Source organism: Octopus sinensis, unplaced genomic scaffold (genome assembly GCF_006345805.1).
Source record: "Octopus sinensis unplaced genomic scaffold, ASM634580v1 Contig12563, whole genome shotgun sequence".
Taxonomy (NCBI): Eukaryota; Metazoa; Mollusca; class Cephalopoda; order Octopoda; family Octopodidae; genus Octopus; species Octopus sinensis.
In genome coordinates, this window is record NW_021832611.1 from 285,721 (window position 1) to 427,924 (window position 142,204).

Consider the following 142,204-nt stretch of genomic DNA (forward strand, 5'->3'; position numbering starts at 1 on the left):
ATTAAATCTATTTACATTTTTTGTAGAATAAAATATACCTTTCAACCTGGCCTTGTATCCATGGTAAAAAATCGCATCCTAATTTTGCTTGATCAGAAGTAAAAAATCGCATCCTAAATCCACTTTTCAAGTAAAATTGTTTTTCATCATCAAATTCAAACGTTTCAGACAATTTTTTAAGTCTATACTTTTGTCTTTTGGAATTTCAGGACAATAATAATCATTCATTTTAAAATTTTTAATTATTTTTTCTTCCAGCACTTTCTGTCACTTTCGCAGAATTTTTCATAGTTTTGCATTCAACAAAAATTTCAATTTGTTAATAGGAGTTAATTTATGGAATTAATTAAGAAAATTTAACCGGTCCGAAGTGGACCCCGCCAACATAATTGACGTTGCGTTGCCTCTCACGATAGCAACGGAGATCAACTGGAGAAGCCACCGGGTCTCACGTGTGTCGTGGCTTTTTAATGTGGCTAAGCGTCCAAGCTTCTTTAGGAAGCGAAGCGATTTCCCACTTATTCCTCCAGTTGTCTCGACCACAATCGGACAGAATCATTAAGTCATTATTATTTGAAATGATATGTTTTTTTGTTTTAAAGTGATGTACGGTCCGGCAAATGGACGGTGACACTTTATTTTGACGCCGGTATTGTTACGAGCAGATTCCATGGCCTAAACAAGAAAGATTCGGTTTTCACCTCAAGGGAGAGGAATTCACATAGTGTCCCCTCGATGATAGTGAGGTTACGGACTTGGAGTTTTTCACAGTAGAAGATGCTCGAGCCAGTCCCAGGCGTAGAGCAGCTACCCCATTTAAGATCCACTGACCGGTAGCCTGGGAGCTGGTAAGAGTCATCTTCCTTGAGCTTCGACTCGTTGACGACAATAATGTCTGGATGGCCGCTGTTCACCATCTCAACGAAGTCGTGATGCCGTCTCTTGATAGATCGGGCATTCACAGCGATTATATTGATAGTGGCTATGTTGCTGAATTGCTCCCTTCTAGCAGGAGCTCTTGCAGCATATTCATATCCACTCCAAGTTTGGTCAGGGCTCCTACACAACGGCGGAAGAATTCCAGTAGGGCATCTCTGTTGTGTAGGTCCTGATCCGAGTGGGGACCTCTTTGTGGCAAAGCTTTGTCACGGTGGGTTTCTGCCTTCTTATGGGGGACAGCCGAGCGGACCACTTCTGAGTTATAACACTCATTAGTGTTTGACTTCGAGCTTGAGAATGTGCTGGGGGCCAGCGACGTCTGAATATACACATCGACTTTTGACGGACTTTAATGAGGTCCTTTTGTCCAGACTCATTCAGTGGGTTTGGCTTTTACCCAGCGGACTGGGCTTCTAGCCTGTTGGTTCTGGAGGCTGCTGTTGCGGCTTTGGCAGACGGACATCCGCCGTAGCACGCCAAGTGCCCAGTGTTCTTGCATTTAATGCAAGTTTTTGCAGATGGGACGCTTCTACATTGCTGTTATTCTTAGACATTTACAAAGAAATAGCTTCGATGTTAACTAGATTTATTAAAAAAAAAAGAATTGTTAGTTTATTATTTTCATCATTTTAAATTATTATTCTTCTATTTTATTTACTTTCGATGTAGTTTAATAGGTCATTAATGTCATATTTTTTTCATAAAGTCATATTTTTTCCATAAAGTTATATTTTTTTTCATTTAGTCATATAATGATTAGTTTATTACAAAAAAGAATTCAGTCAAGTGTTGAAAGCTTCATGGACGGGAAGCCGACGCGATCGAGAAAGAATTAGAGCGTACTATTGCAAAAGATATCCGCTCGAAAAACCATCTTGATTCGCGAGCGTCGCCTGTAATAGCAGACATACCGCCCGAGGAACCGGAAGTCTCAACCGGGAATGGAAAGAATTGGAACTTTTCCGTAAGTGAGGAGTACTTCCGCATCTTTTAGCATTCCGCGGTTGTGACAATAGATCCAGGGGCGGATGCGGACATCAGCAGGTTCTGCGGCGAAGAGAAAGAGTCCACACACGTTGCATCCCAGGTAAGAGGTTCCCCTTGTTGAAGGGAAAACAGTAATCCAGTCAGGCCTTTTTCCGTCCCCCCGATCGATCCCAGAAGGTTCAAGCAGGGAGGGGATTCCGGCGACTTCAGGGCTCTCTTGATAAGGTCGTTAAGAGCCGCGTGCCGCGGGATTCGGCAGCACTGCGTCTACACGATAAAGCGTGCAGTCCAAAGCGACAGATTTTTGCGCCACAGCGGCAGACATGTGGCTTGCATAGGCGAAGACCAAGACGTAAACAAATTCCAGTCCAGAAGGTTCCCAATACTCGGCAGTGGAGTGGCATTTAGCCGGCTCCGCTGTGAGGGCGACATGCAGTCTCAAAGCAGGCCAAGCGTGGTGTGGTGAGGGAGAGAATTCTAGTTATTAAGTACTAGTTTTCAGGATTGAGAGATAATTCCCGTTTAAAACAGTCATCTTTTGAATAAGGAATATAAATTCCCTGGGATCTCTGGAGCGATGGGTGCACGGTCAAGTTTCTTTAGACGAGCAAGCGTCTTTGCCCCGAAAACACAGATCGCACAAATCATCGTAGTTTGACAGTTTCGTGGATTCGTCTTCTCAGCCGACGAACCGAGTCAACATGCAGTGGAATTCAAAGCTCGCTTGGCGAAAGAGTCGGAAACAAGCAGCTTCCCGGATTCAAAAGCGTACAGCCGTCTAGACGTTTTGCATCTTCAAGATCAAGGCCCGTCAGTTCTAGAACTGAAGGAAAACCAGGTCTTTCCAGGGCTTTGTGAATTACATTGTTGATTTCAGTGTGCTCATTCTACAAGACAGAGAATGGATCCCAAGGGCGTCAACTTTAGCCCCACAACGGCAGGGGTGAGGTCTCCAAACAGGGAGTCCAAGACGATTGCAGATACACAAACGGAGTGAATCCCTATCGAAAACAGTATCCAAAAGCGGAGAAGAGAGAACATTAAGCCAGGAGCCTGAGTATGGCTGACAGGCGGAACGGAAACAGGCCCTGTGTTGTTCAAGGAGCGGTTCCAATTTTGTCCCAATCTCGCTGAGAAATGACATCGGAATGAAGTTCAAATTAACTTTGTTTCCAAAGTGCAAGGGCTGAATCAATATCAGAATTTAACGATGATTCAGTTGGACAAAAACACGTTAGAATGTGTAACGTGGATGGCTCTCCACATTAAATTTGAGACGACCATACTCGGTGGCTTATTAAGCTTAGGCAATATTATTTTTCTACTCATACGCTCTACAATTAGTAAAAGAGGACATATTTGCAGTTCAATTAATCTTGAATAAGTTGTATTTTAATGAATAGTTGCTCCGCGTAGGAGACGATGGAAAAAACAATTCTCTTGCTTGTTAAGATCAAGCGAGGTCCACATGAAACCAGAATTGATCAAAATAATAGTGTCAACATTGACAAAGTAGAATTGCTAGTTAATATCACTCAGATATAACTATTTTTTCCAAATTAATCAATTAAATTCTAATTCATCCACGTTAATTCTTTGATTGAGAGGCCGAGCAAATAGACAGGCAGTTTCCGCGCAATATCGCGAGCGAAATGTGCTGAAAAAACCAGCTAGACTCACGTCTCTCGTGACTCTTCCTCGAGATCATCAAGCCGATCTCCGAAAGGAACTCCAGCCTTTGATTCTAACAGATATAAGATTTTTTCAACAAAAAAACAAGGGGTGTAATATTTTTGGACCATACTGTAATTATTATATTGGCTTGATCGACATTGAGCCTTCGAAATTCGAAAATATTGACCTGCAAATCAGGGGCTTACTCGTCTCCTTCAAAATACATTTAAGCCGACAAACAAGGAGCGGCTGTATTTATGCAGGAAAAATCTTAGAAGAGGATTAACGTCGATTGTTTTTAAAAGTGAATTGATGCTATTCCAGTTCTTGGGTGGCCTTGAGAGAATATCTTCGGTTTGCCTGAGGAGGTCGGGGATTCTGCGATCAATTAAAACAAATAAATTGCACTTATCAAGGATCGCAGGATTTCTAGCCTCCAAATATGGTATTGAGAGAAAAGAAAGCATATGTGTGGAGTCTATCAAAACAGCCCAGAAGTATTGGTTAATCAAGGGGATCGAATGTAAAGCTATGCATTCCATATTATTCAGATGTCTAAATGACCAGAATATTGATATAGAAACGTCAAGTGGATAGCTTTCGAGAGGAAATGTTTCTCCCAGAAGTGAGGCACTATATTGCCTACTGCAGGACAGAAATCTGTTTTTTTCAACCAAGGGAGCATTGTGCAATCATTGTATAAGAAGCAAAAAAACGGTTGGGCATTTGCCAACACAGTGTGGGAAAATGCTCAACAGTGATTACGTCAGAAGACATAATGAGGTCGTGAGATGTATTCATCTCCATCTATGCAGGAAGTACTCAATCAGCAAAATCAAAAAATTGAAGGGGTATTCTGTCCAATCAATCATATCTACGCAAAATGTTAAAATACGTGTCGATTCTAAAATAATTACCGACACGAATATTCAGTGCAACAAGCCTGATATATTTGTGTACTACAAAACTAAAAATGAAATTACTCTTATCGAAGTTGGAATCACTTCTCAAGACCACCTGAAGCAGGTCGAGGTCGAGAAATGCCATAAATACGATTTATTGGCAGGGGAGTTGTCCATTCTTAACGACGCTCAAGTGAAAATAATTCCACTGATTTTGACTTGGGACGGGGTCGTTTCCAAGTTTTTTAAAAAATACATTGAAAAGTTGGCTATCGAAGACGCAACTCGGTCTTATATACAGTCAGTTGTATTGAAGAAAACATTGGAAAGTATTATTGTTGAGCACAGGCATGGGATCAGAATCACTGATGACGAGATAAATTCAGCCAGTAGCCTTTTAATTGAAGCAAGTCATTCGTATAAAGATAATATGGAGAACGAGGGAAAAAGAGTCGTAACTAACCTGGAGACAGAGGATCAAGGAGTGATGTTGGTTACTTCCTCCTCTAAAAGGAGGAGATTAACCTCCAGCGGACAACGGTCGGATTAATATCAATTAAATAATATTAACTTAATTAATTTGTGTAATTTCCAAGTAACTAAAAAAATTGTTTTTAGTCAAAACAAGAGTTTTTAGTTTGAAAAGTCTCACTTTTGGTCATAAAATAAATTTTAAATTTCAAAAAAACCAATATACAAAATTTGTTCACTCAGTTAAATAAGCAGTGTTACTGCTGTGTGCGAAGCAAGTACGCTTCATTGATCGGCAACAACATATTCTTAATTATTTAATCTATTTTCAACACCAATCCACAAATATAGATAAAAAGAGTTTTTCAAAACAACAAATTAGAAGACCTTATTTAACGTCCAAATAGCTGTTTCATATCCCATGAAACACATCTAAAATATACAAAGAAGAGAACTGCATTTGCAAAAAATGCTCTGACAATGACAGGAGCGAATCCTCTATAGAATCCTAGAGGACCACCCTCCCTCATAATTTCAGAAACAACATCTCTCAACCCATTCGGATACGTATTCACGGAAGCTACAAAATTATACAACTAAAAATGTCAAACCAGTCTGAAAACGAGATTTAATCATATCCTGAGGCATTGAGACGACCCAATTGAATACACCAGCCATTCCTCCTGCAAATAACGTTTTAAGAGGACTAAGTCCCTCATCAGACGATAGTTTGTCCTTTAATAAATTATAGGTAAGAAAATATGCTCCACTTCCGGGTACATCTATAATTTGGGTGAAAAGCTATTTTATAACCTCTGTACAGTGTTAGGAGACTTCCTTTATATATTGATCGCATCCCACCTTCTTTAAATAATTTTTTTGCACAGTCAATAGGCCCATTGTAAAGTTTAACTTGAGAATTTGTCTGTACTTGTAATAGACATTTTATTCTCTCTCCAGGTGCCATCAGAATAACCGTAAATATCCCAGATAATAATCCAGCTGATAATATATTTGTATATCTTAATTAATATATTTAATTTTTTATAAAAAATGTTTTAAAAATTTAATACGTTGGCTTTTGTGTGTAGTTTGTCCCCAATTGTAAGCGAAGACCCACGTTGTAGCCAAAAAAGCATAAAGCATATATTGGGGCTACTCCGACAATCGGAGCTCCCATTCCTTTATAAAATCCAAAAAATCCCTGATAAAAATATTTCTAGTACTTCATTTTTCAATATTTTTCGAGCACAATCAGTAGCATTTGTGTAGACAGGAGATAGCCCATTCGAAGTAGCGGTTGACGTCTGAAGCCTTACTTTAATAGTATCAAATGGAAATCCGGAAGCAACGAGACAGGTTCCTCCAAACCCCCCTGCCAGGAGATCTTTAAATAAACTTTGCTGACCAGTCATCTTTAGTAATACTAAACTAGTTTTTGTAACTCTATTAATTAATAATTTTAAAAGTTATTACTTCAATGATAAACCAACAAAATTGGAATGTAAATAAATCTATTTAGAAATTCAATAACAATTTACATTTTTTCAAATTAATTAAATAATAAATAATAGACAAAATTTTTAAATAATTGATCAAGTTTTGTTTATACTGATTAATATCTAGATTTTTGTATATCAGTCATAGTTTTTTAATCTTTTTTTAACTTTGAATTAGTTTATTTAGTAATAAATCCATACCTAAAAATTTTTCGCAATAAATTTATTCAGTCGAAGCTCGTTATGAGACAGACTTTGGCTATGAGGTATTTTGCTTCAGATTCTTAATAATTAATAAAAAATGAACTTCTTTATGAACCAATTTAAATATTTTAAAACAATTTTTTCTAAATTACTTCATTATTATTTATTTCTTATTTTTTGTCCGTCACTTGGTCATTTTTTTAATATTTTCTATGTTCTTAAAAGTTATGAATGCCTAAACTAAAAATTAATTGTGGAAAAAAATTAAATATTCAAAAAACAATATTTCAGAACGTATAAGTGAATAGATTTACTGTTGGAAATTCTGGAACATCAATGTCATATAAAAATGCAAGGAAAATAAACTTAACAAAAAAATCAATAAAGTTTTTAAAGAAGTGGAATCAAACCAAGTGGGACTAACAGTAAACTAAGTGGGTTAAATAACGAACTAAATGAGATCAATAAATGATTAAGTTTATTATAAATATTATATTTCGGTCCAGAAAATAAAACTGCCACGTAAATCATTGGAAGAGAGAAATCAAATGCATAGAAATAAAATATATTTAATTGGATCAGGTGGGGATTTGAAAAAACGGCAATTGAACTCAATATCTCGAAAAAAACGGCATATTGTTGGATAAGAAATGGAGTTAAACCTGACACTAGAGGTGGAAATTATTTTAAAAAAGTTTAAAGGAGAACATGTCGACTCTTTTATATTATGCTTTAAAGACGATAACCCAACTACACCTCATGGAATAAAAAAATTGAATTAAATTTTCTGCAATTATCAATGTAAAAATCGAGTATTGCTTGACATCTCTGTATACATTAAAGAAATCGAGATTCAAGCCTCAAAAAGCAAACTGTTAAATTAACAAAATCAAAAGAAAGTAATTTGTTGAAAAATATTTAAAATTTTAATATGAAAACAAACCAACTTTCTTCATAGATGAATCGAGCTTTAATCTCAATATCAGCAGTAGAAAGAACAAGATGCACTACTTTAGCTGCTGCATCAAAAAGTCAAATATGCATATAATTGGATGCATCTTAAATCTAGAACTCATTTACTATGAAATCCAAAGAGGAGCTTTAAAAAAAGAGTAGGCTTGTCATTAGATGAATACTTGTTTGATGCAAGCACAGATTAAACATGGTGGTCCAGTTATTGTAATGTTGGAAAATGCACCAGCTCATAGTGATATCGAAGAAGTTCTTCGATTGGAGAGTTTATTGATTTTCACATTCTTTGTCTTGGTCCGTACAGTCCAATGTTTAATCCCATCGAAAATGTATAGTCAAAAATAATAACTCACGTGAAAAAAAGACATCTCTTCTCTAAAAAACCAAATTTTATTCTAACAAGAGGAAGGTTTTTCAATTAAAGAATATCGAACACGGATATTTACAAAATAATTGTAGATAGAATAAAAACAATTCAAATCTAAAGATTGTGTAAGATTTATTTATGGAATACAGGGAAGTATTGCTAACACACTAAATATGGTTAACATTAAATTTTAAACAAAAAATTTTTTAGGGTTAATCCAATTTAGTTTGCTATTAATTCCATATTGTTTGATATCAAAAAAGTCATTGATTCCACTTAGTTTTTTGCTGATCCCGCTTAGTTTATTACCTTAATTACCCATAGTTAATTTCAAATTTAATCAATTATGTGATCACAAAAATTCTTTATGATATCTCATTCTTTTTCATTGCTAGCTTTGAGCATCGATATATCTCCGAAACGGACGCTGGCTTTGGGGGAGACAAACTAAATGAGTTGCCGTCCAGATAAAATTTTTAGATGGTCTTATTCGTGTATTATTACTTTTTATTTGACCAAAGGATTTTTGACCTTCGGTAGTCCTTGAAGTATTCCCCGCCATTAATTAAAACGAATAATTTATCGCTTCTCGTTATTATAGTTCACTAATTATAACTAAAAATCACTCATTTACCTACTTAGTGGTAGAATTGTCAAAATAAATATTAGTAAAACAAAATTTCCACCATTAAAAATAATTTATTTCAACAACAATTTGAATTTCTCTTTTTAAACGGTTCAGGTATAGTGATTTTCTGAGAATTTGGTAGAACATTTTCATTACTGTTTCCTGTAAGTGATTCATCGAAAGCCTTGTAAATCGCTAAAAATGACAATTTTAATGATTCACCCATAAAAAACTCGAAAAAAGCCTTTTCAACATTATGACCTGTTCGGGCCGATGTTTCCATAAACATCATATTATTCAACGCTAAAATTTAAAAATTAATAAACAACCTGCAAAGTTCTTTCCAGCAATTTTAGTAATTACCCTATCTCCTTCCAAATCAGATTTATTTCCCACAAGTAGAGGTAAAAAAAATTTCGAACCAATATATTTTTTGGCTTCGTTTAACCAATTGGTGAGTGAGTCAAAGGAAGAAATTGAGGTCACGTCGTATGCTAAAATTATTCCATGGGCCCCTCGATAATGTCTTTAATTTTTAAAAATAAAAAATACCCAGAGCCGACTGATTTAAAACGCTCCTGACCCGCAGTGTCCCAAATTTGGACTGTGATTGTTTTTCCTTTGATTTCAAGAGTTCTTTATGAGTCAGAATGTTTAAAAAATACTTGGTTAAAAATTCGACTCCAATTGTCGCTTTTGTATTCTCTTGAAATTTTTTTCGCACATAACTATTGAGCAACTGACTTTTCCCAACGCTTGAATCTCCAATCAAGACAACTAATAAAAGTTTAAGAATATAAAACCACAACTACCTTTAAAGAGAAGTTTTTCACTCATCAATATGTATAAACTACAACGCTACTGGTCTAATTATTGAAACAAGTTCTATATATATTTATTACTAAAAAACGAAATAATTAAATTATTTCTATATTTGAATATACTTGTCTTTAAGTTCATAAATAGATTGACTACAGTAAACCCCTCTAAACCGACTCCTCGGTATACCGGGATAAACTCCGGTCTTGTCACCATAGACCAGAGGTTTCCAAGCTTTTTTTTACGCGCCTTTCTTAGAGAAAAGTACAATCTTGCGCCTCCCTTTATATTCCATAAATAATACAATTATTATTATCAAAACCAATTTTTTAAAACAAAAGTAATGAGATAATTTTTTATCCATCTTGGCGCAAAGTTTTCAAATCTTGGTGTCATCGCAGAGAGTGCTACTCTTAGCTCATTAGTCACTACTAACGAGTTCGATATTAGATTTAATTGCAGCTAGTGCAGAAAATCCAGTTCGCATAAATATGAAGTAGCAAATGGCAACAAAACTTTCTTGCTTATTCGACAAATTTCATATCCGTTTACATTCAACCAAAGAATTAGGGTTCTCTCTCAAATTTTTGTTTCAATAATGTATCGATGAAATTCTAAATCTGCAACTTGATCTTTGAGTTCAAAACACCCTTCTAATCACTTTGAAAGAGATAGCCAGCGTACCTCACAATAGTATAAAAGCGATGTATTTGAATCCAATCTTCACACAGCTTTGCAAAAAGCGTAGCTCTTAAAGGCATGTGTTTTATGTAGTTTATAACTTTTGTAATTTGCGCAAACATAATCGTCGTTCTGGACTCTATTCTTTGAGACAAGTGCTGATCTGTGCAGCATGCAGTGCGTCCAGATAATTTCTGGTGCTCTGTTTTTTACAAGAGCTGAAGACCAGATTTATTTCCTGACATTGACTTGCTCCGTCTGTACAAAGTCCAACACAATTGACCATTCATGTATTTTCAAAAAAAGTATCAATTATATTATTAAAAATTTTCATTGGCCGTGCTCCTTCCAGGAAATGGTTTGCAGAATAATAGATCTTCTATTATTGTACTTTCTTCAGCATATCGACATATGCAATTAAAGTGCATTTTTATTTATGTCAGCTCCCTCATCAACGTTATAGCAAATTTACAGTTACGTAGTCGAAGAAACCAAATGATCACAAAGATGCTTCAGATATGTCATCAAATTTCTAGCGACTGTGTTATCAGCAAGCGGTATTGCTGTTTAATTGTGTGCATAGGATTCGCCAAACATTGCTTCAACATACGATAGCTGCTGGCAAAAACTAGAGTTTCTCCGATATTGTGCGGTTCTTGCATGCAAATCCTGTAAGAAAACTTTGTACGAGCTAGTAAAGCATTTGAGAGACAGAAACATGTTTTAACGTTTCGTTTGGTTTATCAAACTCTTCTAATTTCTTTTAAAAATTCTTCAGACGTATGGACATGTTCAGAATGCATCGTTTCAAAATGTCTTCTTAATTTGCAATGGCCTCATACTATCTGCTGCAAGTGTTTTGAGGCAAAGCAAACAGAGGGGTTTTTCCATAGAATCAACAAAGATACGTTGTGAATTCCTAACAATAAGAAGCGGGAAAGTATTTTCTGTCTTTTGAGTGGTATGGTATGATTAATTCAATATTTTGATTATTGAAACCATCGTCAAAATCTTTATTATTCGTGAATTTTCTTTTGCAACCACTAAAGAATTTATTCATGTGTTAAAATTATTTAATGTCTAAAAATTAAATAAATTTTTGAAAAAATAAATTTTTAAATTAATAACTCTTATTATCGAATTAGTCACGTTTTTTAAATAGATATAATTTCTAAAAATGTTTGAAATACTTTTCGCGCCTCCTTGATCGAGTCAACGCCTCCTAGGGAGCGCGACTCCCGGTTTGAAACCTCTGCCATAGACCATCATTGCTATTTTATTTTCAATATACCGAATTTCCTCTATTCCGAATACCAACTGTATTTTGTGGTCCCAACCTGAATTTTCTCACCTTCTGAAATCAATTTTTGATCTAATCCTATTAATCGCATTTAACCTTGAATTGAGAACAACGATAGAAATGTATATGAAGAACAACTCGACAGAAAATTTAAAACTAAAAGATGATAACTGCAAAGAAAACAATTACGTTTCGAATTGTCTTTAAAAACAAACAATAAATGAATCTAACCAAACACCTTAGTCAACACAAAAATTTCTCAACAAGAAGTATGGAGTTGGACTAGCACTATATTAGATAAACAATGGATTTTTTAACGAAAATTTGAGAATTATTATGTCATTTAAAAAAAGATACAGAAGACTTTATTAATTAAATGTATATGTTTAATTCCAAATGAAAAGTAATTAAGTAAGGAATGCGCAGAGGGGAAACTCCGGGGGGGCTAAAGCACGCACCCTCTTGCGGAAAGTACCGCATGCGTGTTGCCACGGAAAATAGCGATGGATATCCAATGCAATAGCCACGAAACCTCGCGTGGCTCTTTCATCCTGTGGGCCAATTTCCCCGATGTCGCTGATGAAGGCCGAGGTAAGAGGCCTGGCGACGCCCGATGTCTCCAAAGCGATTAATACAGAAGACTATTAATGACTCAACTTTTTGCCAAAATAAACATAGAAACCAATGCGACACCACTTGCAACAAATTCGTTTTGAATGTTATTAGGTGGATTAGCACAGCTTCGATTGACGTGAAATCAAACAAAATTCCCTCTGCTTTAATAATTGTGGTATTCCAGTCAAAATATAAGATATAAACGACAATCTCTAAAACAATTAACTTTTTATACTCCTCATGAATAGACTAGTCCAGGGGTCGGCAAAAGCAGGCTCACGAGCCTTTGAAGGCTCTTTAACTCTTTCGGTAGGCTCTTTCAATTTTTAACTATTTTTTTTTATAAATGATTTCAATTTTTAACTATTTTTTTTGTTTTGTTAATAACAAAAAATCTTTGCACGTTTAACATTAATTTTTTGTGGTACATCGATATATGCCTAGCAAGAAAAAAATTAATAAAAAATCGATAATGAGCGACATTTTCAATCAAAATGGACTGAAACTTTTGCATTCACGCCTAATTCAGAACAACTACCGAAATTGCCAGGAAACTTTGAATCAAAATAAAAAGTCAAATTCAGAGAGACACTTTAACACAAAACACTCAAATTTCGCCAAAAAATATCCAATTGGTGATTCCCGAAAGAAAGCTGTGGAAGAACTTACAAAGAATAATCAGTTCGAGAATTCTGCTTTTAAATGTTGGTCTGACAATGCCAGGACTGCAAATATTGCCAGTTTTTTAATAAGCCACGAGATCGCAAAAGCCACGAGATCGCCGATGGGGAATTGGTCCCAAATCGCAAAAAGGGAAACAAAATGTGGCGCGCCATAACTGAAACGGGCGCCAGACGTGTAACATTTTGGCCTTGCATTTTAACCTTCAAATGTCATTTAATTGTTTCAGTTATGGCGCGTGACACAAAATATTTTACATTTTCCTAAATTACGCCAATATTTGAAAGAAAATGATCGAACTATAAATAAAACTTATTTTAAAAATGTTCTTTTGTATATGAATGAATCTTTCAATGACAGGTTAAAAATGAATGTTTAATATAAAAAGGTTTAAGAATTTTAGAAAAGAAAAGCAACACTATCGTTCGTTATAAACCCTCTATGTGCTAAAGTCAGCAATTTAAATTAATGCATCTAATTAATTTAATTTTCTAAAATGAATTTTTAATTATTTTTTTAATTAATGTCTATTTAATTTTATGAATTTAAATTTTTGACAAGTGGTAAAAGGTGGCTCTTCAATTTTTCGAAATTTCCAAAAATGTTCAAAATTGGCTCTTCTCCAAAAGTATTTGCCGACCCCTGGACTAGTCGATAATCTAATGATAGAAAAATTTGCCAGCTTAGACTTAAAATCACTTAAAATCCAAAGATTGGGAATCATCCCTATTTAGACAATACCAAACACTTTCAGCTTCTGAAGATAATGACAGTAACTTGGAATTAATACGCACAAACGTTTAACAAATGCTAGACAAAATGAGCCACTTTGCTTGCACTCAAGATCCTGCATTACTCGATCCCGTCAACAGACTGATCTATTTGAACGATAAAGCAATTGCTGAATTGAAACTAAATAAGAAGTAATCCTTATTGACAGATTTTTATTAATTTTAGGTTTCACTTTTTCGTTATACGTAAATTTAATGACTTCATGCCGGACAATTCTGTCGGTCTCAAAGGGAATCTGCGTAGAGAGGTTTTACTGTACTCGTCTACAGGTTCATAACTAATTGATTATCTGGAATATAAAACCAACCATGCTTCCTATTTGCATAATATGTCGCGAGCCGAGAGTGAAACTATGGCAGGGTAAAACCACTATAACAGCAGTCATAAGTCAGGATAAAATAATTCGCGTTAAAAAATTACGTCAATTTAATAGACTAGAAAGGATATTCGTTAAAAATGATTAAAAGCATAACTTACTGAAATACATCTTTGAATAGCAAGATGTAGCTATTCCGAAAGTTATCTTAATAATAAAATGGTATGGTGTGTGTCTGTCTGTCTGTGTGTCTGTCTGTGTGTCTGTCTGTCTGTCTGTGTGTGCACACCAACTTCAAATTGGCAATACGATGTCCTCGACTTACATGATGAGGTCCTTAAAACCTTCCCCCCAAAAAAATTAAAAAAAATTTTCTGCATTTTGGTTAAAATGAACAACTACGATGTCCTCGACTTACATGATGAGGTCCTTAAAACCTTCCCCCCCAAAAAAATTAAAAAAAAATTTTCTGCATTTTGGTTAAAATGAACAACTACAATGTCCTCGACTTACATGATGAAGTCCTTAAAACCTCCCCCCCAAAAAAATTAAAAAAAATTTTCTGCATTTTGGTTAAAATGAACAACTACAATGTCCTCGACTTACATGATGAAGTCCTTAAAACCTTCCCCCCCAAAAAAATTAAAAAAAAATTTTCTGCATTTTGGTTAAAATGAACAACTACAATGTCCTCGACTTACATGATGAAGTCCTTAAAACCTTCCCCCCCAAAAAAATTAAAAAAAAATTTTCTGCATTTTGGTTAAAATGAACAACTACAATGTCCTCGACTTACATGATGAAGTCCTTAAAACCTTCCCCCCCAAAAAAATTAAAAAAAAATTTTCTGCATTTTGGTTAAAATGAACAACTACAATGTCCTCGACTTACATGATGAAGTCCTTAAAACCTTCCCCCCCAAAAAAATTAAAAAAAAAATTTTCTGCATTTTGGTTAAAATGAACAACTACAATGTCCTCGACTTACATGATGAAGTCCTTAAAACCTTCCCCCCCAAAAAAATTAAAAAAAATTTTCTGCATTTTGGTTAAAATGAACAACTACAATGTCCTCGACTTACATGATGAAGTCCTTAAAACCTTCCCCCCAAAAAAAATTAAAAAAAAATTTTCTGCATTTTGGTTAAAATGAACAACTACAATGTCCTCGACTTACATGATGAAGTCCTTAAAACCTTTCCCCCAAAAAATCAAAAAATTATTTTCTGCATTTTGATTAAAATGAACAACGCGAATGTCCTCGAAATTCATGATGAGGTCCATTAAAACCTTCAAGGCAAAAATCTCACGTATTAAGAATATCCTTGATGAAAACGACAGCGAGAATATTAACAATGATGAACTCCCAATTATTCGCGATAAAGAAATTCAATTCATCCTATGTTTTTCTCTTTAAATTAAATGCATATATCATTATCGACCATGAATCAAAATTAAAGCTATTATCATATTTGACTTTGACAGAATGTGCAATCACAGATTGCACGACTTTGAATAGAGTGTGCAATTAACAGATTTTGAAAAACCACTTTGATAGTTGAAACCACATTAGCACAATCATTAACACAATTTACCACCAATTGACGCACGACCTTGAATAGAGTGTGCAATTAACAGATTTTGAAAAACACTTTGATAGTTGAAACCACATTAGCACAACCATTAACACAATTTACCACCAATTGACAGCGCAATCAGAAGAATTTGCGTAAAAATATTAACTATTTACTTGAGTTTTTCGTAAAGATAGAATTTATTTTCGGTATGCCTCTTTTCCTAAACTTTTTTATTATTCAAAAATAATTTTTTAAATAGATAACCGAAGGAGGAAAAACGAAGCTGAAGAAAAAACGGTCAGCTTAATAAGGTAATTAATTAAATCTTTTTTGTGTGTCGCTTTTTTGTGTGTCGCTTTCTTGCCTGCCGCATTTCCGCCTGCCGCATCTCCCCCTGCCCCATTTCCGCCAGTAAAAAACAAAAAGAGAAAAAAAAGGAAATTACAAAGGAAAAATGAAAAAATTAAATATAAAAAAAAATAAACCACAAAAAATGAAAAAAAAAGTGTGCAATGACAATAAACAAGGCCCAGGGACAGTCATTAAAGGTAGTTGGGTTATTTTTAGAGAGTGAGTGCTTTTCACATGGACAGCTGTATGTGGGATGCTCGAGGGTAGGCAGAAGAGAAAATTTATTCATATATGCCAAGGAAGGACGGACGACAAACATCGTTATCAACAGGCGATAGAATAGGGTTACATTTAACCAGGTAGTTTTATACATCTACATAAACTTATAGTTGTTTGATGAAACAGGCCCTCCGCAGGAGCTAGGTCGCGGTGAGCGAAGCGAGCTGCCGAGCTAGTGTGTTATAATTTTTTCAAATCTTTATATATATTTGATAATCATACTCTCGAAATAATTTCCATACATATTTGGATAAATAACTTGACTATAAAAATCTAACCAAATAATACATAAAACATCCACCACATAAAAAAATTAAACAAGTTTTATAATGCCCCAAATCATTATTGACAGAGAGGAGGAAAAGCACACTGTTTTGAAACAACCAAAATCCTATGCGTATGTGAAATATATCCTCGAATCCTTTTCTATCAGATAAATGTCGCAAACCACTACCAAATATATCAAATTTGCTAAAAGGCATTCCACCTCATCCTCATCCACATTGTCTCCGTAACTAAGTTCTACAGCACGAGTGAGTAACGAAATTGGGATTTGATGACTACCAAACATTCGATAGCTAAAAATTACAAAAAATAAAAACAAACACTTTAAAATACAGAGACCGATAAACAAACAGCTCCAATCTCTGAATCAGCAGCAAAATACCACGTCGAGCATAAAAAGACTGATACGTTGAAATATTTCGTTTAAACAGTGCAATGTCCCCCGAACAAATAGATTTCACAATATCAACGAAATAAACAAATGAAAATCGACTGATCAGATCATCTGAAGGTTTGTATCCCTGGATTATTTGAAAGAAAATATACTTCAAAAATCTTTAAAGGAATTAAAAATATAAGAATCGATCTCATATTTGAAACATACTCCATCGGACAATTGTTAAAAGAAAATGATAAGCATTCGTTGGCTAAGAATTCAAAAACACGATTAACCCTTATCGAACTGACCGTCTAATATGAGTTTCCTCCCATAATAATATCTTAAGGATAAATTTACTAAATCAACTTGTAGGTAATCAGCTGAGATATTGGGAGTGACTGAAGGAATGGAAGTTGCTCGATCGCCTTCACAAATGGATTTATCATTGGTGCCCGATTTGACTAAATATTTTTTATTAAAATCCAAAAATTATTAATAAAATAAATATTTCTACTAAAATACAACTTTGAAATAAATCGCTGAAAGTTGATTCACGACATAAATAAGCCCCCATTTCTTTCCAACCTCAGCAGACGCAGGTCTCCTAAAAATGAGAGACTGGCCTACGTATCGCATGCAATGACTCTAAATATAGCAAGGATTGAACCAATCCCCTTCTCGAGGACTTCGTCGTTCTTATATTGGGCACGTGTTTCCATACCAAGATTTTTTACATTTTTACAAAGTTCATTAAGCACCAAAATATTCCAATTGGAGTCCTTTTCAGTCTGAAATAACTTGCCGAATGCACTTAAATTGATTTACTGTTTGATCTCACTTTAAAGCTGAGATTTCAAATTCGTATGCCTCCGAAGGAATAGTATCTTTTACAGCCATGCAACTATTTAGTGATTTTTTAAGATTAATGTTATTAAACTTGATGTGATTGGTTACTAATTCAGCCAGCTTCTCGTCGGAGATAGCCAAATCGTAAGACTGAGATGGTGTTAGTGATTTGAAATATTCCGATGAGCTATAACTGAGAGATAATAGTTTCTTTAATTAATTTTTTACTGAATACTGTTAGTTTATCTGCATCTTTTGCTTCATACGTGGCAAGAACCTATCAAAATAAAATTCGACGCACAAACCTCCGGTATGTATTCAAACATCTAATATTGTATTTCAATTCTTATAAGATAAAACGTTCAATAAATTAAAAAAATATTATTTTGAAAATATTTAGTTCAATAAGAGAAACAATTTTATGTAGTCAGTTAAGTTCTCGAATTAAATAAAAATAATTTTCTAATTGATTAATTTTTCTCAATAATTATTAAATATATAAATTATATAAAAAGAGAAAATTTTTAAATAGATTATGAACTTAATTAATCATCTTTATTTTCATTCTATACTTTCTTTTCGGCATGGACTTTTCTGACCAAGAGTTACTCATTATTGTTAAAATTTAATTTTAGATGGTATTTTGGGAAAATATCACGTCAAGTGGCATTTGCACTCCTCAATCCCGCAGCTATTGGAAGTTTTCTTATCCGTGAAAGCAATTCACTCCCTGGGGCCTATGTTTTAAGTGTAAAGTAAGCTCGAATTTGAAATTTTCAATTTCTAAGGGAAGTTGGGAGGATGACACATTATGATATCAAAATTGTTGATTACGGTGACCGATCAGTTTTTGTCATCAGTGGAAATAACGAATTTCCTTCAATCGAAAACTTAATAGATTATTACAGGAAAAATATTCTTACCACTTCCGCATTGACTGAACCAGTTAATTTTTACATAATTAAGCCGATTTTAGATTAAAAACAGTGAAAGCGTTTTGCCTAATAAAGTCAAGTCATGTCCATTATTAAAACCCGAAATTAAACTTGATTCAACAAAACGTCACGTATATGATGTACAATATTGTAGAGTCAGGGAGAAACGGCTGTCGGGAAATTTAATTTTATAGCTCAAGTACTTTTTTTTCTTATTTTTAAGAGTCAAAATGAATTGTCATTTCAGAAAGGAGATACCTTGACAATTTTACGTAGTTTCGACGACAATTTTTGCTTTGGATGTAACTCCTCTGGGGAATCAGGCTTGGTTCCAATAAATTTCGTTGAATTTACAAGTTCTCCAAATTCCGTTGACCGGAGAATAACAAAATTTGTATTTTATTCAGTTTTTTAACCGGTCTTAAAGGATAGTGAACTTTCTACTAGCAGAGATTCAAATACGTCAGATAGTCTGAAACATCTTTCGGCAATATCTAGACCTCTTCCAGCTATGTCTGTTGCAATTAAAAACCGAAATCCCAATGCATACGACAAAGAAGCATTAAAATTTAATGTATTATTAAATTTAACTTTTTCAAAAGGTTGGCGACAGAATAAAGGTTTTGTCTATTTCAACAAATGGTCAATATTTGGGAGAACTTGATGGAAAAACTGGAACCTTCCCTTTCACACACATTAAATTTGACGATTAAGATACGAATATAATAATGTTGTTTTATTATTACATAATCTACTCAAATAAAATAAATGATTTTTATATAGCTTTTGTGATCAGATTTTTTATCTAAGCCAAATAAATGAATTATATTGGAACAGAATATGAAAAATACTTGTCAACAATTAAAAATAAACAGTCACCTATGATGATTATTCTTCAGAAGATCTCTTACACACCAAACTTCTTTCCGGATAGTAGTCAAAATAAAATTTTCTTTACGAAAGATTGAAGTTTAAATCTCTATATCTTTCTATTATAAAATCGTATTTATACAGTCGATCTTTTTTTAACTTTTGTAAAAACTTTTTTTAGTAGTTGATCTTTTCTAAACATATTCATGGGTTTTTAAAAAGTATATTAATTATTTGAAAAAAATTAAAATGATAATTTTTACTTCAAGTGAGTTTAATTTTCGAAGATAATTTGTAACCATAACTATTTTTGGTTGGTAATTATGAAAAAATTGACGACCGAAAAATTATTAAAATTAATAGAAAAAAATAATTTCAGAAATAAATCTGTAAACAATTTAAAATCGGTCACTCATCTTCATTTAAATGATAAAGGCATTGAAGAATGTGTAGGGAAATGAATTATTTAAATTTTTAAAGGAATCGTGTTTAAATAGTTGTGAGCAAGTTACGACTGTATATTTGTATTCGAATAAATTAACATTAATTCCTGACTTTACTCAATGTATTCACATTACTCACCTCTATCTTCAAAATAATCAAATTTATGAAATATCAGGACTTTCTAATTTGAAATCTCTCACCAAATTGTATTATCTTGAAATATATACTTTAGATATTTAAGTAGAAACTATATCAATGTGGTAGAAGGACTTGAGAGTTTAATAAATCTAAAAGAACTTTATCTGGATAATCAAACTTTCGAACCCGGAGAAAATCTTATTTTCGACCCCCAGTCAATGTATTCTCTATCTGTATTTAATAACTATTTGATAGCTTTAGAAAACTTTAAAAATACTAGATATAAGCTCAAATAATATACGAGAGGTTGACGTAGTTTCAATGTTAGTGGGACTGAAAGAGCTAAATATATCTTCCAATAAGATTGATAATCTTTCCGAGTTGGTAGATTGGATAAAGAATATATCTTTTCTCGAAGTTTTGAATTGTTTAGGGAATCCTTTCTGTAAAAATAAAAAATTTTCTGACCAAATAATCACCAATTCTAAAAAACTAAGTAATCCTTTATAAATAATAATAGAAATTCTAAATGAAAAAGAGATTCAAACTAATCTTAGACTATACTTAAAAACTCGTTCCGGTTCTAAGATTTCAATCAATGAAAGTATTTTTTTAGTAAAATATTCATCTTATTAGGTGTAAATTATGGAGCATAATCTGATTGATTAACAATATAAATTGTCCGTTTTTTAATATTTTGTTGTGCTTTATTGAATTCACAAATTAGAGTCCAGTAAAAAACTAATAATATAATTATCTTGCAAATATATTGTGGAATTGCTTTTCATTCGAGTTTTATTTTTTTTTAAATTTTTGTTTTTGCTTTTTATTCAAGTTTTTAAATTTTTTAAATTTGTTATTGACATATTGACTTAAAAGATTGTGCATTTTTTAAATTACATGAAATCTGAAAAATTTAACCGTCCTTATATTATAGAGTTTAAAAATTCATTTTGATACCCAGCAGGTGAGCTATCTGGAACCAACCTGTTTAAAGGATTGGAGAAAGAATTGATTCAAAGCGATATAAAATTAAACGTTCAATATCGGCATGGCGGGACAATCAATGGTAACCGAATTGATCGGAAGCAGAATCCGTGCCCAGTTAACACGGGAAGTCCTAGGCAAAGGTACATCTCAATTCTGACGGCTTTGTTCAGTAGGCATTCAGTTTCCTCACAGGGATAGTAATTCAGGCAAATCCCTTCTAGTTCGTCATGTGTTTTAAAGTACAACAAATTCATTCATTAAATCTCGGGGTCTGTGTAACTAAAAACAATTATTACCTATTTTTTTGTTACTTTGTATATTTAATGAAATCTTAGTTGTTATATTTTGTTATCTTTTGATAATAAAATACGTTAAGTCAAAATGGACAAATTACTGCGTGATGTTATGTCTCACCATAACCAGTGCATTGATGGTTGTTTTTACTATTAAATTAAAACTTAGCATTAACTAATAGAATTAAAAAAGCTTGTAATGAAATAAAAAAGGCCGAGTCGGTACTTAAACACGAGGTCAACACTTCATCCATCAATGAAGTGAATACATATATTCAAGAAGCCCTTCAATATTTGGACTATTCAGGATATGACCAAAAGGGTAATTTTAATTTTATAAAAACAGAGTTTTCGACACCTATTAAATTGCACAACTCCCCTTCGATACTATCGAGCGAATCCCTTCCCATTCTGAAGAAAAAGGGAGGAGGCATGAGCACTCCAAAGAATTTTTGGTCTCTCACCCTTGACTGATTTTAAAATGTTTTTTTGTTCATATGATTTTATTCTTTTTATAAAAATATAATGATTTTTGACATTTTATAACATTTATAATTAAAATAGGCGCACGCAAAGAATTTATACGATCCTAGTTGAGATTGTTTATAACATTTCTGTGGTTATGGGCAATTTCTTGTGCAAGAAGAGAAGACAAAAGTTAACAGGAATACAAGTTTTATCATTTTAAACTATAAAATTAACAGCTTCAGACAGATATAGAATTTTCATCCAATAACGCTCTTATCGAACCGCATAATAAACCACCCAATTATATTTCATTATTGAAAAACGAAGCCCCAATTTCCTCAAACTCCTCTCAAACGTATCGAATGATGTTCGGCCCATTAATGTATACATATAACCTGAATACAACCTCCCTAAAATGTTTTCATAAACCCAATTCGTCTGTTATTATTGGAACTTGGAATTTACAAGAGTTGGATGATACAAAAATATCGAATCCAGGAGTGTTAGAAACTATTTGTCTGTTCATTCTTCGACGTCGGTATCAATTAGTAATATACTTATCGTAGAGTAGACATTCTCACTATTCAAGAAATAGGGTCTGAATCTGCACTCATTAAGGTAATTTAGACCTATACATTTGTTTATTTTTTAATTTAAAAATATTATTTAGATATGTTCTGAACTTAATTATCCAACTTTTCCTAGAATTAAACTCTTTTTTTCACATAACCGTATCTATAGGAATGATGTCTATGCATATGTATGTGAGCCTACCGGGAGAATGTATCGGGTTTTGGATTTTGTCATATTTAGTAGGGAACCGAATATTCGGCCATTATTTATACAAAAAATAGAGCTGAAATGCTTGGATCTGCTGTGCTCAAGTTCCGTCATGGGCAACGTCCGATGATCAGACACCCATTTCTTGCTGTATTTGAACTGGTTTGTTATATATGCTTTATTTAGACTCCAAGTTTTCGTTTTGTTATGGTTTCCATTCATCTTCGTCCTTCTGAAGCCAAAAATGAGGCAACAAAAATATCATCCACCACAAAACAAATAAGAAAGGCAGTCGCAAAGGGTCGTATAGTCATTAAATAAATGTAGGCTTTAATTGCAGTGGAAATATTATTTTTGCAGGAGATTTCAATCTTTCTCCAGACAACAGTGGTTCGATATGAGTTTTTAGAAATATTTAGAATTTTCTGAATTATACGCAAACGGGTTCTCCAATTTAGTCGATGCAACTACATTTACTAATATCAGTCCCAAAAATATGAACGGATCAGCTTGTTATGACAATATTTGGTTATCTGATTCACTAAAACGACGTCTTATTGGTACATTGTTGTTGTTTAATATTTTTAGGAGAGTCTGTTGTTGAGCGTGAAAATCTTGTTCATCCACTGATTCCTTATAATTGGTCGTGGGGCGGCACTGTGAGTGATCATTGCCCTGTTATTGCTTGTTTAAGCTTATCTACCTGAAATCATGTTATTGATCTTGTGGAATATTTATTTTATCAATTTTTTAATTAGTTGAATTGTTCTTGATTTATCTCTTTAAAAATAATTAGATATTCATTGAAATATTTAAAAATGACAAACGTAGTTATGACTTTAACAGTTATGTTAAAATAACTCAACGCAAATAAAAGTAGACTTTTTAACTACTGGATACTTACTACTAGTGTCGGTATGAAAATCAACCGAGATTTGAAAAAGATGCGGTAAAGTACCGATGCGGTACTTTTGTCGAAGTGGTCGCAGTTTTTTTAGGCCTTTTAAAAAATCTAATAATTTTTGAGGTGGAATATATTATATTTTATTTAAGTCGCTCTATCAATAATTTAAAATATTATTAAATTTTTTACTAATTTATTTTCTAATTTTTTAATATTATGGCGAGCATGTACCTAATATTGATATAAACTGGCACTATAGGTCACATGGAAAATTCTGTTGTGGACTTATGCAACATCAAATCCGACAGCTCCCAATAAGTAAGGAGAAAATTCTTTGTGGATCCAACGACGGGAGTGCACACCAGACAGTAGAAGTGCAAAATGCAAGAATAAAGCTCAAAGGAAGCTGTAAGAATCATCTGGGATCTTATTCGCAGGTTTTTTTAGTTAGTTATTTTTTCAGAATTTATGTGGCGAAAAAAATACAGAACTATAAGGAAGTTTTGCACAGATTGTAAAAGACATAAATTCCCTCTACAGTCCTGAATTTGGATGCCGCGTACTAAAAATGACTAAATTGGTTAAATAAATTTTTAAATAATTTTAATAACCATTAAATTATTGATAGAGGTTATAAATAAATAATCATTTTTCACTAAAAAAATTATTAATTTTAATTATCTTCTAAAAAAACTGCGACCACTTCGACAAAAGTACCAAAGATGCTTTTTTCAATATTAGTTTTAGATGAATCGCTTATTAATTATTTTGTAACTTAATTTCTATAAATTTCGTCAGGCAAACATCCATTATTTATTATTCTTTATTTTTTTACACTTATTTATTTAAAATTTATGATTATGCATGAAATGCGACAATGAGAACGTTAAGTCTGGAAACCATTGTAAACGAAATAATGTCGTACTTCCTAAGTACCGAGTGGTTTAAGGCAGACCACGCATAAGCCTGTGATTATTCATAAAAATACCTAAAAATGCTAGAATGTTACTAGAAAATCCGGGCGACTTAGACGACTTCTAAAAAATCGCAGTTTCAAGAAAAGTGTGGAGGTTTCTTAGAAAAAAGTCATCTGGAAAGGCGTGTATAAGCCTCGATATTTAAACTTTTTTAATAAATTAATAACTAATTCAAATTGAATTATTTCAATTTTGTTTATAAAAGAAAGAAATTAATTATAAATTGTTTTTACAAACGTTTTTGTGTTGTTTAGTCTAACAAATTTTATGGTTTCTCTGAGAAGAGCTTTTAATTTGTCTTTTTCTAAACACAATGAAATAATGAAATATCAAAAGTAACACCAATAAAATATACCTCAAGTTTGAGTTATAGAACCGGCATAATGTTGCTTAACATGGGAGGATGTGAGACGTTAGAAGGAATTAGCGACTATCTGACCAATATATTTACTGATCCAGATATTATTCAACTTCCATTCAGCAGGCAGTCTTTAATATTTATACCGTCTAATAGCGTAACTGGAAGACTAATTGCGATCAGAAGAGCTCCCAAAGTGGCTGAATACTATAAGGCAATTGGCGGAGGCAGTCCTATAAGAAAAATAAGCGAAGAACAAGCAAAAATGATCACAAAATACTTAAATAAAAATTATCCGTCACTCGGTATAAGTTTTTATTAATTTACTTAGGGCCATTTAAATCCTATGTTGGGTTTAGGTACTCACCCCCGATGATTGATGAAGCGTACGAGGCTATGGAAAAGGATGGGATTAAGCGAGCAGTGGCCCTTTCCCTATACCCACAGTACAGCTGTACCACTACGGGGAGTTCCTTGAATTATTTGGCTCAAATCGCTTTAAAGAAAAGATCATCAATAATGTGGAGTATAATTGATAGATGGCCTACTCAAGATTTTTTTATAAATGTACTTTAAACATTTTGTTAATTTACAGTTTTTGGTCGACAAATTGAGAGATTTGATAATGGATTTTGAAAGTTATGATGATAAACCACCCGTGATTTTATTCACTGCTCATTCTATACCTTTTAAAGTGAATTATTTTTTATCAATGATAAGGTTTTTGATAAAGGTGATCACTATGTAAGGGAAGTCTTTGCAACGAGTTATCAAGTCATGAAAAAACTAAATTTAGACTTGCCGTATTGTGTTTCCTGGCAATCACGGGTAGTTTTTGATTATGTTTTAACTTTTAGGTTGGTCCTATACAGTGGATGGTACCCAGTGTTGATAAAACGCTTACTGGTTTGGCTAAGAATGGCTATCAGAATATCATTTTAGCCCCAATTGTGTTTACTGCCGATTGCAGCGAGACTTTGTATGAATTGGACATTCTTTATAGAAATTTAGCCACAAAAGTTGTTTTGGATAATTTTAATAATTTTAAGATCGGGATAAAAAGATTAGTCAGGCTTCCAGTGCCTAATCTTGATCCTGACTTTCTTTATGTTTTTTCACTTATATTAGTTTTAGGGATTAGCCAGGCTGACTGGAGAACACATTATCCAACGAGGAGAAGTATCGAATCAATGGAAAATGAGATGTCCTGAGTGTAGAAGCAGTCGTTGTATAAAAGCACGAACTTTTTTCTGTAATAATTATATCAAGCATCAAGAGTATTTAACTCAAAATATTCTAAAATAAAAACATGTTTTATTAAAATCAACCTTCTTTAGGCTCACATTTTGTGTAAAATCTAATTGTTTAAATATCCTTAATCTATTAAGAATTAATTAAGCCTATTTATCAATAAACTGGCATTTGAATGTGTCCTAATTGTGATTTCAATTATTTTTAATAAAAATTATATAAATTTAGTGTCTTATTAAAGACAGTTTTTATAATTTTTCTTTTAATAAATCAACAGTGCTTTCCGATTCGTTTTGAGTTCGCACCCGCAAAAATTTTTAAAACCAACTTGCACCTCTATTTTTAAATCTAAAAGAGAATATTATTTAAAAAATTAGTTAGATTTCTTTAGATTTTTCTTGCCTTTTTAAATTAGTCTTAATTAATTCTTAGAAATGCGGCTTTTTGTTTGCTAATGCAATTCTGGTATCTTTTTCAAGGCTAAGAGAGTTTCTGTTCTTATTTTTTTATATATAGTAGAGATGAGAATCCATATTCACATAGCTAAGTTGTTGTAAATAGTATCAGAACTTCCAGTGCTTTCTTTGCAAATTTCGTAAACCATACTTGCAAACAGCACCAAAAAACATTATATATTTTTATCAAAAGTTAGGTCGGAATCAATATCAACTGGATCCATTGTTGGAAAATTGGCAAAATTATTGTCTTGAACATGGCGAGTCCACAACCATAGTATCGGCTTCTTCAATTTTTCAAATTCATATGCTAATTGGAATACTGCTAAAAGTAGAGGTTTGTCAATGAGGGTAAATCCATGCTTCAGAACCGTTTCTTTAATATCGTATCGGACCCTTTTAGCTTTCAAACATTTGAAATCATTTCCTAAACTTTTATTCTTCCTTGCATAGACATAAAATGTTTGTTTAGCTCTGATGGTTTCAAATTAGCATTCAAAAAAAATTGCATCACAAAGTATGCATCGGGGTTCCATCATTTCATTATTATCTTCGTAAAACCATAATTAACATAGTCTTCTTTCCACTTTCAAATTTTAACACACGTAGGCATAAATAACAAGAGTTTTTAATAATATATTTAAGAAATATATTAAATTTTTAAAATCATTCTTGGCACCCCTAATCGGGAAACACAGTTCTTGAGCTATAAAGCGGGAGTGTCTGAATGTTAAGTATATTACAAAAATAGGTCAGCCTTTAGAGAACACAGACAAAAAAAATTTGATACAGATAATTGGATTATTTTCAATTGAGATGAGAAAGTTTTTGTCCAAAAAAAATTTCTGAAATAATATAAACACAACTTGAACCCTTAGTATCACACAAATGACTTTTAGTTACTTAGATGTCATTTTCGAATCGCAAAAACTATTTTTTCAAAAATAAATTTTCTTGTAAAATCTGCTTATTTACAGTTTATAATATTTTATCAAAAGTAGAAAAACGTCTAAAATAAAAAACTCCTGAAACTAAATTGGAAAGTAAAGAATCAATCTGATTGGTTAATTTCGTGTTTTTATATTGTAGTTCTAATTTTTCTTATTTTTTAATACTGCTGTAATATAGAGATATGGAAAAATTATAATTTGAATTTTGGTAAACACTATTATTTGAAAAACTTTAATAAAACCAAATTATAAAATCTAAATTAAACATGTTCCTGATTATTCCAAAGTGTATAGTATCGTCCACATCTTAAAAGTAATTCTTTATGTCTATAGATAGTAACACATTTTAAAATGCTTACGTTCCACGCTCGACGATATTGCCCTTATCGAGCACAATAATTTCGTCTGCGTGCTCGATGGTTGTCAGTCTGTGTGCTATTATTAGTTGAGTTGAATTTTTATAAAATTTCTTTAGATTTGAAAATATTTTCTTTTCAGTAATATTGTCCAATGACGAAGATGCCTTAAATTATAAAAAAAGGCCAACTTCGTCGAAAATTATTATTTTCCCTTTCTTAAGAAGAGATCGAGCAATTGTCATTCTTTGCTTCTCACCACCGCTTATTTTCAGTCCTCGTTCGCCCACAACTGTTTCATATCCTATCGAAATAGTTCATTTGATTTTAGATTAACTTTGAACTAAATTTTCAATAAAGTTGTGAATTTCTGCTAATTGGCATGCATATTTTATTTCATTATCGGAACTACTTGGATCGCCATATCGGACATTGTATCTATTTTATAAAAATTAACCTAATAAATTTTAGACTGAATTGTGTCATTAAATAATGATGATTCTTGACTCACGGTGTTAATACATCTCCTAAGACTACTCAACGTAACCTAATAATTTAATAGAATCCGATAACCTGGGAAATGTCTTTTCCGTCAATCAATATTTTCCCCGAATCATGTTTAAAGAAACGTAAGAGTAAACGGACAATTGTTGATTTACCAGATCCAGTTTCTCCAACCTAAAAGATCGGTAATCATAAAACAATACCAATGCCACAACTCGATTTGGAGATAACGTTAAATTGATTCGATATAGAGATCCAGATTGCCTAAAGTTCATGATTTTCAAATAAAAATATGTAACAAATAATAAAGTCTAACTGATTTTCATGTGAGTATGAGACGTCTTTAAATTCCACCACTCCTTGATTGACAATCAAATCACAAAAAGATTCTGATGTTTCTTCGGGTTCAAGTTTCATCAGATCAACAACTTTTTCCATATCCACTATTGCTTGAATAATCATCCTTACAAATATAAAATTCAACATATTTTAAAACCTGTATATAGTTCCTAAAAAATTCAATGGTGCTTGAATTTGTTGAAACAATGTGATTAAAAGTACAAAATCTCCCACAGTATATTTGGATTTAATTGTCGAGATTTTATATGCGATAACTAATAAACTGGCGACTGTTCCCAATATAAAAATTCCTGCCTGTGTGATATTCAATATAGCCAGACTAATCAAAACTTTCCATTCCCATTTCTAGAAATAAAAGTATGTAAATTATCCTGGTATAAAAAAATAACTTTTTCATATTGCTCAGCTTCGTAGTCCTCATTAGACATACTTTTTACCTACAATTATTTTATTAATTAAAAACAGTTTCAAAATTCATAAGAACGTCAACGGCTTTGCCATTCTGATCATTTGACTTGTTGTTCATTTCTCGTCGATATTTGATGCGGATTTTAGAGATTGCAACAGTGGCCACTTTTAGTAATCAAATACACAAACCAATGTATATTGCGACTGTTAACAAAATTATGATCCCAAACACCCATTCAAACGTGATAGAGAGGTAGATGATAGCGATAATAGTATCGGCGATTGTGGGGACAATGCTGAAAAAGAGGTAACTGAAATTTTTTATTTAAATAATTTTACTCCAAGACGGTATTCATACTTTCCTTTCCTCTGTCAATAATTCTCAAAATCTCGCCAGTTTTTTTCTTCAAATGCCACTCGAATGGTAGACTAAATAATAATTACTTTATTACCTTAATAGATGTCGGTATAGTTTGACCATCAATTTTTTGGACATATTTTGCTGTACAGGAATCCATAAAAAAGATTTTAGACAAGAAAGGAATCCAATTCGTCCAGAAATAAATATCATCAGCCCATATAGTATAATTTCTTTCCACGGAAATCCATTAAATCTGTCTATGGTCGAATTTGATAATATATTCACTAGAAACTTTATTTTTAGTAATTTACCAATTTTTTTGGTATAAATTGGAACTAGTATATTAATCCCGCGACCAGCCATTAAAATTGAGAAAGATAAAATAATGTTAAATTTAAGCATATATTTCTTTTTTGGCCACATGTAATCCCATATCAATTTTATATGCCAAAACGGGTCTTTGGTTCTACTCTCTCTAACAAGTGGAACTTGATCTTCCTGACACGGATTAACAATTTTTTCATTTTTATTTTCGACATAAAAGTAATAATTATGATGCATTGTATAAGTAATTCACCCAATCTATAAAATAATTTTAATTATTTGTATTACCTTAGATAAAATAAACTTGGTTGTTCTATCATCAGTGCAAAGCTGCATGTTAGTGGAATGCTGGAAAGTAGCATTAGCTGAAGATTATCACTGAAATATCTATAATTTGATAGAGTAATAAAAAATGATAAGGGATATCAATTGTATTATAAACCTATTAGTTCTTGTCATGATTAGAATTATGCTTATTGATACAATATACAGTATAGACTTAATTAGTTGAGACAGCGTGATTCTTTGAAAATACAAAAATGATATGGTTATCTCCGAAATTACAAAAATAATCCAAATAGAATAAACTATGTAAATTCTTATTTTCTTGAATCTAAAAATAAAAAGAAAATGGCATGACCTAAAGAATAATTCTTCCTCTTTGTTGTATTTTTTATAATAAATTGAGAATATTGTTATTGACAACAAGTATAAAGATGGCCCTACAATATTGCAGAGCATCGAATAAATATTTTGAATGTCGTTCACAAATTTCATTTCTAATCGGGAAATCATTCCAAATCACCGATAACAGAATATAAAATGTATTATTTTTTTGATTTAAATTTTATTTAGAATTTATCATCTAATAAATTAAAAACACTTTTAGTTAAATTAAATTTTTGTTAATTATTAAATTAAGTTTTTAATAATAATGATAAGTGATAATATAATATTTTTTCGTGTATATTTTTAATTTATCAAGTATTTTAATGGTCTTTATCTTTAAATCAACATGTTCCTACAATATATGCAGCCAGCTGACATTATAAATTATCTTCAAATAGAAAATAAAAATTAAGGTTATTCCCAATTATGATAATTCGATTCTCAATTTAGAAATCAATGAAAATACTTTTAAAAAATATGTTAAAGTTATTCCAGAAATTTGTTCAATATTTCACATTGGTGGCAAGTTACGAATTGGCAGGCTGTTACGTTCTTGACCTTGAAAATGTTTTTAAATATACTACATTTGATTTTATATTCCAATTTTTATCGTGATTTTATCCTATTAGATTAGTTTTTTATTTAGAAATGTTATGATTATAAAGATTGTATTTTTTATTCGGCAAACCGTAATATCCAGCGGCTGGGTTATATAACGCATTTATCCGACCAGTCCTCATGTACAACCCAGGCACTTGGGGAACGTCTAAGAAAGACATGGAACAACTTGATCCTTTTCACAGAGACCAACTAAGAAAACTCTTCGGTTATTCTTGGCAAAAGAAAATTTCGAACAGAAAATTATACAGGCTGACTGGATGTGTACCAATAAGTCTGGATGTTATTGAAGCTCGTTGGCGCCTTTTTGGTCATATTTTACGGATGAATGAAGAAACACCTTGCAATGCAACCATGGAAGAATTTTTCTGCAATAATAAATATCCGTCTTATAGAGGACGTCAAAGAGGATATCTTCCCAAGACACTTGCGAAGATATGCTTTCACCGGGGTCGATTGAAGGACGCTGACGATCTAGACAAAATCAGAAGACGACCAAGGGAACAAAATGAATAAAAAAGACTAATGACGAAAATAGTTAAGAACATGGCACAAGAGAAACCATAAACACTGTTTATTGGTAACGCGAACGTGCATTAACTAACTAAGATTCGATAAGAACTCTCCGGCCACATACTACGAATGGATCCCTTGTTCCAGCTAATAACATTATAGAAACATACTTTTAATGCTCTGAGCCTATTCATGGCAAGCCACGGACGACAATACTACTGATCATAAACAGTGTTCTAAAGAATGCTGGATTGCTCCTAGATGCAGACAATCTAGACAGCCTTCGAAAAATCACAATCTCAAGAAAGTCGTGGAGGTGTCGAACAGACAAAATTGTCCAGGTTATGGCACAAGCTTCGAGAGGATTATGAATTTTTTATTGTCGCGGATCTGCTAATAATAATTAGCTTGAAAGATTATTTTGTTCCAATGGCTTTTTACAAGGATTTTGTAAAGACTGCTAAAACTTAAGATTTTGTTTCGCCTAAATGAACCATGCAAATTTCTTCAATCAGACAATAAGTTTGAATTGAAAATCAACAATAATCAACACAACTATGCGCTGATTTCAACATCAAACAAATCCACGGAAGGGAAATAATCCTCATGCTCAAGGAATTGTCGGAAGATTTAATCAAAAGATAACCAGAAAGTTGTCAAAAATGATTACAACAGTAAAAAAGTGGGTTGATAAATTAAAAAATACTCTGTACAGTTGTAACATATCAGTTCATTGATCTTCCGACGAAAATTCTTTTGAAGGATATCGAGGAATAAAGAAAATAAATTCATTAATCCATGGTTATACACATATCACATTATGTCTTAGATCAGGGTTTCTCAATTTTTAACGTCGGGGCCAAATCGATAATTAACCATTGTCTTCGGGGCCGCAGAATAAAAATTAAATTAAAACTTTCATTAACTTTTAACTAATTTTTTTTTAGATTCATTTTTATTCAGAAACCGAGATAGTTAGTCTTAATTAATAAAGGGAAATGACTAAAACAAAAATTGTTAACTAAAACGAAAAATTGTTAGCTATTTTTAACTAATTGTTAACTAATTTGTCATAACACGGAATATAGGAGGCACATGTAGATCGCAAAAGCTGGCATAAGTGATTATCAGTCAATTTATTTCGATATTTATTTTTATGTGAATATTTTACTGAAAATGACTCACATAAATAAGTGGATCCGAACATTGAAGCATATTTATAAGCATTTATGAGTATATTCGGATATTTTCTTTGGGAAGTGAACTATAAAAAATTCCATTAAATTTTCAATCTTTTGCACTGAGGTAAATTGCACATCTGATTGAAGGTCTATCAATTCTAATTGGAGTGATGGCGGAGCATTCTTAGGATCTATATTGAATGGTGCTGCAAAAAATTTTCATTGATGGCAAAATTTCATCAAAATTCTTAAAATAAACTAAATTTTAATAAACCTTAGAACGTTTTTCAAATTCAACAATAAGGTGACTGATAATGGTAGTATATTTTTCAAATGAACCGTTAGTTTTATTTTCACTCAAACAAGTAAAATGAATTGTATCTTTGAGCATTATTTGATCCCTCCAAGTTTTAATTTTGATATAAAAGAAGCAATAGATCCATAGAGTGATGGCAAAAATTTATATTTCCCCTGTAATTCACAATTTAACGACGATAAATGAGAGGTTAGATTACCCCCAAAAGCTAAATCGCAATCCACTCTTTACTGCTCAACAAATCATGGTACAGTACGACCCCGGTTTGGGGCAGCATTTTTATCATAGTGCCCCAAAAAGCGGGGGTGCCCCAAAATGCGAGGGTAAAGATTTTTTTGCTTTTATTTTCTCCTCAATAGATTTTATTGCATTTTAGACTATAAATTAAAATTATTTAATATTAATAAAAATTCTAACATAGTCCTTTCTTAATAAAATTAAAAATTTTAATAAATCCAACAAAAAATACTATTAAAAGTAATCAGTAATTTCTCACCGAATTGGTTTTTTTTCAGTTCTCCTGATAGGTTTTTTCTAAATTCGTAGTAGATTTTCAAAAATTGTGGACATGTACTGAAAATATTATCTTCTAGAGAATTCACGATGTTTATGATTTCTTTAATTGATGATTTTTTAGATTCATATCCATCATAAGTAATTTTGTCCTCAATAATATCTGTCGAATCCATTGAAATAACATCTGAAATCACGTCATCTATTAATTCTTCGTCCAACTGTACATTATCCGAAATTTTTGATCTGTTTTCATTTATTTTCTGCCAGCAATTAATTATCGTTGTCTCTGACATCATTTTCCATGCCTCCCCGACAACTGTAATGACTTGTCTAAGATTGACATTATTCAAATTCAAATCAGAAAGCTGTTCTTTTTCGAATATAAGAGTAAAATCAATCAGTTTATTGAAATAGAGGGACTTGAAGGATTTTATTATTCCCATATCTAGGGGTTGAATTAAAGCGGTCGTATTTTTGGGAAGAAAAAGTAAATAAACATTGGAAATTTTTTAAACACCTAGGAGATTTGAATTTTCCAATTAATAGAGGTTTTAACTTTTCACCAAGTGCATTACAACAAAGGAGAAGGGTAACTTTCTCTTTGCTCATTTTAATTCCATTGCATTTGTCATTAAATTGAACAAAAGATTTCGACGGCGTTCGCTTTATGTAAAGCTGTTTCATCACAGTTAAAATATTTTCACTTCCTACAGTTTCCAAACAGTTGTCATAATCAGCAAAAAAATTGGAAACCGTAGAAAGGTCAGATGAATTCTTTTCTCCACTTATAGTTTTAAATAGCAACTCGTGTCTTTTCTTGAACCGGTCTAGCCATCCATTTGATGCCTTAAATGATTCATAATTTATCTTTTTAGATAATTTTTTTGCAATCAGTTTTAAGATAGTTCCAGAAATTGGAAGAAATTCATCTCTCAGACGTAGAAAAGTTTCAAAAACTAATCTATCTAATTCATTATTTGGATCATGTGATTCCTTGATTCTATCGGATTCAGTTAATCCCGCGTCAAAATAATAAACAAAATTTTGTTTAATGCGAGAAATAGTACCTGTAATTAATAATTAGTTAAAAAAGATACCTTTGCTCGTTTTATACTTTTTAGCAAGATCTCTTTCTGAAAATTGACCATGTTTTATATCTTTAGCGATTTTAATTTTGTTTCATAATTAATCTTTGAATTCTTTTTACGAACCATACTAAAGTCAAAATAAACACGTGAAATAATAGTATTAATTAATAATTAATAAATAAACTAACATTTTGTAATTAAATAAATTAAATAAGTGCCCCAAACCGGGGTCATCAAAAATAAATAATAGAATGAAAAATTTACTGTTTTCAAAAACTCTGCCCCTAAAAGCGGGGGTGCCCCAAAACCCGAGGGTGCCCCACCCATGGGGTCTGCCCCAAACCGGGGTCGTACTGTATTTGTGGTCTTTAACAAATTCTCTTATTTGAGGAGTAGTTCATAAAATCTAACTTCTATTCAAGCAAATATACCTTTTGAGGCACGCGGCACGACTCAACCATCGAACAGTGGTATGGTAAAGCACATCATTATGCACTGTGTCAATTTCCACTAACATTTTTTTAAATCTCCTGTGATTGAGAGATTTACCGCGTATCCAATTCACAATTGACAACACCGTACTTATTACATTTTGCATTTTAAGTGACTTTGCGATTATATTCTCCTGATGAATGATACAATGTTGCCAAAATATAGGATCAAGATTTTTTTCAAGTCTCCATTCTGAATAAAGTCCATGAAACCCTTATTACGACCAATCATATTCGCCCCCCCATCAGTACATATGGAAATTATTTTGGAAGGATCAATGTCAAATTCTTTAATACTTTCAAGAATTCGTAAGTACATCCATTCCTTTTGTAGTGCCTTTTAATGAACGAAGAGAAAAAAATTCTTCAGAAATTTTAAAATCCGAAGTGACACCTCTAATGCATACGACCATTTGTTCGGTATCAGAGATATCTTTACTCGTGTCGACAGCAAAAGAATGATATAAAAAATCTTTCGATGTTCTATAAAAATTATTTTTAATAGTAAAGAACTTGATTAGCTGACGGGCAAGGTCCTCAAAAATACATTCTATTCTTCTTGTAATAGTATCATTACTTAATGGTAATCGTTTTGCAATATTTTGTATTTTGACGGACAACATTCATCACAAAAAATGGAAATAGCAGTTTTAATAATTTTTCTCCGTCAGAATAAGGTTTCATATTTACAGCAAGAAGGTGGCTAATTTATAAGACGTTAATAACTGATGCTTATTTTCCACTGGTTTAAATATTGAGGACTGATTTTTAAATGACGTCTTTAATATATTGAGTTTTTTTTTTCCTTGACTCTCCGAGATAAAATTGTATATTTCGGAGTGCTTCTTATAATGACGTTCAATAGTATAATTTTTCAATGAATTAATGACACAGTTGCATATCAAACAAACAGCTTTACCATTCAGTTCAACGAAAAAAAACTTTTCTTCCCATTCAATTGAAATTCTCTATTTTCTTGAGATAATGTTCGATCTTTCTTGATGGCATGAAAAAATACTCAACCTGAATAATAATTACAAACACGTGTAGTTAAAATATTATCTTTAATATATAATTTACAATTAATTTTATATCCAAAATTTATTTTAAAGTTTGGAGTCGGGGCCGCAAAAAAGATTCTCGGGGCCGCACTTGAGAACCCCTGTCTTAGATAATTTAAGTGATGAGTGTGTGACTTCGGAACAAATGGAGAATTTGGTTAATTATTCGACTTCAAAATCTATTGAAAATTCACGTAATTTAATTTAAAATTTATATTTAGATAATAACCAGTCAGAAAATTTGTTTCAAGTGCAAAGAGAATAAATTTTAAATAAAATCCAGAGTATTTGAGACAAACAAAAGCACCCCCCCAAGGAGACGCTCTATTCCCGGTCTTATTCTGGAGGCGACCCTACGAGATGCCAGGAATAATATCCCCAGTCATTTTCGCAGATATCATAGATCTCACGGCAACAGACCACCAATTAGAAGGTATTATGGACAAATTGGCCAACACATTTGAAAAATCATTCCTAAAAATTAACACCGAGAAAACAGAATACACCATAGTGAGACGATGTGAACAACGACACGAGGAAAAATGGAGGCATACAAAGAAACTTGGCATGCTCTTAGGAGATAAAGAAGACATGATACGAAGAAAATCATTAGCAACTTTCGCGCTTAAAAGATTAAACAACGTATGGTTGAAAGGTAAACAAATTTCTGCGTCTTTGAAAATCAAACTATACAATATGTTCGTAAAACCAGTCTTATTGTACAACTTCTCTTGGGCACTCACAGTGCACGAAATGGAAAATATGAATTCCTTCCATAGAATGCAGCTGAAATACATCCTAAGAATCTTTTCGCCTAACTCCAATTACAATGTACATCCTTTGGACGAAGAAATAAGAAGTAATAGATTGGCCTTATTCGATAACATTTTAAGAATGGACAGGAAAACTCCCGCAAATCTCGCAATGGAGCACCACTACGCTCCTCATCCGGTAACGACCACGAATTACTCTAGCAACCCTTCTGCATCAAGACCTAACTCTGATTGGAAAAAGGTTGAAATCAGCAGACGATCTCAAGTACCTGAGGGAACTATCGAGGAACTATGGAAATATGGAGGGACTTGGAAGCGATTAACAAAACGCATCCAGGAGAGGGTGGCACAAGCGAGATAACTTTACTAACGTTACTTTGCGGTGTGCTTATTATTAATAATTAAAAATTCATGTAGCTCGATTTAAAATCTCTATAATTCCTGGCTAGATAATTTTTTTGAATACTAATCGATTTAATTTAGAAATCAACCCAATTGATGAAAATTCAAGTTAATCTTAATAATAAAATGGTATGGTGTGTGTCTGTCTGTCTGTCTGTGTGTCTGTCTGTCTGTGCACACCCACATTCAAATTGTTACAAACCAGATCAAATTGTCAAAACCTTCCCTTTTGTAGTTATTCGATAATGAGGCACAATAAAAGGTTGATATCCTCTAAGAACCTTCCTGTCAAAAAATTTTAATAAGAAAGAATATCCTCGATGATGAGGTCCCCCAAAACCTTCAAGTCAATTTTCTGCGTTTTTGTTAAAATGAACAACAAGAAAGTCCTCGACTCACATGATGTGGTCCCCCAAAACCTTCAAGCCAAAAAATTAAAAAAAATTATTTTCTGCGTTTTTGTTAAAATGAACAACAAGAAAGTCCTCGACTCACATGATGTGGTCCCCCAAAACCTTCAAGCCAAAAAATTAAAAAAAATTATTTTCTGCGTTTTTGTTAAAATGAACAACAAGAAAGTCCTCGACTCACATGATGTGGTCCCCCAAAACCTTCAAGCCAAAAAAATTAAAAAAAATTATTTTCTGCGTTTTTGTTAAAATGAACAACAAGAAAGTCCTCGACTCACATGATGTGGTCCCCCAAAACCTTCAAGCCAAAAAATTAAAAAAAATTATTTTCTGCGTTTTTGTTAAAATGAACAACAAGAAGTCCTCGACTCACATGATGTGGTCCCCCAAAACCTTCAAGCTAAAAATTATAAATTTATGAAATCCCATTAATGAACTACGTTGAATTTTTAATTCTTTAAAATTTTTTATGACCAAATTTGTCGTGTGAAACCATAGATTTGATTTAATCTTAAATTATTATTTTATAACAACATTGCTATTATCTACCATAATCCTCTTTTGATTGACTAGACTGAACATCGATAAACAATTGAATTCAATAAAGCTTGTAATTAGTTGTATATTCAACTTTTTTAAACTGTATAAATCATTTAACGGTATTATTGAATCTTATTCAATAATTTTATTATATACAAATAAATGTTGTTTTTTTATAGTAAAGCTAATAAAGATCAATTATTGAGGAAAAAAGCGTTTTGGAATTAACAAAATCGGCCAGCAAGCCGAATGGAACCGCTGTCCCCACGCACAACGGCCAACAGGATCCATTGAATTAGTAAAGTAAAGAACAGAGGTGCCAATGTTTCTTGAGATAAATAACTGTGTTTGTTCCAAAGATACACAAAGTCTGAACACAATTGGCCAAAACAAAAGACGTCTAACAAGCGCTGATATTTCTTAAATTTCATAAATTCAGTCCCATTAGCACGAGACCCAGATAGAGAGGTAAATTCTTTGATGGCCATCTTTGAGAAAGTATTAACACACGTGACATTCCAAACTAATGGTTTAGCAGTGTTGAATGCGAACAAGACTCCCCAACGTTTAACTGAATGGGCTGGAATTCGTCATAAATGTTGTAATGGCTAACAGCTTTGAAAATAAAAAAACAAGTTTTATAGAAATTTATCCAGACACAAAAATTTTAATTAAACAATCCTGATTATATAATTTGATCGATTAAACGAACCACGTTTACGGCCTTGTTTATTAATAATTTAACGCTTATAAATCTAAAATTATGGATTTGGTTGAAATATTCAATGACGTCTTTAAAACACCTAAAGACGATGACATGATTGACAGACTAAACCACACATACACCAGATTAATCCTCATTTTATTTGCAGTCATTGTTTGTACCGAGCAATATGCTGGCAGTCCTATTAATTGTTGGACACCACCTCAGTTTAAAGGCATTTTTTTAATTAATGATATAGATAATTATGCTAAATATACACAAAAAATATGCTGGATTCAAAACACGTATAGAATTCCTATGAATAAGACAATTCCCGAAACAAATAATTATCAAGGGAAACTTCAATTGAGATATTATCAGTGGGCACCATTCATTTTTTTAACGCTATCGTTATTTTATTTTCTGCCATGTCTATTTTGGAGAGCTAATAACAAAAAATACGGACTCAATCTTAAAACGATTGTCGACATTGGTAACAAATATCACGAAGCTGATGATAACAAAAAAAAAGATGAACAAATAAAAATCATCACTAAACATTTTAATCGATATCTTGAAAATAAAAAATATACCAAAGGCAATCTATTTTGTTTTCCTTCAAAATTACAATCTTTGACAGCAGTCTACATAACAAGTAAAGTTTTATATCTTCTTAACGCCGTGGCACAATTGTTTTTAACCGACTTACTTCTCTGTAATGGGGAAATTAAATTTTATGGACTGTTTCTACTGCGAAATGCAGTGTTTGGAATCCAAACTCAATCGGAATTATTTCCACGTGTCGCTTATTGTGATTTTTATGTACGTGAAATGGGACAAGAGATTAATGGACATAGATACACTGTGCAATGCGTTTTATCGATTAATCTTTATTTAGAAGCCATTTTTGCATTTTATTGGTTTTGGCTGTGTTTATTAATTTTTCTTAACTTGAAGAATACTATTATGTGGTGTTGGCATATTTTATCTACTTGGAATACGAAAGCATATATTCATAAATATATCCGACCAGAATTACGAAGTAACTTAGATTTGTTGATTGAAAATCCAAAATACATGGTTACTCACTTTATTGACAACTATTTGGATGCCGACGGAATTTTTGTAATGAGACTAATCAGTCAAAATATCAGTCACGTGGTAGCTACTGATCTTATCAGTGCGTTGTATGAAAATTACAAAATTATAGAAGTTGGGAAAAGAATTAATAATGTAGAAAGTATTTCTGACAGGGAGTTAAGTAATTTGGATTTTTTGTCTAATTAAATTTTTTGGTGTAAACATTGTCATTTTTGTTATATTTTTGGGTATTATTATGTTAGCTCATAATTTATTAAATTTAACTGATGTGCAGTTAAAAACCACAAGTATTATTGGTGACCTTTGACTTAATCACACTTATTTATTAAAACGATTTTTAATAAGCCTACTTGTTGGTATAATAAAGTGGTTTTCAAACTTTTTTGCTTTCCGTAACACTTGCCATCTAAATAATTTTTCGCGTACCCCTTATCGATTTTTAAAAAATTAGGGAAAAAATTATTTAATTAATAAAATGGATGTGTTGTTTATCGATCACTAATCTATCGATTTCTAGATCCTTTAACGAAAGATATATCCGAATATCATGAAAAACATTCAGCCTCGCACGATGAACTGATTTTAAACTAAACAACGATGAAAATCCTTTTCGCATAGATATGTAGTCGGAAACAAAAGCAAAAAATCGATTTTTGATATCATTTTACACCTAAATTCAATTAATGGTGCAAATTCAAATAAGATTTTTGACTCGTAAGAATTTATTAATTCAATAAATTCTTGAATATTTAAAGGTAAATCATAAAATTTTACGGAAAAAGGATTGACAAAAAGCTTAAGATCTACTTCATTAATTTCAAGTATATATTTTTCAATTTCATTTTTCAATCCAAGTGAATGGGAAGTTATATAATTTTTTAAATTTTCTATTTCATTTAATTTTAAATGGAAAATGTTAGCATTCAACTTATCAAATATAGTAAACTTAGAATTTGTTGTATTATCTATCCATAGTTGGAGCTTCATACGAAAAGACCTACAACATTACATTCAAAAATCCCTTACATTCAAATGTGATTTTTTTGGCTTTTGCGATCCGATATGAAATCATGTAATAGAGTTTTGCAAAATATGGGATGTTGTTAGAAATAATTCTGGTCTTAAAGATTTTTTGGAATCTAAATTGTTATTTCTTAAAGATCTATTTTTCCGTTTGATTTTTAGAATTAATTAATTGATTTTATATTTTTATAAATTTGATTAAATTTTTTTAATAAATCTAAATTATTTTTGAATAAAATACTAAATTTTAAATGCTGTCATTTACTGAAGGCACTACATTTTATTAATCTATTATGCTTTAGAAAAACTTTGGTATAAAGAATTAAGTATAAATTGTCTCACCAATTCTCAGCTATATGAAAACGATTTTCCAATATATGTTTCACCTACAGGGGTTGCGGTTTTCAAGAATTCTATTGAGATTTCAGAATGTCTTTTACTAAAAATATTTCCAGATGATAATTTTACAGAATGTTACCGATGCGGCGAGTCATTTGAAATTTCAACACATTACAATACAAACTTTGATACTGACCAATGTAAATATCATCCTAAGAAATATCTTCCTTTATGTCGTCGATTTCCTTGTTGTGAGGGTGTGTTGTTAAACGCTAAAGAGTGTTGCTCTGCAAATGTATTTCTTGTACTTAAGTTTAGAAACATCTTCACAAAAGAAATTTGAAATGCAACAAGAATTATCTTAAGACTCGTGATTGTTCTGGTGGTTTTTGTCATCATGGAATTTATTCCTTGGATTGCGAAATGGCTTTTTTTGTTTAATTTACCTCAAGGTTTACACAACTATTGGAATTGAGTTAGCAAGACTTAGTGTTGTTGATCACACTGATAAAATTGTCTATGACTCTTTCGTAAAACCAAAAAATGCAGTCATTGATTATAATACAACGTATTGATGTTTTAAATTAATTACAACAGATTTAGCGGAATAACTGAAGCTCATATTTTAAACACCACAACTACTTTTGAAGATGCACAAAATCATTTACTTGATATAACATGTTCCAATTCCATACTGATAGGTCACAGTCTTGAAAATGATCTTAAAATTTTAAAAGTATTATTTCGTTTCATTTTTTTGATTGCTCATTATTTAATACTCGATACTTCGGTGTTGTATCCACATCGACGTGGACCCCCATTGAAACGCGCCCTAAAAACTTTGGGTGCTGAATTTTTAAATAAAATTATTCAAAATAGTATAATTTTAGTCTTATTTTAAGATACAACTGGACATGACAGTACCGAGGATGCACGTACTTGCATGGATTTGATTAAATTTAAATTTAATCTTAGTTAACAGCATTGGTTGTTTTTTGGATTTTCCATTTCTAAAGTTATTTTGATATATCTAAAATTTAAATAAGCAGTTTATGTAAATAAGGTCAATCAATGAAATCTTTACTTTAATATCTGAATTTATGATAATTTTTAAGTAAAATTTGAATTTTTTTGAATTTTTAGTAATAACTTGAAAATTTTTCATGAATTTAATTTTTTGGCTCAAGTCATTTTCATACAAAAATTGGTTTTGACAACATAGAAATATCACAGGTTCGAACAATTTGAGAAAAACCGCAAATATAGCCTTCTCGCATTGTATCATTTATGTTAATGATAAGCTTTTGATATGCCTTATTTTATATCAAGTGTGACAGTCCATCGATGGCGGAGACCAGTACTCCCATCAATCATCACTTGGGTTTTTTTCTTCACTTTACCTAATCAAATAGGAGCTTTTATTTCTAAATGCACAAACTGATAAGCATTGGTTGAAAATCGAAAAGACTCTTGTTTGTTTTAGTAATTTTTGTCGTCATAAAATTTATTCATTGGATTTAAAAATGACTTTTTTGTTTGATGGAATTGATTTAGCCGACTTACTGTTGTTGATCGTACGGATAAAATTGTTTATAATTTTTTGTAAAACCAATAAAGTTCAAAAGGTTAAAATAGTTGAATTAAATTAAAATCAATTTTTTTATTTTTTGTCTTGAATTATTTTAGATACATTTTATAGCCAAAATTAAATTTTAAATTAACAACAGATATGCAATGTCATCGTGAGTTGTTCATTTTCCTAAATTCAGCTTGCTCTAAACAATTAATTATGTTTAGAAAAATGAGTTCACTTCTAAAGAATAGTCAATTTTGGAACAAATTAAAAGAATTTGAAGTCGTTTTTCTTGCAGAAAAGGAGACAATATGTGAGGAGATAGTAACACGCGAGTTGAATAACTTGAGTAAGTCTGTTGCTTTTGTAAAGACATCTGACTATGGTTAATAAAATAACCACAATCACCTCACTAGATTACTGCCAACTAAAAAAAGAGATTGAAGCACATACTGGAGTCCGACCATCACTTTCCCGAATATTTTTTAACGGCCTTTTTATTGGAACTTGTGACGATGTGCTTCAATTAAAGTCTAAAAAAGTCATCCAATCACTTTACAATGGCTGTGTTATGAGGAGGGAATTGAATACAGCAATTAATGGAAACGTTGACTACGATTTAATTATAATCGGAGGGGGATCTGCTGGATTGGCGGCAGCAAAGGAGGCTGCAAAATTTGGGGACAGAAAAATAGCACTTTTTGATTTTGTTGAACCTTCAAGCCAAGGAACAACTTGGGGTTATTTTGATTTGTTTCATTCGTTCAGGAATTGGTGGAACTTGTACAAATGTTGGCTGTATCCCCAAAATAATGAACCACCGTGCCGCGTTGTTGGGAACTTCGCTCAAACATGCAACCGAATATGGTTGGAACATTCCTGGACAAAGTTTCCAATAATCTAAATGAGTCTTAGTTTCTCACGACTGGCTTACCCTCAAAAACTCCGTTAACGTAGATTTCTTGTATTTTACTTTTTAGGGATTCATCAATTCTATTAACTTCAAGGACCGAGTTAGCCTTCGTAGTGCTGGAATAACTTATCATAACATGTTGGCCCAATTTGTAGACAATCGGACTATAATAGTTGATATTTAATATTTTTTGAAGGGGACCGACAAAAAAGGAGGGACGACTCAGTTTACGGCTGAGAATATCATCGTGGCCATTGGGGGGAGACCAAATATTCCCGATATTCCTGGCGCGAGGGAATATGGAATTACCAGGTTTGAAATTTACCTCAATATTCTTCTCAGTGACGATCTTTTTAAACTTGGCAAACCTCCTGGAAAAACACTTATTGTTGGAGCCTCTTTTATAGCATTGGAATGTGCTGGCTTTTTACACGCCCTTGGAAATGATATCACTGTCATGGTAAGATCGATATTACTTCGGGGATTTGACCGTGAAATGTCAGAATTGATTGGACAGGATTTAGTTAATGAGGGAATTGCATTTCGGCTTAGTGAGATCCCATTAGAGGTTTATCAACATAGATATTTGTATTTTAGATTATTAAATTAGAAGAATCCTCAAAATATCGTTACCGCGTTCGTTCCGTGAGTTTACAGACCAAGGAAGAGTTTACAGGGGAATATGACACCGTCCTATTTGCAATAGGTCGACATCCTAATACGTCAAGAATTGAAGCCGGAAGAATAGGACTGAAATTAGATGAGTTTGAGGATTATTTTTACAATGCTTTTAGAGCGGGAAAGATTTATACAAATTCAAGAGATGAAACTAATATTAGCAACGTATATGCTCTTGGGGATTGCTGCTCTGGGAGGCCTGAGCTGACTCCGTTTGCTATTCAAGCGGGAAGACTTTTGGTTCGACGTTTGCTCTCAAAGAGTGACGTTTTGGTTTGTCAGATTACGTTCATATCAACAGTGCGATTATTCTGCCATTCCAATGACTGTTTTTACTCCCCGAGAGTTTGGGACAGTAGGTATGGCTGAGGACAGTGCTATTGAGATATTTGGAGCCGATCAAATTGAGGTCTGCCTAACATGCCAATTTCTAAAATTAGGTTTTTCATAATAAATTTGTCCCTTCGGATTATTCATTTCTCGAAAATAATACTGTGGAGTGTTATCTTAAAATCGTGTGTCTAAAGAGCGACAATGTATTTATATGAGTAATAGTTTTAAAGAATCGTATTTTGGGGATGCATTACTTGGGTCCGAATGCAGGAGATGTAATTCAGGGATTCGCAGTTGCTTTGCGTCTCGGACTAACCAAGGAGCAAATGGACGATTCTATTGGAATACATCCAACTTGTGCGGAGGTTATAATTTAATAGGAAATGAACTTGTAGTACTTTACGACCCTTTCTGTAACGAAGAGCTCTGGTGCTGATATTGGAGAGGGAGGATGCTGAAGTTAAGATGCCCACTAGTCTTTGATTAGTGGGCTTTATGTCATCCGTTGATGTTCTGGGTAGTGACGATTTGAGTGTAAATTAATCGCTCTTATCTGACATGGACATTAATGGGTGACTTTGTTAATTATTAATTTTATTATTGGGACAATTATTTTAAATTTATTAAAAGACAGTTAGAAAAGGGAGAAGGATTGTTTAAGACTACGCAGGTTAGGGCGTCCTCCCAGCCTCACGGATTGCGAAGCAGTTGTGGGGGATTACGGCTATGGAGAGGCGTAGAAGAAGACAAAAGGACTCTCTCGGGTCGTCCCTCCTTTTGGGGATTCTTCTCCCCAAACCACGTAGGAAACAAAGCGACTTGCGGCCGAAGACCCCAGAGGTCTCAACGGCGATGGGCGTTAAAACGAAGCTGTAGAGGTGACCGTATTTCAGGATTTTGAGATCTTCAGCGCGATTGGAAGCAAAGCCTGGGTCGACGGCAGACCTGGCTAGGTTCCCTTTGGAGAATGTGTCACAGCAAGTGGAATCCCATATGAGGGATAGTTAAGCCGTCAGGGCATTATTTTAAATTATCTATGTCGATTAAAAACAGAGTAAAAAGCAAGAAAAATCAAACTGATGATTTCTGTTTTACATTTATAATTTGTAACTTTTTATGTTTTCACAGATTTTTCATAAGCTGAAAACAAAATATTGATAAGTTTGAACAACAAAGAATTTCTGTTAAAGATTGTCTTATGTATAAAAAGGTGTAATGGAAGGTTTAGATGCCGTCAAATTGCAAAATCTTTGAAAAACTTCTGATGCGAAAGCGTTCTTTCTTTGACGATATTTCGTCTAAACAAGAGGAATCTTTATTAATCTTAATTTTTGAAAGCATTTCTTTTGATAATCCAATAAAAACCATTGTAAAGTGTAATTTAATAATATAAAATTCATTTAGTTCAAACAAAAGTGATAAAAGATTAATCAATGGGGGTCCCTCAGGGCTCCTGCCTACTAATTCGGAAACACTACTCTCGTACGCTGACGACATAGTGATTGCTTCAAGAAAAAATTCCATCGGCGCTGCAACAAACTCACTCCAAACTCATCTAGACTCTCTGACCAAATGGCTAGGATCTAACCATATGACTCCTTCTGCGTCCAAATCGTCCATCACTGTTTTTACATCTGATAAAAGACAATTCAACCTAAACCCTGTCCTCTATGTGGCCGGTGAAATAATTCCTGTTATAAAAAACCCGAAAATCCTTGGAGTCGTATTCGATCAATGCCTATCTTTTACGCAACACGTGGAGCTCATTTCCACCAAAGCCAAACGCAAACTGAATGCACTACGTGCCTTATCTGGACAAACTTACGGCCAAGCCAAAGAATGCCTCACTTTGGTTTACAAACAATTTGTCAGAACATCAATGAACTATGCTAGTCCAGCATGGTCATGGAACTTGTCTTATTCAAACCTCCAAAAACTCCAAAGAATCCAAAACTCAGGCCTACGCACAATAACTGGTTGCCTTGCATCCACTCCCATCGATCATCTTTATTGGGAATCTTGTATCCTTCCGGTCGAAGACCATTTGACGATGAGAGGACTCCAATTCCTACAGGAAATACAAGACTTTTCTCATCCAAGTCACAAAATCTCTATTCCAGAAAACAAAAGACACATCATTCCTACCCTGGCCGATCAATGTAGATGTCTTTCAAAAATACTCTCAACCAACAATGGGAAAACTGCGAATAAACTAATCCATGACTACATCTTTTCTCGTGCTATCAGGATGCTTAAAAACAACAAACTTCTCAACTCTCCCCCCCCCCGCCGGTCCACTCCTCAGAGCAATCACTCGGCAGATATCTCCGTGTCCAGCTTGCTCAGATTCGCTCGGGACACCATCCACTCATTTTCGAAACATACCGTTCCTTCACCCCTGAAGACCTCTTCCCCTGTCCTAACTCGCCTCACTTGTCTCCGCCTATTGGGATTCGGGATCTCTGGGAGCGCCCGATCTTCGCGTCTCGCTACCTGATTGCAGCCGGCTTCCTACGTGTTAGTGAAGCCGGGGTAACATAACTAACTAACTAACTAAAGGGATGACGTGAGTCTAGCTGGCTTTTTCAGCGCATTTCGCTCGCGATATTGCGCGGAAACTGCCTTTCTATTCGCTCGTCCTCTCAATCAAAGAATTAACGTGGATAAATGAATTATTATTTTATGGAAATTTTTGACACAATTTTGTTTATCAAAGGGAGGGCCAGCAGCCTGGCGGATAGCCAAACTGTTCTCCCTGTAATTTAATTATCATTAATTCTTATTTTTAATCAAATTAATTTCTAAATTATGATTTAATGAAAATTAAATCAAAAAAATTATTGCTTATTAAAATTAACAACTCGGGCTCCGGCGTGGTTCCGCCTCTCACCGGTAATTCATCTATTTGAATTATAAAATAAAATTTAAATGTAAAATTAATTAAATTTGTTATTAAAATTTCTTATGAAGTAGGCTTATGTTGCTATATTAATTAAGGACTTTTGATGTATTTTATTCCTCAATATACGGATTGAAATCCAGTCATCTATTAATACCCCAAGTGGATCTCCGAACTACTTTGAAACTAGTCTTAAATCTTTAAGCCATATTTAGATATTTGAAGAAGTCTATTTTAATAAAGTAAATTGTGATTATAAACTAATCTTTTTTGCTACCAGTAGGAGAAAACAAGTTATGGGAGTTATTTAATAATAGTATTTTATACAAACACTCAGGGCTTGGTCACGTCTTATTAAAGTCGACTTAAATCACTATTTTAGAACGAAAAAGAAAATTATATATTTAAAATATTTGTCATTGACTCAACTGGCAACTTCGAGAATTTTTTAGATATCCTCCCCTGTGAAATTACTAAAAAACAATTATCCAAAGTTCTTCGCAAGTTAACTAACATCACAATAAAGTAATTTCAACACTTATCTGAAATAAGTGTTTCCTTTTCTACAAAAGGGAAATTCACCTGCTCTGATATTCCCAATTCTTTGAATTTAAATAATTGCATCGGTTTGGTTAAAGGAATGTGCACAGAATTTTCTGCCTTTAACATCCAGTTCATAACGGCAATGAACGCTCTTATGGGGAGATTGGATAAGTTAAAAGGTTTCGTTTCATTCGTTTATAATTCTAGAGAGACAAGTAAATTTTCTCTCATATTGTGACTTAAAGACAGAAAAGTACAAGTTTCTACGTTCTTGTTATATTTAGATTTTTAGAAGAGAGAATAGTCAAATATATTGACGAAAGTGATTGCTATGGGTTACATTGTAGAATTTGATTTGCTTAATAATAAAATCGACCAAATTGATCTCAAGTTGGATACCAATTTAAGTTCGATAATAAATACTGATATTTAGCACGTCACGCCGAGGAGTCAAATCAGGACAGTGTCACGTCCTCTGACTTTATTGAGATTACTGATGAAGAAAATAACTAATAAATCAATATAAACTATAATCAAAACTAATTATTTATCAATTGAACTAATTAATGCGTCCTCTCACTCGATTCTCCTCCTCTTTGAGCTAAAGCCAATCTCTTCGATGGGCACACTCATCCATCTCACAGGGTTGGTCTCTTTTGTGGTCGTTCTCAAGTTCGACTCAATGGCCTCACTTGGCAGAGTTTCTTTGGTTGTTCCATTTGTAAAACGAGTCGTTTGGCATTCTTCTGGCGGGATCATTACAAACTTGTGTTCTATACGCATACTCTTTAATGTTTTCCTGATAACCACCGACTGAATGTAAGCTCGTGTAAGTCCTTCCAAACAAATAGTATCGCAGTGATGTTTATAGTATTTACTCACAACACCATCCCATGTTAGTACCAATGGTACTATGGTTACCTTGGCTTTGTGGATTAATCCCAGTTCACTGGCAAGCAGGTCGTATTTGTGAAGCTTTTCCACTTCGACTTGCTTCAATTTTTTTGAGAGGTGATTCCAATCTCTATAAGCGTGATTGTGTTGCTCATTTTGTCGGGTACAAAGATATCCGGCTTGTTATTCTCGACCTTCATATCCGTATTAATTGTCGTGTCAACACGAATCTCCACAGAGTTATTTGCAACCACTGATTGAACAGAGTGGGTTTTCAATTTCTTAGATTTCTCGATTCCATACTCCCTGCATAGATGTAGATGTACACATTTCACTACTTCGTTGTGTCGTCGTAAGTAGTCACTATTCAGTAATATCTAGTGAATCACATAAATTTATATCCGATTCTAATAGATTTTTAAACTAATCCTGAACTATCCTTTGAAAAATTGGAAGTTATAACAAAGTTATAATGTTAACTATCTGCAATTTGCAAATAATATCATTATAAAAATGACGTTGAAATCGACTTTCCCAATTGTTTTGATTTGAATACTTTTTAAAATATCCTTCGAGACAATTTTAAATTTTTAACTATTTCTTAATTATTTTGTTATAGTATGGCAGGCTTCTCAAAATGTAATATACTTTTTATTGTACAATCTAGACTTTGGAAGACACGAAAAATTATTTATTCAAAGAATTTTTGACAACAAAAAATACCTATCATCACACAAAATATCAATTTTTTAAAAAGGAACAGAACTTTACATTCACCATTTAAATCTTCGTCTTAATTTCTAGAGGGAATTACTTTGCGATTCTGGTAAAAAAGATTCTCTATTATTTGATTGATTTATACCACAGGTAAAAAATTCCTATGTAACCAAGATAAAATATTTTCTGTGAAAATAAAACTGTCAAAAATTTGTTATATTGGTGTTAATTTAAGCGGACTAGAATCGTAATTTGCACCAAAAATGAATATAATTTGTTTTAAGAAATCCAGGCTGATCAAATTACTAGATTTTTTGTTGTTAAAAAAATTTTCATCTGAACTTACTGATTTTTTATTCTGGGATTTTTCAATCATTGATTTTAAAATAATTTTTTTATATTTTGTAGAATTTATAAATCTTTCAAACGAATCAGTTTCCATTAATTTGAAAATATCTTTGCTAGCTTGATCAAAAATAAATCTAAAATCATTTACTTTAAAACATATTTAGATAATTTTTTATAAGAATAATTCGCATTTATAAAAAAATATTATTATGTTACCGATGTGGTTTTTTCATTGAAGATTTAATTAAATTTCTAATTGTTGAACTGATATTTATTTCATATTTAGAATTTTCTTCAATGAATGCTCTTTAATAAATTATTTTATATTTTTACTTATATATTTTTTCTGCGGTAGATTCAAGCTGTGATTCGCTGATGAACTGGAAGAGATGACAGCTATACCAGAAGATCAAGTTTTCTTGACTTTTTTCAAAGTGTAGAAACTCAAGAAAATTGATAATATAACTGTTCATGAATAACGCTGTCTTTAAATATTTTCCCATATGCAAAATTCGTTCTGTTAATGTCTCGGCCGTATCCGCACAATCCACCATAAAATCGTTGTACTTCCAAGTGTCTATATAATTCACCAAATCATTATTCCCGCGTGGAAATCCACTTTTGATTTGCTTTCGTATGCATTCAATCTAATTAATATTACTGATTTACTTCCGTACTTTTTGTACGGCTCTTTCGTCTATTTCTACAGTTGACAAAGATTCATATGCTTGCAGAGGATTATCATCCCAAATCTATTTTTCTTTAGTCAATTTTTAACATATTTAGAATTAATAGACCATGCTTTTTTATCTTGAATTTTTGCTACTTTTTGCTCACTTTTAGTTTTATATTTTTTTCTAAAAATAGTTGTAATTTTTACTTGTGATTTATTTTAACTTCATTAACAATACATTTCCAATTTGATTCGAATTCTCGGTGTAATAAAATATAATCACTCTTTAATAAATATATTATAATACATTTTCTCTGTCGTTCATTGAAACGCTGTGATACATGATTTTGTCCAACAAATAAATCACTGAAATGAAGAAATAATCATAAAATACTATAATCTTTTTTTGTATATCTTCGGTTATTACTGGGCCAATATGATTTTCTCTTAAAATGATTCAATTATTATTCACTTGAAATATGTAAATTTCGAGGTCATCTCTGAATTTGTCCGTTTTATTATAATTGACAGGGCAAATATATCCGTATTTGTAAAGGCTATTAGCAATGTTTTCACATTCAAATTTTGTTTCAGGTGCAAGAATAGCGTTTAGCCATTCTATTAGGTCACATCCTGTTAGAGTTTTGATACATAATTTCACCTCGAAACGTGAATGGAATTTTTAGGAACCTCATTGTTCTGGTTTTAGCTTTCAAAATGCTTCCCGGTTCCATTGCTTGAGTCACTAATTCGTCATACTATGATTGAACTTTGCTTTAATTACTTTAAGGAAGTTAAGAGGATCGTTAAATATGGACATGTTGACGTGAATTCTTATTTTGAATTATTATTACGACTGTTTAAAAATTTATATTATTTTTTTAGGATTTATGTATTTAAACCAAGAAATTAAAAGTTAAATTAATTAAATTTTTCAATTTACTGATCCTCCATGTAGAGGGACATCAACTTTAGTTATCCTCTTGCTATTATTTTTCCTTTCTTTGGAGTCTTTGGAGTATTCGTTTTCTGTCACCTCATTTGTGTTATCATGTCTTCTCTTCTTATAATTAACTCCACTTTGATAAGTGTTCCGCACTGCATAATTTTTGTTGAGAATCAATGTTTTAGTCATTACGTCTTCAAAACCATGTTTATATTCTACGAACATATTTTCTAACGTCTTTGATGGAATCGTTTGAATGTATGCCAGAACATTGTCTTTACTGATGAAAACGATTATCTATGATAAAAATCCTGTAGCACAAATAGATTAAGCAAAAAAGGGAATCACAATATTGGATGCTATTCAATGTTCGAAATTGGCATGAGAAGAGATTACAGACACTTAAATACAACATGGCTTTGAAAATATTGCTATTCAGATTCAAAGCAAATATTGTGAATTCGATGATATAGAAAATATAAAAGTTGGAACGACTGTGATTTATGAGTCTCAACGTCAAATTAATTTATAGACAAGACAACAATGCCAATGTTAGGCAGTATCCACTGTTCGATGGACATGATGTAAATAAATATATTGTTGTCGTGCAAACAAATGATCTCTATGTTATCAAAAAAGGACAAGAGCAACCAAAAACAAAATAACAATATTCAAACATATACGCTAACTGCATAAATTGAGCATGGTTGGCTTTTTCATACAAATTAGTAAAAAGATTAACGAATTTTACATAAAAAATCATATTTTTAACAATAATTAAACATTTTGTTGTGTAAATTTTTAATTTCAGTAAAATTAAAGAATATAATTATTCGGGGTGTATTTTAATCTGACTATGACATGTAATAAAAAAATTTCTAACAAAAATTATAAAATTTATAAAAATCCAAAGTCAAAAAATTGATTTAAAATAAATCATGTAAATCAGTAAATTTCAAAAAATATAGTCAATAATGGAAATTTGCTGAAGAATTACTACTTCTAACTCAAATCCAATAAGAAAATAATGTAGTAAAATGAAAAACAACACAAAACAGTAAACTAATCATAACGTGTGAAAGCGTGCAAATTATTAGATTTTCTTTTAAAAATTAAAAAAATTATATACTTATTAATAATATTTTGATCAAAACAATTTATTAATATAATTAAAATATCAAATATTAGCTTAAGGAATGATTGCAAATAAAACCTTTTGATATAAATCTCGTGAAGATCAATTTTTCTTTCATAATACAAAGATCTTCAAGTTTGTAAAATACCACCGGAACAAAAGAGGAAAACTTTGGACAAAATGCACATTCTTTAGTGAAATTCTCAAAATTGATTTTTTGCCAAGTGGATTCTTGTCGATTGTAGAATTTGTTGCAGTAGATCTAAAGCAGGGGTGGCAAACCTTTTTCACTGGCGAGCTACTTTTCATATTGCGATTTTTTGGCGATCGCTTATATATTTTAATAACAAAATTTTTATTTTATAATTAAAAGTTAATAGGATTTTGGCATTGTAATTATCTTGCGACTATTTCGAATCCTGGGTCATATGATCTTAGTGCTATTCTCATGCAATCCGCAAGATGGTTATTCGTTAAATGGGCTCTGTATTGAAATTTATATATCGAAGGCGATCGACTGGTTGGCCACCCCTGACCTAAGGAATTTAATGAACAGCTATTTAATGCTTTTTCAGAAAAAAATCGATCGAATTGCTCAAAGGAAACTGTTTGGGAATCAATCATAGCCGATTCTCTAATACTGTTGATTTTTATTGAAAAATAATAACCTTTGTTAGAAAATAAGAGTTATGTATTAATTAACTAAGGTTAATTTTAGAATCAGGAGACTGCCAAACGGGTATCCCGGCTATGATGGTCACCAGGGGAGTCAATTCCTGAGACAGTATTACCAAGTCCGCATCAGAACCAAACTCTAAAGTTCCCTTGCGGTTTTGTATTCCCAAAACTTCTGCTGGATGTAACGTTGCTGTTTCAATTGCTTCTGCGGCAGTTAATTTTACAGAGTTGACAAGCATTTTAATCGACTTTGGAAGTGTGGTTACACTGATATCATTTTAAAACGATAAACCTTCCTGCCAGCGTGTTTGTCCCATGAACCGTCACTGACTCTCCTTCCAAATCAACGGTGACAGTTCCGAGCTGATGTGTTCCTTCAGCCAGTCCCATGGCGCTCATTGCATCCGTGACAGTGATAAATCCTTTGAATAAATAAATTTGTATTACCGTTAGGATTGCAGGAATGAGCCATTTTTATTGAAGCAGGATGTACGTGGATTCCGTCCGCGATAATCCCATAATATATCCTTTTAGAAAAGAGTGTGTTTCCGAGTAATCCAAAAATGCTTGGATTTCGATGATGAAACTAAAATACAGAATTCATTCAACTGGGTTCATCGCATTGAATAAATGAGTAATCAATGACCCTCCATTGGCAACAAAATGAAGAGCTTCCTTCAATGATGCACTTGAATGTCCTTAGAGTTCACCACAGAAAATGGGAACCAATCGAAACCACGACATTCTTTTGAGTAAAGAATTCAAGCGTTTCGTCGGGACAAAGTTCGGCAGCCACAGTCACTATTGCCACGTTGGAGAGATCTTCTCCGTACGTCTTAATCACGGTCTCGAGATCAGCTTTTTCGATCACCAAATCTTTACGATGAGCGCCTGCCTTATTTTTGGCGATGAAAGGGCCTTCCAAATGAATTCCTGAATTGAAGAATAATTTTAACCTAAAATTCCGGCTCCGTGGCTTCCACCATTTCTCTTAACAATTCGCGGAATCACCTTGGCTATATATTGACCTGCAAACGTATTTGTAGGTCTCTAATGAAGATGTCACTATTGTTGGACAAAAAGAGGTGACTCCATGACTCAATAGAAATTTGGAGACCTGGTCAAGTTTGCCGTAGTAATCCGGGTGTGGAAAAGAGAAATCAATTCCAATAGCGCCTTGAATCATAACTAACAATTACCATTTATTTGGATATCAATAAACCCTGGGCAAATGATTGAAGACAAGCAGTCGATTTCTACATCGGCAGACTTTTTATGTTTTAAAAATAAAATTTTTGGATTAATGATAATTCCATTTTGTGTATATAAATCTCCTTTTTGAATTTGTTTGTCGTGATAAATTAAACAGTTTTTATATCGAACGACTTTGTTATCATTCATTTTAAATTGTATCTACTCTGTATAGTTCTTAATATCTTTAATCCAATTTTTATAATTAAAATGCTAAAATTTAAATAAACTATAGTTATCATTAATTAGTGATTTTTCTCCTTTTAGAACAACTACTCCGCTAACTGGTAGATCCCGATACCTCTATTGTAGTAAGAAAGAAGACTTTTCGACAAATCAACTGGCATTCTCAGTCTCTCTCTTTTCGCGATAAGACGATTTTTATAATTTTGAGTTATAATTTTTGTATTTAATTAAACAAAAAACTAGAGTTTGATAGAACGACTAAAAATCGTTAACGATAAATTATGAACAACTAAAAATACATTTCATAGTAATACATAAAATATATTTTGAATAAAACGGCGACATGGTTGTGCATCTCGCTTCAAGGGTTGGATTCGGAAATTAATTCTAATTGATGGGAATCTTATAAAACTGAAATGTCCGAATTCCATTTTATGAGAGACATTTTATTCCGAATAAAACTGACACCAGTTACTTTAAGAAAAGTCGTCTTCGGTCAAGTAGAGGTGCCAATTTTAAAATATTTCGTAATAGAACGAGGAGTCAAAATAGACAGCGGAAATATAATTTCTGATAAATTTCTCTCCGAAACTGCTTTGAAAAAATCCGGTTTTTATTTGTATTTATGTTCCAGATGAATTTAGACCGAACTAAGCATTGAGGATGTTATAAAAATAATTTAAACCAACAAAAGGGTCCGCCAGAGTATAATTCGAGCCAAATTCATTTTCGAAATAAAAAGAAAAAAGGCCTCTCGTAGAAAGAATACGAAAAATATATTTATTGGATCAGGTAGGCTCAATTATCCATAAGTCATGTGTAATTAAATTTTGAGAAGATACATCGCTCGCAAAAAAATTGATCAAAAGTCAAAATAAAATGAAGAATAAAGATCTTTTTTAGAATAGTAATATCAATAACACTACAATTTCAGGTTAAAAGTGAACTCAAGGTAAAATTCTTACATTCTCAATTGCCTTTTAAAAAAGTATTCAAACTAAGTTTTATATAAAACGGGAAGGAGGTCGTGAAGAAATCTCAATGCTATTCTTTTTTTATTTTAGGAGCTACAGAACATTTTAGGCGAGGAAAAATTACAAGTGATATGGGGAAGATGTCACTGTATAATGAAATTGAAACATACTTTTTTTAGAATAACATTCTTTTTGTAAACATAATTTTATGTGCTATTGACGGCGCTGCTTCTACGATTGGCAAATAAAGAGGATGTTTGGCATATTTAAAATGTCGCGTACCATTTATTTTCACAATTACACCGGCAACATTTAATTGCCAATAATTTTGGAGGTCGTCTTTTTAATTCTCTTTCTGTGAGAATTTTATTAAAATACTAGCTCGGCAGCTTGCTTCGCTCACCGCGACCTAGCTCCTACGGAGGGTCTGTTTCATCAAACAACTATAACTAAAATAAGTCAAAATTTGTGGGATATAAACATACTCACCTCTATACTTCCATGTTAATATCGTCGCTTCTATTACGTTAGTCACCAAATTTTTGATAATTAACCTCTTTCCGTTGCATAATTTAGGTGGCACAAGATTTTTTAATTTTTTGCGTTTTCATTTTTAGATTTTGTGGTATCTTGTTTCCTGTTTAGTTTTTATTTTGTTATTGCTGAGCGAGGGGAGTTTTTGATACACAAACAGAATAATCAAACATTCCAATAAAACACACCAATCAACACATCAATTAAAAGGATAGCTACAATCGACAGAGAAGCACCAGCCAAAAAAGAGACACGCAAAGAAGAACCGGACAACATAATGTGAAGTTAAGCATAAACAGTTTAAATTAATTACCTTAAGCTGAGCTTTCTTGTCTTCAGCTTCGTTTTTCCTCCTTCGGTTATCTATTGATAAAATTATTTTTGAATAGTTAAAAGGATTAGGAAAAGAGACATAGCAAAAATAAATTCTATCTTAACGAAAAACTTAAATAAATAGTTAATATTTTTACGAAAATTCTTCTAATTGCGCTGTCAATTGGTGGTCAATTGTGTTAATGATTGTGCTATTGTGGTTATAACTTTTAAGATTTTTTTAAATCTGTTAATTGTACACTCTGTCGAGTTTGGTGGGAAGGTTTAAAGGACCTCATTATCTGAGTCGAGGACATGGGTGTTGTTCGTGTTGTTCATTTTAACTAAAATCTAGAAAATATATTTTTTTAATTTTTTAGGTAGGAAGGTTTAAGGGACCTCGTCGTTGAAGATATTCTTGATATGTTAGTTTTTTGAATGGAAGATTTTTGGAGAACCTCAACATTTTTGGAAAAAAGGATTTTGACAATTATAATCGAATAAGATTTTGACAATTTATTTGTACTTTGCCATTTTAAAGTTGGTGACCGCAGACAGACAGACACACACCATACCATTTTATTATTAAGATGATAAAATGGACATCGATTTGTTTACTTGACTGAGATGCTTTTTGCAGGTCTTTGGCGTAGAGATCCATGAGCATATTTGTCTAGTCTGTGAACGTAGCAGCCCGATAGTTTTCATTTTTTTCAGAATCCTAGTGACTTGGTATCGGTTTTCTGTTAGGATGTAATTTGGGTGTTTAGTTTTTTTAAATATTTAGTCGCAAAACTCTGTATCGAAGTACAGGATGAATTTGTTGAGATAAAAGAGTTATTTTTAAATTTAGCGTAACTAGATTTTATTTCACAAATTAATTTAATTACTTTCGGTAAAAAGTTATATGAGTCTCAAAGAAGTAGGGAATTTTTATTTTTATTTGTGAATATTTTATTTGCAAAAATAATAGATTCTAGACTTTCCTCTGGGGACAAAACTGACCATTTAATGAAAATCTGGATTCTACTGAATTCATAGTCGTTGGGATTTTACAACAAGACAATGTCCAACTTGGTTTAACAATTATGAAGATCAATAATGATACGCCCTACGAGATCAATGTTAATAGACTAGCCATCTTTGGAAAACTAATAAAACCAAATGAAAATTAAAGTAACAATTTATTTTATGAAGATTTCAATACAAGATTTCCTTGTATCTCTAATATCTATTTAGAGGGAGAAAAATCAACATTATTCATTGCAATGAGGCAACTGTGTCATATAAAGCAAAATTTGAACTTTATTGTATTAATTTTGAACGTAGCAGAGGATAAGAGAAGCTCCGGACGCCTCCCTCGACATAGTCAAGCGAACTCCAGAAACAAGCAGAAGGAGAAACGATCATCGAGAACGGACATGGCTTTTTCACGCATATCAATAGCCATCTTGCGTTTTTGGGAATTGCCATTCCATCTTATTCTCTGCTGCTAATTAATTACTCGTTTTCTCTGCTTAATATTTAACAATTTACATGATTCTTTCTTTTTAAACATTATGCATTTTTGTTTAGTTAAAAAATGTTAAACGTAACAAGTTATCATAATTACCAAATTTATTAAAAATACAAAATATTCTTGAGGACGAAGATTTACAAGTTTATATACAGTGAACAAAAATAAAAACTGAACATGCTTTTTCTTATAATTTTACAATGGGACAATATTATAAATATGTCTCAAATTTATTCAGTTTTTTTAAGAAACATATATTTATGCACTTTTTATGAAATCGAAAATTCAAAACCAAAAAAACCTGAACAAATTTAATTTACTTAAATATATCAAAGAAAAAGTTTTATTTTTTAAATTCGTTATGCACCCAAAATATTTTTGGGAAAGAGTTATTTTCAGCGATGAAAATAAATTTAACATGTACAATAGTTATGGAAAAAATTTTGAATTGAGAAATTGCAAGGAAAAATTTTTAACAAATAATGTGACAAAAACAGTAAATTTTGGTAAAGGAACTATTATGGTATGGTGTTCCATAAGCATAAATGGATTCAGTAATTTGGTTTGGATAAAAGAGAAAATTGATTGAGCTTTGTATGTTAACATACTAACGAATAATCTTATCTCATTTCTGAACAAAATAGAACCTAAAGATTCTATTTACCAACAAGACAATGATCCGAAACATATTTTGTAAATAGCAAAGCGCTGTTTCAAGTAAATAATATCGAATTGCCCATGGCCTGCACAAAGCCCAGATTTAAACTTCGTGGAGAAGGTTTGGGCTATTATTAAAGAAAAAATCAAATAAAGAAAATTTTTGTAAAAGGAACATATATTTGCAGAAACATCATCCATTTGGAATGAACTTTAAACAAAATCAAATTCCCTAATCTGCAGACGAAAAGTTAATTTTGTGTTTTTTGATAAAAAAGAATGAAAAGCGTGGTAAATGATATTATAAAGTACAAGTCATTTTTATTATGGAGTACATGATTGTTTTTAAGTTTCAGGAACGATTAATGGAATAGCTTTAAATACAGAATTTAGATTATCGAGAAGTGTGATTATGTTTGTACTTTAATGTTTATTCTACTTTATGTAAAAACTACACGGATTTATTGTTATGAACAAATCACAAGATCTTTGAAAGAGTAATTTTCTACCTGTAAATAATTTCTGTCATTTATTTTAAATTATACATAATTTATTATTTATCAATAAGAAAGTTAAGAATTTTTTTAAATAATAAAAATTATAATTGTAAAATAAATTATTTAAACACGTTCTAGAATGAGCGATGTTGTTAAGTATTTTGTAACATATGCTTATTTTATAGAAATGAAAAGGAAAAGCCAATTCCAGAAACTATATTAAAAAACGTAAAGCTTATGAAAAAAATCGCAAACAAGAAAAATTTCTAAAAGCAGAGAGAAGACTAGTTTCTTATTAAAAAATAATAAATAAATTAGAAATTAAAAGAAAATAACAAAGCAACTCTAAGAAGGGCCAAAAATTTCTTTGTGAGTTACAAATCAATGGAAGATAGTAAAAGAGCTTTTTTCCGAAACGCTAAAAAAGAATCTAAAACCTTAGTAAAGGATGAGAAAGGTCTTGTTTTTGTAGCTCGAATAAAAAAGTATTATATTTATGATTATATAAAGTTTTAAAAAATGCCCCTTAAAAACGAAAAAAATATTACAGTTACTGCGTTTGGAGAATGTCAACGATGGAATGTTTTTAAGTCTCAATCGACCAACAATGCTCATACTTAAATTTGCTCAGTCTCACATTGTGTGGGGGAGTCCTTCCCTGACGACTGTCCGTAATCTTCTATATAAACGTGGTGCTGCAATGGTTGACGACAGAATTGTTCCTTAACTTCGAATGCAATGATTGAGGAGTCTTTGGGTTCATTCGAATTTTAATGTTTAGGTAAGTTTGATATATTGTGCATGGAGGATCTCGTTCACGAGATTTACTCGGTTGGACCTAATTTTAAAGCAGTAATTACTTTTTTGGCTCCATTTGGACTGATTTTACCGCGTGATAATCTCCTTAGAAATCCAGACCATTTTCGGAAGAGTTTTCCATTTGGTGATCAGGGAGAAGCCATCAACGAATTAGTTGAGAATATGATTTAATTTTATTCATTACTTTTTATTATTAAACTTCATTTTTTTAATTTAATCAAATGGGAAGGAAATAATGAAAACGCTTACGAATAAATTACTATTTCACACATTTTCACACGTCGTTTTTTTGTGACTTGTATCTAGTAAAGAAGGTGTTCAGAATTTTTTTGTTTTTGTTGGCTTCTATAAATTTTGTAAGAATTGTATGATATAAAGATACAATATATTTTGTGATGATTTCAATCCAGTTTCTTAAGTGCAAGTAAAATAAGTTCCCAGGTATTGGATCCGTTTAAGTAAGAAATAAAATATATACTGAATATTTTAAAGTTTCGAAAAAGTCCCACTTGATTAATAGTTAATTTTATCATCTGTATTTTTTAACATTTTAATGTTGGGAATAAACTATATATTGTAAAATCTGTCGCCACAATTTTTGCAAAAATTAATTTTATTCTAAGAAGTCTCGACAAATATTTTTTGCTTACCACATTTTAATTTTTTGATTAAACAATTTATTCAATAAACTCATTTTTATCACATTAGACGTAACATAAGCAAGTGCATAAGATTCTCTGTTAGTAAAAAGCGTCGTATTATTGGCTAAATCTATCGAAACTAAAGTCTAACGACGATAAGATCGATAATTACTAGGGCAATTTAAGTTAAAAAAGTTAAAAATATGAAAATGTGTATTTTGGCTTAAAAGTAAAAATAAAGTATTTTTTAAATGAAATAGTTACTTATTAAAGAAAAAAATAAAGTTAAAAAAGTTAAAAAAAATTTTTTTATAAAGTTAAAAATTTTAACTTTATTTAAAATAGCGCGTGGGTGTTTAGTATGCCAAGAACTGCAAAAACAATGTATTTTAAGGCAAAAAAAATTGTTATTGAATATCCGCTGGAGTTTTTATTACGAGAGAATGGCGAGTTGCAATGTCAACTTTGCTTATGCACAGTCAGGTGTGAGAAAAAGCATTTTGTGAATTCTCACCGAGAATCGAAGAAGCACTCAAATTTATTAAGTTTTTACAAATTAATATAATTTTTAGAGAATAATTTCTATCAGCCTTGTTTGGACGAGTTACCCAATGATGACTGGTCAATGCAAGTCACTAAAGCATTTATTCAATGCGATATACCCTTGCATAAATTGACTATGCCTCCTCTAAAGAATTTATTCAAGAATACTTCTTTGCCTCTTCCTTCCCAATACAAAGCAAGAATGTGCGTTAAACAATTGAAAACTGAATATATTGTATTATTTCAAGAAAAGTTTAGGTTTATGAATATATAATTTTTTAGAAATCAACTTGTATTCGCCATAAGTGACGAGGTCACTATTCGTAGTCAAAAATTTGTTGCAGTTTTAATGGGGATACTAAAAATCCCGATAAAACTTATTTGATTTCTTTCGTAAAAATTGATAAAACTTCTACCAAAGAAACAATTATTCAAATTGTTGACGATACGATTAAATGCGTTTTAATTGAAAGACAAAATTTCCTTCTCCTAATAACAGATTCCGCTAAATATATGCTAGCAGGTTTTAATTTAACATATAATTATAGCTGGAAAAGTTCTTAAGCTTTTATATCCAAGGTTATTTTACGTAACTTGTGTTGCTCATCTGATGCATAATTGTTCAATGAAAATCAGGACTATTTATCCTGAAATTGATTCTCTTATTGCATCAATTCAAGCGGCAATAACAAAAAATAACAAGAGAAAACGACTATTTAATGAAATTGGAATTCCACCTCATGTAGTTTTAACTAGATGGGGTACTTGGCTAACTGCTGCATTTTATTATGCAAAAAATTTAATACATGTGATAAACATTTTCAAAACAATTCCTGATGATGGAATCATTGTTCAGGCTGCAAAAAATAGCCTAAGAGATGAATCTCTAGTAAAAAGCTTAAGTTCTATTGTTAGAAATTATTTGACAATTCCAGGTAAAACTAGTTTAATAATAGCAGAATTATTGTGCAAATTTGAAAGTTCTCACTCCTCAATAGAGTTAGCTTACAATGAGCTAAAGAATTTAAAATTTGACGACGAATCAGATATAATTGAAAAATATTTGAATGAACGATTACAAAAAAATGATTTATGTCAAATTATAAGAATGACAAATTCATCAATTTCTCCTGAAGAATATTGTATGCTTTTAAAGTGTCAGCCTTCATCCTCTTCCATAGAACGATGCTTCTCTCAAATTAAAAACTTTATGAGGGATAACAGAAATTTTAATATTGAAAATATAGAGAATTATGTTATATGTTTGTATAATAAATGATTCTTAAGTTAAAATTTGTTAGGTTAAAAATTTTTGTTTTATAGGTTAAAATTTGGTTATTTTTAGGTTAAAAAGTTAAAATTTTTAGGTTAAAAAATCGAAGTTTTTAGGTTAAAAAAAAAATTGCCCTAATAATTACCATAAAACGAAAAGATTCTCTCATGAATAAAAATTAAAAATTCTTTAAAAAATAAATGAAACAAATTCTTTGACAGAGCTACGTACTTCACTTCTTTTACTTTTTAGGAATATATTTTCCTCCGAGATTATTAATGCAATTGGAAGTGAATTTTTTCGACTCCTGAGAAGATGTATCAGTTAGGAAATCACCCATACTCTTGCTTTCTTCTGAGCTTTCTCGTTGAAAGTTAGGTACGTCGCGGACTCACCAAAAAGATGATTCCAGAGAAAAAACGTTTTTTTTCAGATGGCACCTAATCTTTCCCTATCATTGTTATCGAGTTCGACTGGTTTCAAAATTGATGGGAATTTTTCTTATCTTTTTATTACTCAAATGAGAATAGATCGATTTAAGATTACTATTATTAATTTGTCATGGATACGATATTTATAACGATATAAACATAACTACACGTACTAATATTAGTCATGGAGTTTGATTTGCACAGAAAAGATTATAACGTTGACGGTGATATTCGTGAGTTACAAAAACAAATAAATAAAAGAAATCAGGTTAGTGATTTAATCTAACACATTACAGAATGCTGAAAACAAATCAGCCTTATTTCGAGAAATCGAAAAGCTAGACATAACCTGTATTCGTAAAAGCTTCACGGTGGCCGAGCTAACTTCAGACGAGTTTATTGATATTTACAAAACCTTGATTGAACATTTCCAAAATCAAGATATACAGAACTCGTTAAATTTAATTAAAAAAGCAATAACTATTTTTATATAGTTTAGTTTATGAAAGATAATCCCGGTGTACAACTTGAAGTGATAAAATCTAACAAAAAAGAAAATATTTTACATATGGCACTAAAATATGAATTGAGAGAAGTCGCAAAATATCTTATAGAAATTGGAAGCAACAAACTCCTCAAGGGAAAATTTAAATTTCTAGTTAGTATAGAAATAATAAATTTAAGTTAGATAATATTGAGTCTAAGCGAAATGCATTTCATCAACTTGCAATTTCCGGTGACGTCGAGCTCGCACAAGCATTAATAAATAGACTTTCTAGTTGCGACGTAAAAAAAATATTGGAAATGGAAATGCTCATGGAATCAGAAGGTCAGCGACCGAGGAGTCTAAAACCAATACATTTGGCTTGTTATTTCGGAAATTTAAATTTCTTGAAATTTCTCGTGAATTTGAAAGTGAACATAAACAGCGTAAACAGCAAAAACGACACCCCTATTCTATTTGCAACTAGAAACAATCACATAGACGTTGTTCAGTATACATCTGATAACTATTTTAGATTTCTTTTGCGAAATAAAGCATCAGTTGATATTGAGAATGACAAGGGGTCAACGCCACTATACTGGGCAGTGAGATATCAATATGAGGATCTAGTAAAGTTGCTTGTTTGCGATGGAAAAGCCATGGTGTCAACTAGAAGAAAGTTAGGCTTGGAGACTCCAATAACGATGGCCACGTCTTTGGGAAATTTGGAAATCCTTAAAACTCTTATAGAGAATGGAGCTGATGTAAACACAAAAATAAAATATGGAATGAAACCCATTCATGTCGCTGCCTATTTTGGGCATTTAGAGTTGACGGATTACCTAGTGAATTACAATATTTCATTGGAAGATGACGATGATTTTGGTAATACGCCTCTCCTTATCTCCGTTCAGCAAAGAAAACTTGATGTTTTTGCACATTTGCTCACTTTGGGAGCAAACGGCTCACATCGTAATAAAAGAGGAAAAGATGCGTGGACATATGCAATGGAATTGGAAAATGACAAATACCTGTTGGTGTTGTTAAAGTTTTATGGACACTGGATTGAAGAAAACAAAATTGCTCGATCCAGTGGAACTTTTTCAGGTTCGACGTACCCTCTTCATCTTGCTGCTTCTAAAGGAGCAACAAAATATCTTCGAATGCTGTTTGAATCTAAATTGAAATTTAACGAAAAAGATTCTCTCGGAAATACTTTTATTCATACGGCTGCTTTCGCGAATCAGGCATATTTTATCTCGACTCGTTATTTAAGCTTTAGGACAAAATATTGACCGAGTTTATCAATTCTCAAAATATCGATTTAAAAAATGTTGACGGAAATACTCCTCTTCATCTAGCATTTATTTCTGGGTCGAATGAAGCAGCATCTATTCTTCTAAAAAAGTCAACTTTATCAATTAAAAATAAAAACGGCGAAACAGCTCTTCATTGTGCATTCAAATCAAAGAAAACAAGCAAAGAATTGCTCGAAACCCTTGTCGACCAATCAGTAAAAATGAGTTCGTATTTGGTCATTGAAGAGCCTGATAGTAGTGGTAATACTATTTTACATTTGATTTCCCAAAGTGGAAGGATAGAACTTTTTAATTTTTTCAACTTACTAAAAATAAATCGTCAGAATAAAGAAGGAAATTCAGAATGCACGTAGCACTGATGAATGGAAATTTGATCCTATTTGACAAAATATTAACGACTTCAACACACAACTTGATCTTAATCTTCAAAACAAAATGGGAAAATCTTTACTTCATATTGCCGTGGAAAAGAATTATAGCTTGGAACTCGTGAAACTGATACTAAACGGTGCCAATTTGGCAGTTCAAGATTTAATTGGAAATAATGTCATTCACGAACTAATTTTAATGGCATCTAATGGAAAATGTGCAGAAAGTGTTCATTTATTTAGAGAAATTGTATCTCATGCAGTAGAATGGTGGTGTCTGTACAAATGTGTGTCCATTCCCGACCAAATATTACCTATTTATAGAATCTACAAAAAGCATTCTCTTTCATTCCTAATGTATGAAACATTTAACGTACAAAATATGAATCCGGTAATATATGCAGCTTCCCTGGGTTCTGAAACTATGCTTAGAGAGTTTCTAAACTTGGAAGGTGTAAACAAATTCACTTGTACCGATTATATAGTCTATGATATAACTAATATTTCTCCTAATACAAAAAGAATACATGGAAATATGAAAACAAAAAACAAAGTGGATACAAAGTCTTTGTTATATTATGTTACAAAACTTGACGATTTATCTGTGGCGACAAGAATTCTCAATATTCAGCCTATATATAAAGTTGCCAAAAACTACTGGAATCCATATCAAAAGATATATATTTTTTTGCTATTGATACATCTAACGCATATGAGTTTATACAGTTATTACGCGATCAATAACCTTCCTAAAGGCTCAAACAATTATTCTTCAAATTTGCTATTTTGCTTATTTTTAATTTGGCCTGTTCTTATTTCAATTTACAATATACTGAGGTTGATGACTTCAGTAATTTCCCGTTCCAAAGGAGCCAAAGAAAATTTATTTAAAAAAAGATATTCAAGTATTGTTACTTCAATGGCAATCGGAATACTTAGCTTTTTTGTTTCATCTTATTGTACGTCAATTTTATGGTCTTCTACTGCTTTTATTTGGTTCGGCTTATTTATCAATAGAAATGAATACCAAGTCCATTTTTTGGCGTTGACTTTAATTTTAGGATGGCTCGATACCTTGCATTTCACGCGTGGATTCCAATCTATTCATCATTTTTCTTTGATGTTAAAAAGCATGATTATTTACGATATATCCAAATTTATAATAGTCTTTATAACCGTCCTTATTGGATTCTCTTTCACAATTCGGACACTTACTAGAGAATCAACGGTCATCTCAACAACGACTGAAAATTCTTTTGATTCTATTTTTCAAACATTTTTGTGGATGGTGGGCATGGGGGATTTCTTTTCATTAACAGATCTTGACGGACTCAGCAATAATAAAGGACTTTGGGTTAAAATTTCTTACATATCGTTTATTATTTTTGCTGGGGTGATCCTCTTAAACATGTTGATAGCAATGATGAATGAATCATACACTGCTTTTAGCCGAGGACTAGGATGGAAAGTAACCAATTTATTTTGTTCTTTAGGTAAGAGCCATAAATTTGCAATTGAATTGGAAAGTGTAACAATTTTGTCTGGAATTCTGAACTTAATTAAAACAAATAACAAACAAATCACGCGCTAAATGAAGATGGAAATTACTATTTGTATGTCAGACCATCTTCATTAAATAAATGGCATCAGCTTGGAACAACTAACTCTTTGGAAGAAAATGTGAAAATTCTTGCAAATGGCCTTAAGCAACTAAATAGCAAATTTACATATGTCGAGAATGAACTCCAACGAATTTCTAAAAAAATATTTCAAACTGATTTAAATTCTAACTAAAGATTTATTAAATAATTTTATTAATTAAGTGGAGTCTTTTATTATAATTTCGTTGAGACGTCAGGAATACAAAAAACTTTCTACTCAAAGCCTGCTCCGCCACATCAAGTTACTTTTGAAGAGGGACATTCTTGTAAATTTCGACAGATTGAAGAATCATCCTTTACTACTTGTCCAAATCAAAAATTCAACAATAATTAAGAACTCGTTAAAAAATTAATTAGTTTTATTTATGAGAAATGTGACTCTTTATTTCTTTTGAGAGTTGAAAGAAAGAATAAGTGCTTTTGAAAAATCACTTCTTTATACACCTCAAATCAAAAAAGAACGTGCTTGGTTACGCCAATACAATTTTTCGATCAAAATATCAAAAATTTTGGACAGCTTATAGGAAAATAACTGGAACTCAAACGAAGGCTGAAGTAATTTGCTTGCGACTTCCGGGAGGATCCCTGTCCAGTCAAAAAAGACTACCAAACTTTTCCGCAATCTACTCGCAACTATCCTGAGCCTCTTTCAGCAAACTATGCAAGCATATTGAGACTTCGCCCGATTACTGATTCTGAGAAGGAAAGCAATAAGGACAGTCAAAAATGCGGCCACAGAGTATGAGGAGTATTCCAATGGCCTGTTTTAAGCACCTACCAATTTTTTTGGTGTCTTTGCCCACAAACCTTTTCAATTCCTTCCTGAAAAGAGAATACGTTACAAAATCATATAAAAAAACTGAATTTCAAATGATTCAAAAGAAAAAATTAACAAGAGGGATGGTAGAGAGTCAAACAGCCGTCATAGTATTCGAAATAGATGGAGGGAGTACGCAGAATAATTTTATACATTTGAATACAAAACATAGACACCTCATCGTGGAACGTTCTCGATTTTTCTAAACCCCAAAAAATAATCAAGACAGTGATTTTATATGGGCAGTAAATGAATTACCTTGCAAAAAGGCTCCTGGGTCGGACAATATTTTAAGACCATTCCTTTATCTGTAATTACAATCTTATGCAAGAAAATCTGGAAAACTTGCATTTAGCATTCGGAATGGAAGAAACCAATATTTGTTTTGTTGCCTAAAAAGGGTGAAAGCAAAGTATGTTCAAATTACCGAGCAATTGCTCTCATACCTCACGTTAGCAAAACACTAATTTCAGAAAGAATTCTATCCATTAATCAAGCTGGTTTAGATGTGTTAGTGGTACGGGAGACCAAATCTCCAACCTCCGGTGTATTATGGAAAAATTGCGTGAATCTCATAAGTGTTTTTACATGTGTTTCATTGACTATTGGAAGGTTTTGGATTGCATACTTTAAGATAAACTATGGTCTGTGCTGGAAGAATTTTGAGTTCCTCGTCATCTCATATGGATAATTAAATCTCTATACAGACAAAAAGAGGCTTGTATTGACTCCTTATGGAGATAAAGATTGTTTCATTATCAAGAAGGGTGTCAGAAAAGGCTGTATTTTATCTCTCCTTCTGGTTAATATTTACATCGAGAAAATTATAAGGGAGTTAAATTGCGGAAATAACATCGGAATCAAAATTGGTAGCTTAAACATAAATAACATCGTTAAGTGGAAACAGGGGATGACTTGAAGCAGTTAATAGTAAGAGTAGAGGAGAAAAGTTCCACATCTGGTCTTTTTCTAAATATGAAAAATCAAAATAATGGCAACCTGACTATCTGGAAAAATGAGAGTTATTGTCAATAACAAAGAAATAGAATGTGTTGAAAGCAATATCTTTCTGGGTAGTCTGATAAGTAGAGATGGTGGTTGTGTCTCGGAAATCAATAGACAGATGGCTATTCTCAGTACGATGATAAAACTAAATTGAATTTGGAGTAGGAAGGATGTCTGTCTCAAGACAAAGCTAAGATTTGTCAACGTAATTGTATTTCTATTCTTCCTTTATAATTGTGAATCGTGGAAATTGTCAAAAGCAGACAGCAGTAGAGTAAATTTATTAGAATTATGATGCTAGGGTAAACTTTGGAGCATGGTATATTAAAAAACATCTTGCGCTTACTAGAAAGACAAAACAAGGAAGATCAAAATTAAGTTGGATATGAAAAGTCGTTAAAATAGCCGGACATCATTTTTGGTGATTGTAGAACTGGTTAAGGACATGGATTCGTGGATGGATCTGATCAAAGAATTGGTAAGCTCAAAAAACCGGTGACAGTATAATCCAGTTTTATCTAAACTAAAGATTTGGTCGGGTTTGTATTTGATGGAAATTTCGTTAAATTCTGCAAGAAAGGATTCAACGTTGACAGATTTATTTTTTGGATTTTTCATGTAATTTACGTGTTCTGAATCCATGTCTCTTTTTGAATTTATCCAAAAATCCATTATAATTTTTAAATTACTGAGTTGTATCTCTAACCTTTTATCTCTAACCTTGTCAACAAGATGGAGTGATTTTTGAGAATATATCCTTTTTGATATAATGAGTATTCGTACTCACAATTCTAGAATTATTAACTTGGTTTACAAAACTGGTTATGCATTCTTCTCCAAAAGGCATGTTTTCTGTCCGTTAGTTAAATGAAATCTAGAATGAGCCATTAAGCATACGCGATGTGTGCAGGCTTAAATTTAAATAAAATATACACTGTTAGTGAAGGCATGTATCTAAAATTACAAAATAAAAAGACAAAGAAATGAGAGATAAAATTTGAAAAAATGCATCGACGTGAATATAGTAAAGCCTTCTGTATAAGACCAGAGACCTAAAAGTCGATATAAATCACATTTACATCACAGAAAATAATTTGTGTCAGCCAAAAGAGTCATACAATATTTGGTTCAGAGTATCCGATTTACAAAACTAAAATGAGAATTATATATACAATCTCTCGAGAGAAAGTAAATTAGTAAATATGGACGGTCAAAGAATAGCAATTGTGGCCAATTTGTGAAGGTCAAGTGTATATTGATTGGTCTGATTTAACCTAGACTATAAAAAGCGAGGTATCTGTAAAAAAAAAATTTGAATATTTTTGAGCTGAAATATAATTATTTAATCAATAAAATAATGGTATATCTTAATTGATCTGGGTGTCACCCAGCTCATGGAAACATAGAGACTGTCGAAAAAGACCGGGAGGACATAATGCGCAAAAAAACTCTGGCCTCCGCTGCTCTAAAAACTGTAATGAAGGACTGGCTACAATATTGTCTTATGCATACCTCACTACGCTCTAGAATTTACAATTCCTTTGTAAAACCCGTCTACATTTCCGATACCGAACTAAGGAATCTTGGCTCCTTTCACAGAAAACGGCTTAGTATCTTAAATGGGGTACACTGGCCTTAGAAAATCAACAACTCATGTCTCTACAGACTGAGCAACTCAGCGCCAAGGTTAGGGTTAGTCAACAACTCTTTCCTCTACAAGATCAGCAATTTGCATGGAGAAAACCCTAAACAACTGCGATGACCTGGACGAAATCGGCCCAAAACCGCGGAAGGTGGTAAACGATGGTTAAAAAGGGCGTATCGTGTGTGGCAAGTATGGGAATATGATTTATTCTGTTCCCGTTCCTACGGGAAGTGCTAAAATAATAATATCTTAATTTTTATATGGAATAAGATTTATCAGTTTTTTCCGTCCTGAAAACAATTTATAATTATGATGATAGATAAATCGTAGATAAGATGTGGAATACGCTAATCTGCATGTTTGTCTTTTTCTCGCTCACAAGTTGCATTAAATAATCCCTTAAATATATAGACCAAGATGTACCCTGCACACTCCGACTCAATGGTTAAAATTAGTTTTTTTATATAGAAATAGAAGACATTGCTAATATTCTTCCATTATGTTAGTAACAGTATTTATAAATTATTTGTAGCTGAATGTGACTTCAACTTCATTCCTTACCGAGGTTACCGTGAGACATAAATTTTATTTAGTCGGATATAGTCATTTCAAAAATTTTGATATGTTAAATCAATAAATGTTGCTTTAAGATCTCTGTACTTTAAGACGTAAAGTTTGACATTTTTACAATGAAAAAGTGAATAGTCACTTTATCATTAATTGATCAGAAATCGAAAAGATAATGGCTTGATTTACTAGCGAGAAGTAACGTGGCAACTGCTACGAATGTCGAGCAAAGTATTTTGAGAATCTTAAAAAGTATTACGTTATTTGCATCCCAGATATGAAAAAATTATAGAACGAGGGGCTATTATAGAGATGGAATAGAAAAAGAATGGTGGGAATAAAAAACGTAGAATGGAATCTTAAAAAATGAAAATTAAAAGTTTTTGAGTAACTGTGGTTAGATAAAAATCGACTTGATAAACTTTGAACAGAATCTCGTAATAAACTGGAGAGGGAATGACCCTGAATCTGAATCAATTTTACTAAATTTTCACATGGACGTTGTTCCAGTGTACAAAGTATTAAATATGTAAATTTAAAGAATATTTCAATTTTTATATGTCTAGAATAATTGAAGTTTCAATTATGTCTAGATTGTTAAGGTCAATAAGAAGAACTGATGGCGATCCTGTTTCCCCTCACTATTGCTTGGGACACGTTCTGGAGGAGCCATCTCGTCTCCAGAGGATTGTGTGTTCTCACGGTCTTGAGACGTCTAAGTGTAAATTTAAATATTTTAAGAAGAAATTGACGTTTGATCCATTTAGTGCAGAAATGGACAATGACGGGAACATCTATGCACGTAAAAGTCAGGTTTAAATATATTACAAATGTGGCTAGGATATGAAATGGACCTGATAAACTTTGAGCAATTTTAGGCTTATAGCACAAATTTGGCTAAAATTCATTAAAAATGACTTTAAATGAAAAATTACTAAGCATATTCTAAATATATTCTAGGCTGACAATTAATTAGTTAGAAGATTGATACGTTAGTTAAGTATCCAAGACCTAGCTGATTACGTCAGGCATGATATTTTTTTTTTATTTTTAAAAACCACAGACGGGTAAGCCAGTTAATTATTATAATCCCCGTGATCGCCGATCCAAGCGAGGGAGATCCTACTGAAAGGTTCGATCCTGCCCGCATGATCGGCCTGAGACGACGATGTCCCAGGGTCTGAGTTCTAGAAGTCCTTTTTTCTGTAGGCATTAAGTGCCTCCTGAGCGTTTCCATATCCGATTGGAATTTCCAACTGGCATGGTGGACCCCATAACGCCACGCTAAGACCGGAAGGAAGATGAGAGATCCCCATTTTCAACTGTGTCGTGCCAGAAGTACTCGTTGCCTCGAGGGCAGGGGAACGGCATGATATCGCTTATTAATAAATATAATTTTCATCTATATTGTAATTAATAAATTTAGATCGTCATAAATTAGAATGGATTTTATATTTTGTATTCGATAAAAGCTATTTATGTATTTCGATAGATTACACTTGAATTTCAAAAGTCTAGTTAATGATCCAGCAAAAATAAACTAATAAATTGCCAATAAGTATAAATGACACGTTTTATTAAATTTTGCTGCGATTTGACACGTTTTATTTACTGACAAAATTTTATAAAAATGAAACTAATCTAAAAAATTTTTTGAAAAAAATGAGTTTTATCAGTTATGACGAAAGCTATTACTGATCAGTTCAGAAAAAAATATAATCTACAGTAAATAAATAGTTAACCCTCGGCACTTAAGGACTTAATAGAAGCAAATTGGTTGTACAATATCACCGCGAATAAACCCCAACATTCGTACCATTATCAGCCCTCTATTGTCTGTACTCAGATGTTCTGACACTACTAATGGTACAAAAGTTAAAATATATTATTTTTCACCCATATAATGTGCTAAAAATCAAACTACTGAAATGGTAGCTGAAAATCAAAACTCTTATTTACGTCATTTTAATACAAGAAAATTTTTGCTAGAGAATTTAGTTAATTATAGTTTTAATCGTATATAGTAGTCCCTTATAAATCTTTTTGTTAGCTTTTTTGGTTGCTTCTCTCATAGGCAATCTTGTAGAGAAGTACACATAATACCTATTAACTCGGGTCTAATCAATTAACTAAGTTTCAGGTAATCTGTCTTTTCAATAAACCCACTGTTATCTCTATATGATTTATTGGAACGTGCTACAGGATTTTTAATGGCTACCGGCCTTCTACAAGTTAGCAAGACTAAAGTTAACAGACCAAAACAAAACACCAATGTGGAATATCATTGATAAACTAATAAAAAAAATCCCAACTGACTAAAATGATGAAGCACCTTAAAACCTGCTGGAGTTTTTTTAATTTTTGACAAATAAATTGACTTATATTTAATTGTTTAAGTCATAATATAAATTAATAATTTGTTATAAATAACTAATTAATTAAATGGTCGATGCATTCCGTGAATATCTGCGGTTTCCAACAGTTCAGCCAGATCCTGATTATGGTGACATTTTATTAATTAGAAAGCACTTTCAGGTCCTGCAGTAAAATTTCTTTCTGATTTAGCCCTTGGAATAGGGCTCCAGCCTACTGTTTTAGAACTTCATCCAACAAAACTGATTCTCGTAATAAAGTGGGAAGGAAATGACCCTGAAGCAGAATCAATTTTACTGAATTCTCACATGGACGTTGTTCCAGTGTACAAAGTATTAATGTGTAAATTTAAATATTTCTAGGAGAAATGGACGTTTGATCCATTTAGTGCAGAAATGGACAATGACGGGAACATCTATGCACGTGGAAGTCAGGTTTAAATATGTTAAAAATGTGGCTAGGATATGAAATGTGTCACAATTCAGTATTTTTCATTTTACTGATGTCAGATATTTAGAAGCTATCAGAAATCTCATTAAAGAAGGATATGTTCCTCGTCGAACTATATACGTCAGTGTAGTACCGGGTTTATAATTTTTATTTAATTTTCATCAGATGAGGAAATTGGTGGACTGACTGGAATGGCAATGTTTGTGAAGAGTGAGTATTTTAAGTCTCTTAACATTGGCTTTGCCCTTGATGAAGGTGTTTTTTATTATTTCAAATTTTAGGAATCGCATCACCAAATGCGACGTTTTCGGTTTTTTATGGCGAAAGGACTGTAATGCGTTTGATTTTTTGGCCTCAATGATTTATAGCATTCAAATTGACGTGCCAGGGAAATCCAGGTCATGGGTCACTCTTTTTGGAGAACACTGCAGGAGAGAAGATGGTATTAAATTTTAATTTCTAAAGTACAGGCAAACTGTCTTGCTGCAGTGCAATCTTTTCGCAATAATGAAAGACGAAAACTTGAAGAGTTAATATGAAACTGTCAATTTTAGAGACCCCGCCTTGACACTGGGGGACGTAACAACTATTAATTTAACCGTTCTTGAAGGCGGCGTACAGACAAACGTTGTCCCTGCTACTCTTTCTGCCAGTTTTTTTCTGATTTAAGCTATTTAAAAGCATTTGATTTACGAATAGCTGCAACCACGAACTTTATTGAAATCTGTGATCAGGTTTTTCCTGAAGCTGAAAAGAATGGAATTTTTATCAATAAAATATATGTTTTATTTGAATTTTGGTGATATCTGACAGGACAGTGAACAAATTCAACCTTCGTCGCTTGATTCGCCGTTTTGTAAATTGTTCTTTTCTGCTTTTGATGAACTGTGAGTTTTAATCCATAATTGACTTAAATTACATCTTAATTTTAAATGATTTATAATAATTTTTAGTGAACTAGAAACACGGGCTATGATTTTCCCGGCAGGAACCGATGGAAGATATCTTCGCGGAGTACATGATTAAATCTAATAATAAACAGGCTGGACTTCCAGTCCTCGGCTTTTCCCCGATGAATAACACCCCTGTGCTTCTTCATGACCATGATGAGTATCTAAACGTTGATACATTTTTGCGAGGAATTGATATCTATCAAATCATTCTCCAAAAAATATCAACTTAATCTAATTTAATTTGTCATTTTTCTATTATCTCGATTTTTCTAACGATAATTTAAAAACTATTCACAAATGATAAAAAGAATTTGATCATTATCATTTTCGTATTTAATGTATTTTTTATTTAAAAAATGCACAGATATTTAGGTTCATTTAAAAAACGCGTTTATAAGTCAGCACATGTAGTTTTTATGCAAAAAATCGGTATTTAATCTACTTTATTTTTAACAAAATGTAGATTAACAAATTGCCACTTGAATCATTAAAAATTCGTAGAACAGCGGTTCTCAATCGTTTTCCCGTAGAATCTCAGAATTGTCATGTGATATCCTGGAGCAATTAATTAAACGAATCAATAAGAGTAAATGCAGGATAAGCATCCAATTGGACGAGTCAACTGACATTTTTAACGTCTGTCAGCTTGTGTCCTTTGTTCGCTTTGTTGATGATGTGAATATCATTGATGACCTTTTATTTTGTTTGGAGATGGATGGACACACTCGTGGAGAGGACATTTCTAATATTTTTGACAATTTTATGAAGACGAATAAAATCAAATGTGATAAAGTTGAATCTATAGGTGCACTGATGATGCACCTGGGATGATTGGTCATCAATCTGGACTTGTTACTTGTATAAAGGATTTGGTTTCTGATATTGTTACAAGAAATTGTGCATTGCATAAATATGCACTTTGTTTAAAAACTATGTGTTCGTCGTTATGAGCTCACTAAACACTATTGTAAAAGTGATAAACTATATTCGATCTCGTGCACTGAATCATCGAATTTTTCAAACTCTTTGTTGGGAACTGATCATTCCATACTACTTTATCATTCTAAAATCAGATGGCTTTCAAAGGGAAAAATTCTTCCGAAAATTTGTGAACTTTCTCCTACAATATCTTTGTTTTTACGTGATAATATGCAGCATGATTGGGCCGGTCAATTCGATGATTTTACTTTTAAATCGAAAATGTATTATCTTGAAGATTTTTAAACATTTTAAATGAGTTTAATTTGTCAATGTAGGGTGACATTATGTTTATAATGCGTTTAACTCTCTCAACAGAGAGAAAAAATGTGACACTCCATTGACAAATTAAACTTTTTTGACCTGATTCAAATTAACGGATAACTTCAAATAGTATGACCACTCCAAATAGTATGACCCTAAAAAATATCTTCATTTTATTTAAGCAAATATTTTTATTTTCGTATATTCTAACTAATAATTTCTCTTATTACAATGCTACAATTTTGAATTCTATTATAGGGTTTCCCGAGCTTTAGCGTCGAAAGGAAAAGCATTAGTGTTGACCATCCAAGCATTAGCGTTGATGCCTCAAACATTGGTGTTGATGAATCAGAATTAGTGTTTTTTATCAAAAATTAGTGTTCACGCTTTAAGCATTGATGTTAAAGGTAAAAAAAATTAGCCTTTAAAACGCATATAAGGAAGCATTGACGTTTTTAGAGAATTCAAAACAACATTTTATTAATTAATCAAGGTTCTATTCATTATTTGTTACTTTCTGCTCAGCAAGGGAAACATATCTGAGCATTTTTCGATATAAAAGGTCACAGCGTTCAACTATTATTTAATCCATCTTTTCACAAATCCATTTTCAACTCCGATTCGGTCGTGAGATTTTCAGATGTCATTAGATGCTTCCATACAGAGAATACAATCTCTATGGGATTCATGAAAGGACAGTATGGTGGTAAATATTCAATATTAAATATCATAAATGATGGATATTGAATATCATGATTTTAATGCAAGTATTTCTAATCAAGTTTGATCAAAAATTCTTTAAAAGTTTTCCCATTTAAAGAAAAATTGAAAATTACATGGAAAATGATTCCATAGTTATTCATTGCCGCAAAACAGATATGTTTCTGCTTTTTCGACGTATTGCTTGTGTAAATAATTCAATTAGGAAGAATAATTTTCACCACGAGATTTGCTGTCAAAATCTCCGGATTTTCTCCATTGAAAAAGTATTCGGGTTATGGAGGATTGTGGTATATTTAGATAGTCACTTATTTCTTTGTTAGATTTTCCATTAATTAAATGTTCAGCAATCAGTTTTTTGGTTAAAAGAGATATAGTATTTCTTTTTTGGTCCATATAATAGCTCTGACTCTAACACGGAATTCACCAAGAAACGTTAATGCTTGCTTCAAAAGAAGAAGCGGTTTAAAATTTAATGTCAAGTGCTTTTACATTAATGCTTGACGCGTGAACACTAATGCTTGATGCATTGACACTAATGTTTGCGATTTCTAAGTTCAAGATTTTAAAACTTCATAATTTAGCAGGTTTTTTAAACTTGACTAAGATTGGCACATTTCTAAGATTATTTATATGGGAACATGTCTCGTTATGCTAGTTGTGTTAAGAGAAAAAATTGATTTTATTAATCGTTTATTTTTTGATATGATTTTACGATTGAATAATTTTACGACTAAATACTGTAGCCATCCAAACAGTATGACTATTTTCAAGAAATTTTTGGTCATACTATTTAATAATATGACTCGTACTATTTGGAGTATTCAGTTATATAATCGTTTTTTAAAACGTGTTTCATAATATTTTTAAATTTGATTAAATAATAAATTTATTTATTTTTAACGTGTTAAATTCTCGTTGTGTGCTATCTATTGTGTTATTCTTAATTATTTTATTTGTATGGCAGATGATGATTCTTAAGTCAGTCATGATTCTGATATAAGGATGACTCTTATTTACTGATGCCGGATAACATGTTCTATTAGAATAAATTTTGTATAACTGAGTTTTATGTCCCGCTGGATATTATACCAGTAGTTATTTTTTAAATAAATGGACATCGCAATACCTCGATATGGTGCCAAAATTTCCGTCATTTTTACCATCTAAGACTTTGTCTGTTAATGAATGTAAAGTTAACGTTTTTGCACGTTTCATTTGTTGGACTAATTAAGGACACCACTTTAATGTTGGAGTTAAAAATAATTATGTTCATAAAGTAGCAAACTAAGTTGGCTGTCTTCCAATGTAAGACTCCCATTAATCAGAGTAAAAGTCTCAGAGTTGAAAATTTTTCGGATTTGTTTGTATTATTTGTTAGATTAATGATCTCTTAATTTCCCACTAATGGCTGATGGTACAGGACAAGTCAGCAGACAATCCACATTGTCGGTTATCGTGGATGCAGAAATCCAGTCCCCAAAACACATTTCTAAGACAATTATTTTCGAATCCTTACAAGTAACTCACTGAGGGACATTTCACTATTGATAATAAATTCTTGTATTAAAATAGTGATCAAAATAGCGTGTACATACATTTCTTATTGAGTAAAATTTATTAGATATAATTTAAAGTAAGTTTATCTTGATTGTTAAGTTTATCGAACCAATGTTTTATTGGAATTTGCGATTTTACTGAGTACTGTTTCTTAGATATAGTCGCCTCAAATTTCTCCTATATCAGAATTATGTTTACAAAAGAATCGTGATGGATTTTGATCTATTTTACTAGTCAATTAATTAATTAGAAAAAGCATGATTTTAAATCCGTTAGAAGAAATTATGTCTTGAAAAATTCCACTTAATTGTAAAGGGGCGCGATCTGGACTCAGTCTGTAACAATTTTTTACGACCTGCCTGTGCGGGAATTTTGTTGATGAAAAAAGACAAATACAAACTCTCCTGCAGAACAAGTTTCTTCAAGTTTCGTAGAGACTTAAAGATTTCGAAATCGTGTCACACTGTTTAGAGTCGCGAAATTTTCTCACTCAGTTACAGTCTATCAGCCTATATTATAAAGGAATAAAAACAGAGTGGAATAACTATTTTTGCAATACCAAAAAAGTATACACAAAGGATTTTTCTGACTATTTTAAAACGATAGTGCTTTAAAAAATCTCATTTACTGAAAAGCCACTAATTATACAAAACTCTTAAAATTGAACAAATATTTGTCAAATAACAATTTATCCAAAGAAAAAAATCAATAAACTGAGATTAATTATCCAAAAATATCCATAATGTCCGAGTCGCCTAAAGATTAATATAACAATGGCGTCAAACTGTCGCTGGAAACTGGAGGTGGCGCCTTCTTTGCAGTCTCAGTAGGGGCAGCGGGTGCTTCTGTTTCTGCTACGGGAGCAGCACCAGTAGCAGAGGCAGGCGCAGCGGAAGTAGATACGCCAGCACATGATAGCATATTTGAGCCTGATTCGTTTAGAAATAATTTCATCCCACCTTTATTAATAAGGTTTTCGAACGAATCAGCTTTCATTAGAGACATAAAATGATTAAGGGTTTCTAGATCTACATCACCACCGGCAGCGTTAATAATGGCAGAGATTTCATCAGATGATGGTTCATTATTTCCTCCAATTTGAGCTAGAGCGTATGATGCCAAATACTTCATATCACAAAGGTTAATACTAAAGCACGTTATTGTTTTTATATTAATTAATTTAATTCATTCTAAAAATAATAATTTATTATAACAAAAAAAGGAAATTACAAATACAGAAGTTATACCATTGAAAATATTCGTTTATCGGATGGTTACAGGACAGCTGCTATTTCTTTTGTTTTTTATTTTTTGCCGTTTATTCTATTAAGATGAATTTGACTTGAAAAAAATTTCCACGAAAAAACATTCAGAAAATTCGGCGAGCATCAAACGAGACACTCTCCTGAATCCTCTTAAGAACAGTTGACTGCATATAAGCCTGTAGAGACTTATCTACACCAAGCTGTCTTAAGTACCGCTTGTGGTATTTTGTGACCAGTCTATTTCATGTCATTCCAGCCATACTTATTGCAGAGCAGAAGATGGATGGACCTCATCACCTCGTTATGTCTCCATATGTAATCATTGTAAAGCATACTCCCGCACTTCGTGGCTAAATGGTCAACGGTCATCGCCTTACTTTTACAGTGGTTACACTGTTTCTGTTGACCATTAAAAAAGTTTTCTTCCTGCAAATATGGAAACAACCCTTCTGATCGGGGAGAGTTATTCCTATATTTCAGCTACGTTGATGACCACAGGTTGTCCAAGCTGCTAAAGAGAGTTTTGTGAAGGACTTTTAAGTTCATCTTTTTAATTAGGGATTCCCTCTGAAGTTTGATCAACTATTTCACATTAACTTGGGTAACACTCAGACCATACATTGCAACATATAGTCTTTTATGGTCCCTAGGTGTGCACTACGCGCTTTTTCAGCAGCTAGGATGGCAACCTTCTGTTGGATACACTCGACCCACTCCACAGGATGTCACGCATCTTAGTAAGAATTTGCTCATTTAAGTGTACGATGTTACTCAGTCCACGTCCTAGCTGCAGTATAATCTCTCCTTATTGCTCACATTGCCGCCCTACTACGCACACCCTTCACTACACACTTTCTCGTTTCGGGTGTGATTAATGAGGCTAGGCTCTCAACCACGCCAAGATAATTATACCCTTGGTGCTCCTTCAAGACTTTGACTAGGTCACTACACACATAGGTGTTAGTCGCCGATTTGTTGTAGTTGAGCTCCAGACCTACGACCTTCATGAAAGCTTCCAAGGCTTTACCCATCGAGTGGAAGATCTCCGATGACCGAGCGAATAGTTTAATTTCATCTATTAACATAAGATGGTTAGTGCTGAAACACCTTCCATCATGTTCGATTGACATTTGTTCGAATTGGGCAACTTTACTCAGCGGTTCTTTCAATTCGATGCTTAAATCATTATTAAATTAAATCACGGAAAATTTTTTGCTGGCTAAATAAGTAATTCAAAGAAAATTTTTTCAAATAATTTTTTTTTGTCTTTTTAACCTGTAAATTTCATTATTCATACTGTGGAAGAAATTTTGTTTTATTAAAACTAACTGTGTCATGTGTTTATTTATTAGACCAAAGGATCAGCGATCTACTGGTCTACAATAATACAGAAATTCAATAGAAAAAAAGCTTAAAACAATTTTCTAGAGCCACGCATGGATGATTCTTCAAACTAGTTTATTATCCTCTCCTGTTTGATGCCAGGTTCCGCGAACTGTTGGATCCTTAAAAAATTTAGTGTTCTTTTCATGGATTTCAGGTCATCGTTTAAGACTTCCTAAGAATAATACATGGGTAACCTCAGAACTCCTGTCCAATGGTTTTGAAAAATTCTTGATAGTAATATTTGGACGAGTGTCCTCTTTATTCTTAAAATCTGATTTGAAAATTTTCTGCGCATCTCTATAATTAGAAAACTCAAAAGTCTTGAAGAGATTTAGGGCTACAGGTGATACCGCCCAGCAAAACCTAGGGGGGAAAAGGCGCCCTCCATACGTGGAAATGCCACCGCACTCCCCCCCTGGCGAGCGTGCTCCCCAGGACACCATTAGTCCTGAGGTGCAGTTGTGTGTGCGCCTACTAAAATTATGTAAGGCGACGAAGTGCAGTGTAGCAGATATGCTACATTGCAACATGGCTGAGGCCAAGAAGATCCTTGGCGAGGAACCGATATGATGCTCAACATTATATCGGTGAACGCGCGCTCCTTATCCGGTAAAGGAGACACCGTTCAGAGGATGTTGGCCACCACGAGTGCGGACATTCTGGTGGTCAACGAAACGAAGGTAAAGGGGGGTCCGTACGTAGTTGATGGCTACAACTGTTGTCACATACCCTGGAAACAGGGGTCAATATGTGGCACGGGAACTAGCCTCTTCTACAAGCCGTACCTCGCCTTGCAAAGTTCAGGTTTATGTTCTTGTAGCCTATGCGAATTCCTTCAAGTAAGGAGTATAGGTAACCTTACATTTTACCTAGGGGCGATGTATTCGAAGAACTTTACGGCGTGTTTGGCACGTACGGGAGTTCTTTGGAAAGCATCCGAAGGCGATGGTTGTTGGAGACCTGACCTGAATGCCAAGCACATAGAGCTTGGTTTCATGGTGTCTGTCTCATTCTCCGACTTGGACTGCTTGTTGATTACAAAAAGTGGAGGGGATGCCAAGGAAACGACGAAGACAGTATTAGAAGACAATCTAGTTGTAAATTATGACATTGACCTGCTTCTATTGAAGAAAGGGTTCTGAGGATGACAAAAGTAATTAAGCGCGTCAGTGGCAGTAGTCAGAGGTGGGTGGTCAGGAATCGCAAAATTGACTCCACAATAATCACCCATTGAAATAATGGTATTTATTTTACAACATTGTTTATTATATTTGTAATAAATTCAAATAAAATTGCTAAAATACTAAAAGCACCACTTCTTTTATTATTATTTTTGCATTGACGGGAGATCATAAGATATTTAAGTTTTTATTGTGCCGCGGTTAGTCTTCTTTTGCATATGCGTTTCCATGCCCCTCTTTTATCTGATAATGTTCGTAGTGCATCGAGATTCTTCCCACCTTGCAATTTTTTGCTTAATCCTGCTAGATCTTCGTATAATGCGGTAGGTAGGGTGGCTCCGGACCTTCCACAGAATGCCCTTTCGGGTCGGACAAAAGATAATTTTTTAATTGTTTGTATTTCGTATACCTTTCCTACTTGTTCCTAATCATTCTCAAGAAACCATAATTCAAGGGCCTTCGCATATTCACTACCTTCATATAGTGTCGGAACATGATTTTTTCTTTCTTCTTCAACTTTGCCTTGCTGTTTTAGTTTTCTCGAAAAGTTATGTAGAAGACCTCGGGCTGGAAATCCGGACTTCAAGTGAGCCAAACCACATCGATTTGCGAGGCGGACGAGACTGGCTAGGGCTTGCTCTGGTCAGTCCTGGAATGCTAAATTGGGTTAGTAAAACAATTTTATTGCCCGATATTGGAAGCGACCATCTGCCTCTATTGCACGAACTCCGCGAGCCAGTCCCTCAAAGGGTTCCGGGATACTTCGACCTCCGGTCGGGTTCTTGGGCCAACCTGGAGAGGTTCATGGCCAGCAGGTTGCCCTCACTTCTGGTGGGGAATACCTGTGCCAATATACGTGAGTTGGAGGCGTTAGATAATGGAATCAATGCTGCCCTGACTGATTATATGCGAGATAATTTCAAACAAAACTCAGTGCAGGGTAAGTCACATTCCACGCTCCCATAGAAGAGCTTTTTAAGAAATTTTGTATAAATAGGAATTAAGATTATTTAAGACTCTTTTATCACACAGAGTTTATTTTTATTTTTTATATTCTTCAGGTTCTCTGGTTGATCAAAGGCAGTGCTTTACAAAGATTTGTAAATCTTTTACAACTATTTTGGATTTTTTTGAATCCCAAAATGAAGAGGAATTTTCAAGATCGATTTCAGAAAATAAGAAATATATCTATCATTTAAAATGATTTTTTGCTAAATTGAATGAAATTTCCTTGAAATTGCAGGGAAGTGGTGTAACTATGTTTGACGTCAGAATTGAAATACCTGTAAACTCTCTCAAATTAGCCAACTCTCGAATCCGCCATTTTAAATGAAAATACAAATTTCCTAAGGAAATTCTCAAATCCGCCACAAAAAAATTTTCTGTGTTAATAAAAAAATAATTAAAAAATCAATAAAAAACCCTCTCGAATTTGCGACATTTCGATCAGGAACGAAAAATGGCGGATCCGAAAGAGTTTACTGTAATTAAATTCTGTGAAAGTTAAAAAATTATAGACATAGCTTTTAATCAGGGAAATCCAATTTTCAATATCCAGTAGATAAAGCATTTAATCAATTTGATCTAAAAATTTTTGTTGACTAATCTAATTAAAACAAATGGAAAAGCAATAACAATCAGATTTGGAATGAAAATCTAAAAAAGACATAACCGAGACAATGCTAAGGGAATTAGCAACTCTAAAACTTGGAGAAAGACTTATGATTGTCTCTCTTTTCAAGGTCTCTGAAGACATTAGAAAAAGAAACTTTTTATCTACGGCAACCATGCAAAAACTTTTAAAATAATGAACAAAGGCAACCCGGTATCCATGGGGGTCTCATGGGTTCTTTTCTATTTTTCTAGGAAATTAAAATGTCTTAAAAACCATTTAGAAAAATGATTTTTAAATGATAAAGTTTAATGCCAAGAAAATATAGATTGCAATATTTTAAATTTTTTTCTTAAATTTATTTATAATAATCATATAACTTTTTTAGATAATAATTTAGAAAATAGCTAGACAATGCAGTTATTTTGAACTGCCGGCGCATAAGATGGCCTGGCAGTTTCCTTGGACGATCGCCAACGAGACTCTTTGGAAAAGATGACGAGTCTCGTTGGGATCCTTGTTTCGTCTGGCAATCTTCGACCCCAGCCGACGAAGGAAAGAAAGCGATTCTGGGCCGATGACCCCGGATGTCTCCACGGCTACTGGCGCAAAAATGTGGTTTCTGGCCAGGTACGAGTATTTTCTTGTTTTTGTGACCTCCGCATGTCTTGCCGCTGAGCCGGGCTCAGCAACTGAAGAGATCAGGTTATGCGGGGAGAATGTGTCGGAACATGTCGCGTCCCAGATTAGGCATTTCCCGTGATCGAAGGGAAATGTTGTCATGCCATCTGGGCGCTTTCCATCTCCGCGATCCAACCCGACTGGTTCCAGCACATTAGGGACTAATTTATAATTAAAAGATAATAAAATAAATATTTTAAATTGATGGACTAATTTATAATTAAAAGATAATAAACTAAAAATTGTCGAAACGATTTTTATAATTATTAATACGAAAACATCAAAAAGAAAAAGAAGTTTAAAAATATAGATTCTATAGAACCAACTATATTAATGCATTGATATGTTAATGATACAAATCCTTTATTAATACGGTTAAATAAAGACGTCCTCTTTCGCAAAATAGACTGGTTTCTACGCAGTACGTATAAATCTTTCGCCTTTTACTAAAGATTTCCGTGTGTAGGAACTTTTTGTTTCTCATTTTTTTGTGCCTCTCTTGAGGTTTTAAATCTTTGTCTTTTTCCCTTACCATGCTGACTTATTCACTGATTTTTAATTGCTGATAAAAAGTAGTCAGGACGTTTTTTATCTCCTCGGTCAAGCCCGACCGGTTCAAGTACGGCTGGGTATCCTGCAGACTCCAGGGCTTGCTTGAAAATTTCGTTGATCGCCTTGTGTCTGGAAATCGTCTTGCACTTCTTCGACAAGAGAGAGCATGGTGTCCATAACAATCTTTCTGACTTATTTAAATTCTTTGATTCCTATTTAAAGCTGTTTATGCTCAAAAATTTTATATACATTCTGCGTTTGACTTATCCGCTTTGTACATTATTGTGTTTCTGAGGCATGAGCAACTCCTGGCTCTGAATCCGCTGTTGCTGTCTGAGTAGGAAAAAAAGAAGAAAAATATTTATTTAAAAAAGCTGTTAGTAGAGGGTAGATTAAGACCTTCGGCATTCCTACCTTTTCAGTCCCGCACACACGCTCATCTTTCAGACACAAGCTAAGACTTCGATCTTTTGCTAAGAAACTCAGCACTTCGATCTTTTGCTAAGAAACTCAATTTCGGCTAATACTAATGTCAATTTTGATGATGCCGGGTGGCAACAAGCGATCCTGCCAGTCCGTCACGGCGGACTAGGTCTGCAAGCTCCTTCTGTTTTGGCTCTCCCTTTCTACCTTTCTTCGTCATACCGCTGTAGTCCGCTTGTCCTTAGGATTCTTTCTCCCCATTCCGAATCCGTTCTGGACCAAGAGCTTTCTCATGGTATCGAAGTTTGGTCTTCCCGTGGCTTCGACATTCCTTGCTATCCCTGCTATACAAAGGCGTGGACGGAACAATGTTTCTTCAGTTATACAATTTGCTATTATCCTCCTGTGATCAACACCGGCGCGCTTGTCTTTTGGCCGCATCCTCCGAATGGAGTGGCGCTTGGCTCAACGCATACCCTTCCGGAAATACGGGAACCCTGCTGGACCCAAAAAGTGTGCAGATTGGCATTTCTCTTAGACTTGGTCTGGACATCTGCTTTCCACACCTTGCCGCTGTGGTTCTGTCGTAGATCGGAAAGGTCTCCATCCACTTTCCTGTCGCAAAAGCCCTGGCCGGATTCCCAGCATTCTGAATTAAATTCCGTAGTAAAACATGCACTTGAAGCAGCCGGATTTCCCTGTCAGCTGGAGCCTCCTGGCCTTCTAAGGGAGGATGGTAAGAGACCTGACGGGGTCTCACTCTTTCCCTACAAGAACGGGAAAGCAATCGTCGGGATGCGACATGCTCTGATACTTTCGCATCATCATGTCTTTCCTTGTCGGCGGTCGAGGCTGGCTCAGCAGCCAAGAGGGCGGAGACGAAGAAGGCATCTAAGTACGCCTCCTCCCTGATGGACCGTTTCATCTTCGAACCGGTGTCAGTGGAAACTTCCGGTGTACTTGGCCCGTCTACTCTCCGTTTCCTCTCGAAGATCGGAAGGTCATTGGGAAGGGCAAGGAACGACCCCCGTGAACTGATGTGGCTTTTTGAGCGCATCTCTCTCGCAGTTCTAAGGGGGAACTGTTCCTCGATCCTCCTCTCGGCTGCGGTTCCGCCTCTTAATTAGTGATTTCTTTACCTTATAAACTGTCATATGATAAAAAAAAAAAAAAAAGCTAAGACTTATCGCCTTACCTGCTACCCAGACATTATCTTTTCTAGGACCTCAGGGAGGCTTTTGAGGGACAATTCCTCTCGCTATCCTAACCAATGGACTATATAGCAGGATGGCTCGTCTTCTGACTTTCTTGAGCGCGTCAACGTACTTCTCATAGTAGTGCCAGGCATTTACGCCACTTCCACTGTCAAAAGAAATCTTAATTGGGTTTCGAAAAATGCTGAGGTTGTTTCTAGATGCGCTACGTTCGATTCGGGTAACACCATGGCGCTAAACACGCGTAGCCAGGCACCTCTCCGCAGGTTGAAAGCATGCAACGCGCCTATTTGCTGCATTGCACGCATTTTTGTAAGTGCAATGTGATCATCAAACTTAACGGACGGCTTGAAGAGCACGCCCAAATAAGTCATCCGATCAAATGCAGCAATTGCTGACCCGTTCAGCAATAACCTAGGGACGTAATTAGTGTAACCCCTCGTCCTTTTACAGACTTTGAGGACACTGCACTTGTCCGCACGCACCTTAAGACCCCTACTCCCACACCAGTTTACAAGTCCATTCACAGCAACCTGACCCTACTGCTACATTAGAGGGACCCCGGGAAGGACTTTTGTGACTTTAGAAAAACACGTGGCGAGGGAGTTCCGGAGGCCGTCGTGCCAACACCGAGTCGAAGGCCTTTTCAATGTCAAGACTAACTAATATACCGCACTTTTTCTTCTGGACGGCGCACTTCATTTCGGAGGACACCTTCCACAAGCAGTCACCGCACGAACGACCCTGCCTGAAGCCAGATTGGAACTCGGGGAGGGCATCCGTCACCGTCAGCTCCTCCAGGAGCCTTCAATCGCTCACACTTGATCTAAAACGGGTTACACGCGTCGTCGGACTGAGCCTCAGGTTCACGACTGCCTGAATCAATCAACATTCTTATTTTGACCTTCTAATATTTAACTTTTTTTAAAAAAAATAGATGTTTTATTTTTTTAACATTTTAGTAACAATATTGAATCAAAGATATAATTAAAGTGCCAAATAGAAAAGGTTAAGATGGGATAAGTGGCCGAGAGAGTAGTCAAAAGCTTAAGGGTCAGCTCAACGACGCCGCACTCCGTATTGAATACCAGTTTTAACGATGCATGACGACCGACTAAAAAAATTTAAAATTTGGTTGTTAAATTGGGAGTTTTCATTTGGAAAGAAAAACTAGAAACTATTATTATTAGTTATGGACAATCTTCCATTACATAAAATTACTGTGCAGTTAAAAAGCAATGAAATTTTGTTTTTACCCCAAAACTCTACTTTTAAATTACAGCATTTAGATCAAGCTGTAATCTAAAATCCAAACTTTTGAAAGAGAAGTTGTCAAATATTTTGGATAAATAGAATCGCGATTCAAGACCTTTATGCTTATAAAAGTTTGCCTTTAAAGTGCGTATATTTATCCACATTTAGCGTGGAATGAGATTAGTAAAGTTACATAAGAAGAGATCTGGAGATGATAATCTATTGTTGATGCTGCTGCAGTTTCTGCTCCTAATAGTTTACAAATACGATTTTTTGGCTTAATTTTTATTCTTAAAAAATATGAAAATCCAGACAATCCAATAGACAATCCCATTAAAATTAACTTAAATTAATAAAAAATGAAAAAATAATTAAAATTTATTGCTTATACGTCGAGATTTATACTTGGTCGAAACTTGGAGATTACCATTATTTAAAGTACTTGAGTTAAATTTATAAAATGTTTTTTCCTCCTAAATAAAAATTTATTAATGATCAGAGTTAAGACTTTATTAATTAGAACAGAATCAAATTATTTTTTAGAGAAAAATGATTACATTTTTCTGAGAGATTTAATCAAGTCTTGAGGTTTGATTTCTTTTATAGAAATTTTGTAGATAGTTTCGAACAAAGGAAAACTAGTAAAATGTTTGAACCTTTCTCACCTCCCAAGCAAATTTTCGGTTTGTAAATATTCGAATACTTCCTTAGCAACTTGTGGGCCGGGAAGTTTTTGTCCGTTCATGAACTCTTCTTCAATCTCATCAAAACTCTATTTTTCGTTTTTAATATAAAATACAACCTTCCCAGTGATTACAAACTTCTCTGAACAAGATCGATTTCTTCCTCCATAGCAAGTTGTTACCAAATCCGCGATTCCGCAACTTTCTAGAAAAACCTCCGTTTGATGTCCTGAAAATATTTTTTTGAATTGTCAACCTCCTCCAAAATGTTTAACAAATTTTATTATTTCAATTAATCCAAGTCGGATTATTGCAGCTTTGGTATTCCCGCCATATTTCAGGCCATCGGCAAAGCCTGCGGCCAAAGCCACCATATTCTACAAAAATAACTTAAAAATAGTAACTTTGAGGGCTCCACAGAGCTCAACTGCAATTCTATCACTAACTACATTTATTTTAAAATTATCAGTGTGGAATAAAGATTTCAATATTTTTCCATTTTTGGGATCATCACATCCGAGTGTACATTCCGCAAAAAGACCAGTGGCAACCTCATAAGCCAAGTTAGCTCCCATGAGACAATAGCATTCAGAACCGACAATTTCATAAATCAATTCTGAAAAAAAGGTTATTTTCCCACTTCCGGCAGAAAAGCCCTAATTTATTGATTTTAGGTACGTCAAAATTATATGTCATAAAACAACTTTAATCAATATGATACACTAAAATAAGTTTATGATACACTAAAATAAGTTTATGATACACTAAAAATAAGTTTATGAAACACTAAAATAAGTTTATGATACACTAAAAATAAGTTTATGAAACACTAAAATAAGTTTATGATACACTAAAAATAAGTTTAGTAACTGCAAAATGAACAGAATAACCTATTTAATTAACCTTGATGCAGGAGACGTTGATTGTAGTAGGCTTTATATGAGGCTTAGCAGCTGTGCAAAGACCACGAAGAAACTGGTGAGGTACTACCCACACAATGATATCCGCGTCTCGCACCGTCTTTTCTAAATTCGGTACTGCGATCTAAATTTTAATTTAGAACATGCTTACAATGTTCGTAGGGAGTTTTATCCCTAATAAATATTTTACATTTTCATGTTTTTGATTGATAATATCTGATAATTTTTCTCCATTTATTATTTCTTCGTGTACATACATGTTCACTGTATCGTCAAACATTTCATTTTTGGCAGCGTTTTCTCCAATGACTACTGATATGGCGCTTCCCCTAAGAATTAATTTAAACAAAAAATTCACCAGTTTCCGGAACCAATAATACAGACTTTGTACATCAGAATAAAATCAATTGCTTTTTAAAATTTATAACTATTAACCGAATTAATAAAAAAATAAATAAAAATTTATTAATGTTAATTAATTCATAATTATGGCTTCTCCAATTGATCTCCGTTGCTATCGCGAGAGGCAACGCAACGTCAATAATGTTGGCGGGGTCCACTTAGGATGGATGGTTTTGTTAACTTCTATACTTTAATTAAAATTACAGCATTATGGCTTTTAATTATTAAATTTACAATACGCCATTTTTCCAAAGTACAAGTCATTTTCTAATTTCAAATGCCATAAGAGACGCTCTCGAAATCTAAGTAACGTTCCTTTCCGAAAATCAGTTCAAATAAATTCAGATGTCACATCCTAAAAATATTTATTTTCATTTTTAATACACGTATACGGCAATTTACATATTCGTCTATCATTTAAGCTGCTATTTTATCAATTATTGGTGATTTAGAAGAATCACAAATTTTTTATCTACAACTTAGCATAAGGAAAACGGAATAAGCGAGTTATTAAGTACCGGCTCACAGGATTGAGAGAATTCCCCCGTAAAACACTCCGCGAGATCCTCTGAATAAGGAATATAAATTCTCTGGGATCTCTGGAGCGATGGGTGCACAGATAGCAAGTTTCTTTAGATGAGCAAGCTTTTTGGCCCCAAAAACACAGGAAGTCTCAATTTCAATTGCCCAAAAGCAAAAGAATCACAAATTGTTCTTTAATGAACGCCTTTGATATTTCTATAATTTATATATTCTTATGGGTCATCTAATGATTTCTAAGTCCTTAGATAAATCTTTAATTTTTTTACAAAATGTTAATTTTTATCGACATGCAAGTGTTCTTGTGGTATTTGGCTACCAATTTGTCCCACTTCATTAAAAAAGGTATTAACTACCTATATTTGAACCATTAATTTGAAGGCTGATTTATGGAAACCATTAGGTAAATAAATTTTACCTTCTTGAGAGTCTCTTTTTCTACTTGGGGGTACTCGATCTAATATTTTTTTGTTAGTTCTATTCCCCTATCTAATGGTTTTTGTAATTTTAGTAAGTTATATAACAATTACATATACAGGACTATTCACCGATAGTAAAAATTACTCATTATTCCCTAAATATTTAAAAAATTTGATTTTTAAATAGAAGTTCGTTTTAAACTTTAGGAATGCATAATCACAAATTTTTAGTTTTCAGCCAAAAAATTTAAAATATTTCAGCAAAACAGCATTATTTTAAAACTACAATTCCCAACAGTATCAGAATTATTCCAAATAAGTTAATTACAATTTAAGTTCACCTAGGCATTTGATGGAAGTATTTTGAACGACAGTGAAGTATTGATCCCCCTCAAAAAATTTATCCAATTTATTGTTACTAACCTCAAATAATCTGCTAATTTAAAGTCATTAATTAAATGATTCAGACAGTCCTTTTTCTATTTCTCATTACTTCCTCGCGGTGGCTTTAGAAACCAACTCGAACTCCAAAACCGACCGTTGAGCGACAACTCGCCTATAGACGAGTTGTCGCCTAACTCGCCTAAATTTTTTTGGCGACAACTCGTTTACGAAGAAAAATATTTTAAAGATAAATGAAATAAAATTTTAAAACAATTACTGTAATTCTGAACTTTTAAAGCAAATCAAACCATCAATTAGCTTAAAATAGCAATCTACTTCAAATTCATGAAAATTTTCACATGCTATTCTCAGTTCAAGTTCCTTTTTGCAGTCTGTCGCAGACACTTCAAGATACTTTCCTGACTTAATTTGTGTCATTTTCACAAAAAGTCTTTGTTCTTCCCTGGCCAAAACATTGACAAAAGCTGCCAAATTTGGGTGCGCTCTGTTAAAAGAACTGTTCAACAGCTTATGCCAACCTTCCAATGAATTGGTCGTCCTGGGCGTTGAATTTAATACCCGATAAAAACAACTCCAAAAACTGACGTCATAAGATGGGTCAGCAATAAATTGGTTTTTAAAATAAACCAAAAAATTCATTATCTGTTGGTTGTTTTCTTTTTTTGTCGCATCAAGAGAAAATTTTTCAAATTCCATTAAAACATTTTCCACAGGGATGAAAGCTAAATGGTAGCATTTTCTCAATAATTTTCGTTCCCACGATGAAACGTCTTTGTAGGCTCCCACAAGACCAAGACATTGTATTTTCCGCCATATGATTTGGCCGAAATGGAAATTGCAGCCAAATACATTAGACGACGAAAAAACTGATTTTGTGGAGTTAATTAACCCCTTTTCAAAATCAATTAAAATACTTGCTGGTGAAGTAACAAGTGTCTTTATTTCTTCAAATAATGCACAGTAGGAATTTTCTGTTTTGTTGAGCAAAAGAGCGTGCGCAAGAGGCCAGAATTTACCTAAGTATTTTCCTTGTATTGTAATCATTTGTTCGAATTGATTAGGGACGCTTTTAAAGGTACCATCAATAACCCAGACATCTGATTTTTTTCAAAATGTCAATCTTATAATCCGAACAAAAAATGACGTAACGATTTACATCATTAATTCCAGAATCCTTGCGATAAAAAATTTCGCCCCGATCATTATACCACAAACTTTCAGGAATTTCAGGAATGGTCGGAACAAAATTTGGTATCAGTGTTTCTCTTTCCCGTTGAACGAGACGAGTCAATGAACGTTCCTTTGGCAAGATTTTAATGATGTCAACATTGGCTCCAATGAGGCTTCTTGACACCACATTCATAGTTCTGTCTTCTGACGCCTTTGCGGAATCTTTCAGGTCAGAAACTAGTTTCATGCTTTTTACCTCATGATCCTCAAAGGGGCCATGATTATGAGCATTTTTTGTGCTCAACTTGTTTTGAGCATCCACCGTGCACCTCGCCCTGCATTCTCGATTCCTGCACCTCCAATAAGTAAGACCGTCTTTTTTTCTATCTGTATTATACAAATAGTTCCGGTGTAGTAAAAGTTTGCCACCTCTTTGGCTTTTAAGCAGTTCAAAGTCAGTCATATTAAGGATTAAAGTAAAAAATTGTTGAAATTTTAATTAATTAGATTTAATCTGGTAAAAATAAAATTTTTTATTTATTTTAAGTAGGCGAGTTGTCGCCAAATAAATTTAGGCGAGTTAGGCGACAACAAAGAAAAATATTTTAAGGGTAAATAAAATAAAATTTTTAAACAATTACTTTTTATTCTGAACTTTTAAAGCAAATCAAACCATCAATTAGCTTAAAATAGCAATCTACTTCAAATTCATGAAAATTTTCACATGCTATTCTCAGTTCAAGTTCCTTTTTGCAGTCTATCGCAGACACTCCATTCCTGTCGCATCAAGAAAAAATTTTTCAAATTTCAATAAAACATTTTCCACAGTGATGAAAGCTAAATGGTAGCGTTTCCTCAATAATTTTGTCCCCACTCGTCTACAAGCGAGTTGTCGCCTAACTCGCCTAAATTTATTTGGCGACAACCCGTCTACAAAGAAAAATATTTTAAGGGTAAATAAAATAAAATTTTTAAACAATTACTTTTTATTCTGAACTTTTAAAGCAAATCAAACCATCAATTAGCTTAAAATAGCAATCTACTTCAAATTCATGAAAATTTTCACATGCTATTCTCAGTTCAAGTTCCTTTTTGCAGTCTATCGCAGACACTCCATTCCTGTCGCATCAAGAAAAAATTTTTCAAATTTCAATAAAACATTTTCCACAGTGATGAAAGCTAAATGGTAGCGTTTCCTCAATAATTTTCGTCCCCACGATGAAACGTTTTTGTAGGCTCCCACAAGACCAAGACATTGTATTTTCCGCCATATCATTTGGCCGAAATGGAAATTGCATCCAAATACATTAGACGACGAAAAAACTGATTTTGTGGAGTTAATTAACCCCTTTTCAAAATCAATTAAAATACTTGCTGGTGAAGTAACAACAAGTGTCTTTATTTCTTCAAATAATGCACAGTAGGCATTTTCTGTATCGCAAACTGCATTCTCGATTTCTGCACCTCCAATAGGTAAGACCGTCTTTTTTTCTATCTGTATTATACAAATAGTTCCGGTGTAGTAAAAGTTTGCCATTTCTTTGGCTTTTAAGCACTTCAAAGTCAGTCATACTAAAGATTAAAGTAAAAAAATTGTTGAAATTTTAATTAATTAGATTTAATCTGGTAAAAATAAATTTTTTTATTTATTTTAAGTAGGCGAGTTGTCGCCAAATAAATTTAGGCGAGTTAAGCGACAATTTTTTTATTTTTACCAGATTAAATCTAATTAATTAAAATTTCAACAATTTTTTTACTTTAATCTTTATTATGACTGACTTTGAACTGCTTAAAAGCCAAAGAAATGGCAAACTTTTACTACACCGGAACTATTTGTATAATACAGATAGAAAAAAAGACGGTCTTACCTATTGGAGGTGCAGAAATCGAGAATGCAGGGCGAGGTGCACGGTGGATGCTCAAAACAAGTTGAGCACAAAAAATGCTCATAACCATGGCCCCTTTGAGGATCATGAGATAAAAAGCATGAAACTAGTTTCTGACCTGAAAGATGCCGCAAAGGCGTCAGAAGACCGAACTATGAATGTGGTGTCAAGAAGCCTCATTGGAGCCAATGTTGACGTCATTAAAATATTGCCAAAGGAACGTTCATTGACTCGTCTCGTTCAACGGGAAAGAGAAACACTGATACCAAATTTGTTCCGACCATTCCTAAAATTCCTGAAAGTTTGCGATACAGAAAATGCCTACTGTGCATTATTTAAGAAATAAAGACACTTGTTGTTACTTCACCAGCAATTATTTTAATTGATTTTGAAAAGGGGTTATTAACTCCACAAAATCAGTTTTTTCGTCGTCTAATGTATTTGGCTGCAATTTCCATTTCGGCCAAATGATATGGCGGAAAATACAATGTCTTGGTCTTGTGGGAGCCTACAAAGACGTTTCATCGTGGGAACGAAAATTATTGAGGAAATGCTACCATTTAGCTTTCATCACTGTGGAAAATGTTTTATTGAAATTTGAAAAATTTTTTCTTGATGCGACAGGAATGGAGTGTCTGCGATAGACTGCAAAAAGGAACTTGAACTGAGAATAGCATGTGAAAATTTTCATGAATTTGAAGTAGATTGCTATTTTAAGCTAATTGATGGTTTGATTTGCTTTAAAAGTTCAGAATAAAAAGTAATTGTTTTAAAATTTTATTTTATTTACCCTTAAAATATTTTTCAAGTCTTTGATAGCTAACAAGTAACATAAATTATTATTCAGTAAGTACCCCATTGATATAAAATGATTCTTTTTCATGTGTTGCAACACTGGCCCTCTCCATTAAAGTAGATTACCTACTCCAAACAAATTTGAGAAAATCAACAAAACAAAATTTGTATTTTGCATTTTTCCAACCCCAAACAAACTTTACTTCAATTTCAATCTTTCGTTGCCTTGAAAAGAAACTTGAGGTGACGGCAAACGCCCTGACGGCTTAACTACATTCCCCTTTGGGCAGGGAAGATCCTTTATATGGGATTCCACTTGCTGTGACACATTCTCCAACGGGAACCTAGCCAGGTCTGCCGTCGACCCAGGCTTTGCTTCCAAGATCTCAAAATCCTGAAATACGGTCACCTCTCCAGCTTCGTTTTCACGCCCATCGCCGTTGAGACCCGTGGTCATTGGCCGCAAGTCGCTTTGTTTCCTACGCGGTTTGGGGAGAAGAATTGCCAAAAGGAGAGACGACCCGAAAGAGTCCTTTTTTGCTTATTCAACCCCTCTCCATTGCCGTAATCCGCGGCAACTATTTTGCAATCCGTCAGGCTGGGAGGGCGCCCTAAACTACGTAGTTTTCAACAATCTTTCTCCCTTTTCTAACTGTCTTCAAATAATAAATTAATAGTCCAAAAAAAACTTGTCACCAAGAAATGTTGGCTCTGAAGAGGATTTTCGATATCACTGGATTAGACTTTAATTAATAATCTACAAAAATAGGAGTAAATGATTTATTTTACTTTTAATCTTATTTTTTAAATATTTAAAAAGCAATATTCCATTGTTGTTTGTACAAAACTTTGTTAACACTTTTTACCAAATCAGGTAATAGTAATATAAATCATACGAAATTTATCATAGTAATCATTTCATCTTAATAATTTTTAATATTATTATATTTGAAATTATTTATTATTTCTAAAAATATTTTCCAATTACTTATTCTAGTTAAACCGTATCAGTATTATTAGGTGATAAAACTCACTTTTTTAATAAAAATAAATTATTATTCATTTTTTATAATTTAAAATATTTATCAGTAATCGAATGAGCTGTCGATCTTTCAAGTCTCCACAGGACAATATGTCATTTACTTCACCTTCCAAGAATGATAAAAATCGACATTGGAAGAGAATTAAATTTAAGCATTCTAAACTTGATCCTGACTTTGAAGCTTCGGAACTGATAAAATATTATCCTCGATTACAAGAAATTATTCAGAGTTATTCTCCTCTAAGACCTTTCTCTGAAATTAATACAGAAGATATTGTTTTGAGTAAACCGGAAGAAGTCTTGTTGACTTATCGAACAGATAATTTAATGGGAGTCGGTCTATGTAATCAGAGGAACTCTTGTTATATTAATTCCGTTCTTCAATGTCTGAGATACACTCCGCCTTTGTTTAATTACCTTGAAACAGACTCGCACTTTAACTATTGTTATCTTTTATTTTGCTCAGTTTGAAGGTAAAAAACGTGGAGAGAATTTGTTTTGTTTAATGTGCGAAATGAAAAATCATTTTATCCGTACAATGGAAGGAAATGCTTTTTTTCCAAAAAATATTGTCAAAAATCTTCATGGTTTAATCCGTATTTTTATTTTAATAGAAATTGCTCATAATTTTGATTTGAATCAGCAACAAGATGCTCACGAATTTCTAAGGTTTTTGCTCGAGGAAATGCATAAATGTTGTACTTTTGGACACAAAAATTTGTATTTTTACAAAAAATTAATAAAATTTAGGCAAAAATCATCTGAAATAACAAGCATCATTTATAGAATTTTCTGTGGATTTCTCTGCAGTCGAGGTGTTCATGTTTCCATTATCACATTAGTTGTTTGCGATGTTTGCGGAACTATCTCAAATACATACGACCCCTTCTTTGACTTGGCGACTGATATTCGAGTATTTTGACTAAAATTCATTTCAAAGCTTAATTCTTCTCTCGCTGATGGGCTAAGGAGTTTTTTCTCTGAGGAACATCTTAGTGAAGAGAATAGTTACTCGTGTGAACGGTAGGTTAATCTTATTTTTATGAATTTTAAAAATAATGCACTTAATTAGTATTCAACCCAAATTATTGATTAAAATATCTAATAGATGTAAGAAGACAGTTCCTGCTACCAAAAAAATGTCGATCAACCAGCCTCCGAATTTATTAACATTCCAGCTAAAAAAGTTTGAATCGTTTTAAATAAAAAATAGATTTTCATATGACAACAGTAATTCGCAAAAAGTAACTAAGAAAATTAATTTTGATCAAACACTCGATATAAGACCATATATGAGTGACAATATTGTAATATTCCATTTTAATATTTTAAGGGTGCTCCCGAGCTTTATAATCTTTACGCTGTGATTGTACATCAGGGAGGCGGTATTAGACAAGGACATTATTTTTCTTATGTTCGGTCTGCCTCCGATGTTTGGTACATGGCAAATGACCGTGATGTAAGAAATTCAATAAATTAAAATTTTAGATTCAAGTTATAACTTTGAATACTGTAATGAATTCAAATCCGTATTTACTGTTTTATATCAGAACTGGTGAGCCAGTCATTTTGAATTATTTACAGAATGATGTATTGTTAATTATGCCAATTATTTAGAATTATTGTGCTCCTAAAAAGTTTGAATATTCAGAAAAATGTGATTTTTTTTCGTCTTTATTGTCGGATTCTGTGAAAGTTACTTGTGACAACATTGACTGCAAGATTCGTATAAAGATATGTCCGTCCTCTCCAAAAGTAATGAATGTTGAGTATTTATTAATTTAGTCACACAATTCCGTTGAGTCCAAATCTAAGAGACGATTGAAATTGACAAATGAAGGAAATTCTAATAAAAATGTATCTTTCGATTTTCTAATTTGTTAGATAAAATTTAATGAAAGAAGTGTTAAATTTCTTTAGACTATTATTTATATTGGTAAAAAATTTGTATTGATAAGACCCCTTAATATTATTATATAATTTATTTTGTTCAATAAAATTTGCATTTTTGAATTTCAATAAAGCTATTTTTGGGTAAATTTTCATGATGAAAAAATTCGCCTAGGTATTTAGCCAATAAAAGATTAAACGGATTTCAATAGTATATTTTACACTATTTTAAACGATGATTACAAATCCTTCTGAGAAATATTTGTATTTTTAAAAAGTAAAAATATTTCTTCAGTCAATTGTAATGTAGATAACTTTAAATAATTAAATATACCTTATGCTCCATATTATAAGTCAAGGGTTTATATTTTTGATACGGCTAAGAAAGCCACAATTTTATTAAACTAAATGTCAAAAACGCATTCAATTTTATTCGTCGAGATCATATTTTAGAATCTGTTCGTAATCGTTTTTCTTAATTATATCCCATCGTACATTTATCATATGCCTCCCCAAGTTGTCTCCTGTTTACTCACAACGTTATTATGTCTGAATTGGGGATTCAGCAGGGTGACCCATTGGGGCCTTTTCTGTTCTCCCTAGGAGTACATCATATTGCGTTTCAATTATCTTCCAAAGTCAATCTTTGGTATCTTGATGACATCACACTTGGTAGAGATTTGATGGTTGTGAAAAATGATGTCACAAGAATTATTTCTGGATTTGCTTTTATCAAACTCGCTCTCAACGAATCCGAATCTGAACTAATCCGCCTGTCTGCAAATTCACTCGAATTTAAATCTATCTTCTCAACCTTAGCTCATCGTATCGAGCATTTGAGCATCACCGCTTTTGACGACCTGATTATCCTCGGATCCCCAATCAGTTGGAAGGGTAGTAAGAAGGCTCTCGCTAACAAGAAAGAGGAGATAGAAATCCTCATTTCGCGTATTTGTAAACTTGAATCGCACCTGGGGCTTTTTCTACTCAAGAACTATCTCTTTATTCCGAAACTTACTTTTCTCATGCGCTCTACGCCCTGCTTCCTCGAACAAGAATACTTATCTCGCCTCGATAATCTGGTTTCCAAAGCCCTTGAGTTACTGGTAAACATCAAATTCAAATCTGATGATATGCTGCGTATTAATTTGCCCATTTGTTATTGGGGCATCGGTATTCGCTCTTGCCGTGATTTATCCCTTCCGTGTTACCTATCATCGTTGTCCGCTTCCACTAATTTCGTCAACTCTGTTCTTTTTCCCTCTTCTGAACAGTGCGAGTTGTTGGAATATGCGGCTGGTGTCAACGAATGGGTTTCTCGGGGGTTTAAAGTCCCGAACATTCCATCGGTTCAAAGGAACTGGGCAACATATATTGTTCTCACATAATTGAAGATATCCGCTCACACGCCGATCAGTTTGAGTTGGCAAGGATTAATCGTGCCTGTCAGCCACATTCGGGCGATTGGCTAAATGCGTTACCGATCTCGTCAGCTGGCATGTTCCTGGACAACGAATCAGTCCGCATCGGAATCTGTTTACGGCTTGGCATAGAGATTTGTCAGACGCACCATTGCAAATGTGGACAACTCATTGACAGGAGAGGTTTACACCCTTTTCGCCTCAGTGCCGGCAGGATCTTCAGAAACGCCTCATTAAATGACGTTGTGAAGCGCGCGCTTAACGCCGTGGATTCCCCTTAATATTAGAACCGATAGGACTAGAATTTTATTAAATAATTTGTACACTTAAGAGTTCAACTGGAAAATCCAAAAAAACGGAGATGCTTAAAATAATTCTTAGAAAAGTAATTACGTGAATTGAAAGATTAATAATCAAAATAACTGAATAGGGTGAATCTGTTCAAAGCAAATTAATGAACCCCCCTCTCACTGTAAAACTATTAAATTAAACCAGTCAATGTCTAGCCATTTGAATATGAAATGCTGGACGATAAAATCCATGCAAAATTAATAAAATACAAGATACACCTCCGATTTGCGAACAAACAGAGATTATATTTCTTCCATAACAATTTTGGAAAAAGATTGAGTTTAATTTCTCGTATGCTTTTTGGATTCCTTATGCACTTAAAACAAGTGGTTTCTGCAAAAGAAGCTTTCATTATTCAGACTGAAGTGCTGGAAAAACTCATCTGGCCACTATTGAAAAGTACTTAAAACACAAATATCTGCTTGAAGAATCAGTTTTACTTAACAAAAAACTGATAGCCAAAGTCCAAAACAAGTACCTACTGAGTAAATTTTTTTCAATATATCTCTATACAAAAGTGCTAAGAAGGATTTGCTGAATGTTAAAAACTCTATACTGCCCAGCCACAGCGAACTACTCCCCACAATCTGAAGGCTTATTCGGTCTCGTGCAAAATAAAAATTAATTCTTTACAAAACATAACTCAATGTGTTCCTACTGCATGAAATAGAAAGACTATCAACCACTGTGCTACTAGATGTGAGAAGATGTTACATAGAGAAGGGGCAGATTCAAAAGGTTTCACTGTACTTACTTATTTAAGTTTTTGGATAATAAAATTTGATATTTAGATTTATTTGATTCATTTTATAAATCAAATTAAGCTCATGGGGTTGAGTCATCTAACGTTTAGAGTGCCAATCGAGAAAGGGGCTGGTGACGCATCTCAAATTTGCACAATTTCGTTTTTACTCTTTTCAAACTGTTTGTTTACGCAGGCTTCTTTCAGCGTTCGAAAGTTAAATTCGTCGGTAAAAAGAGGCCACTTTGACAAGATCTGAAACGATACAACATTAATATCTCCGGACCTGCAAGAGACCAAAGTTAAAGAAGGACTTAACAAACAAAATGCTTACCACTACTTCATCTTGTTACGTTCGGACTATCACCAATACGCGATGGGCTAAGGGAATATATCAAAGGAATATGAAAAGTGAATGACAGAATTTGCGTAATACAACTGGAATTTGGATCTAGCTCTACAATTACAATTATAAATGTATATATTGACCTAAATCTTCAAAAGCGTTTAAAACCCAACGAAACTAAAAGATTTTTACAGTTTACTATCCACAGCCTTTATGGAGATATCCACGAGCTATCTACATTACAAAGGCGGAGATTGGAGTGGGCAGGTTGGAAAAGGGACCTAAGAACTGACCTTCATGGGTAGCAATAGAAGAAATCGGAGAAATATGTCTGAAGCAACCACGGCCAATTCCACCAACAATGAAAAATTATACATTTTAAACACATCATCTCATATCACGACCTGGATAGAGAACGTCTGAGCTCGGAAAGACATGTAATCCAAATATATAACCAAATTGACTACTTTCTGTGTTGACAATCATAGAAAACTTTACTCTCAAATACCCAAACATATAGAGGTTCAACATCGAGTGACTATAAACAGCTGGTAATCAAGATTTTCATAAAGGGGAGATTTTGAATTAACAAAGTCAAAAACAGACACAAAAAAATTAGATACCCAGTCAAACTCCTAAGAAACAATTTTATCTCAAAAACTAACTACAGTCCGACCCCGAATTGGGGCAGACCCCAGGGGTGGGGCACCCTCGGATTTTGGGGCACTTTTTTTTGGCCAACATTTTGGCAGAGTAAAATGGAAAATCGATAAAAAAATACGGAAATTTTGGGGCACTATAAAATTGTGGGGAATGAAATTATAAGTAAATAAAATTATATTTTATTAATAATATATTGAATAGTTGTTGTGGTGTTGTGCATGTCCGTTCCTAATGGTATGAGGAAATCGAATCCTAGGGGCCTTCCTGCGAAAAAGGATAAAAATAACATAACAAGTGCAGGAGTGTCGTCTCTGGGGCTGGATAACAGCACAAGGACTAGTATTCATGACAATCCAATTGCTGGGAATCCTACTATCCCAACTAACTTGCATTCCCTTTCGGCCATTATCGATGATGCTATTTGTGTTTCTGAAGCTGAGTGGGTGTCTCAGATTGTTTATGCCACGAAGCAAAGAATTGGGAGGATACCAAGAGGTGGATGGAACCTTATCCGTGAGAAGTTTAATTCAAAATTCTCGAAGAGTGCAAGTCTCAGTCAACTCAAAGGAATGGTTAAACCAATGAGAGTGGATAATAATTATGGAAGCAATTGCCATCAGAAGCAATTTCTTGAGAGTTGAGAAATTTCCACTTTTAGAAAGTGTCTAGAAGAGTTGAATATACAAATTAAGAATATTGAATCGATTCCAAGGGATTCACGTAAACCAACTCCAAAAATTCAAAATAAATATTTGAAAACTGATATATTGACAGGATTGAATTCGGCGATATATTATATCACGAAAGATAATCATCCTAATGATATCAATAGCATTTCTGATATTCTATATGCTGCTCAATGTGCGTATTTATCTCTAACCATGAGAGACAAAGCACAGAGCACATGGGTAGAAAATATTGAAAAGAAAATTTCAAAATTATCTGCAGAATTGGAAATTGTTAATTCCCATTCCAATCAAACACTACCTCCATCTGAAAAGCAAAAGGTAATGGATGTTCTCTGTCGCTATGGGTATAAGAAAACTAAGAAAGGTGAGCTGTCGAGGATTCAGATATTATTGCAAGACCTGATTAGGATTAACAATAAGAAAATAGAAGTTCATAACTCAAGGAAGCAATTTCGTAAGGATAATCAGTGCTTTGAATTAAATCGAAAAAGATTCTATCGAGACTTAACAAAGAAAGAGGAAGTGACGCTGTATGGATTTGATGATGAAGAATGTGTCTCTTTTTGGCAAAAAGTCTGGAGCGAGAGAAATGGGAGGCCTCAATCTTATGACGTTGTTGGAAAACGAACTACTTGTGCTGAACATATGCTTCCAGAGTTTACGGAAGAGTTTTTTGGAAATGTTATTAAGTATCTTCCTGACTGGAAGGCATGTGGATGTGATGGGATATATAACTTTTTCATTAAGAAGATGGAGTCATTACATGGATTTCTGTGTCACGAGATAACCCGAATAATTAATGGAGAGTACATGCCTGAAAGTTGGTTTTACACTGGATAACATATTTGATTCCTAAAAAAGATGATTGTGAGACCCCGAAGGACTTACGTCCTATAACGTGTATGCCGACATTGTATAAACTTGTCACCAAATGTGTTAATGTAAAACTGGCTGATTTTGTCGAGGCATTTGGCCTAATTTCAGACAACCAACTTGGAACGAGGAAGTATTGTCAAGGCGCCAAGGAGCAAGCTCTCATTAACCAATGTTTGAACAAGGAGTACGGGAATGGCCTTTATTCTGCTTGGGTCGATGTGAAGAAAGCATATGACTCAGTTGATCATGATTTTTTGTTTCACGTTTTGGATTGTTCTGGAATCCCGCTTTGGATCGTAAACTTTGTGAAGAGCGTAGTTAAGAAGTGGGCAGTAAAGCTGCATATGGAAGGTAGAAGAATTGGATCAGTGAAGTTAAACCGAGGAATTTTACAGGGAGACTCATTGTCTCCTTTACTATTTGTTATGGTATTAGATCCTCTAAGCAGGATCCTTAATTCCGTGTTTCCAAAACTTGAAATTAACCAGGAAGATCCCAATATGTTAACATATTCTACTAATCATTTGCTATTTATTGACGATCTAAAAATATTTGCTCTCAAACAAGACACTTTACTCAAAATGATGGAAGCTGTTAACGGATTTTTTAAAATTGTTGGTTTGGAGATGAATTCAGAAAAATCAGCGTCTAATTTGGAATCATTATCATGTTGTAAGACTATTGACGGAATCAATGGATATCGGTATTTGGGTGTACTTGAAGATGGTGGAAGCAATGTTCTCAAGAATAGAGTTATGGACTCTATCTTTGAGAATGTTAAGAAGAGGATAACTATGCTATCGAAAACAAAACTCAACTCTGTGAATCTGTTTCGTGCTATAAATGAATATGCATTGTCACTATATAATTATTATATTGGGCTAATCAATATTGAACCTTCTGAATTTGATGATATTGACAGACAAATACGGCAATTGCTTACGTCGCTCAGATTACATCTCAAACCTGCAAATAAAGAGAGACTGTACTTAAACCGGAAGGCTCTTGGAAGAGGGCTTTCATCAGTTACTTTCAAAAGTGAACTAATGCTCTTTCAGTTCCTTACGAGTCTGGAAAATATGTCAACTATATGCTTACGAAGGGCGGGGATTCTGCGTGTAATTAAAATGAATAAATGGCATTTGGCTATGATCGCAGGATTTCTATCCTCCAAATATGCAATTATTGATAAGAAGAGTATTACTATGGAGTCTCTAAAGTCCAGTCAGATACAATATTTACAAAAGAAAATTAGTTCTAAAGCACTACATTCTGTGCTTTTCAAATGTGTGGATGAACCTAATGTTGATTTACCTGCATCCTCAGAATGGCTATCTAATGGAAATAATGGGCCACGAAGCGAAGCATTGTATTGTCTTTTGCAAGATCGAAACTTGTTCTTTGCATCCGCTGACTCATTATGCAATCATTGTAAGAAAAGCAAGAAAACTGTTGACCACATGGCTACTCAGTGTGGTAAAATGCTCAACAGTGATTATCTCCGGAGACACAACGAAGTTGTGAAGTGTATTCACCTTAACTTGTGCCGATGTATGTATGGACTCAAAAAAGCAAGACGATTGAAGGGACATTCTGTTCAGTCAACACTGTCGACGGGAAAAGTTGAAATCAGGGTTGATTCTACAATTCTCACCGAAACAAAAGTAGAATATAACAAGCCAGATATCTTTGTCCACGACAAAGTCAGAAACGAAATAAATCTAATTGAAGTGGGTATTACTTCACAGGATCGCCTAAAGCAAGTGGAGGTTGAAAAGTGTCACAAGTATGACCTATTGGCAAGTGAGCTTTCGCTTCTGTATAGCTGTCAAGTAAAAATAATTCCTGTGGTTATGACATGGGATGGAGTTGTCTCGAAATGCTTCAAAAATTATATGAAGAAACTATCTATTGAAGCAGGAACGAGGACATACATCCAATCCGTTGTACTGAAAAGAACGCTCGAGAGTATGATGATCGAACACAAGCACGGAATGAAGGTATCTGGTGAAGAATACGCTTCTGCTTCCAACCGGTATGTGGAAGATGGCATGCAAAGGTGAAGACGACCCAATGAATGCTAAAGAAGATGCAATGGTTGAATCAGATGTGGTAGTGGGGAGTAAGAGGCAGCTGGAAGTAGACTCTTCTTCCAAGAGAAGGAGAGTGGATATCAGCGAGCTGGAGTGAGATCTGCTTAGTTTCTGATTAACTATTAATTTATTATTGGTTTAATTAAAAATTTTATTTTATTAATAAATATATAATTTAAATTTACACGTTTATTTACATTTTTAATAATAATAATAATAATAATTTACATTTTTTGTTGTCAATGGTTATAAACTACGAAACAAAATTAAAGATTGCTAAATTGATATCGAAGAAAAAATTATCTGAAAGACAGATAATTCAAAAATATAAAACTAGCAAAGGCATGATTTCACGAATAAAAAAACAATTGTGCCTTTTCTTGAACAAGGAACTGTAAACACGGATGAAGATCCTATGCCTTATTGTGAGAAATCGAAATTTGATGATCAAGTTTTTGAAATATTTCAGAAACTACGGGAAGATAAAGTTCCAATATCAGGTCCTTTCATAAAGAAAATCGCCTTATATACGGCTTCAAAGATTGGATTTGATTCTTTCAAAGCTTCAAACGGCTGGCTTGACAGATTCAAAAAGCGTCATGAACTGAGATTCAAATCAATTTGTGGAGAGAAAAATTCATCTGACTTAACTTACATCAATGAGTTTTTTAAAATCCTTGACGAGAAAATTGCGGAATATGGAAGAGAAAATGTGTTTAATTGTGATGAAACAGCGCTTTATATAAAAAGGACACCGAGAAAGTCGTTTGTCGGAATAAATGACGATACTTTTGGCTTTAAACAGGGAAAAGAAAGAGTCACCGTACTTCTTTGTTGCAATTCTATGGGAGAAAAACTTGAGCCATTGATTGTTGGAAAATTTAAAAACCCTCGATGTCTCAAAAATTTCAATGTGAAAGATTTTGGAATTTCATACTCATCATCTAAAAATGCATGGATGACTGGAAATATTTTTATGAGCTGGTTGACTCGGATAAATGAAAGATTTTATACAATCAACAGAAAAGTATTAATATTGCTTGATAATGCGGGATGTCATAAAACTATTGAATGCTCAAATATTGAGTTTTTATTTTTGCCAAAAAATACAACACCGTATTTGCAGCCATTGGATATGGGAATAATCAAGACCTTTAAAGATTATTACTCAAATTATCTGATTCAGTTTTTGTGCTTTGAGGATGATGGTGGTGAATTTAAACGGTCGATAAACAAAATAAACCTTCGTCAGGTAATCCTGCTAATTCCTAAAAGCTGTTAAAAACTTGATCCAAGTTTAATATTTAATTGTTGGAATCAAATTGAAAAGATTCGTGATTCCCCAATTCGGGGTCGGACTGTATTCGGCTAAATTATCGCAAGCCATAAAACCGATTAATCTTAATTTAGGAACTTTGAGGAATGAACTTGCAAACAAAAAAAGCAGCGACTAAACACACAACTGAGACAATTCCCAAAACGTTCAAAGGAATCCACGGCCCTGAAATAGATCAGCTTTTTTATTTACAAAAAATCTACGTATCAATTGTATAAACACTCACAACCAAATGAAAGCAATTGAGTTCAAAATTGCAAAAACAAAATCATTTGAAAAATATGAAAAAAATGTCAGAAAAACCACGAAACAGAGCTACAAAACCTTGCAAAAGAAGTAAAAAAGTACAAGCACGGAGTGCAAATGTATGCATCGGTAAAGATTCTAGCGCGAAAGAAGAAATCCGAAAACCTGACAATTTATGAAGAACTCGGAAGAAATATATACAACAAACAGGAACAAACTCATACCTAATCACTTCGAAAAATATTTCAATTTTGGAAGAGGAAATTGTCCATCCAGTGATGGAGTTCTGAGAAAACTGTCACCAGAAATAACTTTATTGGAATTTATGAAGGCTGTAACTAGACTAAACAACTCAAAAGCACCGGGCCCAGACACTGATACTACAGAACTCATGAAATCGTCCCTAAAGAGTTTCATGAACTCATTAATCATATTCTGAACAAAATTTTTGAGGAAACCTTTGGAGTTAACATCAAAATTGAAAAATTCCCCATACATAAAACGGGAAAGGAATAAGAAATTACTTCTAGAACTATTAAAGATTTTGCGTTTTGATTGGAAAAGGGCTGAATATCAGCAGACGATTTGGAGCTTCTGAGGGAACTATTGAGAAAGTTGTTTTGACGACATGCTTATCAATACTAATAATAATTTGAGAACGGATTAGCGGATACCAAGCGTGGGAAAGAAATTCGTGCAAAAGAAGAACGTCACTACTTCAACCAATGAGATTCCGTGGAAGGCCTAGAGCCACTCTGCCTATCAGATTAAACGAAGACATAGCGGGAATAAACAAAAATGGCAAAGTTCTCGATTCACTACAAACAATCTACAAACAATAGAAAATAATGGAGGGGGCATAGAAACGCACGTGTGGAAGAATACTAATCGTGGCACAAGGAAAACCGAATTACTTTGATTTCCTGTTAGTGGAAAAAGTTAAACTTATTGAATTTCTAATTAGATGACGTATACAATTCGATTAGAAATTTTAAAGCCAAAAACACATGTAAAACAGGTTAAGTAGATTAGTTGATTTAAAATTTACGGAATTGGAATAAATGAAATCCTAACACTAAATAAAAAATTGATTGCAGAAATTAGTATTTTTTCAAAATAAATACGATTGGATTAAAACATTGCTGAATTTCTCAAAATTTTTTGAATATTTTATAAATATTAGAAAAAAAATTTCAGGTATTTTTAAAATTATACCTTTTCATTATTTTGTGTTCAATGAAATTGTCTGCAAATTGTCATTTCTTTTACTATTTTTTATTTATTTAAAAATTCCGAATGGTTGGCTATTTCAATGTTTTAAAATTTTTAATTATCCTAAAAAAGTAATTAAGATAAAATATATGACAAAAAGTTTACATAATCATAGAGGGTAGTTTATTAGGCGTATCTTTAAATTTTCTTTTAATTTCAAATATTTTCAAGTTATGTTTGTAATAAATTAAAAATATTTACAATGATTTCACTTTTATTTGACTACCAATAAAATTTTCAAACAGATTCCATGTTGTGGTATTGAATGGGTAAACTCGATCTCGATATTTCTGATGAAGAAGACTTAAATATAAACGAATCATACGCTAGTAATTACAATCAATGGAGAGAAAAGGAAGAACTTCAGAAATGTAAAAAATAAAAGCATAAATTAAACTCCTAGTAAAAGATCGTTACGGCAATCCTTCAGAAAATGAAACATCCTCTGAAACAGAAGATGACTGTGCCACACAATTGACTCCACAAGTTGACGAGGAATGGATGAGACTTTATGCAACTGCCAAGTTTTCCACAGCAGAACTCTACAACAAAGACCTTAAGTTTTTCGGCAATTTATTTTTTAAATAATTTTTAACATAGAAAAACAAAAAAGTGAAGGAAATGAACATAAACCCACCAAAAAACGTGAAAAGCCCCTGCTTTTCAAAGATTACGAAAGAAGGCGTATTTTGAACGGAGAAGAACCTCAAGATGCTTACATGACGGAAATAGTGCCTGGATCCTATGTTGACGAACAAAATAAACTAAAGGAAAAGTCGATAAATTAATAATATTGTTTTTAGTATTAAACAATTTGTCGATGATAGCGACGATGATTTTTTGACCAAAAAAGAGCCAAATCAAGATAAAACCGTGTTTAATTTTTGAGTAAAGAAATTAGAATAAAGATGACGAAGAATATATAAAATTTCTAAAATCGGAGCGTCCAGATTGTTCTCGAAAATTCAGTCAGCTGGTTTTCTCAGTGTGTTTACTGTAGGAATCCTTAAGAGACTATTGGCAGTCCGAAAAAATATCTGAAAATGATAAATTTTTGAGAGATTATTTGCTTAATCGAAAGTATCTCGTGGATGAGGATGACAATGATACTGAATATAAACTAAATTCTTCTGACTCTGATTCCGCCGAGGAGGATAAGCAAGATGAATTTGAGAAAAATTATAACTTCAGGTTTGAAGAACCAGACGGTTGTCAGGTATACTTTTTTGCGCGTTCTATTCTATGATTGTCGTTATGTTTATTAGCGGCTATATTAAGTGAATATTTTGTGACTAGTTTTAATTTATGATATTAATTTCTTTTACAGATTAAATCTTATCCACGGAAAATCACCGATTCTGTCCGTCCTGTGGATCACCGTCGAAGTGAAGCCCGTTTGAAAGCAAAGGAGAGGAAAGAAACAAGGGAAAATAAGAAAAGAGAAGAATTAAAACGACTCAGAAGTCTTCAGCGGAAAGAAGAAGCTGCGAAAGTATCCAAATTAAGGTCTCTCAGTGGAAATCAGAATTTTGACACGAGTCATGTGTTTGGAGATTTTGATCCAGAAGAACATGACCAACAAATGAATGTTTGGTTTCATTTTACTAATTTTAGGAAATTTTTGGTGATAATTTCTATAATATTCCTTTCAAAGAAAAAAAACCAAAATTTTCTTCTTCTGAAGATGAAGCGTTAGAAAATTTACAGAGCAAACGGGCACTTCGTAGAGAAGCTGTTAAAACTCGAATGATGGTCCCTGAGGATATAATTCCTCCACCTCCAAATAGATTTTCTTATAGAAATGTTTCGGAATGTGATTTCGGTCTATCACTCGAAGAAATTCTCAATGCGGATTATAAAGAGTTGAATCAGTGGGTTTCCTTAAAGAAGATGGTTCAGTATAGGACTGATGAAGAGGAGTATAATGATAAGAAGATGTACGAGAAACGACGGAAAAAACATAAGCTGAAGCGACATATATTTAAGTCATTGAAAGGGATTGAACAGAATCAAGAAGTTGATGATGCTGTTGGAAATGGCCAACATGATTCCACTATTGATGCTTCTCTGGTCAAGAATGAGTCAAATAATGCTGAAAAGAATATGAAAACAAAAAGAAAGATCAGTAATAATGGTGGGTTGAATGATGACCGTCTATTTGCTTATGGCTTTGATCCTAAGAAGTTTCGACATATACAGAATGCTAAAAAACGGAAAAAATCTTACCACGGTAGAGAGGTCGATACAAATTAAACTGTGCGATTTTATTTGAATTTTATCTCAATGAAAGTGTTATTTAGATAATAAAAACTGATTAGTCTTTTTCTTAGAATCGCTATTTTTAGTTTATTATACCTTTTACTGCAGTAGACTAGAATAACACGTACACGTATCAATAGGCAAAAAAATAAATATATTTGACGGGAATTGGTCTAAAAAATTGTTCACTATTAATAAAAACAAATAAGTAAATAAAATTTTTGTTCATGATCATATTGATTATGTATGTGACTGACGTGAAAAAACAGGGATCTAACAAATAATATTTGAATAATATTAAATTCTTGAATTTCACTTGAAAATTTTATTGCAATCAAAAGGGGATTAAAAGCTAATGAATGGAATTAATTAGTCTAAACGATTTTTAACAGGAAAAAGTTCAACAAAACAAAGTGGAGAAGGAGATAGAATTTGGCTACAAACTAATATTTAATTATTCGAATTTTGAGCTTTAGAATTCCTATTAATTCATTAATAATAAAAATAACAAACTTTCATACTTCTTAGACTATCTACAGTCCGACCGAATTAGGGCAGATCCCAGAGGTGGAGAACCGTCGGATTTTGGTAGAAAATCTCTCCACGATAATACTTCTGAATTCGATACGTAAGGTGCTGGCAAGCATTGCATTAACTCGAATGGAGGGTGTGGCGGATCTATACCTACCAGCAAGTCAAAGGGGTTTCGAAAAGAGAGGTCTACGGCAGACATTGTATGGAGCCACAAAAGATTCAAGAGAGCAACGACAATGTTGGGAATAGATTCTTCCAGAGCTTTCGACTCAATAAACTGGCAGAAATTAATAAATATTCCTGATCTAATATTGGATGAATCGTGGTTAGGATAATAAAACTATTATTTGTAAACAAAAGACTATCTGTGAGGACAGAAGGAGCAACTTCCTGCAGTTTCGAAACAATAGGGACACCAAAGAGTGATTCCCTTTCCCATTTACTATTCACCATATACCTTGAATCTCCACTCTTCGACTTCCGTAAATGCTATATAGAAGACATAGAAGAGACATATTATGGATTTTGTATCTCGGGATTTGACCGCACTCAAACATCTACTAGAAAATGCACCAGTGGAGCTTGAGAAATGATTTCTCTATGTAAATGTAATCAAAACTGAAATTACGGAAATCAAAAGAGAAGACGATATCACTCATGTAAGATGGAGACGTACTAATAAACTCGTCTCTTTAATATAAAACGCTGAAGATGTATTAAAGAGGAAAACACTAGCAAATGAAGCAATGATCACACTAAAGAAAAAGATGGATAAGAGCCAAAAGACTTAGAATTGACATGAGATGCAGGCTTTACAACGCTGAGATATAAGGAAGTCTCTTCAACAAACTATTGAAACTAGATTCGTTCCTTAAAAATAACTAAGAAGCTTACTTTAATAGATTGGCCACGTAGAATATTAATCAATAGTATCTACAATTATGTGTTCGAGAATGTGATAGATTGGTGGTGGAGGTAATTTAGGCATGTACTAAGAATGAACCCGGACGCACCAGCTAACAAAGCGATAAAAAATTACTTTGACAGTTGCGACAAACCCTTCCACGGACGATTTAAATCGACATTCATGACTGCCTTAAACAAGGACCTAAATCCTGTGAAAAAATCTAAAAACAGGGGACAATCTGGATGAATTGAGATCACTCGCACTCGACAGAAGAAGATAAAAAAAACTAAATATAAATATTGTATTTTTGAGTGTTGGCCTATAAACATAATGGTTTTCGTGAAAGTGCCATAATAATAAATTGATATTGAACAACAAATTATCTGAAAGACAGATAATTAAAAAATACAAGACTATACCATTTTCAGTTCAATTCTGACATTTTTAATATAATTTTTGATTTCTAGATGCCAGATATTTACGAGTTTATTATACGCCGTGATCGATAGTATCATTCTATGAGTGACATCTTCAGAGTCATCCAGCTGTGATTCAACTTTTTATGCCTTTTCCAAGTTTTATCATAGGTGCGTTTAGCTCGAAAAATTTTCGTGTATTCCGTTTTGTTATGATTGACTATAAAAACCATTTGGAAAATATTTTTGGTAGTGTTTCGATAATGTGCTAAAGGATTTCAGCATTGTCAAAGACGAAGTCAGCATAATCGGCATATATTATTTCGGTGTATTTACTACAAAAGATCTAAATCTCTAAGTGCTGCTTTTAGGTAGACGATAAACAAAATTAGGGACAGCGAGTCACACTGTAATATGTTTAAAAAAAGTTTGACACAGTTTTGCCAAGATTGATTACTAATTGAGTGTCTTGAAGGAGCTTTAAGATGATACTCATTTCGTCCTGATTTAAAAATGTTGTATTTTCACGAGTTTAATTCCGTAAACTGAATCGAATGCTCTGGATGTAAATTCTAAATATCTCGGTGCATTATTTGTATTTTTGACACAAGACAGCAGTCCATCTGTGTGTCCAAATAACATCATCAGCTTTCTAAAATGTTATTCAAAGCCATCACTCAGCTAATCGTTCTTAACCAACACATTGTTCACGGGACCCGGATACTTGTCATAATTATAAACTAACTTCCTGACGGCATAATGGCTGGGACAGTTTTCCTCTCCGAGCTTTACTTTTCAATAATTCCAAAAATTGTAAAAGTACATCGTTTAAATTGTTTTTTCCATTTTACAGCATAATATAGAGCAGAGATCCAAATTGACTCAAACCTGAGAGCGCCTCTTATGGAGGGTATTAAAAAGTCAAAGAAACATGAATGGTCTTTAATTTTTTTATTAAATTCTTAGAAATTGATTTAATGAGTAAAGAGAACATTAAAATTTAAAAATCAGAAACAAAAATTATTTAAAATATTTCGACATGAATTTCTTGTGGAATTCCGAGCGAATACAATCATTAATGAATTCGGGCTTTGTTTTATTTGTCTCTTTTGCACAATTTTTAAAAACCACGTCATCATCCCATCTAAAATAACACAATCACAAATACTTTGCCTTGACTCTAAAATCACTTTTCCCTTCCAAATCGCCTGAAAGTGAAATGAGGGGATTTCCCCGCATTATATTTTCATTCCTTATTTTCTGCTCCTCAAGCTCTTTCTCCATGTTCTGTAAACAGTGATCAAATTTTATTAAACCATTTTCTTGGCCTCTTCCATTCGTTCTTTTTTAATTTTATTAAGTTCTGACATTAACTGTGCTGTTTCATCTCCGTCAGAGGAATCGTCTGAATCAATCCCACCCTCGTCAATGGGATCATCTTCGTCCAAATTCACATCTTCCAACTTTAGCCTCTTCTCACTGCCAAGAGTTTCTTCCAATTGGCCATCAATTTTATGTTTGTGGAATAATTCCTTCTCTTCCAATACTTGTTTCATGTCAATAGATTTCAAATCTTCTTTGCAAGATTGGCCTTTTTGACTAATATTTGTTAATTATTTGTACAATACCGAAATTTTAGCTTTAATTGACTGGGTAGGTCTCTGGCGGAAAATTGTCTCGTCAGAGAACCAAGATCATTCTCCATCCGAGAACCGCTTCCTTTAGCGTGATCAAAAGTGGGACGGCCAGCAGTTGTCATTTATTCTATAAATTAAATGTAATTTATTTAATGATACAAAAAAGACTTTAATACCAACCAGATATCAAACAAAATAATAATTTATTATCAAATAAAATATTACAAAATTGAAAAAAAATAAAATTAAAAAAATTAATGATTATCTAAAAAGTACGTCATCGATAACTTCACCAATAACGTCGTTGCATTTAACAGCTTATAATTTAAAAATATAAACTATACAGTTACTGTCCACAGTCTGACAAGGAAAAATCACAGAATTACGTATCTGACAACCATCCCCAATATTGACATGATCAGAAATAATGCAATTATCCAACATACAACTGGAATATACATCAGACACACATACTTTGAGCCTATTCTAACATTGCTACCAACAATGCAGCAAATCAGTCGACTCACATCACCCACTACACAGTCGGGTCCCAAAAAAGTATTTTGTAAACACAATTCCTAATACAATGTTGATAACTTATTACTGTGAACTTGACACAGAATTAGATCTGTAAGCCCTGAGATAGTTGAAAATGGATGATATTCTGAATATATCAGCATTTAAAGGGAGAGCACGAATCCAACTGTACGTGCCAGGAAATTCTTTTGGATCAAAATTTGCCATAAAATCGAGAATTTGTGGTAGCAATTCTGATTTTATACAAAACGAATGACTAGATTATAATTCATATATTAAGACTAAAAAATACCTGAATTTTCTACGAATCAGGTCAAGACAAGGAACCGAAAAAATGTAAACCTGAGGGTCAACATGAGAAACTAAAGTGAGTATGGAATGAGTTCTAAATCATAGAGATAAATCATTACCGACAAAGATATTGTTTTTTGAGAACTATTTCGTCTTCAAAAATTTTGTTTGGCCGCAAAACATAATCAAATGTTTTTGTTCGACAGAATCAACACAGCAAATTTCTAATTCTGGTTTCCGATATTTGTGGGGAGCAGGAAGTGATATTTTATTTACTTCAGGTCGGGGCACTCTAATCATTGAAATTGTAGGATTGTGTGTCAAATGGTCTACAATGAATGATCCAATATCCAAATCTCCAAAAATGTCGCAAGGAAGAAGCAGAATTTGATTTTTAGGAAATTTCAAATTGATTTCGAGCAGAATATTTACTGCAGAAATAATGTTGTCGGGAACAGTGAACATAGTAAAAGTGGTTTTCTGAAACTCGGAATGTATATTTTCAAAAATCTCACTGCTCTCACTTTCATAGCAAGCAATAATAATATCTGAGGAATAAACTGGTATAAAAATACCATTAAAGTTTGAATTTATTAAGATTTTAATTGGAAGGTTGATTATAGGTTGATTGATGACTCTTAATAGACAATAAGGCTTTCCATTAGTCAAAAATTTTAGTTCATTTCCGATAGCAGCTGTAAGAATTACAGGCCTAATAGGATGATGAGGTGCTTAAAATTATTAAACAACAGCTAACATGGAAAAAACATGATCTCAAAATATATCTATTAAGAAATTAATTTATATACAATAAAAATCAAATTATTTTAATTTCTGATATTCAAGTTATAAATAAAGTTTATCAATAATCCCATTTTCCTCTTCTAAACTGTTAAGTTGTCAGGGTTGACTTTCGTAATCAGGACTCCTTTGAGACGTCATGACGGCACACGGCTTGGGTTCGTTTCTTCTTGTAACAGCAATGCTTTTTAACGTTTTCGTCAGTGACAAAAATTGCGCATACACATACGTCCTTAGGCTATATTTAATGATTCAGATACTTCAGAAAATGAAGTGTCACAAATTTATTTGTGTAGAACAATTGACATAATCTTCACTTTTGAATGACGTATTTTTAGTTCTTTCTAGAGTAGATCGATTTTTCTTATTTTTTTCAACTCCACTTGTTGTAAAATGTCCACAAAAGTTACTTAAACGTGAACGAGAAACATGTTACTGATCTTTTAGTCTTAAACAAATAAATCAGGTTTTTATATCGTATTATCGTCTCCGTTTTTATTAAAGTTTACACTCCTATTTCAAAACATTCATGAGTTAGTACAATTGCACAGAATAAGTCTTAATTCTTTTTTGATCTTTAGACGGAATTCGTAAAAAAAGTAAAAATAAAAGCACCTCACAATTTTATTGTGCATCTTGAAATATTATTAGTTTAAGATCTTTCATGAAGAAATTCTTCAATTTTAGCTAGCTGAATTTACTTTAAATTTTCGGCTTTTAAAATTGCGACACATAAACAAAAGTGGCATTTCATTTCATTATAAGATAGTCCGTTCATTCACTTGTGAAGAATAGAAAACATAGACTTTTCACATGTTATTACAGAGATAGTAGAGTCTAATATATAGAACACGACGGTGAACAAGCCCATATGGCGCAACGGTTAGCGCGTGTGGCTGTTAACCACAAGGTTCTTGGTTCGAATCCGAGTATGGGCGTTTTTTTATTTACGTATATTTGAATTATTTTTGTTTTTAATTTGATTTGAGTTCCTTTGTTACTTTATTTACAAAGTTTTATTTTCTAGTGTGCGTTTTAAAATTATCATGCTGAATTTTTTCTTACCGATGAAACCATTACTTACAGACTCAAATGGAACGGATTTTACTTTATTTCGGATATTGCTGTATTTCGATTTTTTTCGAGTTTTAGTAATAGAACATGATTGTCGGACATCTGTTGTAGACAAAGTTAACATGAATTCTGAAAAGATGTTGGCGCACCTAACGGCCTAGACATGAGATTTTCCCCATGGAAAGAAAACATAGTCATTCTATTTGGAGGTTTTTGATCGCATCTGTTAATTCCAGTGTGTTTTATGATCAGCGGGGAATTAGTAGAGTCATTTCTACGACATGGTTGCGGGACGCGGGATTCTGCCGGCACTCATGCGGCATGAGAGGTAGTGCGTTCTGTACATGAACCTAGCAGCCGGATATGGTGACAATTTTTTATCCTAAACCTTTGACAAACACTAATTAGAAAGTAATAATGCCGCTGAAGAGCCCGAGTAAGCGTCAAGCCAATTAAATGAGTCCGGTTAGAAAAAAGAAGCAAATAATGCCAGTGCAAACTGGTGATCTTACTTCCATAACAAGATGATTATTGACCCATTGGTCCAAACCTGTATAAATTGAGATCTTTTCCACCACCCGATACCTGCAAGAACTCTATGACTCTAACACCTCTGGGTATCCCGTAACCCCAACATCTTTGAAAAAATGTAAAAGAACAAAGGTTATCTGTAGATAAAGAAAAATAAAAAAGGTAATACGGCAAAGATGCGGAGCACAATTTCTCCAGAATGGACAGGTAAGCTTGTATGGACCTGACTGTTACCCACGAACTTGATGTTTAAGATCGAGCAAGCGTGTCCAAGATCGCACCGTCAATGGCAAAAAGACAATCACCGGCTTGCTAGCACAATGAAGAACAGATAATTTGTAAAACCTGAAACAATTTTGTCAGCGTCGACGCGATTGATGAATCCATTAAGAGTAACATAGTTGAGGTATTAATAATCTATTAGCAATGATAGACTACGAGCAATGCAATTCACAGAAATTATTATTAAAACACCAAGACCACGGTAAAAACCGAAAAAACGTCACGTGATCCCGATGCACTCCCAAATGGCACAAAGTATGGGTCCCAGTGGATCAGTCTGCTAAATTCCAGATACCGAAATGACAATTTGACCAGAAAATAAAAGATAACTTAGTAGCCCATACACAGAAAGACGATTGTGAGTAACCCAGGATAACGTTTAGGAGTGATTTTGACCCTGTTGAAAACGTAAAAAAAGTCAAGCTTCAGGAGAAAGAAAAAATTCGGCGGGTTCGACTTTTTCAAGACGAATATTATGAAAAGGACGAATATAAATTCACACGCTCTTTTGGTCCCCAAATCCAATTCTAAACGCATAAATTCCTGACTCAGTTTAAGAAAGACATTGGCTGGTAGCCTTCTAAAGACGTTGCAAACTGCGATCGGCCTAATTTACCATCAAATTAAGAGCCAGCAGATTAACAGGAAACAAAAGTTGCCTGGCATTAAGTGAATCGAACAGACGAGCAGGTCATTGACGAAAGTAAAATATGTTCGAAATTCTAGTTTCAGGCGAAAACAACCCTGGAAATGATTGTTTAAAACCATCGATATTTTTACCATTTTTGATTGCATTTGAATCCAGAGGCAGCTTGCCGTCACCTGTGCCGACTCTTTCGCCAAGGGAGCTTTGAATTTCATTGCCTGTCGACCCGGTTCTTCAAAACTTGGCCGTCTGTGCACCCATCGCTCCAGAGATCTCAGGGAATTTGTTGTTCATTTTAACAAAATGAAGAATTTTTTGTTATTTTTTTGGTGGGAAGGTTTTAGGGACCTCATCGTGTGAGTCGGGGATATCGTAGTTGTTTATTTTAACCAAAATACAGAAAATAATTGTTTGGATAGCGGAAGGTCAGAATCAAAGAGAGATAGCTCGGGATGCATCTTTGATTGTCTTCTGTCGGAAGATATTAGGGTGAACGAGAACTTGGAAGACGAAGCCTAGAGTTTGTTTTCTATGAACCAATTCTCAACGGAGAATAGTTTCTGTGGAATGTTGAAAGAAGCAATATTGTAGTCTTCATGTTTTGATGCAATAATAATGTCGTCTGTGAGATAGTGTCAACTTGTTTGAGTCGTTGGCCAAAAAGTCGGGGCAAATAAAGGTTGAACAGGGTTCGAGATTGCACAGAACCCTTAGGTACCCAGTTTGGACGACAACGTTGTTTGGAACAAAGGTTTATGCGGGAGACGTAACCCATGCGGCCCGTTAAGAATTTTGCAAGGCAGGATAAGTAGTTTAAATTTAGGCGGTCTGAAACCGCATCTAGAGACGCTGTCAAAAGCCTTAAAAATGTCGATGAAAGCTAGAAATGTTCGTTTTGGGGGCCTCTTCTCGTTGAACCCGTCCAGAACGAATTGGGAAAGCGTTGTTAATTGAGTAGTTGTTGAATACACTGTTTTGAAACCATTTTGGAAGTGGGAGGTTGGTAAGTGATTGGATAATTAAAAAAAATGAACAATGACGATTTTTTAAATATTATTATAAATTGTTTTGGATAAAATTTGTTACCGGCTTGTGGACATGAGTGACAGTTTTAATGGGGAAATATTCAAAACTGAAGGACTCCGAGCTTCCGCGCTCTGAAATTGAGTTTATTGCCTTTCTTCAGGAGGTTGGAATCTCACCGAAAGAAAAAGAAAAGTTCAAAAAGACATTCGAATACCCTTCAGCGGGAAAATACAACATGGATATACAAACAATACATCCGCCCCGTTCTAATCTAAGAAAATCCGAGCTGGGACACCTATCTATCTGAAAGTTTTAGCGGGCGACCTGATCAGTTCAAAACAAGGATAAGCGGATTATATCCTGGTGTCTGAAATCAACGCTCATTGACCACTTGCACTGTGAAACAAGTTTTCCTTATAAAAAACATCTAAATACAAGAGGAGAACAATTCCTATTTTTTTCGCGAAATCATACTACTCTTGCATCGTCCTAAACATGCTAAATGAGAATGTCCGTGCACTGAGAGCGACCGCTAAACAAAACTTCCGGAAAAAATTCGCTGCTCTTTTCATCTCCCCATCCGCAGAAAACTTTCTGTTTACTCCTCCAAGGTCCTTTGGGACCACCCTTGAAGGCAGTGTCATTTCTGCTAGCCGGTGGTCTCATACCCAAATGTGAACCGGGGTTATGCAACAACAACTTTCTCAATGAGGATGACAATTGAAATTTTTTAAAAATGCTGCTATTTAAAGCTAGAAAAGTGGGATATTTGAAACTATCTTCCCGCTTTTTTCTACAAAAAATGTGTCTAAATCTCTATACCTGTCTGACTTTATGAATGAAAACCGTTTAGTTTGTGCTTAGCGATGCAAGCCTACTTTTATTCTAAAAAGTTTTCTGTATTATTTAGCAGTATGGATTTTTATGTGACAGGTATAATTTATAATTCAGTTGAAGTCTGTAAACCTTATATGTACAATATTTTGTATAAAATGTTGATCATTTATTTCTGTTTTATGTATCCTCTTCGAGAAAAAAATCAGCATTAATTTATTTCAATTAATATTTCCTTGGCAACAAATTGACTATGGGATATGAATTTGTTTATTTAAGATTTTCTGCTCTTTCAATTAATTTGATAGTCCTTATCGCGGCATTTGTGAATCCAGTAACATTCATATAATTTTTTTGAGAATCCCTATATCTCTACTCGATTTCCGTTGCAAGTCATTTTTTGTGGGAATAAAATTAGTACAAAAAAGTTTAATTATTATTTTGTTTAAACTTAGTATCGAAATTGCATTAGGGTTGGCAATATTCTTCAATTGTTTTGAATTATTTGGGCATTTTATTGGAGCCTCCACTTTTTCGTCAACATTGACAGTCATATGTATAAATTATGTTTTAAAATATCCATAGCGACTTTAAGCCATTTTTTGAGCGCAATATCGCTGAGTATTTTTAATTTGTTTTCGTTTTCATGTTATACATATTGGTTTATTTTCGGGTTTTGTTCTGCACCTACTGCTATTTTCGAATTTATCTTATTTTTTCAATTTATTTCTAAAGAATTTTTTTTGTAATAAATATTTCGAATTTAAAAACGGTTGTAAAGAATATTAAAGATATTATGAAATATTTTTGACGATTATTAACAGTGTAAAAGACTCACTATAAATCTCACTAAATAAATTATGTCAGATTTTTTATTAAAATATTAATGAATTTTAAAGAAACTTTATGTCTATAAAGGAACGCAATCCATAGTCTTTGAGTCAGCCTTTGTATACCACTCAGTCCAAGATCCATCAAAAAGTCTAAAGTTTTCGATTCCAAAAGCAAGCTTAAGTGCGAAAGGCAGCATACATGCAGTGACGCCTTAAGGTTATAAGATCTATAATAGTTACCTGTTGAACACATATAGTAAAATGGTTCTGTAGGCCGAATCCCATTAATATGGAATGTCTCTTTGATTTCTTCTTTAGTCTTCATTTTATTAGTTTCTGGATTGATAAATTCATTGAAAGGTATATTAATTGATCCTTTAATATGACCAGGTTTTATTCCTAAGAGAGTTTGCAATATAATATATGAAACCAATCACAGATTCTTCGTCTAATCCAATAAATCGTCCTTTCGGGCGAGCATCTACCATTTTAAGTTCTAAATTTTCAAATTGTTCCAGAATATGCTCAAATGTCAAAAAATGTGAACGTTGATTAACTTCAAATATCCCTTGTTTATTTTTTTCCGTTGGTGAAGAGTCAGTAACAGGGAATCCACTTCTTATCCAGGCTGGAAGACCACCATCGAGAATAGAAATATTATCGTGACCAAAGAATTGAAACATGAACCAAACTCGAGGGGCTGAGTATATTCCGTAATTACTATTATCATAGCATATTATATGATTTGAGTTGGATATTCCTAATTTCTCAACATATTCAGAAAATTCATTAGCAGATGGCATCATATGTGCATATTCAGAAAATTTATCAGCACATTGGTCAATATCAAAAAATAAAGCATTTTCAATGCGGTTAATAAGATATTCCTTGTATATAAATATACTTATACCTCAAAAGGGTTCCGATTTGCAGTTTGTGGATGATATGAACAGTCTAGAATTATACTATCGGAATATTTATTAAGATTTTGGTGTAAATATTCTGCTGAAAATAAAATTGGATTCATCACTAGCTTTTATTTTTTATTTAAAGTACAGTAAAACCTCTCGAATCCGCCGATTTTGGGACCGACCAAAAAATCGGCGGATTCGAGAAATCGGCGGATTCGAGAGGCAATTTAAATAATATTTTATAGTTGAAATATGAACTTACAATATAGATTAAGTATTTCTTTTTATATACAAATGACTGAATACATAAAATTATTTATATTCAAAAAAATCAGAAATTTTATTTTTTAATTGATTTTCTTAACATTTCCCCAATTCGCATAATATTTTCATGATCATCTATATCTGCATTTACCTGAGAAGCATAAGTTTTAATAATCTCTAGAGCTCTGAAGGCTTCTGAGAGATCAACTTTTTTTTCATTTGATTCCTCTTCAATAATTGTTTCCTAAGTATAATTATTAAATAAAATCACTAACTGATTGAACTTTTTTTGACTGTAATGTACCAGCTTGTTCAGATTTGTTTAAAAATTCGATTAGCTCTTCATTTTCAGTATATCCGTAATCAACAAATTCACTATAAGATATTGGATCGTCAATTTGAAATTTCTTTATTATTTCTTCATAATTATTTTCGTAGTTCTTAGATTCACTGTTGATTGTGATTGTTTCACATTTTATCCATTGTGCATGACGGAAACAATTTTTGATGGTCGTAGGAGTAACTTTATTCCAAGCGAAGAATGTTAATGTCGCAGCAGTTTTAAGGGTGATTCCATTAATTGCATTCTGACAATTTTCCCCTGCCTCGACCTTTTCGATTATATCATTTATTTTCAAATTGGTAAATTCGGCTTTAAAGCATTTTATAATTCCTTGATCCATTGGTTGCAAGAGCGAGGATGTTCTAGAAGGCAAAAAAAGAATTTCAATTGAGTTTAACGTGACAATAATTTGATGAGATGGACATTGATCTATTACAAGTAGAATTTTTCTTTTTTTCTTTGCAAGTTCACAATCAAAATCACTGAGCCACTTGTTAAAAATTTCACGGTTCATCCATGCCTTATTGGAATGGGTGTAGGTAACATATTTTCCAATGTTGAAATTTTTAAAACACCTTGGACTTTTGAATCTTCCTATCATCACAGGCCTTCTTTTATCGGAACCAGAACAATTTGCGCATAAGAGTAACGAAAATCGATCCTTCGACAACTTTATTCCAGGCCGTGATTTGGTGCACACACTTTTGGAAGGAATCGCCTTGTAAAAAACACCAGTTTCATCTGCATTATAAACATTGTCCAATCCATATTGTTCAATTTTTAAACTCATTGTTTCATTAAAATCAGTAATAGATTTTTCATCATGATTTACTGATCCACTGTCTCCGTGAAATTTTCTTAACTTGATACCATTTCGTAATTTAAACTTTTCTAGCCACCCACGACTTGCTTTAAATTCTGGAAAATTTTTTCCAAATTTAAGAGCTTTTGCAATTAACATCGAATCTGATAGAATTGCTCCGCTAGATTCCACTAAGTTAATCCATGTTATCATCGCTACATCAATTTCATTAAATTTGAGTTTTGGAATTCTCGTTATGTTTAATTTTTTGATGTCAGTCCTATTCAAAAGGTCCGATTTTGATTTAAGGTCGTTTATAGTTCTCGGAGAAATTTTCTTTTTTAACCGTGAAGAAAAAATCCTGGAAATTTGAGGTGCAGAAACGAATGGGTTGTCAGAAATATAACGTAGTATAGAAATTTTTTCGTTGATAGAAAGTCTAACACAGCGACGCATCACAAAAATACAATTTAACGTGTAATGAGAATTTTAAAATGTTAATTAATTTAACTTACAATTAGATAAAAAATTATTTTTCATAATACTTGAGGAGCGGATTCGAGAAACAAGCGGATTCAAGAATCATTCATAGGAAATTTCAAATTTTGATTAAAACAAGCGGATTCGAGAAGCGGCGGATTCGAGAAGCAGCGGATTCGAGAGGTTTCACTGTATATCTTAATTCAAATTTATATATTAACTATTTAAATATTTAAATATGAGAAAGTAAAGTTACTGACGAGATATGGAGGAAATCAAGAAAAGTCGGGTCACTGCTTGGTGACTGGGAAGATGTCCAACGGAGAAAAATACTGCCAACATTAGCACTGAAGAGGCTTAAATCGACATGACTAAGCTACACGCATCTCTCAAATCCCGTAAAATTACATTTGTACAATGCTTTCATCATGCCCATTTTACTATGCAACTCAGAAACATGGGAACTGAATCAGAAATGTGTAGAAAATCTCAATGCTTTTCACAGAAAACAATTCAGGTCATTGCTGAAAATACACTATCCAATTATCCTCCGTTTTCAAAACAGAACAATTAGATGCAACTATCACTAAGAGCCGATGGGGACTCTTTGGGCACATACTACGGATGGATTCCGCAGTTCCTGCCAATGACATTATGGAAACATACTTTCAATGCTCTGAAATTTTTCGAGGCAGGCCACGGACAACACTACCACTAATCTTAAATAACGACCTTAAGCATGTCGGATTGCTACTAGAAAATACAGACGATCTAGAAAGCCTCCGAAAAATCGAAATCTCAAGAAGAGTGTGGAGGTGTCTAACAGACAAAATTTTACAGAGTGTGGCACGAGCGACGAGAAGATTGTAACTTTCTTGTTGTTGCGGATGTGCAATTAATAAATAATAATAACATGATTTAATAACATAAGGGTTGGAATTCAGCCTGGCCTTTATTAATGACCTCACTAGGAAGAAATTTTCCTGGAAGAGCAAACCAGGCAAATTATTGTGTCTCTCGCAAAGAATTTCCATTGCTGTTATATACGAAAATAGCTTATGACATCTTTAATGCAGAAATACATCATCTGAGGTGGGGAATGAATACGCATCTTTTTGTTTATCTGATTGCCACATTTTAATAAATAAATTGTAAATATTCAAAATACCTTACTCTAAAGACACGGACATGGTTTTTAAACGCCACTAAACATTCTCAGTCAAAAACCGTATGATTTCCAGATGGTTTCAAGAAGTGCAATTTTAATGTTGAAATAGTCGGAAATATTTTAGCCTCCCAAACCATTTTAATTTTTTAAATTTTTTACTAATTTTAAGAGGGTTTTATAATTTATTGCTTAAAAGTTGAAACTGTTATGTTCTGTCATTTAACAAATGTTTATTGTCGATTTTTTTTGAATGTAAGAAGCTCAAGTAATTATTAAAAGAGAAGTCAAGCAAATTGTGTGATTTTTTATAATTCTATGAATATTATGTCAATTAAAAATACATTTTCCGATGACGCCTTTAATTCTTTAATAATTATAGATATTGTATCTTTACAAAGTTTTTCAAAATTTTTAGACTATTTGTAATATTTTAAATATACTTGTTCGTTATCCGAGCTATGTTTGATAGTGGCAATTAAATCAATAGACATTCTTAGTAATATTGTCTCTTCTTCATTAAAGGAATTTTTTAGACGCTTTTTTGTATCCTTAAAATTTAACTTCATATTATAAAACTATTAAAATCTGAGCCAGATCATTCTCAGCTGTTATTATTGGAAAAGTAATGAAATATCTCGTTTCAAAAAGATCCCTTTCCGAGTAATTTGGTCTATTATCTTTTTCATTAATAAACTCGAGGTAGCATAAATACTAAGAATATAATAGGGTCATATACAATGAAATTAGCATAATAGAAACTAGATATTGATCTATTTTTGATTGAAATATTCTCATAATTTGGAAAATCATTTGTTTGTTGGTCTATATATAAGTATTGAAAAATTATACTCTTATAAGTGTAATAAAAGTGTAACTGGTACTCCAGACAAGACTTTTTATAATACACTAGGTTAGCAAGAACCCTAAATGAAATATATACGATATAAAGAACCAAAAAAGGTGTTGATATTGAATTACATCAGAAAATATTTTTAATTTTTCTCCAGTCCGAAGTAAGTATAACGATAGTTTTGTGTGAAGTATCTCTTGTTGAATAACTGCAGGATAACTTAGTTCAGAGCCGATTTCCAGTTCGTTAATGACTGTCGAATATAAATGGGTAAATTTTACTGCCGTCTATTTAATTAACATTTTAAAATATAAGAACCCTTCTTAATTTAATTCTAACTTCAATAATAAGCTCTCTCAGTTTGTGAAAACAGTCAATCGGAGTTCTAAAAACGATTTTAACTGCTTTCTCCATGTAATTGGTTAATTTGTGATTAAAAGATTTTAAAACAATTTGAATAGTGTTATTAAGATCAACACTATATATTTTGTACTGAATAAATACTTAATTTTCAAAATTGCAGGAACAGACGTGCAATTTGAATAAAAAAGCATTTTGTATAAGTTTTCATAACCATTCATAATTGGAAACAAATGAAGATATCTAATTTTTACTCAGAAAAAATACTTGAAAGTCATATAAGCCATTATTATAAATGATGTTTGATTTTTGATGAGAAAATGATCAGCATAATCCTTAATTCATAACTGTGACGAGATTACCATCAATGTGTCGAAATTAGTAATGTCTATCATTACTTCGTGACTCATTAATAAATGAAAAAATTTTTGAAAGACCGTATAACCCTTTTTTCGTGATTCATGTGTATACAAATGATATCTTTCAGTGCAATTTTTAATTTTGACTTTAAATCCAAATTCTTTCATCAAAATTCCAGAAATTCCTTTTTCAATTGATTCTAAAACCATTTTAATTTTCACGGTAATCTCATTAAAATGCTCATAATCACCAATGTAGTATGAAAACTGTAAATATTATAATTAAATAACATCTATCCGAAGTTTAACAAGTAGATTCAAAATCAAATAAACAAGCAGCAATCTATTGCTTATTAACATCTTAAAAATTATATTTAAGTTATTACCTTGTTTGCACAATCTTTAATTTTTAATTCTAATCCCAAAAGTATTTCATTTGGATTTGTATCAATTCTAAAGTTTGCATATTTGAATATTTTTTCAAATTCATCCTAAATAAATTATACATTTGTGAATGCTTTAGAATATGTTTTGCTCTCTAGAACTACGATAAACATAAAATGTGCTATTTTTATAATTCCAAGACAAAAGAGTTGTAAAACCGAATCCTGAATTTTTTCTATTTCTTGAATGTAAACAATTGAATATAATGTGTCAAAAAAATCATGCCCGTTCATCCAATTCGCCTTATTTGTAGTATAATATGCCAATATACCAATTGGCAAAATATTTCATCCATAATTCCAAGATAGTCTTCTAATTTTACCTTACTGACTGACATTCAAAATATTAATTTGAAATTTGAAATATTTTTCATTTTATATTACCGATTACATAATCTTATTTGTTAATTATTTTTACACTTCTATTGTTTTGAAATTCATTTTTATAGTCTCACATAAATCAAGCTGATCCGCTTTATGGTGAATAAATCAAAAGGCGCTAACAGTTGAGAAAGTTATTTAAAATTATGAAGACCTACATTGGTGAAAGCGATTTACTTTGAATGGTAATAATCTCTTGCATCTAATTTTTTAAACACTTCGTCAGGAATAAGTTGGCTCTGTCATGTTTTTTTCAGTAATCGTCCTTGTCTATACTGGAAGCATTTTACTCAAAAAAAATTTGGAATAAAGAATTAATTATTTTCTCATTTTTTTAAATTTAATTGGAAAATTTTTATATTGATTATATGCATTTTTAATTTTATACAATTACTCACCCATATATCAAAATTATACGGTATGAAATTGTTAGTTTTTTTAACCTTTTGTTATGAGACTTTTTGATAAAAACATTTATTAATTTAAATTTGAATATAAGTGTAGAACCAAATGGATATAAAAATATGATTAAACAATACTTTAAATAATAAAAAAATTTAAACGTTAAACAGTATCGATGTTAACTTTTGTTACCGGAAATCTAAACAAGCTCAAAGAACTAAAATCAATGTTAGGAAACCAACTTATCGACAAAGTATACAAAATTTTATATTCATATTAAAGGTTATATCAGAAAATATTGATCTCCCAGAATACCAGGGGACTCCTGAAGATATCGCCACTTTGAAAATCAAAAAAGCTTTCAAAATCCTAAAGAGACCTGTCTTATGTGAAGACACTAGTCTAGCATTTCATGCCTTGGGCGGGATGCCGGGACCATACGTTAAATGGTTTTTGGATAAAATTGGCCCTGCTGGATTATTTAAACTTTTGGAAGGATTCGAATCTAAAAAAGCAACCGCTTCCACAATATTTGCATTTTACGACGGGAACGATATCCGATTATTTAGAGGAGACGTTGAAGGAGAGATAGTCGAACCGAGAGGAAGTAGTAGCTTTGGGTGGGATCCATGTTTCCAGCCATTATGTAGCGACAAAACATATGGAGAGATGACTGTTTTAGAGAAACAAGCCGTTTCTCATAGATCTGCTGCCTTCAACAAATTAAAGCCATTTCTAAATGACTTTCTGTTATAAATGATTCATACATTTTGTTCATTTGTTTTTATATCTTAATTTTTGATTGAAGATATATTAATTCAAAAATGGGTCTATTAAAGTGGAAATAGAAACATAAGTTTCATTCAATTGGCTCAGAAGCTTTATATAAAACAGAAAATCTTATGTCCGATGCGAAAATAGTGTTTCAAAAGCTCAGACTTTGAAAAAAGTTAGCCTTCAAGCGTAGAGTGGATAATCAGGTTAACGACTTAGAGACAAACTTGAATGAGACAATCAGCGCTCTGATCGAACAAAGAATAAAGTTTTTCAATAATAATAGATAATTCTGGGTTTTGGAAACTGCAAAAACTGTGAAAAGACTATGTTTTGTCTCATAACAAGACCGTTTCTTTAACTACAGTAAAACCTCTGGTGCTCGCCACATATTTTTCAAAAAATTAAAAATTTCTAGTAAATTTTGATAAATATTCTATTGCTCGCCATTTTCTAAATCTCACCATTAATTTTTAAAAATATTTTTTTGGTTAAACTATTTTTTACATAAAATATTTCAACCACTGTTGCCGGCGTCACTCGTCAATCCGGGTTGCATGTAATATGCATGGAACCTTCCGCCGAAATGATAACAGTAAGATATGAACCCAGGAGTTTCGGAAAACTACTAAGTTCTTCAAGCACTGCGGAACCGGATGTCTACTTCAGCCAAACTCGAAAAGAAAAATTAGATGGAGCAGAGATACATGTCTTCGTTCGGGACGTCTTCCTCTGGATTAGTTAGTTTCCTAATAACATATTCTCTCTCTGTCTTGATCTTATGTGGCTGGCCCAAGCGAGATGTTAACATTCCGTTCTCATCTTGCGGCAGGGCTTCTTGTTGTTGTTGTTTCAACCACGCTAAATTCAACATGCGTAAGTGCACAAGATTGTCTTTTAATGAAAAACGTCGCATTATTGCGTACATGGAAAAGAACAAAAGTCTCACGATGGACCGTATAGCTTACATTTTTTCTTCTGTTTTGAAGAAAAAAATATCTCGAAGGGCTGTGAACGATTTAAGACTTGGAAAAGAGAAAATAATGTCTACTGATCCCATTTTCTCCAATAAGAAGAGATTATCTAACTTAACTTATTCTGTTATTGACACCGAACTATTAACTTGGATGGAATTCTTCAAAAGACATTTTAATAAACTTAAATTTGAGTTTATGTTAGAAAAAATTGAAAATGGAGAAAATCCACTGGAAGCTCATAAAAAATTAACCTTAAAAGACGGTCTTCTTTTTACATATTTTGCCTGGAAAAAAAGTAACGACCAAAACAATTACAAAGTGTTTCGGACATTCAAAATGGATCGAATGTGAAAATCAACTCGAAAGACAAACTGTTGAAATTGATAATTATGATCAAATGGTAAATATCTTGAAAATATTGGACCCGGTGGATAAAGATGATTTTATTAATCATGAATTTACCGAAATAGATGAAATTGAAGATTACCTTAATATTGCTGGAGATTCTTTCCCACAAAAATATGACGATGAAGATATTCATAATGACGAATCTCATGTAAATTCAAAAGAGGCTTTGAAAATGTTGAAAAGAATAAAGTCATTCTTTTATCAAAATGAAAATTTTGATATAAATTCGTTGGAACTAATCGACACAGTTATTAGAAATATGGCTGAATTAAAAAAAACTATTAAAGATTTTTTTAGTTAATTTTTTCCTTTTAATTTCTTTCGATTCTCTTTGTTTATTTGCTCAGATATGACTTGGAAGGATCACTTATGATCGGAAGTATCGAAAACCGAGATGTTTTCAAAATTTCAAAGTCAAAAAATTTATTGATTATTTCCATTGCTCGCCAAATTCTATTGCTCGCAATTTTTCTTCGGTCCCGAAAATGGCGAGCACCAGAGGTTTTACTGTACATAACTTGTTTTCGTTCTCACGATTTCGTGCTAAATAAAATATTTAATTTGATTAACTAAAAATTAGTACTTAAAAAGTGTAAAACAACTTTTTGTATGATAAAGGAGTATTTGTAGATCGAGCCAATAACTCTTTGTTTTAATTAGTCTAGACCAGCGGTTCTCAAATGCGGCCCCCAGGATTTTTTTGCGGCCCCTCTAGAGTAATTAACTTTATTAATTTTTTAATAATGTTAAAATTTAATTATTTTTTCTTTATTTTACGATGAAAGATGGATTGCCGATTTGGCTTTTTATGTTGATTTAACCACGCATTTGTCGAATCTCAATGTTGAATTACAAGGAAAAGGAAAAATCTGTTATCAGTTATATGGATATATTTCTTCGTTTATCGAAAAATTATATTTAGTGTTGACTTCACTTAAATACGGAGATATACATCTCATTTTTATTCACTATCTGAAAACAACGAAGGCGCTGATTATGAAAAATACATATCCATAATTGGTGATTTAATTAATCAATTTGAAGCACGTTTTGGGGTACATTTATATAAATTTAATTTTTAGAATTTTAAAGAATTCTTTTCTTTAATGAAAATATTCGCAACTCCATTCAGCGTGGAAATTAAGGATGCGCCTGCAAAGTTTCAACTAGAACTCATTAATTTACAACATGATATATAGAACTGGCGGCATTGTTCAAATTATTAATTTTTACGAATTAATTCCTCAAGACAAATTCAAATTTAGATTAAATTATTCCAAAATATAACACAAAATGCATATATGAATATATCAATGTTTGGATCTACATATTTATGCGAATCAATATTTAGTAAAATGATTCGGCAAACCCTTGTTCGGCTGCAAACCACGCCGAAAAGATCAAAATACACAAATATTCTTCGCTCGCGGACCGCTACCGCGTTACGGCAATCGCCCTGGAGACCGCTGGAGTTGCAGGAAAGAAGACTGACTCGTTCCTCAAAGAGGTCGGGCAGTTTATCGGGAGGAGGCTCAAGGACTCGAGAGAGAGCCTCTGGTTCCGTCGCCGCTGGAACTTAACGATTTTCGGTGTTAATTGTTAGTTGTTTAATTTAATTAATTAAATTGTAAAATGATTCGAATAAAAAATAAATATCGTAACAAACTCACGGATAATCACTTGAGTCAGCTTTTACGAACTTCTTCGACTTTACTTATTCCGGATTTCAAAAACTTAATAAACAAATAATACTTTCTTTTTAGTTACAACGCCTTTTGTAAATTTTTTAGCTTGTATTTCTTTATAAAGGAAATGGAAATTCAAAAAAGAAGAAAAAGAGTCCAAAAACTCATTACGCATCAGCAGTGGATTCGGATTGCAAGCGAGTTACCGGCAGTGGCTTCGGACTCATTACTTCGGATTGCAAGCGAGTTACCGGCTTGGAAAATATAAAAATATATAAAATATTTTTTGTGCGGCCCGCGAAGCTAATCTTAATTATCGATTTGGCCCTTGAGCTAAAAAGGTTGAGAGCCCCTGGTCTAGACATTTCTCCTTCACTCATACCCTTAAAGGCTTGAAATTTTTGTTTTGAAGATTTTTTTAGCAATCAATCTTCTTTTTACTAAGTCTCATTGAATTTAATGAAACTAAGACTAAATGACACAACTTATTGAGTGTGATTAAAACAATACAAATGTATATAGCTTTTGATCACTCCGTTAACTATCTATCATCGTACATACCCTGTCACTATTTGTGAGACACTATTTGTAGGAGCACCTTCTCGGCGTCATCACGTGGGGAGTTATCTCCTGGCCACGCAGCAAACAAAGCGAAGCGTACGAAAATCAATAAATTCTAAACTCGCTCAGATCGCGGCATTTTCTATTCCCGTCTAATTAAAATTAACTGTATTAATATTAATTTTATTAAGAAATAGATCATCCTCATTAACTACTGAAAAAATAGCATCATATTTCTATAATTCTAAGCGTAGTGTGCATCCTCCATCCTTTCTTGTTGAATTCCAGAAATCTTATTGATTTCAGATCGGTTTCCAGGACTTTGTGTAGTGAAAAAAGTAGACAACCAAACGTTTAGGTAAAGCATTTAATTTTTACTTTTTTTAAAGATTTTTGGTTCTTCTGTAAAATATAACAAAACAATTTCATTATTCACATAAATAACTCTTAGGTTTTTTTTGTTATTTGAAAAAATATTTATTTTGCTTCAAGGGAAGCATTTTATAAAAAGAAATCTCTTTAAGCAAATGCGCATTAACAGGACAAATAATCTTGGCTGTTTTCCAAATCACAACTATAATGATTTCCCATTCATTGAAATCAGTCTGCTGATTTCATATCTTGCAGTAACTGCTGCAATAATTCGACTGTGATTTTTGTAAAGTAAGCACGTGAAAAAGTAAAATTATTTCTTAATTTATTTAGCTTTGAAACACGCATTGGACCTTTTGGTCAATAAACAACTTAGTACTTTCGAAATAATCGTATGATCTATGATTTAAATTGTAATACCTTTTATATACCTTTGGTATAACAATTAACTTTTTTAGATTCTAAACAAATTAAAAAAATTAATTATTATTATGGATTTCCGTAATCTATTATTGATTTTTAGATTTAATTATAATTAAATTTGAGAAAATCGAAAGAAAGGATTCAACGTCTACAAATTTATTTGTTTGAATTTCCTCGTGAAATTTACGTATTTTGAACCCATCTTCTGAATTTATCAGGAATCCGTTAGAATTTCTGAAATTACTGAGTTATGACTCATACGCAAAAAATGCTGCCTTAATAGATATTAAAGGATCATTCACAAAACCACCTAAAAATTAGTTTTTCGGAAAATACCCTTAGATTCTATTACCTCCATCTATTCAATCAACCTCTTTTCAAACTCCTAGAACTTAAATTCAAAATTGTAGCCAATTAAAAATTTAATAAATTAATTAAAAGAATATGATTTTTTCTATGAAAATGTTTCAAAATTTGGCCAATTAGTTCCACGTGAATCATAGTGGCTCTTGCAAAGAAATTCGATTGTCATTATTCGCGGGAAAAGTAGAGCAATTCCTTTCCCCACAAATGATTCGTTCTTTACTTTTGTTTTATTCCTTTGAAAAATTAATTTTTTTATCTTAATTTCAATACTGCAAAATTTATTTGTATTTACAGAAAAAAATTTCCCGAAAAAAACTCAAAAACGTTTTTCTTTTAAAGCTAAATATTAAAGTTTTTGTAATTCATTAAATTTATACCTTCCTACAGATTTGGGTCTTTCAGTAGAATATGACAAAACAATTTCATTATGCACATAAATGATTCTTTCCTTTCTTTTGTAATGTAAAAATATTATCTAAATAAATTTTCTAACAAATTGGTTTCCTATAATCTGTATTATAGTTACCCGTAATCTATTATTACTCGTATTGATTATTAGATTTGAAGTATTTTACAAGACGCTTTTATTCGATTCGTTAACATAAAAAATATAAATGAGTTTGCTGGTTTAATCGATAAAAATAAACGCGAAACTAATGATTTTTAGAGAATAGAGAATAGAATAGTGTTTATTGAGCGAAAAGAAAAAGAAAAACAAGAAAGAAATCATCGGCGGGGAGATAAAAACAAGGCACCGAAGTGTCTCTTTCAATGCGTATCCCCAATACTAGTCATGTTTGACGACAATTCTCCAAGACCATCCGGATCGTGGGCACAGTAAATTAAAAATCAAATTTATTAAACAATAAAAGTGTTCTGGTGGACAATTTAGTGCTTCACCTTTGAATTAAAAAACTAATTTAAACAATTTTACCAGTTTTTAAATAAAAGAATATTTTGTATTTATAATTTAAAATTTGTTTTATTTTTAATTTAATTAATTAATAAAACAAATATATTCATACCTTGCTTAGTGTACTTTATGAGTTCGTATGATTCTCGTCGTGGACCTAACTATCCCAAAAAAAGACAATTTAACAATTCAGATCACGATCTAGTGAATAGATCGCATTTTAATAAACCTCAAATCGGGACATACACCTCTTTAATTTTCACTAATCTTCCTAACATGCACGACGATGATATTTATGAACAACTTTACGACAAATACATACATTATCGGTACTTCAATATTCAAATAACTTCTCAACGTGGACAAACTGCGGCTTATGTGAATTTTGAGGATACTCGGACGGCGGAAACTGCCTATAGAGAGACAATCCGCTCAATTTGTCTATTTGATGGTCATGTTGAAGTGACTCCAGTTGTACGCGGACAAAGGATTCAGCCAATCAAGGTTCGTGGAAGAGAAGAAATCAAAAAGCGGACAATTCCCCGCCCTCAAAGAAGTGGTCAAGCACATGTCAATGATCAATGTCGTGTTCTCTTCGTCGGAAATCTGAATCCAAAGGTCGAAGAAGAAGACATTTCATCAGTTTTTTCAAAGTACGGACATGTCGAGGCAATTCAATTCCGTGGTAATGAAGACGGTATTTACTGTTTTGTGACATTTGCTGATATGAACATGGCTGAAGTGGCAAAGAGGAATACCCATGGACTTAGATTCGGAAAATATAACTGCCTAATTGGATATGGCAGACCAATTCCTTCACTGTGTATATATGTCGGTCTTGTTCCTGATAAAGACGAAGTTTATCCACTTTTTGAACCTTTTGGATTAATCCGGAAAGATTTTTGGCCAGTGGGGGCTGACTTTGGCTATTTTATGTACGATCAAATTTCTAGCGCTGTGGATGCCTTTAAAAAAATGAAGGGATACGTACTTCCTTCCACTGGAGTGGCTATTCAAGTGGATTATGCAAAAGAATCTCACATGAATCAATCTTTTGCCGACCTCATTATCAAAAGCAGATCATTTCAAAAGACTACTCCGAAAAAATCTATTAAAAGTAGATTCTCATCAGATTTGTCATCATCGAATAATATTCGAACCGAAGTTGAGAATGATAACTTTATTAATGTTGATGAAAAACAGACCAGTAATCGAAAAAAATTCGATCCTCCATTTTTTAACGTCGTTGACAGTGTTGGCGATGAAGGTGAAATTAGTTATCTTAAATATTCCAAAAAACGGGCATTTTTTCAAGAAAACGAGGAGGATGCAGTAGAAATACCTCCGGTCAGTCCGATGACTCCAGCAAAAGGAGATGGTGATGAAAATTATTCTTTAAGTTATGTTTCTGATGAAGAAGGAGAATATTTCTCTCCTCTCAAGACTATGTCTCAAATCAAAGACTCGGAAGATGTCTGGAAAGGAGCATTTATGCTTAAGAGTTCCAACATTCCAGTTTCTTTCCGCTTTGTGCGTGGTAATTATCAGCTTGTCGACTATTTTTTGTACAAACATACAATATTGACAAATGAAATGAACGGGAAACAAAAAGAACCGGTCTTATTGTCTATTGTACATCGATTGAGACTAGATCCAGATAAACTTGGAGAAGTTCAAAACAGGATTGACAACTCTGATGGTGCTTATTGTGTGTTAGTTGCATTTTCTTCTGACTGTTCTTCTGGGCAGTCCAGTCTCCACAATCTGGTTAATTATTTTGAAGAAAAAAACGCCGCTGCTGTTGTTGTTATTTCAGTGTCTTATTCATTTGGTGGGACTGAAAAGAAATCCACGGCCGCTCTTCATGCTTTTCCAAAGTGTGATTTTTCGCGTAAACTCCTCTCGCCTGTTGTTTCTGAGGAATCTTTTAATTCGTTCGAAGACGATTTTTTGACTGTTGTTATTGTTGGAACTGGTATGGGAGATTTACCCTCCACAATTCTTGCTGCTCCATCAAAATCTGGATCAAGCTCATTCGAGAAGTCAATCTTTTAGGTATTATATTTTATTTAATATATTTTAGTTTGTATGATATCCTTAAACAATTAATTTAGTAATTTTGTCGTTTTTGAATTTATCTTTTTTCTATTGATTACTTGAATGATTGTTCATTCCTGTTTTACTTATTGACTTGTATTTTATATCATCATAATTTTGTGATCATCACCATTGAATTAATTTGAACTTCATAAATTATGTCCACTTTAGTCAAAATTCTTTTATTTATGAATTCCATACCAAATAACTGATTACATTTTATATTGATGAGATATATCAAGTTGAGTCAGATTGATAATTCATTTTGTCTCAAAATTGAATACTGTGAGTTTAAATTAGTTTTTATAATTTTATTAGTATGTTGAAATTGTAGATTGAAGGTTCTAAATAATTTTTGTATAAAAAGGCATTTATTATTTTTTTAAATGATAATTTTTTGAACAGAAAAAGATTTTTTGCCATCGTCATACCCTGGATTCCGAATATTCCCGTGGTGATCAAAGTGGTTGAATTTTTATGTGTATTTTATTAAATACAAATATTGCTTTTTAAAGAATATTCTGTAGATTTGCACGCTATTTCAGCTGTTTTTTGACCACTCTTTCGATATAATTTTGAAAGAATTTAATAATTTTATAATGTTAGATTTCTGATCTACTTATCTTAATGATTCATCAATTTTAAAACAAATCTAAAACTGCTACAGTAGCGTGCAAATGTTCCCGACCACCCAATTATTTTTCAATTCTATATATTTGGCACCTACGGCTTGACGTTCTTAGACAAATTTGTATATTAAATGAATAAATAACTTTTGTACTATTTATTTTTACATAACATTTTACAATATTGAATTTTTAGCTTCGGACCAGTGATTAACAGCATCAAAAAACAACATTATTCAATGCAAATATCTTATTTAGAAAACAATTAATAATTAATTCCATCTCATTTATTCTTTTATAGAACTCAATTAAAGTCTATGTGAAACCGATAAAAACTGTTTAGAAGGGTCGGTTAATTTAAGATATTGATTAAAGGACCAGGGTAAACCAGTTAATTATAATTTCCGTGATCATTTTGCAAGCGTCGGAGATCCTTCTGAAAGGCTCACTATATTTAATGTTGACAAATTGTTAGACAATTTACGACAATAGTTATATTTTCTCTGTATGGATGTTCAAATTTTGTAAATGCAGAGGAAGATTTGTCCAATATTTTTTTCTGAATATGAACCTTTTAGCTAATTATAAAAGAAATACAATTTGACGTTGAATCAAATCAAATTTTCCGCAATTATCAATATAAAAATCAAGTATTGCTCGACATCTTGATTTAAGTTTGTATGAATTAAAGAAATTAAAGTTTGATCCTGAAAAAGCTCTTTAAAAAATTAACAAAATCAAGAGAAAGGAATTTGTTTAAAAATCGGAAAACAAACCAATTCGCTTTAAGGATGAATCAAACTTTAAACTCCATATCAGCAGGACAGAATGAAGATCACTAAAAGGAACAAGATGCACTATCCTAGCTGCTGCATCTAAAGGGTCATGCATACAATTGGATGCATCTCTAGGACTCATTTACTATAAAATCTGATGGGAAGCTTTTAAATAAACAGACTTGTCATTAGATGAAAATTTGTTTGAGAAAAGCACAGATTAAAGATGGTGGTCCAGTAATTATTGTGTTGGACAATGCACCAGCCCACAATTGTATTGAAGGAGTTCTTCGATTGGAAGAATTTAATGACTTTTATATTCTTTGTATCGGTTCGTACAGTCCAATGCTTAACCCCATCGAAAATTTATGGTCAAAAGTAAAAGCTCATCTAAAAAAGAGACATCTTTTCTTTAAAAACCAAATTTTATTTCAACAAAAACGGTTGTAAATTGGAGAGTATTGAACACGGATGCTTGAAAAAAATTGTAGATAGAATAAAAACAATTACATTTAAAGATTGTGAAAGCTTTATTTCTGTAATACAGAGAAATATTGCTGACACAATAAATATGGTTAACATTAAATTTTAAACACATAAATTTTTGGTGTTAATTCTATTTAATAAGCTATTAAATAATATTGTTGGGTATTAATTCCATTTAATTTGTTATTGATTCCACTTAGTTGACTCATTTAGTATAGGAAATGGTATAGTGTTTTTCGAAACTTTTATTCACTTTCCATTTTTTTTGATACACAGTCAAACCTATCTAATTTACCATTTCTATGATTTGCCAATCTCCTTTTTACCGAAAAAAATTGGAATTTTGTTTCACCATATGTGTTTCTATTTTTTATCACTTTTTCAGGCTTATTAAAATTTTTTAGCAATGTTTATTAATTAATTTAGTTAAGTGCTTAATTAATTCATTAATAAATTAATCACGTGTTTTTATCTCGTGCTTTGGTAAAACATTATGTTTTTTATAAGTTCATCAAAATACAGGCTATTTCTATTGGAAAAACCATGTCGCTGATAATCAACAATTGCTCTAAATCTCTGATTCTAAAAGAAAAAATCGCTATTATTGAATTTTTCCAAAAAAAAAACAAACCTGTAAAAAATACCGAGTTTTCGAAATATTTTCCTTGTTATTCAAGAAGGAAATCGAACGTCGATCATTAAAAATTATTTTGATAATGAAGTAGAGCTAAAGAAAGCTTTTGCTCTAAATGAAAATTTGAATTCTACACCTTTTTGGTATCGAATATCTGAACTGGGATGTCAAATATCTGAACCATGATGTCAAACGTCATTATTATGGTTTCTAATATCCGAACCGTAATTTCAAACGTCATTATTGTTGTTTTAATATTCGAACCGTGATGTCAAACGTCATCATTGTGATTTCAAATATCCAAACTGTGTCGTCAAACGTCCGTTCTTATATTTTTTCTTGATATCAAATATCCGAATCGTGATCTCAACAGTACACAATATAAATATCCTTTGATTTTTTCTGCACATCAGTGAAAAAATGATATTTATTAATGAAATTAATGTTAAGTTGCTAAATATTGTCATCGGGAGTTAAATCGTTCATCTCCATAATACTTGGAAAATGTTTCTGAACATGATTGCATGTACATGACCAAATTCTTGGTGTTATTGCATAAATACAAGTGTCTATGCAACTTTCTAAAATTCGTAGCCTGGTTTCTTTTTGGATGGATCCATTTTCTGTAATTAACAAATCAGTTGTCGCCATTTTTCTTTTTAGTTCACTCTTAAACACGCTCCAGCATTCCTCTATTGGATTTAATGGTGCACTGTAAGGTTCCAATCTTGTAATTTTAATATCTCGAAATTCTTCTCTAATCATTTTCTCTAACTGTGAATATGCCGGTGCGTTGTCTATCACAATACAAATTTCTGAATATTTTTCATTTATACTTCTGATCATATTTCTGAACCATTGTTGACAATCCTCTTTTTTAAAATGTGCGCGTCTTCGTTCCCAATATATTAATTTGTTCTCATTAATGGCTCCAATTATATGAATATTTTGTTATTTGACATAACCATCTGGATATTTGACATCATAGTTCGGATATTAGAAACCACAATGACGTTTGACATCACCGTTCAAATATTTGATACCAAAAAGGTGTATACCACGAAATCTGAAATTCCAAGCTATTGACTCCAAGTTAAAGGAATGGGTCGATATGGTTGAAGCCGGCGGTGACTTTTATAATTATGCAATCCTCAGCGAAAAAGAAAAGTCATTATATAAAAATCGGAATGTGTGTTCTAATTCAAATGAAGTTGTATGTAAAGAAGAAGAACTGATGGCGATCCTGTTCCCCCTTACTATTGCTTGGGACACGTTCTGGAGAGAGCCATCTCGTCTCCAGAGGATTGTGTGTTCTCAAGGTCTTGGGACGTCCAATACACTTGAGGAAGCACAACGACTCCTTCCCAATCGATCCCAGGGTTTCGACAGCAACCGGCCGGAAAACGTAACGATCTGTGAGCCCATCATATTTCTTCTTCTTGATGTCCTCTGCTTTATCCGCACCTGTGCCAGCATTGACCATAAATTTTCGATGGGGTTAAGCATTGGACTGTACGAACCGATACGAAGAATATAAAAGTCATTAAATTCTTCCAATTGAAGAACTCCTTCAATACAATTGTGGGCTGGTGCATTGTCCAACACAATAATTACTGGACCACCATCTTTATTAAACAAAAAACAAAATCTTTCGGCCAAACGCTGACAAGAAAAATGAGAATTCTCTTTTTTATAGGATAAAATTTATATTTTCTGATTAAAATTCGGACGAGTATAATTATTACGAGAAGACATATGGTACAAATTTTATTAATAAAATTTAAATTTATTAAAAAAAATTTTGAAAAAAAAAATTATAGTACAAAAAAATTAAAATGTGTGGCCAATTTGAGAGTTGGCCATTTTGCAGAGTTTTTTCAATTTTCCAGAGGTAAATTGTTAAAAATGGCCAATTTGAGAGGTTTGAGTGTATTTAGTTCTCTTTGCAATAAAACTTTCAAAAGTGTCAACATTTTATGGGTAATTAGTTTCCTTACGTCTTTTTAATTATGACGGCTTCAAAGAGTTGTTTCCCATTATGACGTCGCATGCACTGCGCTTTATCGACGTTTTCAGATCCAGTATATTTGGTAAATCCATATGGACATGAGAATAAATCAATTTGCGATTGACAATTACAATCAAATAACAAAAACACATGGAATAAAATTAATTAAATATTCAAATGAATAAATAATTTTTTTGTCATAAAAATTAATTGACCTTAACATATAACTATCAAAAATTTCTGAAATAAAACATGCTTCACGATTCGAATTTTTGATGATTTTCCGTTTGAAATCGAAGGATTCGGAGAATTACTAAATAAACTAAACATTATTAATGTAGCTGATTAGGAAGAAATCCAAAAGATCGATATAGGAAAAATAGATCGGCTAATTGACAACAGCATTCTTAGCAATGACGAAGAATTGAAGGAATGTGAAATGGAAATAGAAGATACCGAAAATTTAAAAATTAAATTGGAAGATGCTGTGAATGCTTAGTTGCATTGAAAACTATTGAAAACATACTAAACAAGGAACGGAGAAAAGAAAAAAACATTATTTGATTATTTAACTTCTGTTCCTAAAAATGTTCTCGAATAAAAACTTATTTTCTTTATTTTGACTAAAAAACATAATAAAATGACATTCAAGCTTTAAACCTCTTTTATCACCTCTTTTTTTGCAATTATTTTAGTTGGTCCCGTTGGTGGCAATAAGAAGAGGATTGACTGTATTAGATTATGTAACTGCTGTTCCTTAAAATATTCTCAAATAAAATTTATTTCCTTTATTTTGACTAAAAAACATGATAAGATGTCACTCAAACTTGTAACTTCTTTTTTACCATCTCGCTTTTTTTTACTATTTTGGTCAATCCCGTTGGTGGCAATAAATAAAGGGTTGCCTGTACTTCTTTGACTTTGGTCTCTTTCAGGTGCCAGATAGTGATGTTGTGGTGCGTACGTGTTAGAAATGCGGCTCTCTAAAAATTATAAAAGTAAAAAATTGACAACGATGGGATTCAAACCCACGTGGGAAAACCAAACAGATTTTTTGGATTTGATGCTACTGTGAGCCAGTGCATTGTTTAACACAATAATAACTGAATCACTATGTTTAATCCGTGCTCGACCCTCACAGATTGACCAATTTTGTGGCCAATTTGAAAAAATAAAATCTATAAAGTTTAAAAAAATTAGAAAATATTTTTTTAATGTCATAAATTAACAAAAAAACGTATTTAAGTTTTATTAAAATTAAATTCAATTCTTAATTGTTTTTTTATTTCTTTCATTTTCCGTGTATTTAAGGCATAATTCACAAAACAACCTAAAAATTGATTTTTCCGAAAGCACCTTTAGACTCTATTACCCCGTCCATTCAACTTCTCTTCAAGCTTTGGGAACTTCG

At 32.8% G+C, this 142,204-nt stretch overlaps 8 protein-coding genes, 1 long non-coding RNA gene, 1 other non-coding gene and 2 pseudogenes across 10 annotated transcripts; 10 read left to right on the top strand and 2 right to left on the bottom strand.

Annotated features, from left to right (window-relative positions):
* Positions 1-5,365: 5,365 nt before the first annotated feature.
* LOC118761352 (mitochondrial carnitine/acylcarnitine carrier protein-like) lies at positions 5,366-6,465 on the bottom strand. The gene is made up of 6 exons (XM_036499191.1): positions 6,450-6,465; positions 6,161-6,419; positions 6,094-6,128; positions 5,787-5,995; positions 5,585-5,755; positions 5,366-5,553 (listed from the first exon to the last, which is right to left on the bottom strand). The coding sequence occupies exons 2-6, from the start codon at positions 6,386-6,388 to the stop codon at positions 5,366-5,368; spliced, it is 831 nt and encodes a 276-aa protein (XP_036355084.1). The 5' UTR covers positions 6,389-6,419; positions 6,450-6,465.
* A 30,037-nt stretch (positions 6,466-36,502) lies between these two features.
* On the top strand, positions 36,503-37,276 carry LOC115229401. The gene has a single exon (XM_029799760.1). It carries the CDS (start codon positions 36,503-36,505, stop codon positions 37,274-37,276), a length of 774 nt encoding a protein of 257 aa, XP_029655620.1.
* A 1,754-nt stretch (positions 37,277-39,030) lies between these two features.
* Positions 39,031-40,257, top strand: LOC115229402 (innexin unc-9-like). The gene has a single exon (XM_029799761.2). It carries the CDS (start codon positions 39,031-39,033, stop codon positions 40,255-40,257), a length of 1,227 nt encoding a protein of 408 aa, XP_029655621.2.
* A 23,944-nt stretch (positions 40,258-64,201) lies between these two features.
* Positions 64,202-65,176, top strand: LOC115229403 (serine/threonine-protein phosphatase 6 regulatory ankyrin repeat subunit C-like). The gene has a single exon (XM_029799762.1). The coding sequence runs from the start codon at positions 64,202-64,204 to the stop codon at positions 65,174-65,176; it is 975 nt and encodes a 324-aa protein (XP_029655622.1).
* Positions 65,177-73,705: 8,529 nt separating this feature from the next.
* Positions 73,706-75,269, top strand: LOC115229404 (annotated as a pseudogene).
* LOC115229411 lies at positions 74,774-75,101 on the top strand. The gene is made up of 3 exons (XR_003883326.1): positions 74,774-74,868; positions 74,900-74,973; positions 75,040-75,101. It is a non-coding gene; the product is annotated as an uncharacterized LOC115229411 (long non-coding RNA).
* A 3,964-nt stretch (positions 75,270-79,233) lies between the features above and the next one.
* Positions 79,234-79,708, bottom strand: LOC115229378 (60S acidic ribosomal protein P2-like). Its single transcript, XM_029799741.1, has 3 exons — positions 79,521-79,708; positions 79,347-79,490; positions 79,234-79,316 (listed from the first exon to the last, which is right to left on the bottom strand). The coding sequence occupies exons 1-3, from the start codon at positions 79,690-79,692 to the stop codon at positions 79,285-79,287; spliced, it is 348 nt and encodes a 115-aa protein (XP_029655601.1). The 5' UTR covers positions 79,693-79,708; the 3' UTR covers positions 79,234-79,284.
* A 5,380-nt stretch (positions 79,709-85,088) lies between these two features.
* Positions 85,089-85,194, top strand: LOC115229413 (annotated as a pseudogene).
* A 23,387-nt stretch (positions 85,195-108,581) lies between these two features.
* Positions 108,582-110,569, top strand: LOC115229405 (protein KRI1 homolog). Its single transcript, XM_036499192.1, has 6 exons — positions 108,582-108,687; positions 108,720-108,884; positions 108,917-109,062; positions 109,317-109,532; positions 109,644-109,898; positions 109,931-110,569. Exons 1-6 carry the CDS (start codon positions 108,582-108,584, stop codon positions 110,567-110,569), a joined length of 1,527 nt encoding a protein of 508 aa, XP_036355085.1.
* Positions 110,570-116,563: 5,994 nt separating this feature from the next.
* On the top strand, positions 116,564-116,636 carry Trnan-guu. Its single transcript has one exon. It is a non-coding gene; the product is annotated as a tRNA-Asn (tRNA).
* Positions 116,637-125,991: 9,355 nt separating this feature from the next.
* LOC115229406 (inosine triphosphate pyrophosphatase-like) lies at positions 125,992-128,443 on the top strand. The gene is made up of 2 exons (XM_029799766.1): positions 125,992-126,012; positions 127,970-128,443. The coding sequence occupies exons 1-2, from the start codon at positions 125,992-125,994 to the stop codon at positions 128,441-128,443; spliced, it is 495 nt and encodes a 164-aa protein (XP_029655626.1).
* Positions 128,444-134,442: 5,999 nt separating this feature from the next.
* LOC115229407 (RNA-binding protein spenito-like) lies at positions 134,443-136,221 on the top strand. Its single transcript, XM_029799767.1, has one exon. The coding sequence runs from the start codon at positions 134,443-134,445 to the stop codon at positions 136,219-136,221; it is 1,779 nt and encodes a 592-aa protein (XP_029655627.1).
* The last annotated feature ends 5,983 nt before the right edge of the window (positions 136,222-142,204 follow it).

Bases quoted from the DNA above. Each gene is read 5' to 3' on its own strand.
- LOC115229405 (XM_036499192.1), top strand. From the start codon at position 108,582: ATGGGTAAACTCGATCTCGATATTTCTGATGAAGAAGACTTAAATATA. The intron at 108,885-108,916 runs GCAATTTATTTT...TTTTTAACATAG, and splicing joins CAAAGACCTTAAGTTTTTCG to AAAAACAAAAAAGTGAAGGA. The intron at 109,899-109,930 runs ATGAATGTTTGG...TACTAATTTTAG, and splicing joins CAGAAGAACATGACCAACAA to GAAATTTTTGGTGATAATTT.
- LOC118761352 (XM_036499191.1), bottom strand. From the start codon at position 6,388: ATGACTGGTCAGCAAAGTTTATTTAAAGATCTCCTGGCAGGGGGGTTT. The intron at 5,996-6,093 runs GTGGGTCTTCGC...ATATTAATTAAG, and splicing joins TATGCTTTTTTGGCTACAAC to ATATACAAATATATTATCAG. The intron at 5,554-5,584 runs GTTTGACATTTT...ATAATTTTGTAG, and splicing joins TAAATCTCGTTTTCAGACTG to CTTCCGTGAATACGTATCCG.
- LOC115229406 (XM_029799766.1), top strand. From the start codon at position 125,992: ATGACTGTCGAATATAAATGG. The intron at 126,013-127,969 runs GTAAATTTTACT...TTCATATTAAAG, and splicing joins TGACTGTCGAATATAAATGG to GTTATATCAGAAAATATTGA.
- LOC115229378 (XM_029799741.1), bottom strand. From the start codon at position 79,692: ATGAAGTATTTGGCATCATACGCTCTAGCTCAAATTGGAGGAAATAAT. The intron at 79,491-79,520 runs GTGGGATGAAAT...TAAACGAATCAG, and splicing joins CGAAAACCTTATTAATAAAG to GCTCAAATATGCTATCATGT. The intron at 79,317-79,346 runs GTTTGACGCCAT...ATTAATCTTTAG, and splicing joins ACCTCCAGTTTCCAGCGACA to GCGACTCGGACATTATGGAT.
- LOC115229401 (XM_029799760.1), top strand. From the start codon at position 36,503: ATGCCAGGAATAATATCCCCAGTCATTTTCGCAGATATCATAGATCTC.
- LOC115229402 (XM_029799761.2), top strand. From the start codon at position 39,031: ATGGATTTGGTTGAAATATTCAATGACGTCTTTAAAACACCTAAAGAC.
- LOC115229403 (XM_029799762.1), top strand. From the start codon at position 64,202: ATGGAAATGCTCATGGAATCAGAAGGTCAGCGACCGAGGAGTCTAAAA.
- LOC115229407 (XM_029799767.1), top strand. From the start codon at position 134,443: ATGCACGACGATGATATTTATGAACAACTTTACGACAAATACATACAT.